Raw genomic sequence first — 144,179 nt, forward strand, 5'->3', positions numbered from 1 at the left:
TTTTGATATTGAGCTGCATGAGCTGCTTGTAAATTTTGGAGATTAATCCTTTGTCAGTTGCTTCATTTGCAGATATTTTCTCCCATTCGTACAGCTTAATTTAGATATTATAACTACCATTGAAAAAAATTTTAAAGTATACTATTATTCATTGAAATATTTTTATCAATGTAATTTTTAAAGCATAGTATTCTCAAAGTTAAATTTCTTGCTTGATTTCATTATTTTTAAAACCATGGCAAAAGGAAAATAAACTAAAATTGCCATCAGATGTATTACATCTTTGACAGATCATTATGTAATCTAGCATTTAACTTATATACGGTAGGCTTGATGAAAAGTGACAAATGAGGAAAGAGGAAAGGTCTCAGTGCATTTGTAGATAACATTTCTAGGTTTAGGTCTGTTAAAGGTACGATGTCTAGTTCTAGGCAGGTCATGCTGATTGCATATCTTATTAAATGGGAAGACTAATAAAGATAATGTGGAAGGTCTTCCACAGCTACCTTTTCAAATAAAAAATATCACAATTAAAAAAAAATAGTATTTGTTCATAAGGAAGTTTTAATTACAGTTCTTAAAAGAATAGATAATACTTTGTCCAAAAACAAAAGTCACATCCAACATGACTTTAAAACAAAAGTGACTGTAACCATTTCTGTGCATGGGGAAAAAAAAGAATAAGGGTTTGATTTGCAGAATGCTTTCTTCTAGTTCCATAGCTTCAGGTTGCAAAATGTATGATATTTTTGAAATTTTAATTGATATTTATGTATGATATACATATATTTCTTGGTTACAAGTTAGATCTTTTCATACAGTTTGAATTCTAAAGAGAAAACCATCGTTTAAAACCTGATGTTTCTGCTTTTTTCTGTTTCTTGTGTACCTTTTATGGCACTATACTAGGTACTTTTAAGGAGCTTACCATTTAATGTTACTAAGAATTCCTGACATTTGTGAAGAGCTTTACATTTTACAGAGTGTAGAATAATGAGGGCGGGAAAGGTTTCTTAAATACTCCTTGGTGTCTAGTGAGGGCGTCTGTTCTGCGGGCTGATCAGCCGGACCGTGGACCGAACGTCCTCGCAGCCTTTTCTGCTGGGCGCCTCCCCTTCTCTCGCCACTAAGAATTTCAACATATTTTATGCCAAAAATATGCTTTTGGGATCCCTGTCTGTACCGGCTGGAGAAGGGGGTGTTGGGTCTATATCGAGGCCTCGTGTGCGTGAGCCCCCTGGTGCCCGTGACCCCGTGACCAGTGTCCGCGGGGCAGTCGATCCGTCCACAGCGACAGCCAGGACGCACTTCACAGCGAGGCCTAGGCAGGCGGGCGGCGGGGGCCGCGGCCAGGTGTGTCTCTGTTCAAGTCGCAAAGGCTGGGTACACGGAGCCTCGCTCCTCGGGGGCGCTTTCCGCCTGACCCCTGATGCGAACAAACAGGAAACTCCGTCTCCAAGCTACTTCGGAAACTGGGCTTTTCCTTCCGCAACAGGGGTCGCGTCCGGACAGGAAGCTGACCAGCCGCTCGCCCCTCGCCCTCGTGGCCCCGCCCCCGCCGCGGCCCCGCCCCCACGCGCGGCCCTGCCCCTGCCACGGCCCCGCCCCCCGGCCGGGCATGCTCAGTGGGCCGGGTCGGGTTGGCAGGTTTGCGTGGCCATCCGCAGTTGCCGGCGCCGGCTCAGCCCGCCGACGCCACGTCCCGTCGTTGCGGCTCGTTCCTGTGAAGTTACGTGCGGAAGCGGCTCGCAGGGAGCCGGCGGGCGGGCCGCGGAGGGCTCGGTGCTGCCGAGCGTTGAGCGGGCGGGCCCGTGCCGGTGGCAGGGCTGCGGCCGGGCGCGCCCCGCGGGGAGCCCCGGGCGGGGCTGGCGCGGCGCGGACTTTTGTCCGAGTTGAGTCCCCTCCCCGTGGGCCGGGCCTCTCCGGCGCCCCCGCCCCGCTCGCTCCTGGGAGATGTTTATCTGGGCAGCTGTGTGAGGAGCCGGTGGCTGGCGGCGAGGAGTCTCGGGTCCGAGGAGCGTCGTGCGGCACCGGAGAGACAAGATGTCCGCCAGGGCCGCGGCCGCCAAGGTGAGCGCTTCGGGGGCCCGTCCCGCCGGGGGCCCGTCTCCCTCCTCCCGCGGGCTGGCGGCTGGGCCGGGGCCCGAGGAGCGGGCGGGCGGCCGGGGGTGGGGACGGCCGGGGCCCAGGCAGGTGCATCGCGGCGGCGTCGCTGGCAGTCCCCGGCTCATGCCCGCGCGGGGAGGGAGCAGGGCGGGCAGGAACGCGCAACAGGTCCCGCCGGGAAGCCGGGCGCGGGGAGCGGAGGTCGGGCCGGAGCCACCCCGGTGGGCGGCGGCTGCTGTCTTTGCGGGAGTGGTTGGTCCCTGGCGAAACCGTGTGGTTTCGATCTGATGTCACTGTCGCTGGTATGCGCGCGCCCGCGACAAGACATTGGGATGGCAAACACTCAGCCTATGTGGAGTAGGTTGGATTTTTGTTGTTTTAACTCTGTTTTATTTACTTACGGTAACATTGAAAAAACTAATCTCAACAGTTTTTAATAGTTTAGTTTGAATTAAACTTTCAGAAGTACCACAAAATACCCTTAAAAATGGACAATTAGATGAACTCTAAACAATAAAAATTGGCAGAGACGTGTGGGTTCCTCAAAAAAGTAACACTTTTTCCTATCAATTTTTCCATGTGCTTTGAAGTATTATGCCATTTTCTCAGTGCTTTCAAACCACTTTGTATATGACATTAAAAAGCTGAAGTTCTTAAAAATCAGTTAATATTCTTCTCTCCTTTTGTACATTTTAACCTTTTTCACCATAAAATAGTACCTGCTCTTTTAAACGATTGCGGGAATACAGAAATGTGAAGAGTAAAAATCTTCTCCCTTAAAAATCAATTCATTACTTCAAACAGTATCAAAGTGCTTACGCAGGTACTGGTTTGATTGTTTTTGTTTGTTTTTCTGTTTGAAATGTTTATTCATAGTATCTCGGAGCAGCTATAATAAGGCCCTGGAGTTTCTGATCTCAAGACCTTGTTTTTTGGCTGGCAGAAGTTAGCGGTTACATTTAGTAGTGAATAAATTCTTCTAAGGAATTTAGTGTTCTCTCTTTAAGAAAACTTTCACGTGTACCTTTTTGACCTTACACTGATTAAGAACAATCTAAAGATTTAGAATAAAAGGCAGAATTTTGCATGATTTTAAAATAAGCTTACATTATTTACTTTTCTTGGGAGGAAAGGCTTTGTTTCCGTATTAACAGAGAGTGTCACTGTGTTCCTGCAGTGTGATCTCTGGCACTTAATATCCAAGACCACACACTATAAGAAGGTTATTTCATGTATGGAGTGAAGTAAGTTTTCAATAGATTGCCATAGTAAAATGATGATTTAGAAGGAGTCATACATTTTCTCCTGAATTATGGTGTTGAGATTTTATGGCATCTTGAAAAATATCACTAGTTAAACATTACATTTTAGGGACGTTTGCATTCTTAAATATTTATGAGTAGAATGTCAGTTGAAAGCTTATTTTTCTGAAATGCTGTGTTATGAGGCCACCATTAAATCTTATGTAGAGCAAGGCAGGCCGTAAAAGATAGGTGAAATGAAATAGTATTCAACCAACCAAGTCACGTTTAATTTTGTAAGGTGATTAAAATGCTTAAGAAGAACCAGGCTGTGTACTCAATACTTTACATATATTTTTGTTTCCTCCACTTCCCAGTTAAAAAAAAGTGAAGACATTAATTTTGCAGCTTGCTTTTCTTGCTTTTAGCGTAACAGTTTGTAGAACTCTTCTCGAAACCAGTACCTTTGATTCTGTATTCTTTGTAATGGTTGAATATTCCATCCCATGAATATGCTGCAGGTCATTTGCCTTACTGATAGACATTTAATTTGTTTCCAGGATTTTATTGTAATAAGTAGCCTTATATTTTTATATCTGCACTTATATAGTATTACTGTATGTCAAATTCTTAAAAGTGGAATTTCTGGGTCAAAGGGTATGTGCATTTAAAATTCTGATATACGCCACTAAATCTTTCTCCAAAACGGTTGTACCTAGGAATAAATATAACAATTGTTGGTAACTTACCTAATTTTAAAGGACATAAAACCTCAATAAATGAGATGAGAAAATATACTCTCTGAATGGGAGAGAGTGACTCTTGTAGAATATACCAAATTTCCTAGAGTTGGTGTATAAACGTTAACACAATTCCAAATAGAATTCCAGTGCGATATTGTCAAAAACTTGACATATTGATGAGAAAGTTTATCTGATAAAATAAATGGATGATAGCCATGAAATTTTTGGAAAAAGAATACCTTATTAGAAAACCTAATGTGTTATAAATTCAAAGTAATTTGAAGCAGTCTTTTAGCTCAGGAATAGACATTGGAATCACAGAGTCCAGAAACATCTGTGTGTTTATGAGCTTTTAGTGATTATGATCATCAGCATTTAATGTGTGTCAGCTATTGTTCTAAGTGCTTAACATGAATTAACTGATGTAGTTCCCAGTATCGATATGAAGTGAGCACTACTGTTATTCCCCAGTTTATGGATGAGGAGATTGAAACACAGAGAGAGAAAGTAACTTGCCTAAATTCACCTAGCCAGCAAGAGGGAAAATTGAGACTGTATGATAAAAATAACATGGAAGTTTACTGGAGAAAGGATGGATTATTCAATAAATAGTGCTGGGACTGTTGGCTATCCTCTTTAAAAAAAAAAAAAATTATTCTAAGACCACCCCCCTGAAAAAAAAATCCAAATGAAATGTTTGAAAAAGTGCAAAGAAGATAAATCATAAAATACTAGGAGAAAGTGTAGGATGCTTTTAAAAAATATATACTTCAATTGGAAAGGGCTTCTCAGTGCATGATATTAACTTAAGTAATAAAGGAAAAGTTCAGATATACATCTGAATTTGCGAACAGAATTACTAGTGTACCTGATATGAAATGATTCAAAAGTTGAAAACAGGAATTTGAGGGCGGTTCTCTGTCTCACCAAGGAATTGTTTAATTATGTAAGAAAATGATAAGAATAATTGGGAACATTTCCATTTGTTGAATCACAGAAAGTGGCTGAAGCAAGTGCAGTGGCTTCTGGATTTTTAAGCTATTTCACTTAAGAGGAAGCAATAAAATGTAACATTGTACTGTATGCTTATTAGATTTTGCTGCTTAAAAGTTTCCATTTTGTCTCAGGAACAATGTTTTTCGCCTGGTTGATTATTTTTAAAATTATAATGTAGTTTAGTATGGAAATTATTTACACCACTTCTTAGGAATTGATTTATAGTTATCAAATAAGGCACAATGAACTTTCCTTAACAGCTGAACATTTGAAAGTTAAAAACTGTAGAATAAAGCAAAATGAACAAAACTAATTACAAAATTAGTCCTTATAGATAGGAATTGTGTCCTCAGTGGCTGTTATGACGTAGTTTTAATTTTGGTACTTAGTGATTGGTATTTGCTTCATACTGCTTTAAAGGTAAATTAAAAACTCACTGTGCGGGGGCTTCCCTGGTGGCGCAGTGGTTGAGAATCTGCCTGCCAATGCAGGGCACACGGGTTCGAGCCCTGGTCTGGGAAGATCCCACATGCCGCGGAGCAGCTGGGCCCGTGAGCCACAGCTACTGAGCCTGCGCGTCTGGAGCCTGTGCCCCGCAACGGGAGGGGCCGCGATAGTGAAAGGCCCGCGCACCGCAATGAAGAGTGGCCGCCGCTTGCCACAACTAGAGAAAGCCCTCGCACGAACCGAAGACCCAACACAGCCAAAAAAATAAATAAATAAATAAATAAATAAATAAAGTAGCTATAAGATCTGCTGTCTTAAAAAAAAAAAAAAAAAAAAAAAAAACTCACTGTGCTTTATGAAAATTCACTAATTGTGTGTGCCAACGTTTATTGGGCTTCACTGTAGTAATATTTTTCTTTACCTGCCAAATTTGTACAATACTTGTTTTTCACTAGAAATTTTTTTATAGTATTTAAGGCGAAGACTTAATATTTTATGTTAGTGTGTTTGACATGGTAGATGCTTGTGGTTAAAACTGTCATTTATGTGCTTGGTTGATAATCCTGACTGCATTTATAACTCTTAAGTTCATTTTAGGACAGCTCCATTAGACAGGTACTTTTCAAATCTACAGTGCTTTCCCACTAGTGAGTGATAGTGGAGGTCAGCCATCCACACCAACAAATAATGAGGTTAAAACCAATCTGTGGCTTTGAGAGCTGTAATGTAGTATATATAGTACTGTTTCCTGTTTGGTTTGAAGGAGAAAGATTACAGTAGTTTCACTGCTTTTTTTTTTTTTTTTTTTTTTTTTCAAGCCTGGTAACAATGTACTGGCTCTGACTTTTACTTGCTCTTTAATCTTTTTTTCTATTTAGAGACCAAATGTAAACTCAGTACAGTTCTAAGAATAAAACTGAGTATAAACAAGACAGCTCACCAAGCTGCTAAGGAAAGTGTCATTAAAAATAATAATTTTGGTGAAAATATTGGAAGTGTAATCCTGTTTATTGACGTAGTTCTGACATGATAAAAATTCAGTGTAATGAAAGACCACGAGTCCGTCTGTAAATCCACGTGTGGTGCCACTGGTCCCTGGCCGCCCAGCCACAGCTCACTGCAGGCTCCGTGCCAATCATGCACTCAGGGTCGAGCACTGACGGAGCGTGGTAGGGCTGGAGAACAGCCATGGGACAAGCAGAGTTATTTTTTACTCGTAGAGTTTTTGATCAAATGTTAAATAAGATTAAAAGATAGTTTATGTCTAGTATGATATTTCTGAAATATTTGACTAGAACTTGCTTTGCATCTCTGAATTTTGAAAGACAATCTTGGAAAACCTTCTTAGCTTAACTTTTAATCTTGTAGAAAGAGACACGTTAGAACAGTTAACCAAGTTTTGAATTTAATCTAAAATTGGTCTGTTTTAGTATAGTATTTCTAATATAAGCCAGCAATAAAAATAGGCCTTTTGCTACTGCTGACCTAGAGTGCTTCCTAATTTATTTATTGCAGAGAAGAGTGGCTTCAGGTTGCTTCTTTATGGGTTAGCCAGGTGCTTGATTTCCATGCCTTCCTAAACAGATACATTCTTAATAATGAGAAGTGTGTGCGATGAGTTCATGGGTAGGGAATTTCATGTTATATCCTAAAAATGTGTGAAAATAATGGACTCTGAGTGATCGACTATCCCACAGAGTAGTTTTAATATGAGAAAACCAATGTTGCCAAAATTCATACCACAAAATACCATTTGAGATTTAATAACAAGCCCTGTTACATATGTAGTGTTAATACTGAATCTCAGAAAGCCCTTAACTTTGGGATAGATCAAAAGGTAAGTTTTAATTTGTGCTGTAGGTGCATTTCAGTGTATATTAGAACACTCTTAGTGTATATTAGAACACTCTTAACTCTTTCATGCTGATAGAACGCTGGGAAGTGAGTTGATTGGTGAGTGACCTCAATCAGTCTAGTTTATCATGCCCAGAAGAGAGGTGAAAACTGGAACGAATATTACTTTGCAGGGATGCTAATTAGGAACATAAGATTAGTATATGCCTGGCTTGATTAAAAAAATTATTTTTGATTTGCTGAAATATTTTTTGTTTTTTAAAAATAGTGTACATTCCCAAAGAGTGAAAGTTCATTTTTTTCTTGGTTATTTTAGGAATTTTCACTCTTTCAAATTGTTGCTAGTAATCTTTTGGGTTTGTACACAGTTTTTGATAACTGAATTAAACTTAATTTATGATTGTTCTCTTAATTCAATACATAATGCTAAAATTCAGGAGGTTATCAGTAATGAGATTCTTTTTGTTAGTTCAGCAAGTATTTATTGAGCACATTTTGTTTTGGATCCCTGTCCTCTAAAGGCTTATGGTTTTTAGCTGCCCTGTATTGTAATAATCAGCTGTGAAATGCGTAATTCATTTTTAAGATCCGAAGAATTTGAGTTTTTACTCTTAAAATAAATATGGGCACACTCCAGGTCATCTTATAAGAGCATAGCACTCTGCTGTGGTTTTTTGGTTGGGGAGGGTGGTAGAATCCCATCTAGAGCCTGGGCTTACTGTAACACATGAGTTTCCGTGTTTTCCCTTGTTAATTAAAAAAAAGATGTTTCAGTTGAATTTGGATACATTCACGCATTTGGTGAAAGTCTAAATGGGAGAAAAAGGTTAAGAATTATAAAGTAATTAGAATTTACTTATATACTTATAACTCCTTGAATATACTGACATGGAAAATGGACAGTCAGCTGGCTGTTACTATTATATTTAGGGTCTAGCCAGTTGTTAAATGTGTAACAATTTGGATTTTTGAAACTGTATTCTGTATTTAACAGATACTCACTGCTGGCCTAGTATGAACCAGGCACTGTTCTAGGTGCTAGAAATAGAGCAGTGAACATATCACTGTGCTGTACTTGTGGACCATTTTAATGGTGTGGGCAGAAAGCAACAAATAAAATACTGTAAATAAAATGATGATGAGCACTAGAATTCCTAACAGGCCATTTCTGGATCATAACCTGCTTTCCCCAAAGATTATAAGTATCTTGTCTTCTATATTATTTATTTTCTAGTTTTTCTGTATAATTTTACCACTTACGCATTCCGTAAACACTGTGGTTTTGCCTGTGAACTTTACACAAACAGAATCTTCTGGTGTGGACTCTTGTATATGGCTTCTCTTGCTCAGTGTTGTGTCTGTGAGACGATGGACATTGTGGGTGACTAGTTCATTAGCTATCATTATATTCGTGGGTGAAATTCGTAGTCTTCCATTTTAGGAGGGCTTACTGTCAGATTGGCTTCTGGAAAAAGTATTTTGAATTAGACTTTTGTGGGTTTTGGGGGGAAAATGTATACTTGTCTGAGGGGCAAGAATTAGGTAGTGTATGGGCTAGTTGTTGGTACACTAACAACTATGTGAAAAATAGGGAGCTGCTTTTGGTGTTCATATGATGTTTACCTTGAAAAGTCAGTTTTAATTTTGAGGGCTTTTTATGACTGAGGTCTTAAAATCCATTATCTTAAAGTGTATTTTCATAGGTATCCATTTACCTGACACTGATCAGACCAGTGAAAGCCCTGATGGGGAGAAATTCGTGGTTCGGCAAAAACAAGTAAACACAAGTGTACTTTTCAAAGTATAATTGTAGGAAATCTTTCCCAGTGGTGTCATGTAAAGGAACTTTGGAAGATTTATTTACTGTTTTTCTTTTTTCTTTTCTTTTTTTTTAAATAAATTTATTTATTTATTTTTGGCTGTGTTGGGTCTTTGTTGCTGCGCGGGCTTTCTCTATCTAGTTGCAGCGAGCGGGGGCTACTCTTCGTTGTGGTGCGGGCTTCTCATTGCGGTGGCTTCTCTTGTTGCAGAGCACGGGCTCTAGGTGCACGGGCTTCAGTAGTTGTGGCTTGTGGGCTCTAGAGTGCAGGCTCAGTAGTTGTGGTGCACGGGCCTAGCTGCTCCGCGGCATGTGGGATCTTCCCGGACCAGGGCTTGAACCCGTGTTCCCTGCATTGGCAGGCGGATTCTTAACCACTGCACCACCAGCAAGTCCCTATTTTTCTTTTTTAAACAGTGATACATGTTGGAGTATTTAATTAAACAAACGTATACCAACCCATATTTTGATGCTGTATTTCCTGTAAAGTCAGAAGACAGTGGCCATGGCAAGCAGATTTACATCCTAGTTGTAAATATGAGAAATGTGTGTTAATAATAAATTACAGCCTCCTAATACTGAGTGCTGATTCTGTGACAATACTGAGCTAGCTGTTTTATGTGCATTGTCTCATCTGATCTTAACAATTGTGGTAGGTGCTCTTGTGACCTCTGTTTCATAGGTGAGGAATCTGAGGTTAAATTTACTGCTCTGGCTAATGGCACACTTGCTTCTAGGCTTTATAATTCACACATGTGCATGCTTTACATTCATGTGCTGTAAGGAGTGTCAAGGAGACGAGTATGGAATGGTGTTAGGCGAGTCGTGACTCACGAGAGCAGGAAGAGAGGGTGCTGTGGGGTCAGAGAGCAGGAGCTCCTCTGAAGGAGGCCGATATTGCCCCGCCCCAGCTGATTGTTGCCGGTGGCGAAGACAGCATGCTGGATCTTCCGTTTTTTTTCCAGAACTGGTTGTAAATCCAGATTTTATGTAAATTACCTTGACTTACATGTTGGGAGCTGACTTCATTTTTTTATACCTTTTTATTGTGAAACATAATTCCTATGTAAAAGCGCAGATAGCACATGTACATTAATGAATTATCACAAAGTGAACACCCATGTAAGCACCACCCAGCTCAAGGAGTAGAATATTGGCAGCTCTTCAGCTTCCTTCATTGCCCTCTACCTGATAACCTTATCCTGCCAGTGAGCCACTGTCCTGACTGTAAGACCCATGTGTTAGGATCTTCCTGCCAGCACCATTCTTTCCCCAAGACAGCCACTATTCTGACTTTATGTTTTTAAAATTTATCTGTTGTTGCATTATGAATTCATTCATCTTCATTGCTGTTTAGTATTTTATTGTGTGAATGTACTACAGTGTATTTATGCTACCATTGATGGGCATTTGGGTTGTTTACTACTTTGGGCTATTAAGAATAATGCTTCCACTATTAAGATGAACACTTGTTCATCTTTCTTGGTGAACATGTGCATGTTTTTCTCTAAGATGTATTTGGGGATGGAATTGCTGCTGGATTGTTTAGTGTGTCTTCACTTTTAGTAGACGATGTCTTCTGCAAAGAGATTATACCAAGTTACACTTGTCGTCATCAGTGAATGAGAGTTTGTGTTGCTCTGCATTTTCACCAATACTTGGTATTAGCAGACACTTTTAGCCCTTTCTGGTTGGTCTTTAGTGAATCTCATTGGAGATTTTAATTTGCATTTTTTGACTAGATGAAGTTGAGCAACTTTTCATGTTTATGCCCTGTTTGAGTCTATTGTCTATTTTTCTTTGGGATTATCTTATTGATTTGCTTTGTATTTTTTTTTTGGATAAAAGCTAGTTGATTATATGTATTGTAGGTATATTTTCCAATGTGGTAGTTCTCTTAATGGTCTTTTGATGAATAGAAGCTCTTCATTTGAATGTGGTCTGAGTGTAGTGACACAAGAGAAAGGCCAGCAAGGGAATAGAGAGTTTCCAGAGAGGGACCTGTCTTTCGGTAGGCCAGATGCTGCACAGAGAGGTCAAGCAATATAAGAACTGGAAAGGTTATCATTGAATAACTCTTAAGTCTTTGTTACTTTACTACGTGAGTTTAGGCTCTGGAATCTGCATCTTGAGTCTACCAGTTAATACTGTGTTGTCATCTGTACAACTCAGATGATCACAGTACACTCAGGGACCCGTCTCAGGGTGGTTGTACATTCAGCACAGTGCCCAGAACAGGGTGAGCAGTTACGTTGCCTGTATCTTTTAATAAAAACATTTTAAGTGAAGCCCACCTTAATATCAGGGAAGAAGTGTATAGGAATTATGGTATTTCTGTGTATGTGCACTCTTAAAACATTTATTTATTTTATGTATTTATGTATGTATGTATTTATTTGATACTGGACAAAGGTTAGTTGAGTCCCAGACCAGCAAGGTGTGTTGTGGTGTCAGAGAAAGTCCTTGAGCTCCCGAGATACTTTCGAAAATTTTATTACAGTAGTATTAAGTAAGAGATGCACTCTTTTGTCTGACGAATTAGGGAATAGAGACTAAAGACTACTCCTACTCCAGTGTACCTGGTTCAGTTGGGCTACCTATCTGATAGGGTAAATGACCTGACCGATTAGCAGATTCTGTTCAGTTCTTAACTCCTGAGCACCTCATATCTTTCCACTTGTTCATGGGTACTTTCTACCATTTACATCCCCCCTCCCTCCAACACACAGATATATACACACATGCACACATTCTGTTCTTCTCTTTGTACTCCTGTAGTAGCCTCTTAAGTAGTATCATACCCCTTCTTGTCCCGTACAGTCTGTCTTTTTAAAACAATCTTCTCAAAATCCAAGTTTGATTAGTACCCCCTCTTTCCCTGTGTCCCAGTATGCATGCTTATCCTAAAACTCCTAGGTTTCTTAATTGACTTCAGAAGTAAAAGACCAAAATCCATAATATGATCAGTAAGCTGCTACAGGATTATTTGGCCCCTACCTACTCCTCTAGCCTCACCTTGCATCTTTTCCCCCCTCTTGGTCTCTGTTCTCAACCTGTGCTGTCCTCATTTTAGTTCCTAGCGGGTGCTGAACTTCCTGCCAGGTTTGTCTTTGAGTTCCTCTCACGGCACTCATTCTTTGTAGTATTTATTTAAGCCTGTGATAATATATTCAGTTGTGACATTCTTTGATCATCCAGTTCTGCCATTAGACTGTAAGCTCCATGAGAACAGAGGTCATCTTGGTGTGTCCTGTCATCACAGAGCTTAACAAAGTGTCTAGCTTATAATAAACTCAAATATTGTTTGAATGAACGTGGAAAGTGCTTTCCTACCCTAGGGCTCTTGCACATGCTGTTTTCTCTACCTGGAAAGCTTCCCCACTTCTGTCCCTCATTCACCCAGCATCTGTGCCAATTTTTTTTTTGACAAGTGCTTATCAACTTATTAAAAGTTGATTTCAGCAATTTGCGGTGGTGACTTCAGCCCTGACTCCTGGCTCGGTGCTGATGGAGGTAATCTGCTTAACCATCTCAGGACTGTGCAAGTCAGTGAGTCGCTGTGGAGCCTCTTCTGAAAACCATCCCAAGTCTTAGAACCTTCACCACCAGGAATTTTCCTTGTAGCTATTCTCAGAGTCTTGGTATGCATCTGAACTGGTCCTTTCACTTTGAGATGCTTTTCCTTTGTGCCTCTGGTCAAGTCAGTGTTGAGGCTGGTGAAGATGATTGTAATTCCCTGAACTGCCAAGTCTGGTCCCACAGGTCCTTCCCGCATTTTGCTGCGGCCACAACCGGGCTTCTTGCCTGCCTTGTTCCTCAGCCAGAGCAGGCAGAGCTCTGAGGACTTGTCTTCCTCAGAGAGCCATGTCCCAATACTTAGCCTCGAGAACCTTGTCCTGAGCCCAGAAAACAGTTCAGAACTCTGCTTTAAGCTCCCTGTGCTTTAACTGTATTTCACTGTACAACAACTTGTACTTATTTGTCTGCTGCTTATTTGATTAAAATCTGACGTCCCTCCTGGACCAGAGGCACCGTTTTCACGGTGGTGTTCACTTAGTGGTAATAGACCAGGTTACATTCAGCCAAGAAACTCCCAGAAGGTCCTAGTGCATCTCCAGGACCCGCTGCACTTATCTTTCCTGGAAGGGGAGGCAGCTGCTGAGGAGCCAGCCCACGGAAACTTTGCATAATGGCCTGGCATCTTGGTCATAGGATTCTTGGTTTGGGTCTTTTCTAGATTCAACAATTAACTTGTAGTCCCCTCAATTGCCTTCCTTTTTTTTAAGTGGAAAAAGTTCGAGCCCATACAGAAGTATACGAGGCGTGTAATGAATCACCACGCTAGCTTCACAGGTCCAGTCGTCAGTTTATGGCCAGTCTTGTTCCATCTATACTTCTACCCATTGTATCCTCTCTCCCCCGTTACTCTGAAGCAAACACCAGACATGTCTTTTCATCTAATATTTGAGTATATATCTCTAAAAGATAAGAACTCTTTAAAAAAAAATAACTATATTACTATTATCACACTTTAAAAACAAATTGTAAATTTAAAAATCCACCATTTAGTCAATGTACAGCTTCTGATTATCTTAAGTATCAACTTCTTTTTTCAATATATTTAAGAAAAAACAGGATCCAAATAAAGTCCTCCCATTGTGATTGTTTGGTGTGTCTCCTACGTCTCTTAGACTGTAGGATTCCCCCATCTGGCTCTGGCCCTGGCCTCCCCACCCACGATGCAGTTTTATTGGTGAGGAACAGAATTGTTTGTCCTATGCAATTTCTTGGTCTGGATTTTCCCTGTCATAGTTACAATGTTTCTTGCCCGCTATATTTCCTGAAAATTGGTGATTAGAGCCAGCGCAGTTCTGTCTAATAGAAATATCATATGAGCCACATACATGATTTAAATTTTGTTAACCACATCAAAAAGTTTAACAGGTGACATTAATTTTAATATTTTATTTGTGCATATATCCAGTGTATTATCATTTTAACTGTGACAGTTCATCCGGTTTCTCAGTCTTCTCCTTTTATGACTTGGACACTTTCAGTGAATGGCGGTCAGTTATTTTTTAGAATGTTTCCATTTGGGTTTGTCTGATGTTGTCTCATGATTGGATTGAAGGTTATGCATCAGATTAGGAAAGGGTATGTGATATTTATGTTTTATTACTGGTGTGATAACCTTGAACATTTGGTGAGGTACTTACTGTTTTTCCCTTTGTAAATGATAAATATCTTGGGCAAGATACTTTGAGATTGTTTCTCTTCAAACTTTTGCCCACTGGTTATACTCTTTGATCTTGCCTGCAGCAGTTAGTATGGTGTTTTTTCCCTAAAATAGTGATCTTGTATTTCTCTCATTTCTTCCACATTCCTTTGTAAGGAAGAGCTGCCCCTTCTTCCTCATGTATCTAGTTATCTGTACGTGTATGTTTTAACTAAAAACCATGGGTTTAAATGGATGTCATGATTCCTATCCAGCACTCTTCATTCTAGCCTTCACCCTTTCTTGTAACATCTTTCTCTGACAGTGAGAAATCAGCTCATTGTCTACAGTATATTCACTTATTTGTTTATTCCTCATGTACCTGTCCAGTAGTTAGCAGATTGTTAACCCATCCTACCCTTCTGAGAAACAGATTGACTTAACTCGAGTACAGTGTTTGTGTACAGTTCTTTGTGTCTTTAACATTACAGTATCCAGTCAGAATAGTGTTTTCCACAGTTACTTAGCTGAGTGTTTTTCTACCCATTCTCTTTGGTTGTGGTATTCATTTGTAGTAGATAGGTTTATCTGTTACTGTTTGTATTTCATTTTGGTTCCCACCACCTCATCCTTGTTTATTTTAATTATTTATTTGTTATTTTGGAGTATGTGAAACGTTACTGTAGTTCAGTGCCACAAAGAAATATCATTCTTTCCTCAGTCCTACCACCCTCTCTCTCCCTTCCACCCCATACCTACTTACTCTGTAAGTAATCAATTTCTTTAGTTTCTGGTTTATCATTTCTATATTTCTTTTGCACAAATGAACAGATACATGTATATATCATATTCCCTTCTTTCCTTCATGAAGGGTGGAATACTATTGATATTTGTGCACTTTGCTTTATTCTTTTAAAGGTCTGTCTTTGAAATTGCTCCATGTCGGTTCATAGAGATCTTCCGTTTTTCATAGCTGCATAGTACTCCACTCTGTGATGTGCTGTAATTTATTCATCCATTCTCCCAAGTTTGGTCATACAGGTTGTTCCCAGTATTGTAGTTAAAAACATTGCTACCATGAATACCTGGTACATATGTATAGTCACATTGTTGGAGGTTTATCTTCAGGACAGATTTCCTAGGAGTGGGATCTCTGGGTCAGAAGGTTAGGTACACATTCAGTTTTGTTAGGTATTGCCAGATTTACCTCCAGAAAGGCAGGATGAATTTGCATTTCCCCTGGAAATATTTGTGAGTGAATATAGCCTCACAGTCTTGCCCTTCGACTGCTTTGGCAGGTGAGAAATGGCGTCTTGGTGTTATTTTAATTTGCATTTCTCTAATTATGACTGAGTTTGAACTTTTTTTCAAATCTTAATATCCTTTTTGTGATGTATTTTTTCCCCATTTTTCTACTGAATTTTTTTCTGCAGTTTTGATTTCTTTATGTTTTAGGGATATTGGCTCTCATGGTTATCTTGCAGTTTTCTTAAGACTTTGTTTATGGTGTTTTGTGTTTGTGTTTCTTTTTTTGGTCAGGCAGACTTTTAAAATTTTTTACGTACTTTGTTTTATTTCCGTTAGACTTTGAGTTATGCTTAGAAAACCTTTCCCTGCACTAACATTAAAGAGGAATTCACCCAGGTTTTCTCTAGTACTCGTATGGTTGTGTTTTTTACATTTAGATTCCTAAATTCATTCGAAGTTTATTCTTGTGCATGGTGAGATATAGATCTAATATATGTTTTTTCCAAATGACAGCCCAGATGTTCTAGCCGCATTTATTAAAAAGTGCATCTTTACCTTAGTAATTTGAGATGTTACCTTTCTCCTACACTGATTTTTCCAGTGATTTGAAGGTCTGTTTATGAATTTTTCCATTTTATTCCACTGGTCTATTTGCTCGTGCCCCAGTATCACACTTTTAATTGTAGATGCCTTATAGTATGTCTTAATTAAGAGGCCATACTTGATAGGGCTAGTTCCTCCCTAGTAGTTTTTCTTTTGCAGTGTTTTTTTCAATTTTACCTGTTATTAAACTTAAAGGGAAACATGTTCTTATGTCTGGCTTCTTTTTTCAACACTGATCAGTGTTCATCCATATTGATTTGTGTAGTTAGAGTTTATTCATTACATGGCTCTGTAATTTTCCATTGAGTGAATGTTGCATTGTTTTCCCTTTTATCATTGGTGGACATCTAGATTGTTTCTGGTTTTTGGCTATTAAGAATAGTGCTTTTGTGAACATTCTTGTAAATATATTTACACATTTCTGTTGATTTGATCATAGAGTATGCTTATTTTACCCAGCTTACCAAAGCAGTGATACCATTTTACACTCCTACTAGTGGTGAATTTTTTTTTCTTTTTATAAATTTATTTATTTATTTATTTTTGGCTGTGTCGGATCTTCGTTGCTGCGTGTGGGCTTTCTCTAGTTGCGGCGAGCGGGGGCTACTCTTTGTTGTGGTGCACGGGCTTCTCATTGAGGTGGCTTCTCTTTGTTGCGGAGCACAGGCTCTAGGCGTGCAGGCTTCAGTAGTTGTGGCACGTGGGCTCAGTATTTGTGGCTCATGGGCTCTAGAGTGCAGGCTCAGTAGTTGTGGCGCACGGGCTTAGTTGCTCCGTGGCATGTAGGATCTTCCCGGACCAGGGCTCGAACCCATGTCCCCTACATTGGCAGGTGGATTCTTAACCACTGCGCCACCAGGGAAGTCCACTAGTGGTGCGTTTTGATTGGAGTGTTCATTATTATTTTCTTTTAGCTTATTGTATGGTTGTGTAGTAGCCTTTAATTGTGTTTTTAATTTGTATTACCCTGTTGATTAAGGAAGTTGAGCGCTTTCCCACGTCTTTACTGTCCTCTTGTTTGAAGTGCTTCCTCAAGCCCTCAGCCTCATCTTTTCTGTTAGGCGCTTTGTCTTTATTGATTTTCTGGCTATGAATACTAGATTCATTAGATAGATATTAGCAGGTTACTTTAAAAGCCCAGATTTACATGAAAATAAATGATACTGCTTCTTTGTTTGTATGGGAAAAGGCCTAAGTTTTAATAACCAAACAGCTTACAATCAGACTGGTATATTTACTTCTTACGGAACCTTGATCTATCGCAACTGCCTCCTTCATAGTGAAGTTTTCAGCCTCAAGGTGCCTGGTCTGGGAACCAGGAGGGAGCTGCCTGATGGAGTGTGCCCAAGTGAGGCTTAGCAGTTGAAACACAGCTTGTCACTTTACGTTAGACATTTTGTGGTTTGTTTAAAATAGTTCTAGGGTTGAGGTGAAGTAAGGAGGCTGATTTTAAAGAAATGTGGCCTGTCGAGTGTACAAATTTGCTGTTTTCCATTGAGTGCTTTGTTAGAGAAGTATCATGGTTTTTCATATATTTTATTATTTAGAAATTGAAAAGACTTCCTAAAACTTTTTAGTTTTTTTTTTTGAAAATCAGATAGTGATTTAGTGAGGAGGAGGAATAACCAAAGAAACTCCAAAACCAGACATGTTAACTACCCATTCAGGATCCTTTAATAGGTTAATTATATTCTTCATTTTAGCAGCTAAAGAAAGAATGGTCTTGATTTTGGTAAGAATCTGATGAATTTGCTCATATATGATAGTTCAGAATATGACTTAGATGTTCTACTGCCCAAAGCAAATGTGGTCAAGATGGCATTCTTTTGTACCTAGCAATTTTCAGCTCCTTATTAATCTTGTCATTACCATTCCTTTTTGTTTTTTTTTTGCTCTGTGAATATTTATTTTTAGTTTAACTGTAGTGATTTACAAGATCGTGTTCCAAGTGTACAGCTTCAGATTCTTTTCCATTATAGGTTATTATAAGCTATTCAATATAGTTCCCTGTACTATACAATAAATTCTTGTTGTTTATCTATTTTGTATATAGTGGTTTATATCTGTTAATCCCTGGATATATACCCAGGAGTGGGATTGCAGGGTCATATGGTAGCTCTATTTTTAGTTTTATAAAGAACCTCCATACTGTTTTCCATAGTGGCTGCACCAATTTTCATTCCCACCAACAACGTACAGGAGTTCCTTTTCTCCACTCCCTCTCCAGCATTTATTATTTGTAGACTTTTCTGATGATAGCCATTCCAACAGGTTCATGAGGTGATACCTCATTGTAGTTTCGATTTGCATTTCTCTAATAATTAGTGATGTTGAGCATCCTTTCGTGTGCCTCTTGGCCATCTGTATGTCCTCCTTGGAGAGAGATCTATTTAGGTCTTCTGCCCATTTTTTGATTGGGTTGTTTTTCTGATACTGAGGTTTATGAGCTGTCTGTGTATTTTAGAAATTAAGCCCTTATCGGTTACATGATTTGCAAATACTTTCTCTTAGTCTGTAAGTTGTCTTTTTGTTTTGTTTATGGAAAAACTTTTATATTTTGAGTTAATGTTAGAGAAAGGTTGCAAAAATATTAGAGTTCTATCTTTCATTCCACTCCCCTTAACGTTTTACATAACTGTAACTGTAGAACAGTTATCAAGGATAAGAAATGAACAGTGATCCAATAACTAAATTACCCACCACATTTGAATTTTGCTAGTTCTTCCTTTTTCTTTTCCAGGATTCCAATTTGCGTTTAGTTACTTCTTTTTGGTGTCTGACTCTGTAACAGATCCTCAGTTTTCCCTCTGTCTCTTATGACTATTTGAAGAGGATTGGTTATTTTTTAGAATGCCCTTCAACTTGGTTTGTCTGATGTTTTTTCATCATTGGAATGAGGTCGTGCATTTTTGGCAAGAATACTATAAAAACCATGTTGTTCATCATGTCAAGGGGTTCATGATATTGATCTGTCTTATTATTGGTAATGTTTACCTTGGTTAAGATGGTATTTCTCCACTGTAAAGTTACTGTGTTTCTGTAATTTATAAATATTTTGGAGGAGGTAGTTTGGGGCTGTGCTTAATTTAACTGGTAGTCCTCAAACATTCACCCACTAGTTTTATCATCTGTGGGTGGATCTTTATCTGCAACAGTTTCTGGAGTTTGGCTGATGGTAATTCTGTTTTCCCTTTTCCTTTCACATTTAATTGAAATTCCACTCTAATGAAGAGCTGTCCCTTTCCCATTTATTTATTTGATTACATCAGTATGGACTCATGGGTTATTATTCTGTGGGTTAAAGTCTAATGTTATCATTATTTTGTTACTCACATTATTCCAGCTTTGGCCTTTAGAAGCTCTTTCAAGCTGGTTCCTGTGTTCTCTTGACAAACCCCCATAATTTTTTGAGCGGTGCCTTCATTTCTAGTGCCACATGATATTCCAGGTTCCTGCTGCATTTTCCCTGACCCAGCCCTGCAACCAACCCCTTCTCTGAGAAATTCTGGTTTGTTTTATCAAAGACTAGTATTTAGAAATTAAGATCTCCATGCTAGCTGTGCTCATTGCAGTTTTTCTTGCTTCTAGGCTCTCAGCAGACAGAGCTAGGAATTCTGTAGGCATATGCGTATCTACAAAACTCTTATTTCTGTATCTATCTGCATGTATATTGAAAACCATGGGTTTATACTGATACCTCAGATTCCAATCTCACATCATAGAGTTCAGTTTAGCCTCCCGCCTTTTCTTATTTATAGTTTTTTTCTCCAGCAATAGAAACCCAGCTCTCATTATCTATTATTTCTTCACTTCTAGTATACACGCAAAACAGTTTAAATTTTTTACCCATTTCTCCCCTCACCCCTGGAGAAAGACTTTTGGATATGTGGAGGATAATATATCATGGAACAATACTGCTACACAAAAAGATACACTCAGAAATATCACTTCCTCCTCTATGCTACCCCATTTCCTTTCCCCTTTTTACCTGGAAAAAATTTGAAAGGTCTTTTATCCAATTTCAGCCATTAGAAAATGTCAACCTAAAAAGTTTTATTTTTGATAACTGGAAAGCACTGAGTTTTTGAGGGTATCTGTAACTGTCCCTGATGAGAATTTCTCAAGGTTTAATGGTAACTTATTTAAGCTGATATTCTTTTGTAACGGGGAAGAGCTAAAGCTAAATAGGACTCCACCTTGGATCTGTTTCTTGGACTTTAACCTTTGCTTTTTGTTGCCTTTGTTATTATAATTGTTATTATAATCACACATAATGGCCTGCCTCAGGGAACCCTGCCCACCTGTCCATGGCTGCAAGAAAAAAGAAACTAACACATCCCCTCACTGGGGCTGGTCATTCCAGGAGATGTTTCGCAAGACTGATGGCCCTTTTACTTTACATCCTCACTGCGTCTCCCTCTCTGATTCTATAAAAGAAACTGGCATCCAGACCCTGATAAGATGGTTTTTCAGAGACACTAGTCTGCCATCTTCTCGGTCTGCTGGCTTTCCAAATAAAATCGTATTCCTTTGCCTCAACACCTTGTCTCCGATTCATTGGCCTGTCATGTGGCGAGCAGAGCAAGCTTGGACTTGGTAACACTTTCGCTTTGATCTTAGGACATTGGCAAATATAGCAATTTATCTGTGAACTTACTTAAGCAAATCTCTAGCTGTGATCAACCAAAAAAATTCTAGGCCCACCTATGTCTTTCTTCCGGCTCCTAATATTTTCTAATCCTATCCATCTCATCGTCTGTCTCCTAAATAGTCAGCCAAGGAGTGAACACACAATAAAGTATTTGAAAATTTAACTGGTGTTGAGAATAGTGGGATGTCAGATGCTCGATTTACTTACTTTCTGTTGAGGCTGTCATCCCACAATTGCTGCAGTGTTACTTTGATCATTATTTTTAGTTCTTATGCTTAGTGAGTTCTTATCCTGTTTGTGAGATTTGTTGAATTCCCTGAGTGTCTCCAAGACCACTCTTCATTTGACTTCAGATTTATCTTTTTTATTCTCTCTTGGACAGGACATCTCCATTTTGAGAGTTTACTTGACAGCCCTTCAGATCAATCCAAATGTATATTTTCCCCACCTTCTGGCACATACACTAGTCTCTTTCTTTGCACTTTATTTGCATAGCAGTGATCACATCTGAAATTAAATGCTTAACTGAAAGGTCAAAGAGGGGCAGGGGTCATTTGTTTTATTCACTAAAACTTAGGTTGTACTTCTTAAGTTCCTGGCTCAACCTTATCTCAGTAGGTAATCTTGCTTTCTATTTTGGATGGAAAGCAAAAAAACAAAAACAAAAAACAAAACACTTTGGAGGGCAGGAGAATTCAGAAACAATTCAGCATAACAGCTTTGCATACAGAAGAAAAACTCAGAGCCACCAGTGTTACCTCTCTCTTTGCTACTTAATTTTCCTAGTGGGGGACCACAAGTCATCAGGAAAGAGTGCTCAGTGTGCTTTATTTAAGAGATAGCACTGAATAAACTATTTAAAGTATATATTTGATATGTAAGGGTCCAACAATTTAAAAAACATGAAAATTTTATTCTTTTATGTTATCTTCCATTTTTATATTTTGTTTTGGTGTATTCTCTGGACAATAAATGACACTTTTGTATTAGTTCCTCACTGGCTGTTCCTTTTCAGATTCCTTAGGTTCTTCCTTTTTTCCCCTCAGAATATTTGTGGTGCACAGGGTCATCTTAGTCCTTTGGTAATTGGATCTTTTCACTTGGATTCAATACTACTTTGTTGATTACTCCTAGATCCTTATCTGTGCCAGATCACCTATATCCACCTGCCTACTGCCTATATCTCTGCTCCAGTATTTCCACAGGCACCTTAAATTAAAGGTGACTAAAACTGAATTTGTAATCTCTTTTTCTGCTGGCTTTTTCACGCAGCTGCTCAATTCAGAAACCTGTAACAGCCATCTTTAGCTCCTCCCCCCTCTTTACTTGCACTTTCTAACTGGTCTCCCTGCCTCAACTCCCTCTTCCACATCACAGCCATCAGAATGAGTCCTGACTATGGAATATGACAGCCTGAAGTTCTGTAGTGTCTTCCCATTGAGTTTACAGTCCTTAGCGTTGCATTTGTTACAAGGCCTGTTGGGATGTACTTCTGCAGCTTCTCTTTTTACCCTTTCCCTATTCCACAAATGGTACTGTTCAGCCACATCAAAGCCAGATTTATGTGCAGCATCAACAACCTTGCTGATACCCTGTTTCTTCTCTGGAAACATCTTTCCCCACTTTCTTTCCTGGTCATCCTTCAAGCTTGAACTCAGATGTTTCTTTCTCGGGGACTTAGTCTCCCATCTTCTCAGCAAGCAGCGTCCTCTCCATCCCCCGTGGCACCTCGTATACACATTTATCTAGTGTTGTAAGCCTCTCCTTGAGTCCTTAAGGAGGAAGAAGGACCTATTTTTGACCTCTACGGCACTTAGCATAAATGTCTGGATTGAATAAATGAATGGATTGTTTTTAAAATTACAGCCATAAGGATGGTAAATTTTAACTGGCTATATACCAAGTTAATATTAAGGAGTTAAGATTTTCCTTCATTTGGAGAACACTGGCTTTATTTATTCCGTCTTGGATTTGGTCTTCTCCCAGTTATAGGTTCATCCCTTCTTGTCCGTTCTTGTGTTCTCCTGTCTTTTCCCCACTTGATCTGTAATCAGCCCTAAAGGACAGTGAAACTGCCTAGAATTAGGATCCTAAGTTTTGGCAGGAAGCCCTTCAGAGTTGGTGATCTGAGTAGTGTCTTTGCCAGCTGGAGCTTAGAACAAAGAAACCAAACAAACTCTTGGCACTCTCTGAAATGCAGCTTTTTGCTTCTTCAGAAATTGTGATTCTGGTCAGTTGACACTGACTTAGAAGTGTATGTAGAACTCAGAGTCCAGTGGCCACGATTGCAGTTTTTCTGGATGCCTACAGTGCTTCACTAATTATTGAATTTGCAGCCTGTTTGGAACTGAAATTACAGTCTAATAGAATTTTGGAGGTGGACAGGACTTTTTACTTGAGATAATGTCATACCATTCCCTAAATGAGGAACACTAAGGTTACTTACCTAGTTAATTGCAGATTTGGGCTGTGATCTTGATGTTTCTGGCTTAGTTCATTTTCTGTTTAACAGCATCTTTCATAGTTATAGGGAATGATAGTGCTGTAATCATTCTTAGAGGAGTGACACTTTTTAACTTGCGGTCTCCCCACAAGCCTAAATGTTTTGGGAATGAGACTATTCATTTACCAGAAAATCCTTCTGCCAGTTATGCATTCTGCTTTTTTTTTCCAGTAAGAAAAATGACAAGTAAGCAATTTTACAATAAGGATGATGTTTCAAAAACTATTTGAATAAGTAGTAGATGAACGTAATAGAGCATTACAAAAGGGCTCACAATGAAAATGTAAGATTCCCTACCTCCCTGCCCCAATTTCTCTTTCTCCACCCCAGAGGCCACTTGTTTTTTTAGCTATTCTTTCAAAGGAAATCCCCTTCCTCCTTTTTCTAAAGTATCAAAATTTTAGCGTTAAAATCTAAAGTATCAAGATTTCTAAAGTATCATATTTAGTAGTACTAAAAGTTTTTTATATCCGTTTTAGCCTTCAGTTTCTGAGTGATTTAATAAGAATCTCCTCTCACCACCTCCCAACATTTTATGTTCACTTTCAAACATAGCAAAGTTGAAAGAATTACAGTGGGTACTTGAATCCCGTCAACTGAGATTCTACCATTATATTTTACTGTATTTGTATTCTCAGTTCCTTCAGAACTCCTCATAAAGTCTGCCTAGTTATATAAACAACCATGGATAGAATTTTGCTGCTTTTGCCACTGAAGGAAACCAAAGGCCTGAGGGTGGAGAGAGATGGAAGGGTCCATGGTTTAAACTAGGAACAATTTTTTCTCTGTGTGTGTGTTTTAAGCGACTAGGATCAGCAAGGCATAACAACTTACTTATATTATGGATTCAGTTGCTTTAGTGCGCAGGTCAAGAGCCTAACTGACCACCCTTTTTGATGTTTCGTTCTCTCGGCTTCTTTCTTGCACATTGGTCTCCCTTCTGATAAATCAAGCTAATAAGGCTGTGTTTGGCTTTAACAGAGAAGGGAGCTATTGTATTACCCATTTTGGGGAAGCCATTGAGTTGGTTGAGTTGTGTACTTTTCTGAAGAAACATTAATTTTGATTGGAATGCTGAGAACAATTGTTTTAGTATTTTTATTTTTCCCCTTATATAGACAAAATCGTCTAAGTTTCTCTTATTGTACTCCTAGAAGCTTGTACGTTAAGACCTTATTCTATAAATCCCTTACTAACAAGATACTTTTTATAATTAACAATAAAACATAAAATAATCTTAAATATTACTTGATTTTTCCTAAAAGAAAAGTTAAAAATAGATATTTGAAGTTTCAAGTGGGATTTGATGAATGTGGCTTAAAATATTTTGGCAGTTTTTTCTGACTGGGAATGGAGAAAGGAAAGCAAAAAAAAAAAACCTAATGAAAAAAATATTACTCATAATCCCTTCACTTTGAGGATGATCAGTGTTAACATTTTGTATATCCTTTTAGCTTTTCTTTTCATATTCATGTTTAAACAAAGGATAACAATATATACAAGCCGTTTCATAATCTGCTTTTCCTCCCTTCACATTAAATGAATTTCCTCATTTGATTCATATTCTTTTACTAAATGGTAAATTGTGTGGCCATTAAAACCATATGGAGGATGATAAATTTTCATTCCAAAGAATATGTTATGGAGGTCCTCTCTGGTTATCAGATCACTTTCAGTTTGCACTGATAGGAAAGGAATTAAAAGGGTAGTGAAGCAGTGCTGCTGGTTTAAGAAGTAGATCAAAGCAAGACAAGCTTAAAGCCATGCAAGCAGTTCTCATTTTTAATAAGTCAGCTAAGATTGGACAAACTGGCAATTGCAGATATTTTTATCTTGTATATTTTAGTAGGACTCTTGATATTTAGCAGAATTACTCATATCATCACTGTGTCACATTGATGGAGGTATTTTTTAAAATACATAAATGCTGGTCAATTTTTTAAAAAACAAAACAGCTTTGTTTCCAGCAGAGGTCTCATTAAGAGGAGGTTTTGCTGCACTTGACTGAAAGATTGAAACAAAACGCTGGTTGACAGTTCTTATCTATGGGAGTGAACAGAGGGATCCTTTCTCTCCCTCTCTTATTCATCTGGCAGGAAAGTTAATCTAGTTGCTTTGTATTTAGCGAAGCAGGCTTTCTTTATAGGGATTCCTCTTCTAAAGTGGCATTAATGTTCGATTAAAGTTGCTGTGGGAAAGGAGAAATGGGCCCAGGGCCCCTTGGTGGACATGTTCTCATGATGGTAGTGACAGCAGTGCACTAGAAAACAAACTTTACTTGTGGAATAGACATTGATAAGGCTGGGTGACAAGTGGTGTCCTGGAAGCATCGTGCTCAGCATTCTCCCTTCTACCGCACCTTGTGATACCTCTGAAAAAGCCTTTAAACAAATTGTAGATATATATGTTCAGGAACCCCAATTAAAGAAAATGGTAACATTAAAAGAGATTGAATTACTTTAAGCCTCCAAGAGCAGTTAACCCAATTTATAAGAAATTTACTTTGAAATCTTTAGTGTCTATCTCTTAGATAGTGATTTATTTCTCTCTTTAGTAAAAAGTTCTTGACAGGAGAAGAACCTGAACTACACTGACATTTGAGCACCTCTGTTGGAGCTTGCATCACTTTTATTTTAAGGCAGTTCTTTGGGGCAGGGAGTTTGGAATTGTTTATTTGTTTTTCTTTTTTGTTTCTTTTGTGTGTGGCATGGGCATGTGTGCATGATATGTATATTAGAAAAGACTTTTTTTTTTTCTTCAGGGTTATAAACAAAGCTTGAAGATAATTCTGTAGTAAAACTGAAACTAGGTGGAGCAGTAATGTTTTAACTGATACTGAAGCAGCCATTGACCAAACCTATCAAATGGTCTTATCTGTTTTCCTGTGATACGTGTATTTATAATTACTGAGTTCAGAGGTATTTGACGTTCCCTTCCTTTGCACAACGTTAAGGAATACTTTTAAATGTTTTATGTGTTGTTCGTTAGATATTTAAAAATACTATTCCAACTTCTGTTCATTTCTATCTGATGTTAAGTATAAAGTTGCAGAATTAGCTTGAACACTGATTTCAGCTGGCATGAAATGAATATAGAGTGGCATCTGTCCAAATTAAGTTAAAAACAAAGGAAGTTCCTTGTGTAATTTCCTGTCTCTTACAACAAAAACAAAAGCAAGCAAAAAACATTCTGTAATTATTAAGCCCTTTTCAGAGTTTCTAATATTGAAAGTATGAATTTTGGTATTTTACTGTGCTAAATTGTTTGCTAGATGTTCTCATTCACTTTATTAGACATTTCCTTAAAAGATAATTATTTGTTTTTCTTTTCCTTTATCAGAACACAGCAATGGAGGAAACAGCTATATGGGAACAACACACGGTGACACTTCACAGGGTGAGTTCTGTTGGAGTAAATAATCTGTGTGTAGGTCAGGATACTGGCAGCTTTTGAAAACAATAGAGGAAAGCCAGATGTCAGGAAGCCAGAAGAAAGGGGAAGAACTTTTCGATATTCCTTTGTTTAAAAGTAGAGTTGCAATAAATTCTTTATTAAGGTCAAAAGTGAACATGATTACTTTTTCATATATCCTTTTGGTTGTTATTTGTATATTGCTGTTTTTTAATCATGACTTAAGAAATTAAGTGGTTATATTTAAAAATTTGATCAGATAAAAGACACCATATTTTCGTGTAAATTGTAAACTGATTCAGCTCTTCTGAGTATATATGTATGTATTGTAGGCTTGGGGTTTAAAATTGATCAGGGTCATGTGAGTAATAAAATCTTAAAAGATACTCCTTGATTTGAAACATGCAGAGCCAAGCTCTTGCTTAAGCAATTGCAGATGGGCAGAGAGCAGATCGTAGTGAGCTGGGTAAGAGTAAGAGCTTTGTGGGACTTCCCTGGCGATCCAGTGGTTAAGACTCCACGCTTCCAATGCAGGGGGAGTGGGTTTGACCCCTAGTTGGGAAACTAAGATCCCGCATGCCACACGGCACTAGAAATAGATGGAAAATTCTGGAATAAGAATTAAATAAATAATAGTTTAAAAAAAAAAAAAGAGTAAGAGCTTTGTCTGAAATGAGACTGCCCTGAATTTGAATCCTACTGCTGCCTGCTTCCCTTTAGAAATGAGCAAGTGACCAAACCCGCTAATAAAGCATTGGTTTTCCGTGTTGAAAATGGGGCTTATGCCACCTCATGCTTGACATAAAGTAGTGCCTCCCATAAATCTCTCCTTTCCTCCCTTTGAAGAGAGCTGACTCTCCTGATTACCCTTCTCCTTAGAGAATGTACAGAAAGAGATTAGAGAATATTTAAGTATTTTACACTTACTACTTCTACCAGCTATATCCATTACTAGGAAAATGGAAAGGGGGAAAATCATGTTCCTGAACCACCCTGCCCCTGATTATCTCGTGAATCTTTGAATCTACACATGATAGACAGTGGGTAAATTATTAAAAAACAGTGATTTCAGATAAGACTTTTTTGTGTCTCCCTAAATGGTGAAAGAAATCATTAAATAATACTAACCTTAACTTTTAATTTATAAAGCTAAGGTATGGCCTGAATTTGTTTGAAATGTGCTGATAGCATATTTAAATCAGATTAAACATATACCATCATACCTTATAAATGTTTAATTGGCTGGTTTTTATAGAATAATATGGTATTTTATCACATTACATTTATTTTCTTAATGCCTTTATTATTTTTATTGATATAATTTACACACAGTAAGATTCATCCTTAGTGTACAGTTCTGAGTTTGACAAACGCATTTAGTCATGTAAGTCATATAACTACCACTACAGACAATATAGAACAATTCCATCACCCTGAAATTTTCCCTTGTGCCATTTGTAGTCAACCCCGTCCGCTTACCCTGAGCACTTAGTAACCACTGATGTGTTTTCTGTTCCTGTATGTCTGCTTTTTCTCTCATGTAGGTGAACTCATACAATACATAGCCTTTTGAGACTGGTTTCTTACACTTAGCCTAATGCACTTGAGATTTCTCCGTGATGTACTTATATCAGTAGTTCTTATTGCTGAGTAGTATTCCATTGTATGAATGTAGAATAATTTGCTTATTGATTCTCCAGTCTTGATACCCTGGGGTGGTTTCCAGTTTTTGGTGATTGTGAATAAATCTCTAGTGTACAGGTTTTTGAATGAACGTAGCTTTTCATTTCTCTTGGGTAAATTCCTAGGAATGGAATTGTGGTTTTTAGTTTGTAGTTCTCTAAAGACTAATGATTTTGAATATCTGTTTATGTGCTTATTTGTCATCCATTATCTTCTTTGGTAAAATGTGTTCAAATCTTTTGCCCATTTTTAATTAGGCTTTTTGTTTTCTTATATTGACCTTAAACAAATAGACTGCAAGTTATTTCTCCAGCAAAAATGGGTTTACTTGGGATCAACAGAGAATTGCAATTCAGGGTCTGCAGCCACTGCAAGACACAGTGCAAGACCCCAGCAAAAATAGAACTCTTTTATAGAGGGGAAAAGGAAGTTGGGAGGGCTGTAGTAAACAGAGTCCATTGGAGGAATTGAGAGTCCAGAGTGTAGTGGTTTTTCATTGGCTGAATTGTGACAGTCTGTCATTGGTTGAGTTCTTGGCAGGCAAGAAGAGGAAGTCTTTCTTCTTGCTGGGCTCTGCTAACAGCACAGTGCATGAGTGCTCCCCCTTCTGGCCTCCCAACTCTATTTTAATTGAGGTTTCTGTTTATTAATTTTTATACTTACTGTTTTTTTAAACTATGGTAAAATACACATAACAAAAATTTGCCATCTGTCCAGTTCCTTTGTCCATTTTTAAATTGGGTTTTATTTGTTGAATTGTAGGAGTTTTTATATATTCTGGTCATTAACCCCTTATCAGATATATGACTCATAAATGTTTTTTTTCCCATTCCATGGATTACGTTTGTACTCTGTTAATTGTCCCTTGGTGCACAGCAGTTGTTACTGAGTTTTGAAAGTTTTGAATATCTCCTGGATACAAGTTCTTTAATAGGTATTGTTTTGCAAATATTTTTCCCAGTCTGTGGCTTGCCTTTTTCCTTCTCTTAACAGTGTCTTTTGCAGAGTATAAGTTTTAAATTTTGATAAAGTCCAATTTGTTAGTTTTTGCTTTTATTGATTTTGCTTTTGGTTTTGTGTCTGAGAAGTCTGCCAAACCTAAGGTCCCAAATATCTTTCCTGTTGTTTTCTTCTGGAAGGTTTTGTTTTGTTTTTTGTTTTTGTTTTAATTAAATTTTGTATGAAGATTTTTTTTTAGGGGATTTTTTTTTAATACGGATGTCCAATTTTTTGAACAACCATTTATGAAAAGGTTGTCCTTTCTTCATTTAATTGCTTTCTCCCTTTGTCAAAAATCAGTGACCATACATGTGTCGGTCTTTCCCTAGTCTCTTTTATTGATCGGTGTGTCTATCCTTTGCCAGTTACTTCTGCCTTGATTATTGTAGCTTTATATTAAGTTGGAAATCAGGTAGTGTGAATCCTCCAAACTTACTATTATTATTTTTAATTATTTTGACTAGTTCCTTTGTCTCTGCATATAAACTTTAGAATAAGTTTGTCAAATTAAAAAAATCTGCCAGGATTTTTCATTGGGATTGCATTGAATCTACAGATTAATTTGGGGAGAATTAACGGTATTGAGTATTCCAAACTATGAATGTGATGTATCTCTTCATTACGGTTTTGTAGTTTTTGGCATACAGATTCTACACACGTTTTGTTAGATTTCTAGTCAAGCATATTTTTTATGTTTCCTCATGCTATTGTAAATGGTATTTTTTAAAATTTCAGTTTTTGATTGTCTATTAATATGTAGAAATACAATTGATTTTTGTTTTTTTAAAAATAGTGAACTTGTAACTTTTCTAGAGTTCTAGGAACTTCTTCGGTAGATTCTTTGGCATTTTTCTATGCAGTCATCTCATCTGTGAAGAGAGGCAGTTTTATGTCTTCATTTTTCATCTACAGCTGCTCATTTCTTTTTTTTGCCTTATTGTACTTGCTAGGACTTCCAGGATGTTGTTGAATAGGGACAGTAATAAGCAGGCGTCCTTGCCTTATTCCAAATTTTAAATGAAAGCATTCTTTCACTATTATGTATGATGTTAGCAGTAAGGTTTTTGTAGATGCCCTTTATGAGGTTAAGGAAGTTCCCATGTATTTCTGTTTTGCTATTTACTAGGTTGAGGAAGTTCCCTTTTATACTTAACTTTGCTAAGAGGCTTTTTTTTTTTTTTTTTTTTTTAAATCATGAATAGATGTTGGATTTTGCCAGTGCTTTTTTGGTAAGTATTGATTGAGGTTATCATACGAGTTTTCTTTTTAGTCTGTTGGCATGGTCAGTTTCTTGCTTTTCTGGATGTTGAAGAGCTTTTCATTCCCAAGATAAATTCTACCTAGTTGTGATGTATTATTCATTTTATATATTGCCAGATTGATTTGCTAATGTTTTATGAAGATATTTGTTTCTGTGTTCATGAGGAATATTGGTTAGTACTTTTTCCTTGTGTTTTTATTGGTTTTGGAGTAAGGAAAGCTACCAGCCTCAAAACAAGCAGTTGGGAAGTATTCTTCCCTATTGTGTTCTGTGGTAGAGTTTGTGTACAACTGAAGATATTTCTCCCTTAAGTGTTTGGTAGAATTCACCAGTGTAGCCATCTGGTTCTGGAGTTTTCTTTGTGAGAAAGGTTTTTTTTTTTTTTTTTTTTTTTAATTTATTTATTGTATTTATTTATTTTTGGCTGCATTGGGTCTTCGCTGCTGTGCGCGGGCTCTCTCTAGTTGCGGCGAGCGGGGGCCACTCTTTGTTGTGGTGCGCAGGCTTCTCATTGCGGTGGCCTCTCCCGTTGCAGAGCACGGGCTCTAGGCGCGCGGGCCTCAGTAGTCGTGGCATGCAGGCTCAGTAGTTGTGGCTCACGGGCTCTAGAGCGCAGGCTCAGCAGCCGTGGCGCACAGGCTTAGTTGCTCCGCGGCATGTGGGATCTTCCCAGACCAGGGCTCGAACCCTTGTCCCCTGCATTGGCAGGCAGATTCTTAACCACTGCGCCACCAGGGAAGCCCGAGAAAGGTTTTAACTATAAATTTATTTTCTTTAATTTTATATAGGACTATTCAGGTTATGTATTTCTTCTTTGTTAGCTTTTGGAGATTTTTTGGGTAACTTTGGTAGTTTGTATCTTTCAAAGTATTAGTTCCTTTTATCTAAACTGTCAAATTTATAGACATAAAATTGTTCATGACATTCTCTTATTTTAATATTTTAGGATCTGTAATGGTGGCCCATTTTCATTTATGATATTGGTAATTTGTGTCTTCTCTTATTTCTTGGTCAGCCTGGCTAGAGGTTTAACAATTTTATTAACCTTTTCAAAATACCAGCTTTTCTTTTCATTGATATTTTTTATTTTCTGCTTTGTATTTCACTGATTTCTGCTCTTACTTTAATGTTTCTTCTGCTTACATTGGGTTTAAGTTGCTTTTCTTTTTATGATTTCTTAAGGTAGAAGCTAGATCATTTGAGACCATAGGTGTAATTTGACCGTATCACGTTACATTTGTTTTTTCCTAATACCTTTTTAGTTTTTAAGTAAGGAAAATAAAATAAGACACTTAAATTAGCTAAAGTACGTTTCTCCTTTCTCCTGTTTTGCCTGGTTTTGTCAGTTGTGGGGAAATGTTAGGTTATTTACTACAGATCTGTATCTCATTAACTTAGGCAAAGTAGGAAAAGATTCTGAATGTTGAGAAAACAGAATCTGATTTTTTGAATTTGTTGAAAGTGTCACACCAACTCATCATGGTAGTTGTAATACTCAGGCAAGTCTGGAACTCCTGTCTAGGAAGAAGGTCAGTGTAAACTCCATTCTGTAGCTGGGCTCTTCTTGTGCTTCAGTTTTCTTTTGCCTTGAAGGAGGGGGGTACTAGCCCAGAAAAATGTCGTCAAAAGATACATGGAGATAAGATGAGTATATAGTTCATAATTCTTTGGTTTTCAAACATGTTAACTATTGTGCTGGGAACACAGAGCTGTGTTGCCTCTGGGCCTCATCAGAGAGGGACTATGACAGAATGGAAGTCCTCAACAACCATCCCTCCAGGAATCGTTTTTGAAGATTTTTAGAAATAGACCTGTCATTGTAAGCCCAGAAACTTATGCCAAAGCACAATTCAGTTAACTTCATTTTCTGAGGCTGCAGAACTATACTTTCAGATATCTTTCCTTTGGTATTCTGAGTTGTTACAGAATAAAATTTAGACTATCTAGAGCACTGTCAGCAAGCTTTTGCTGTAAAGAACCAGATAATAAATAAATACTTTAGGCCTTGCAGGCCATAAATCTCTGTCACAACTTCTCAACTCTGTAGCTGTATTGCAAAAGCAGCTGTAGAGAGTAGGTTAACAAATGGGTGTGGCTATGTTCCAGTAAAACTTTATTTACAACAATGGGCAGCTAGCTGGATTTAGCCTGCAGGCCATAGTTTGCTGACCACTGATCTAGAGTCGTAGCTCTCAAGGTTTATTGTAAAGAGGAATCAACTGGATCATGCCCAACTACCAGAGATTCTGATTCATTTGGTCTGGGATGAGACCCGTAATATGTATGTTTAAAAATGCATGTTTGAAATGGAGGGCCATGTCCTCTGGCATCACATTTTTAAGTAACGCTGACAAAGGAATGAGAGAAAGTTATTCTTCTTGAGGTGAGCCAAGTGAGCTTTTGGAATAGTAGTAAGTGACCGAGATAATTTGAGACTATATGCTTTTGGCAGTAACCTGGAGTTACAGATATTGTGTCTTGCCAGATAAGGGCTTGGTGTACTTAGTTATGCCCACTAAAACTTATTTTCACAGGAGGCCAATCTATTCAACAAAGTCACTCTTAGGAGATCAAGTAGCAGCATTGTCTAGTAGCAATATAATACAAACCACAATGTAGTTAAAATTTTCCTAGTCTTCACACTGAAAAATGTAAAATATGGGTGAATTTTGTAATAGATCTCATTTAACTCAGTATATCCAAAATGTTGTCATTTTCAACATGTAATTAATATTTAAAAATTGGTATACTGTACTTTGCTTTTTTTTTCCATACTGAGTCTTAGAAAACCAATGCACATGTTGTAATTTCAGCACCTTTCAGGTAAGACTAGCCACATTTTAAGTGCTCAGTAGTTGTGTGTATAATGGTTATAGTATTGGCAAGTGCAGGTCTGTAGCTTGAAACGGTAGTTGCATCCAGAGGGTCTTGTGTTCCACCCCTCCCACCCATGACATACCCACAACATTCTTTAGTTTCAGATGTTCTTCCTTAGAAAATGCACATATTTTTATAATTCTTTGAGAAATGAATAAATACTCAGGAATGAGTTGGTCATCTCTACTTTATTTTCTGAAAAAAAGAAAGATGAAAGATTAAGTGAATATTTCTATATTAAAGAATTAAAGGGTTGAGAGAAGTTAAGAGAGGCTTGGCCAAGATGGCAGAGTAGGAAGACCCTGAGCTCACCTCTTTTCACGGGCACGCCAAAATTAACAACTGTTTACAGAGCAATTATTGATGAGCAAGACTGGAGGCATAAAGGTCTACAGCTAAAGATAATAAGAAGGAACCACAGTGAGATGGGTAGGACGGGTGGAGTCATGGTCAAGACCCATACCCCCAGGTAGGCGACCCACAAATGGGAGGATAATTACAGTTACGGAGGTTCTTCCCAAGGAGTGAGGGGTCTGAGCCCCACATCAGGCTCCCCAGCCCAGGGGTCCTGCACCAGGAAGACGTGTCCCCAGAATTTGGCTTTGAAGGCCAGCAGGGCTCACTTTCTGAAGACCCAGAGGACTATGAGAAATAGACACTCCACTCTTAAAGGGTGCACATAAAATTTCACACTCTCTGGGACCCAAGGCAGAAGCAGTAATTTGAAAGGAACCTGTATCAGACCCATCTTCTGATCTTGGAGAGCCTCCTGGAGAGGCAGGAGACAACTGGAGTGCACCCGAGGAACATAGACATTGGCAGCAGACATTTGGGGAGCTCATTCTACCACGTGGACACTGGTGCTGGCAAGAGTCATCGTGGAACCCTCCCTCTAGCTCATCAGCACCAGGACCCATAGGGCCCTGCAGCCAGACACCCTAGGACCTGGCTGCACCCACTTGTGAGTTGGCACTAGCCCTGGGGCCAGCGTCACACACCCATGGGCATGCACCAGTCCCAGCACCCCCTGGGCCTCAGCCCCATTCACCAGTGGTTCCACACCAGCTCTGGGACTCCTGGGCCCTGCAGCCAGAGACCCCAGGACCTGCCTCTGCCCACCAGTTGGCCGATACTAGCCCTAGAACCTGGCTTCACTCACTGGTGGGTGGGCATCAGCCCCGGGATCCCCTGGGGCCCCCATCCCCACCCACCAACTGTGTGACACCAGCCCCAGGACTCCTTGGGCCCCTCAGAATGGCTATCATCAAAAAGTCTACAAATAACAAGTGTTGGTGAGGATGTGGAGAAATGGGAACCCTAGTACACTGGTGAGAATGTAAATTAGGGCAGGCACTATGGAAAACAGTATGGAGGTTCCTCAAAAAACTAAAAATAGAACTGCCATATGATCAAGCAGTTCTACTTCTGGGTATATATTCGAAGAAAACAAAAACACTAATTCGTAAAGATACATGCACCCCAGTGTTCATAGCAGCATTATTTACAATAACCAAGATATGAAAGCAACCTAAGTGTTCATCAACAGATGAATGGATAAAGAAGATGTGGTACATATATATGTAATGGAATATTACTCAGCCATATAGAAGAATAAAATAAGGTCATTTTCAGCAACATGGGTGGACCTAGAGGGTATTATGCTTATTAGACAGAAAAAGACAATGTATGTTATCATGGATATGCAGAATCTAAAAAAATAAACTAGTGAATATAACAAAAAAGAAACAGACTCACAGATATAGAGAACAAACTAGTAGTTACCAGTGGGGAGAGGGAAGGGGGGAGGTTCAGGATAGGGGAAGGGGATTAAGAGATACAAACTACTATTTATAAAATAAATAAGCTACAGGGATATATTATATAGGACAGGGGAATATAGCCAATATTTTATAGTAACTATAAAAGGAGTATAATCTATAAAAACTTGTATCACTATGTTGTATACCTGAAACTAATATTATATTATAAATCAACTATACTTCAGTAAAAAAGTTTTTTTAAACAATATGTTGTACACCTAAAACTAAAAAAAAAAAAAAAAATCAAATGGTGAAAGTATGTTGAAAGCAAGGAATCTAGTTAAGAGATCATCTAAGGGCAAGCAGCTAAGTGTTTCAAATAGGGAGGGGATTGAATAGGAAGTAAACTTGGAACAAGGGTGCCAAGACAATGCAGTGAGGGAAAGAGTAGTCTTAACCGATGGTACTGGGACAACTGATCAACATCATGGAAAGTAATGAATTTTGACTCCTACTTCACACCAAGAACAAAAATTAACCTAAGATGGATCATAGACCTAAATGTAAGTGCTAAAACTGTAAAACTCTTAGAAGAAAACACAGGAATAAATCTTTATGACCTTGGGTTAGGCAGTGGTTTCTTAGATATAATCTTGAAAATAAAAGCAACAGAAGAGAAAACAGGTAAAATTGGACCACATCAAAATTTAAAACTTTTGTGTTTCAAAGGAAACCAAGAAACTGTCAACAAGAAAGTGAAAGGATAACCCACAGAATGAGAAAGTATTTGCAAGTTACATATCTGATAAGGGACTTGTATCCAGAATATAGAAATTCAGTAGTAAAAAGACAAGTAATTCAGTTTTTAAAATGGACTGAAGATTTGAAAAACATTTCTCCAAAGAAGATACAGAACTATTTATGAAAAGATGCTCAACAGTACTGACCATCAGGGAAATATATGTCAAAAATGACAATGAGATAACCCTGTCACACCCTCTAGAATGGCTGTAATCACAAAAGCAGGCAATAGTAAGTGTTGATGAGGATGTGGATGTTGGCTGGTGGAGCCAACTGTGGTAAACTAAGTAAGGTATTCCTCAAAAGGTAAACATATGTAGAATTACCACATGGCCCAGCAATTCCACTCCTAGGCATATACCCAAGAGAAGTGGAGACAAATACCGACATAATAACTAATTAAACATGGTTGTTCATAGCAGCACGACTCATGATAGCCTGAAAGTGTAAAGAACCCACATGCCCATTAACTGATGAATGATGAATAAGCAAAATGTGGTATATCCATATAATGGAATATTGTTCAACAGTGAAAAGAAATGAAGTACCGATACATGCTGTGACATGGATGAACCTTGAAAACGTTACCCTAACTCGAAGAAGCCAGTCACGAAGGACCATTATTGTATAATTCCATTTATATGAAATGGTCAGAACAGGTGAATAGACAGAAAGATTAGTGGTTTTTAGGATGGGGGAATTCAGGGATGATGGCTAAAGGGTAGGGAATTTCATTTTAGGGTGATGAAAATTTTATGCAATTGATTGTGATGATGGTTGCACAACTCCGAACATACAAAAAACATAGAATTGTACATTTTGAAGAGTGAATTTACGGTAGGTGATTTACATGTCAGTAAAGCTATTCTAAGAAAAGGGGCCAGGGAGGGGGAATCCTAGGTATCTCTTGAGTAGCTCCAGGCTAGTGTATGGTGGGTAGAAGGTAAGCATTTACACTGAGGTAAGCATGTAAGCTAAGCTAGGCTTGTTTTATCTGGTTGAAGGCCATTGTGTACATTTATAGAGTGTATTATGAATGTTTCAAATCCTTTATTTTATTAATTCTCTGTGAAATAGGTGTTAATAACCACATGGAATAAACTGAGTCTCAGAAAGGTCTAGTGAAATGTCCCAAAGAGGTACATCTTGAACACAGGTCTCTGGACTCATCATATAATGCTCTTTTCACTTACATGTAAAATTTAATTTTAAATATTAGAAATACTTATGGAATATAATATCTGAAATTCAGAACTCATAATTCTACCACATAAACTACATATATATGTAATAAAATTAATAAAAAGTAGTAACCTTGGTAAGGAAGGAGCCAAAATTTTGGCTTTTTATTTGTTTTTTTTCTTTTTTTTTTTTAAGTTTAGAACGTTGGTGGTGAGGTCAGTTTTGTGGAGAAAATGACAGTTTGGGCAATTGGAGGTGTCCTTTAAGAAGCTGGAAATAGGAAAGTGGAATAAGAATTAGAAATGAAAGCTATAATTTTGGAAACAGAGCCACAAGAGCGAGTAACCAATGGGCTGATAAAGGGCTCAGAGGTAAAAAAGAACCAGTCTAACAGTCGTAGACATTTAAACAACATTTTGAGAACTACCAAGGAACAGTGGAAAAACTGTAGGGGTCTTGTGACTTCTGAACTAGTTTGGGCTTACCACTTACTGATTTTGAACAGGCCTTTCAGATCTCTTGGGACCTCATAGAATTAAAGTGTTACCAGAGTTGATAAAATCCTAATCTCTCTAAGTCCACAGAGAAGTCCTACATAAGGTCTAGTTGGCAGGTAGTGGAGTGACACATAGGATTCCAGGCCTTCTGAATTCATTTGTAGAAAGGAAGTTGAACAAATGATTGCCGAGGAACCATTTGAAAAATTGGATCCATCCATTTAAAAAAATTTTGATCCCCGTGTTCACTGTGAAAACACATGACTAGAACAATTTTCATAGAATGTTGAGGGTAGATTGGAAGAAGAAGGGGAGAGGAGTCAAACTACAAAAACTATAGGAGTAAAACTGTATAAGGTGAGAAAAGTTAGAATTAAGTTAGTTGGTTGTAGAAATTTGGCATGAAAAACAGGAGAAAAAAAAGAAGGCAGCGGGGAGAATCTTTAAGTAGAGAATTGGGCATATTTGAAGGAAACAGAAGAATCTTTGGAGGAGAGGTTATTCATATTATGCAGTTATATTTCTGCAAGTGAATCAACAGTCAACCTTCAGGAATTTTTTCCCCTTTTTAAAAAATCTTTTAAGGAATCAAGAAATACTATAACAGATAAGTGGGCAAACCTTTTCTGTAAAAGGTCAGATAGTAAATATTTTCAGCTTCGTTGGCCATATGTTCCCTGTTGCAAGTACTCAGTGCAAAAGCAGTTACAATGAAATGTAAAGGAATGCGCATGGCTAGTGTCCAGTGAAACTGGGCAAATAACTGAACAGATTCCAGGCCTCTTGTTTATCATAAACTCAGTTTCACTACCAGGCAAAGGTAGATATACATATTATTGTTGCTTATGGCTGCCTGTGATGTCGAAAGGACAAAATATGAAAATAAAATTCTTCGATGCATTTAATTCCATCCAAAAGCTATAATCGTGTGTGTGTGCACATATCAATGAGATCATATTATACTGCTTTAAACCACTTCTCCCATCACCATAATAAAAACCATTATCTTGGACATTTTCTCGTGTAAACATATAAAAATCAACTATATTTTGACACACCTAAAATTTTTTTATGGTAAAGATATATGAGAAAAATGGATTATTTTCCATTTCGTTTGAAAATCCCTCTGAAAAGCACCATGTTAGTCTTTTGTAAATCCAGTACAGAGCATATGATTGCCTCAGAATAATAATAATTCTACTACTGTCAATTTTGATTACTGGAAACAGTGTTAAAAATTTTTTACAAATGCTCACCCTATTCCTCTCTCCATTTAAAGAAATGGTTTTACTCTATGTAGACCATATAGCTATTATATAATTTAACCTTTCTCCCTTTAATCCGCATTTAATCCTGTAAGTAGGTGTATATTTAATGCTTATCACCAGTCCTTTCCATGTGCCTCTTGTCATTTTGATTGTCAGAAAGTTATTTTCTATTAGGAAAGGATCATGAAAAACAATATTGCCTGTGTTTTTCTTATATGTTTATTAGCTTTTCTGTGCCCTTTTATACTTGAAGATTAGCTTTACTGGATATAAAATCCATGGCTCATTGTTTCCGTTGAGTATCTTAACTATGTTATTTTTGGCATAATGTGTTGCTACCCAAGTGTGATGATAATCTAATTTATATTTCTTTTTAAATTATAGCTCTTTTTGCCTAGATGCCAAAGAATCTTCTTAAAATCTAGTCATTTTATTTGAATATATTTTGGCATTTCCTCTGAATAGATATTCTCAGGTATCTACAGTGATTTGTGTCCTTTGAGTATACAGTTTCAATTACATATATAAATATATGGAAGGATATATAAAATACATGTATCAGGAAAGTTCTTTATTTAATTTTAGTTTTATGGGTTTTTTTTCTCCTATTTCAGCTTAGTCTTTAGGTATTCCTATTATTCGTATGTTGTATCTCTTTTGCCTGTCTTCATTATTTGTAATTTTCTCTCAAATCCTTTTTAAAAAATCTCCTGAATCATTTCTTTTTCTGTTTTATAAAAGATTTCTCCTTTTTACTTTTCTGTTTCTTTCAGGATATTATGTTTATTTGTGTTCCTATCTAAAATGGCTTTTTAAAATTTCTAATTAACTCTTGAATTCTGTCAGCCTCATTTCTGAATTCTTAAAATTCTTTTTTTTTATTTTCTGAGTTTTTGAATTTTATTTTATTTTTTATACAGAAGGTTCTTATTAGTTATGTGTTTTATACATATTAGTGTATACATGTCAATCCCAATCTCCCAATTCTTCCCACCACCACTCCCACCACTTTCCCCCCTTGGTGTCCATATGTTTGTTCTCTACATCTGTCTCTCTATTTCTGCCCTGCAAACCAGTTTATCTGTACCATTTTTTTAGGTTCCACATATATGCGTTAATATACGATATTTGTTTTTCTCTTTCTGACTTACTTCACTCTGTATGACAGTCTCTAGATCCATCCATGTCTCTACAAATGACCCAATTTCATTCCTTTTTATGGCTGAGTAATATTCCATTGTATATATGTACCACATCTTCTTTATCCATTTGTCTGTTAATGGGCATTTAGGTTGTTTCCATGACCTGGCTATTGTAAATAGTGCTGCAGTGAACATTGGGGTGCATGTGTCTTTTTGAATTATGGTTTTCTCTGGGTATATGCCCAGTAGTGGGATGGCTGGGTCATATGGTAATTAAATTTTTGGTTTTTTAAGGAACGTCCATACTGTTCTCCGTAGTGGCTGTATCAATTTACATTCCCACCAACAGTGCAAGAGGGTTCCCTTTTCTCCACACCCTCTCCAGCATTTGTTGTTTGTAGATTTTCTGATGATGCCCATTCTAACTGGTGTGGGGTGATACCTCATTGTAGTTTGGATTTGCATTTCTTAATAATAGTGATGTTGAGCAGCTTTTCATGTGCTTCTTGGCCATCTGTATGTCTTCTTTGGAGAAATGTCTATTTAGGTCTTCTCCCCATTTCTTGATTGGGTTGTTTGTTTTTTTAATATTGAGCTGCATGAGCTGTTTATATATTTTGGAGATTAATCCTTTGTCCATTGATTTGTTTGCAAATATTTTCTCCCATTCTGAAGGTTGTCTTTTCATCTTGTTTGTAGTTTCCCTTGCTTTGCTAAAGCTTTGAAGTTTCATTAGGTCCCATTTGTTTATTTTTGGTTTTATTTCCGTTACTCTAGGAGGTGGATCAAAAAAGATCTTGCTGTGATTTATGTCAAAGAGTGTTCTTCCTATGTTTTCCTCTAAGAGTTTTACAGTGTCCAGTCTTACATTTAGTTTATTTTTGTATATGGTGTTAAGGAGTGTTCTAATTTCATTCTTTTACATGTAGCTGTCCAGTTTTCCCAGCACCACTTATTGAAGAGACTGTCTTTTCTCCATTGTATATCCTTGCCTCCTTTGTCATAGATTAGTTGACCATAGGTGCATGGGTTTATCTCTGGGCTTTCTATCCTGTTCCACTGATCTATATTTCTGTTTTTTTGCCAGTACCATGTTGTCTTGATTACTGTAGCTTTGCAGTATAGTCTGAAGTCAGGGAGTCTGATACCTCCAGCTCCATTTTTTTCCCTCAAGACTTCTTTGGCTATTCGGGGTCTTTGTGTCTCCATGCAGATTTTAAGATTTTTTGTTCTAGTTCTGTAAAGAATGCCACTGGTAATTTGATAGGGATTGCATTGAATTTGTAGATTGCTTTGGGTAGTATAGTCATTTTCACAATATTGATTCTTCCAATCCAAGAACAAGGTATATCTCTCCATTTGTTTGTGTCATCTTTAATTTCTTTCATCAGTGTGTTAACAGTTTTCTGAGTACAGGTCTTTTACCTCCTTAGGTAGGTTTATTCCTAGGTATTTTATTCTTTTTGTTGCAATGGTGAATGGGATTGTTTCCTTAATTTCTCTTTCTGATCTTTTGTTGTTAGTGTATAGGAATGCAAGAGATTTCTGTGCATTAATTTTGTATCCTGCAACTTTACCAAATTCATTGATTAGCTCTAGTAGTTTTCTGGTGGCATCTTTAGGATTCTCTATGTATAGTATCATGTCATCTGCAAACAGTGACAGTTTTACTTCTTCTTTTCCAATTTGTATTGCTTTTATTTCTTTTTCTTCTCTGATTACCATGGCTAGGACTTCCAAAACTATATTGAATAATAGTGGTGAGAGTGGACATCCTTGTCTTGTTCCTGATCTTAGAGGAAATGATTTCAGTTTTTCATCATTGAGCATGATGTTTGCTGTGAGTTTGTCGTATATGGCCTTTATCATGTTGAGGTAGGTTCCCTCTATACCCACTTTCTGGAGAATTTTTATCATAAATGGGTGTTGAATTTTGTCAAAAGCTTTTTCTGCATCTATTGAGATGATCATATGGTTTTTATTCTTCAATTTGTTAATATGGTGTATCACATTGATTGATTTGCATATATTGAAGAATCCTTGCATCCCTGGGAAAAATCCACCTTGATCATGGTGTATGATCCTGTTTGCTAGTATTTTGTTGAGGATTTTTGCATTTATATTCATCAGTGATATTTGTCTATAATTTTCTTTTTTTTGTGGTATCTTTGTCTGGTTTTGGTATCAGGGTGATGGTGGCCTCATAGAATGAGTTTGGGAGTGTTCCTTCCTCTGCAATTTTTTGGAAGAGTTTGAGAAGAATGGATGTTAGCTCTTCTCTGAATGTTTGATAGAATTCATCTGTGAAGCCATCTGGTCCTGGACTTTTGTTTGTTGGAAGATTTTTAATCACAGTTTCAATTTCATTACTTGTGATTGGTCTGTTCATATTTTCTATTTCTTTCTGGTTCAGTCTTGGAAGGTTATACCTTTCTAAGAATTTGTCCATTTCTTCCAGGTTGTCCATTTTATTGGCATAGAGTTGCTTGTAGTAGTCTCTTAGGGTGCTTTGTATTTCTGTGGTGTCTGTTGTAACTTCTCCTTTTGCATTTCTAATTTTATTGATTTGAGTCCTCTCCCTCTTTTTCTTGATGAGTCTGGCTAAAGGTTTATCAATTTTGTTTATCTTCTCAAAGAACCAGCATTTAGTTTTATTGATCTTTGCTATTGTTTTCTTTGTTTCTATTTCATTTATTTCTGCTCTGATCTTTATGATTTCTTTCCTTCTGCTAACTTTGGGTTTTGTTTGCTCTTCTTTCTCTAGTTCCTTTAGGTGTAAGGTTGGATTGTTTATTTGAGATTTTTCTTGTTTCTTGAGGTAGGCTTGTATAGCTATAAACTTCCCTCTTAGAACTGCTTTTGCTGCATCCCATAAGTTTTGGATTGTCGTGTTTTCATTGTGATTTGTCTCTAGGTATTTTTTGATTTTCTCTTTGATTTCTTCAGTGATCTCTTAGTTATTTAATAACGTATTGTTTAGCTTCCATGTGTTTGTGTTTTTTATGGTTTTTTCCCTGTAATTCATTTCTAATCTCATAGCGTTGTGGTCAGAAAAGATGCTTGATATGATTTCAGTTCTCTTAAATTTACTGAGACTTGATTTGTGACCCAAGATGTGATCTATCCTGGAGAATGTTCCATGCGCACTTGAGAAGAAAGTGTAATCTGCTGTTTTTGGATGGAATGTCCTACAAATATCAGTTAAATCTATTTGGTCTACTGTGTCATTTAAAGCTTCTGTTTCCTTATTTATTTTCCTTTTGGATGATCTGTCCATTGGTGTAAGTGAGGTGTTAAAGTCCCCCACTATTCTTGTGTTACTGTCGATTTCCTCTTTTATAGCTGTTAGCAGTTGCCTTATGTATTGAGGTGCTCCTATGTTGGGTGCATATATATTTACAATGATTATATCTTCTTCTTGGATTGATCCCCTGATCACTATGTAGTGTCCTTCCTTGTCTCTTGTAACATTCTTTATTTTAAAGTCTATTTTATCTGATATGAGTGTGCTACTCCAACTTTCTTTTGATTTCCATTTGCATGGAATATCTTTTTCCATCCCCCTCACTTTCAGTTTGTATGTGTCCCTAGGTCTCAAGTGGGTGTCTTGTAGATAGCATATATATGGGTCTTGTTTTTGTATCCATTCAAGGAGCCTGTGTCTTTTGGTTGGAGCATTTAATCCATTCACATTTAAGGTAATTATCAGTATGTATGTTCCTATTACCATTTTCTTAATTGTTACCTGTTTGTTTTTGTAGGTCCTTTTTTTCTCTTGTTTTTCCCACTTAGAGAATTTCCTTTAGCATTTGTCGTAGGCCTGGTTTGCTGGTGCTGAATTCTCTTAGCATTTGCTTGTCTGTAAAGATTTTGATTTCTCTTTCGAATCTGAATGAGATCCTTGCCAGGTAGAGTAATCTTGGTTGTAGGTTCTTCCCTTTCATCACTTTAAATATATCGTGGCACTCCCTTCTGGTGTGTAGAGTTTCTGCTGAGAAATCAGCTGTTAACCTTATGGGAGTTCCCATGTATGTTATTTGTCATTTTTCCCTTGTTGCTTTCATTGATTTTTCTTTGTCTTTAATTTTTGTCAGTTTGATTACTATGTCTCAGTGTGTGTCTCCTTGGGTTTATCTTGTATGGGACTCTTCTGTGCTTCCTGGACTTGGGTGGCTATTTCTTTTCCCATGTTAGGGCAGTTTTTGACTATAATCACTTCAAATGTTTTCTTGGGTACTTTCTCTCTCTTCTCCTTCTGGGACCCCTGTAATGTGAATGTTGTTGCGTTTAATGTCCCAGAGGTCTCTTAGGCTGTCTTCATTTCTTTTCATTCTTTTTTCTTTTTTCTGTTCCGCAGCAGTGAGTTCTACCATTCTGTCTTCCAGGTCACTTATCCGTTCTTCTGCCTCAGTTATTCTGCTATTGATTACTTCTAGTGTATTTTTCATTTCAGTTATTGTATTGTTCATCTCTGTTTGTTTATTCTTTAATTCTTTTAGGTCTTTGTTAAACATTTCTTGCATCTTCTCGATCTTTGCCTCCAGTCTTTTTCTGAGGTTCTGGATCATCTTCACTATCATTATTCTGAATTCTTTTTCTGGAAGGTTGCCCATCTCCACTTCATTTAGTTGTTTTTATGGTGTTTTATCTTGTTCCTTCATCTGGTACAAAGTCCTCTGCCTTTTCATTTTGTCTATCTTTCTGTGATTGTCTAAAATTCTTATTTATATTCTTTCATGTCTTGTATATTTTTGTAATGCCTTTTCACTTGTTTTATAATGGTAACAGTTTTGAGCCTTTATTTTTCTTTTTTTGAGTACTCTTTTCAGCATGCTTTCATTTTCTTTAGGGGTATTCTGCTACTCATTGTGTTCTATAGTAATTTTCTAAGGGATTTGATCATAATCCCTTTTTTGCTCAATTTTATGGGAAATTAGCTTTCTTGAGCTTCTAGAAATTGGCTTAGTTTTCTTGTGTGTGTGCATGCACTAAAGAAACATAACTGCTGCTGTCTGACATTTCCTAGGCCCATGCCTTTTGTACCCTTTCATCTTTTGCTGTTCCTGTCCCTCTCGAGTCTGAATCCACTGGCAGGTCCGTGTTGAGAATTCCTAGGGGTTACACTGCTCTAGCCCATTCACGCCCTACTGCAGGCTCCTTGTTCTCACTGACAACTGGAGAGGCAAAATCCCTCCCAGTTTCAGCTGTTGTTCTCAAATTGCCGTGCCGTTCTTTCCAGTAAATACCTGTTAGTTATTTGTGGGGTTCTTCAGGTCTTAGGTGTGTCAGATGCCTGTGGCTTTCTTCCCAAGTAGGTTTTGGGAACACACAAGTCCCATAGGTGTTGCTCATCCCCACCTGCTTCCTCAGGGGGGTACATTGGTTACCTGTGGGGTTTTTTTTTTTTGCTGTATATATGGTTTTTGGTTTGCTGTATAGTTGCCCTGCTTGTTTTTATTTGGAAATGCAAGAAATTCCAAATCCATGCTACTACTCTGGCTGCTAATGAGGTTTTAGTGCTCAAATTAGTGTGAGTTTTAAAAGACAACTCTATAAAGGGAAATTGAGTTAAAATTAAATTGAATAATTAGTCAGATACTTGTTTTAGTGCCCTAACATTGATGAGCCACTTTGTGTTAGGCCCTTGCAGGGTTGTACTCAGCTGGGATGTGTAGAAGAATATGTAAACCCCTCCCAAATGAACCTCTGATACCCAGGCTACTTACAGTGCTGTGTGTTAAGTAGCAGAAGTGTGTCTATGTGGTCGGAGAGCCTACAGGATGGGGCACTTGTGCCTGTGAAAAGCTAGGTTGGTTTTATGAAGGAGATGACGTTGAAACTGGATGTTGAAGGGTGAGGTGCTAAAGGAATCCTAGGCAGAGAAGAAATGTGAAAGCTTGGAACTTGATGATGCATGGCATGCTTAAGCGGGGGTCAGTAGTTAAGTGTGTTTAGGGTAAAGACTGGGGTGCTGGGAAGCAAGCTGGCATTGCATTTCAGGATATTGCATGTTAAGGAACTTGGACCTGTGGGCAATAGAATGACAGAATTGGGTTTGTTTTAGAATAATAATCCTTTGAACATGATGGAGGGTAAATTGTAGTGCAGTGGACGTAAGAAATCTATTGAAAAGGCCAAAAATAGGACCGTGGTGGAGATCTAAGGCTAAAAAGGTTTCAGAGAGAAACCTTCCCTAAGAGGGAAGGGAAAGTGGGGGATAGTCGAACCTTTTATAGTTTTTGATGATCACCCTGGTCTGATATTCACAAAGCTTTTAAGGCTAAGGTTCTCAGCCCTGACTGCCCATTAGAATCACTTAGGAGATTTTTTTTTTTAAATGCCTGCTATCTGCCCTCCTCCAGTTTTATTTAATTGTTGTGGGGTTGAGAGTTTGGCAATCATCAAGCAGTTTTGAGACTGATCCCAAATGATTTTCATCTGCAGCCAGGGTTGGGAATCACAGACTTCCTGGGTAGTCATTAAATGAACTGCAGCCAGCGCTGATCCAGCAGGATGACATGCCCCACAGAGTGCTGGCGCTGCATGGAAGCAGTATGCTTTGCCTGGGTTTGATGCCTGGCTCATGCAGCCAGGACTGTACTTACTTGTTCACAAGCAAATCTTAGGAAGTATCTACTCACCTCCGCCTTCCGTATTGAAAAGTCCTGATGTTTTTGGCATTTCTTTAATATTTTTGTGTTAATGTTTTTAATTTTTAAATAAAAGAATTATCAAGCAAGATATAAATGCACAGTATAAAAGTATCCAGAATAAAAGATTAGTGCTAGCCTTCTCCAAGGACGGAAAAAAAGTCAAAGAATAACACACCCCTCCCCAGACTGCCCTGGAGGTAACCCTTGGGTGTTTTAGGTTTTTTCCAGTATTTGCAGTTACAATCTGCAGTGAATAACTATGTACATATGTATTTTCTTATTTTTGGAGCTGTATATGTAATCTTCAGGGTACATTCCTAGAAACTGGTTCACTCTGTTGAAAGATAAAGTGCTTTTGAGGACTTCCCTGGTGGCCCAGTGGTTAAGAATCCGCCTTCCAATGCAGGGGACGCGGGTTTGATCCCTGGTCGGGGAACTAAGATCCCACATGCTGTGCCGCAACTACTTGAGCCCCTGTGCCACAACTAGAGAGCCCATGTGCTGCAACAATGGAGCCCATGTGCTCTGGAGCCCGCGTGCCACAACTAAGACCTGACGCAGCCAAAAATATAAATAAATGCATACATACATAAATGCTTTTGTAATTTTGTTAGGATTGCCAAATTCCTCTCCTAAAGAATTGTAGCAGTTTGCATGCCCGTTAGCAGTGGTGCCTATTTTTCTACAGCCTCCTCAACAAAATGTGTTGTTATACTTTAATTTTTACCATTCTCTGTGTGGTTTTAATTTGCGTTTCTTATGAGTTTTAACATTTCATATCTTTTGTAAATTGCTTCATTGGGGTTTTTTTTTTGTTTGTTTTGGGGTTTTTGTTTTTTGTTTTGCTCTTTTTTCAGTGGTTTTTAATATCAGTGTTTTCAAAGTATGGGCTGAGGACCCCAAAAGATCTCTGAAGTCTTTTTATGCTTAGGACAAACTATTTTCATAACAGCACAAAAATGTTATTTGTCTTTTTCACTGTGTTGATAGTTGTAGTGAAGGTACAGAAGCAGTGGTATGAGGTAAAACTGGCCTCAGAGCCCCAAACCATCCTAATAGTTCCTGGGCTTACTCACAGTTTATAAGAACAATCCCAGTTTTGCTGCAGAATAACTTAAAGCAGTAAAAATTACTCATTTTACCACATGTCAGCTTTTGAATAGACATTTTAAAAATAATCTGTGTATTGAAATGGGAAATATGCATAAGGCATTTCTGCTTTATACTGAAGTACTTGCATGATTGTTTGAATTGGAAGCTCAACCAACTGTGTATTTGTGTGTGTAACACCACTTTTACTTGAAGGAATGGTTATCCAGACTGGAATATTTGACAAACATTTTTCTCAAGTGAGTACCTGTTGCTTCAAGGAAAACAACTCTGATAATTGTTGTTGCCAATGAAGAAAATTGAATTTTAAAACAAAAATTAAAATTTGGAAAACACTTATCTGCCACCATGAGATGAGCTCAATACTTTTCACTACTTAAAGACTTTGATTGCATTGGTGGTGATATTAAAGTATGATTTTTAAAAAATATTGTATAGTGGTGAAATGTGTCATCATTTGAAAGATTTACCTAAATAATTTCCAGATGACCAAGACATGCTATTATAAAATCACAATGGATAAAATAATCCATTCAAAGTGCAAAATAGGCCAGTGGATGGGTATTCATGTAACTACAAAAAGTCCACTGATATGGTTTCAAGTTGCACATTGTAGCCACCCATTAAGAAACTATCACTTACCGATATAAAATCAAACATGAATATCCATAATTATCTAAAAGGTTTACTAAAATAACTCCTCTCCTTTTCAACTGTGTGTGTGGGTAAGGTTCTTCATGTACTTTAACATAAAATGAAATATTAAAACAGATTGAAGGCATTTTCATGAATTTTTTTTCCCCTTGGTCGTGAATGTTAGATTTTGTCAAAGGCCTTTCCAGGGTCTATGGATATAATCTCTGAATTTTTTTCTCTAGGTTTATTAATAGGGTCTCCTATACAGTGGCTTTCCTAATACAACAGTCTTGGAAATAAATCACCTTGTCATGGAATATTTGTATGGTGTTGGCCTTTATAAATGATGTTAGGCTTTAGTATTCGGAGGGGGGCTCTGTCTTTTTCTTTTTAATCAATTAATTAATTTGTTTTTTAAATTTTTGGCTGTGATGGGTCTTCGTTGCTGCGTGTGGGCTTTCTCTAGTTGCAGTAAGCAGGGGCTACTCTTGTTGGGGTGCTTGGGCTTCTCATTGTGGTGGCTTCTCTTGTTGCGGAGCATGGGCTCTAGGTGCGTGGGCTCAGTAGTTGTGGTGTGTGGGCTCTAGAGCGCAGGCTCAGTGGTTGTGGTGCACAGGCTTAGTTGCTCCGTGGCATGTGGGATCTTCCCGGACCAGGGCTCGAACCCGTGTCCCCTACATTGGCAGGTGGGTTCTTAACCACTGCGCCGCCAGGGAAGCCCTGTCTTTATCGTGGATAGTCATTATCAGATTTAGATATCAATATTATAATTGCTTCTTGAAAAGAATTAGAAGCTTTCCTTCATTTTAGGGTGCTCTGGAACAATTTATGGAGCATCGAGGCTATCTGGATATTGATGTTTTGGTAGAATTCCCTGTGAAATCATCTGTGCCTGGTGTTTTTTGTGGGATAATTCCCTCATAACTATCTCTGTTTCCTCTTCAGCAATTGGGTTGCTGAAGTCTTTATTTCTAATAGAGTCAATTTCAATAATCTGTATTTCCCTACAAAATTATCTGTTTTATCTAAGTTTTCAAATTTATTTGAACTTGTTCTGCAGTCTCTTATGTTTTCTAATTGTGTGCTAATAGTTATTTTCTTTCTAATCATTTCTTTATTTTTGAAATTTTAGGTGTACTTCTGCCTGTTTTGAAATTTGCATATTCTCTGGTTTGAGCTTTATTAAGGGTATGGTTTTGTGTAGTGATCTGTTTTGTATTATTTTGGAGACACAGATTCAGGCAGTTGCCATTATCTTCTGCCACCCAGATGTTTTCCTGTTTGTTTTTTCACATTAACCTTTTTTGGGGGTATTAGCTTTATTGCAATGTAATTCACATACCATACAATTCACCCTTTAAATGTACAATTTAGTGATTTTTAGTATATTCACAGATCTGTAAGACCATCACCAGAGTCACTTTTTAAGCATTCCATCACCCTAAAAAGAATAATGTTACTCATAAATCATCCCTCCCCAATGTCTCCATCCCTTTCCACACCCCAGCCCTCGACAATCACCAGTCTGTTTTCTGTTTCATACAGATTGGTCTTTTCTGAACATTTCATCTAAGAGGAATTGTATGATGTGTGCGGTCTTTTATGGTTGGCTTCTTTTAGATAGCATCGTTTTCTATGTTCCCCATTTTGTAGCATGTATCAGTACTTCACTCCTTTCTATTGCAGATAATTCATTTAATGGATATACCATATTTTATTTATCCATTCATCAGTTGATAGACATTTGGGTTGTTTGCAGTTTTTGGCTATTATAAATGCTGCTGCTGTGTGTGGCTATAAATCTCTGTGTGCACACATGTTTTCATTTCTCTTGGGTATATACCTAGGTGTGGAATTGCTGGTGTTTATTCTTTTTTAAGGAGAGTTTTTCTCTTTTCTTCTTATTTGGCTATTTCAGTAGACTTTGGGGTGGAAGGGGAGGTCATGATGTATCCCCTGTCCATGGTGGGCGTGGTCTTCTTTGTGGATGGGACAGTCGTGGAAGGAAGTTGTTACCTTTGTCCTCAGGTGGTTTGGATTGTAGAGCATAGTGTAGTACAATGTTATATGAAAACATAACCTCTGGTTTTCTGATTCTGGAGCCCTAGGAAAATATTGGCTGTTTCTTTTAGACGACTCTGAATACTTCATTTCCTTTCTAGGGAATGGTGTGGATTTCTTTGAGATTAGGTAATTTTAATTTTTATTTATTTATTCTTATTTAATTATTTTTTTATAGTGAAAACTTCTATATTTAGAATTAGCCAGCTGGACTCAGATGATCCCAATTTTGTTGGCAACATCCAAAGCATCATAGTCAGGAGCCAGTCGAACATATGCCTTCTTCTCTCCGTCAGGCCTGATCAGGGTGTTGACCTTAGCCACGTCAGTGTCACAGAGCTTCTTCACAGCCTATTTAATTTGGTGCTTGTTGGCCTTGACATCCACAGTGAACACCAGTGTGTTGTTGTCTTCTGTCTTCTTCATGGCTGACTCAGTGGTGAGGGGGAACTTGATGGTGGCACAGTGGTCAAGCTTTTTTCTCCTAGAGGTGCTCTTCCGAGGATATGTGCGCTGCCTCCTGAGCCGCAGTGTTTTGGGCCGTCGGAAGGTGGGTGACGTCCGGATCTTCTTTTTTTTGTGGCTGTGTATGCCTTTCAACACAGCTTTCTTGGCCTTCAAAGCCTTTGCTTTGGCTTATGCTTTGGGAGGGGCAGGGGCTTCCTTCTTCACCTTTGGCGCCATCTTCGTGAAAAAAGCGAGATTAGGTAATTTTTAAATAACTTGGTAGTATGTTGATTTTTTTCTGTGCTGGGCTGTCCTTAGTCACTGTGGTAAAGATTTTCAGCTCATTTAGGAGTATATAATTATGATTTTGTTTAATTAAAAATATAAGTAATTTTAAAATGCTTGATATGATTAATGTATACTTTCTATTGTATGCAGTGTGCGTAAGATATTATAGTGTATTACTTCAGTAGAGATTTTTAGGGTAAGTGAAGGAAGTTGATTTTCACAGCTGTTGATATTTTATTATATAAAATGCCACCCGGTTTATATGCTTATTAAATCTGTCATTCTACAAATCAGTTGCCAGTGTTTGTGATGATCACAGGGGGACACTGCCAATTCCCTCAGGAACCCTTCTGATAAGCAAAAATGAATTCAGGATTTCATTGTTCAGAATTTTTAAATGTGTTTTAGTTCTTAAAGAACATTCATGTAATTGACAGTTTTCAATATTCTGTTATACCCAGCATTAAATTTATTAAAGCCTGCATTCCCATATCAGGATAGGTCATTCTGATGTGTTTCCATACAAGTGAGTGAGCATTTTGTAATAGGATTGTAATTTTTATATTTGAAGTTTTTTAGATTGTAGAGTATGACATCATAACATTTTACTGTAATTATTACTTTAGGCTCCTGGATTTGGATTTGGAATTGCAATATCTGGTGGAAGAGATAATCCTCATTTCCAGAGTGGGGAAACCTCGATAGTGATTTCAGACGTGCTTAAAGGAGGACCCGCAGAAGGGCAGCTGCAGTAAGCATGTTTCCTACCCTTAGCCACTGGCATGCCATGCTAGTGATTTTTCTAAATTAATATACGTTTATGCTTGTCTCTGTCATATATGGAAAGCTAGTATCACTTAACTTAAATAGAAGGTCACTGTAAAAAATAAAGGTAGTGAAAAGAAAACTTGTTACTCAGTTTGGGGTAGAATTTAGCCTTCAGGAGCCTCTCACCCTGAGTCTTAACCGTTTTTGTTCAACAAGAAGATTTGCAAGATAAAAAAGAGGCAAAAGTTACACTAGCAAAAAAATGAGAGTATGAGTAGAAGGACTGAAAGAAAATTGGAAGGAGAAAGACTTTTTCTTTAAAGAAGGAATACCTTTTTCCAGCCTTATGACTATTAGTATCATTGAATGCCTGTAACTGTACCACCAGAAGTCATTTTGTGTATTGTGGTACCTGTTCAATCCTTTTGGGAAACATTGTGTTAATGGTTAAAAAATTAATGACCTGTGGTTAGTTACAAGTGCTAAACATTTTTTGTGGGGGATCTGAAATTAAATAGCTGGACATTATTTTATCATTGATCTGAAGACAGATTAATTAGCCCATAATTAGAATATCTTTTTTGAAGATCCTATCTTGAAAATATCTTTATAAACTTACTTGTATGGTTTCATCTAACATGTTATTATTTTGGTCACTTTTTTTCCTTAGGGAAAATGACCGAGTCGCGATGGTTAATGGCGTTTCAATGGATAATGTTGAACATGCTTTTGCTGTTCAGCAACTAAGGAAAAGTGGAAAAAATGCAAAAATTGTAAGTGTTTTTTACCTTTAATTTTATAAAGGTACCAACTTTACTGTTGGTACGTTTTTGGTGTTTGAATTCATTCTTCCCATTTAAGAAAATAAAATCTGGAACAGTAGTTCTAAAGTTAGTTGTTTACAAGTAAGAATGTTTCTTCTAATACCAGTGGTATGTTTTATCACTGGTGTGTATTTTCTCAAAGCTCAGATACCAGGATTTTTTTTTGATTGAAAAAGAAAGGAAGGAGCTCCTGGTTGAATGGTTACCTCTTTATGGCTTAATGCTTCCTTTTCAAAAAAATGCTTAAGTTAGACTGAATCTTGGCATATAGTCAGTTTAAAGTATTTTCTGTTATAGGTTTTGTTCAGTGGACAAATTTTATGTTGTCACTTGAACACATACATTGTCTCTACTTTGTTACTGTGATATAGTTTGAGGAAAGAGAGTGGTAAGGGTTTGTTTTTTTGGTTGTTTTGTGTGTTTTGTTTTTTTTTCGGTTTTTTGTTTTGTAGAGTTGTTCAGGATTCATATGTTTTTTAGTATATTGCTAGACTTCTGTTCATATTTGAGAAGTTTTTTTTTCCTCTTTTTTTTCTTTTTTTAGTAAGAGAAAAGTTCAGCTAGCTCTCAATAACTGGCCTCAAATCACAGTTAAAACTAGGCACATGTAGCAGAGAATGGATTTAATGTTAAAGTCCTACGTAAAATTATATCTACATAGGGACTTCCCTGGCAGTCCAGTGATTAGTACTCTGTGCTTCCACTGCAGGGGGCACAGGTTCGATCCCTGGTCAGGGAACTAGGATCCCGCATGCTGCGAGGCCAAAAAAAAAAATTATATCTATCAATGCATAGAGGAGCACATTAATCACTTTGCTGCCCCTGTTTCTGCCTTATCTAGACTCTGAAAGGCCTAATTAAGGTACTGCTTGAGACCTTAGCCTCAGGTGTGTAGAGTAGGAAGAAGAGGCTGGCGGCTACATGGTTTGTCCTGCCTTGTCCACTGAGAACCTTTCTACTTTGCAGCAGACAGTCAGAGCCACAGTGGACCCAACAGAAAAGAGAGGGCTGGAGTGAGGAGGCCTGCATGGTGTTTTGACCTCTGGGAGCTATGGTGAGAGCCAGAAGGGGTATTTCCTGAGACTGTACACCCACAGTTGGAGGCCCTCTCACCTTGTGTAGGCTCCTGTGCCGTATGGCTCATCCCCGAACCAGTGTCCTTGCTGGTTAAGTGAGTTTTCTCATGTGGCAGTAGAACCAGTGTTTAGTTACTGCATTCCAGATGACAGGCATCTTCTACTGTGCATGTGTTTTCACAGCTTTTTATTGTAACCGTATTTTTACATCTGGAACTCTAGTGTTGTTTTAAATTGCAGTTCGTGTACAGACTGGCTAGTTGATGGTACAATTTTTAAACAGTTTTTATAACATGAGATTGTAGCATTTACAGAAGCAAATTGCTAATTTTTATATTTGTTGGTTTTTATAAATTGAATAAGTGTTCTTCAGATGAGTCACTGCATATTCCAAGGTGAGCACCTTAGGTAAATTGGATTTTTCTCCCTGTGTCTGAGGTTGTGAGCTTCACCCATAGCTCCAGCTTCATTCTTTGGAATATTGAACTGTTGTGTTTTTCCATGCAAAATGTTTAGTACACATGCCCCACATCAATAATACAGCCAAGAAAGTTGTACTCCTACACTTCAGACTTTTCTCACCTTAGAAATGATTTTGTAAGAAACAGTCCAAAACCTGTTATGTATTTGAAATAGCACATGTAAGAAGGATGAGTTTTCCTCTCACTGTGCTTCGCTACATCATTTGGAAAGGTGGAACTCAGGAAGGTTGGGCAAGTAGTTTGCTCTTCAGGGAGAAGCTGTAGGAGGGTTGGGTGGAAGCATGTTCAGTCAGCAGAGGGTAGCTGTTCATTCCTGCATCTGAAGAGAGTGGGTTACATCATCAACATATGCTAAGTTTTCATCATTGAGAATAAAACCATAGTGTCTTAGAATGTGGCCTTTCATTGTAGGATGTCTTTCTTAACTCATCTCCTGCCATAACCAGAACCGCAGGTCACTCTATATGTCCCTCCCCCCCCCAACCCCAGTTCTGAGTAGCCAGCTCCTTCCCTCCCCCGCCCTGGGCTCTTATATTTTGATGGTTCTTAGTTTATATCTTTCCATAAACTAAGACCCCCTTGGGCATTAGGCTCAATAAATTTCTTTTCAGTTGAATTAAAATGTTAGAACTCCTTTGATAATATAACTACCATAAATATGCTTAATTTTGTTTAACAGTAGGTGAAGAGAAGATAGTAAAAGATTGTTTATAACATAGTGAACATGTGTAATTTTTACTAAAATTCTGAACATACTAAAAAAGCATTATGAAGCGAATGGGCGAAAACACCTTCCTAGAGATAAACTCTGAACACTTCAGTATTTACCCACATCGCTGCATAGCATTTCAGTGTGTGTGCACACTTCCTCGACCCATTCACTGATGGGCATTTCAGTGTCCAGTTTCCACAAGTATTTTTTTAAAAATTAAGATTATTTTTAAATAATCTTATTAAAATTATTTTTAATAAGATTATTTAAAAATAATCTTTATTATTTTAAAAATAATAAAGATCATCGTATTTCTGTCTACTTGTTCAGTTACTTTTTAAGAATAACTTCTTAGGAGTAGCTTTTTAGAGTCAGATGGCATGAATGACTTTTGATACATGGATTGCCAATTTGCCCATTAGAAAACCAGTAAGGTACTGAGAGAGTCCAATTTCATCAACACTTACATCTCTGCCAAACTGATGGACTAAACATAGTATTTCAAATGAGGTATTTTAAATTACAAGTGGGTTTGATCTTCACCTGGTGTGTATACTTCCCGTTATGTTTCTTTGCCTGTTCCTGTCCTTATGGTGATGACTGTCACACTAGTGTTGTGTGTATTAAGATGATTAGCCTTTTGTGGTAGACACTGCATATATTGTTTTTCCATTTTCTTTGTGAGTGTGTGTAAGTTGTTTACGGTGTTTTTTTGGTTTGTTTTTGTATCATTTTATTTCATCATCATGGGAATGTTTTCATTTTTATCCTGTCATATCTGTCAGACTTTCATTTGATTGGCTCTGCCTTTGGTGTCATGCTTCCAAAAGTCTTGACCTTACCAGAGTTATAAAAACATATATCTTACATTTTATTCTAGTACTTATTACATAATTTCATTGTTTTTTTTTATATTTGAATGTTTAGTTCAGCTGACCTGTTTTGAAGTAGGCATTTTTTCCCAGAATTTTTGTTTCACAGTTTTCAGTATTAAAATCAAGTATGATTACCAAGCCTGAGTGGGTTTATAGTACTTAACTCATAATATAAATGGGGAATCATAGCAGGACTGGATATTTTTCAATGAGTTAAACACTTACTACGTGTGAACACTTCATTACAGGTACAGGTAAATGACCTGGCCAGGACCTTCTCCTCAGGGAACTTGAATTTCAGTAGGCTCGATGGGTACACACAGTCACAGCCATCATGCACATCATCTGAGATGGAGGGTGCTTCAGGTGCAGATTTCAGACAGGTGGCGCTCGCTCTCTTAGGGGAGTGACGGGGAAAGCTTTGAGGACTCAACTGGTTGTTTTGTTTATACCTTACTAGAGAGCGATTGAAGATCGAAGTGCCAACACAAAGAATTGCTTCTAATACAATATGTTGGAGATGGAAATAGAGGTGAGAGTAAGACTCAGGGAGGCAGTGAGGAATGCTTTACAGTAAATGTTGCCCGAGAAGGGCCTCAGCCATGGGGCACCAGGAGTAGCAAGGCAGGCAGCCTTTTCTCCATTCGTAACAGGGCCTTGGCTGCCTGTCCTTTCCACATGCTGGCCTCTTGCTCCTTGTTGACCTTCAGCTTCGATGTTGTTTCTTCAGAGAGGCCTTCTCTGATCGCTCTTGGTGGTAAGAAGCTGTGGTATTAAGTGTGGAGCAGCCCTTTGAAGAAAGTGAGTCACAAAAGGAAGAGAAAAGATGATAGCTTGGAAATGAGTAGCGAGGCGGGAATCGAAGATGAATTTGCAGATTAGTAGGCAGAGGACAGACTGGAGGTAAACAGGGAGAGATTATAGTTGTTGGTACCTGGCGTGGGGGGGGTGGTAATTGATGAGGAAAGGTCTTGGAGGTGGGGAGGAATGAGAATAAGCCACTCTGAAAGGGTGTCGTTCATGCAGGAAGAGGATCGAATTGTCTGAGACCAGGAAGGAAGACCAAATAAATGAGACACTGAAAGCATGTGGGAGTGGCGATGTGAAGTGGCACTGATCTCTATAAATCAGGCCTAGTGACTGGCATCTCGGAGAACAGTTTCGGGATACCTGTGTTAGCAAATTCCATGGAATTTGGGGCAAAAAGAGGTAGATGAAAGGATTGCTGAATAAATGAAAGAATTCTTTCAAGTAAAATGAATTTATAGAGGAGAAGCTAATCAGCCAGTGTGGGGATGCAGCCATCTGAAGGGGAAGATAATACAGGATGGGGTTTGTCCCGGCACAGGACCAACGGGTCAAGAGAAAGTAACTTCCCCCCAGCTTTACTGAGATACAGTTGACATACGGCACTGTGTAAGTTTAAGGTGTGCAGCATGATGATTTGACTTCATGAAATGATGACATCCATCATCTCATATAGATACAAAATTAAAGAAATAGAAAAAAAATTTTTTTCCTTCTGATGAGAACTCTTAGGATTTACTCTCTTAGCGACTTTAATTACATTTATCATGTTGTACATTATATCCCTAGTACTTATTTATCTTGTGAAGGGAAGTCTGCACTCTAAAAAAAAAAATTAATTAATTATTTTATTTTTGGCTGCACTGGGTCTTTGTTGCTGTGCACGGGCTTTCTCTAGTTGCGGGGGCTACTCTTCATTGTGGTGCACGGGCTTCTTATTGCGGTGGCATCACTTGTTGCGGAGCACGGGCTCTAGGCACGCCGGCTTCAGTAGTTGTGGCTCGCAAGCTCTAGAGCGCAGGCTCAGTAGTTGTGGCACACGGGCTTAGTTGCTCCGCAGCATGTGGGATCTTCCCGGACCAGGGTTTGAACCCATGTCCCCTGCCTTGGCAGGCGGATTCTCAACCACTGCGCCACCAGGGAAGCCCCAATTTGCACTTTTTGATTGTCCTCATCCAATCCCGCCCCCCACCGTCACCTCTGTAGCCACAAATCTGACCTCTTTTTCTATAAATTTGTTTGTTTTTGAAGTATAATTGACCTACAACACTGTTAGTTCCTGTTACACAACATGGTGATTCTATATTTCTCTATATTTCAAAATGGTCACCAGGATAAGTCTAGTTACGATATGTCACCATACAAAGATACGAGGTAGTTACTGTGTTTCCCACACCATACATTTCATACCCATGACTCATTTATTTTGCAACCGGAAGTTTGTTTGATCTGTCTCACCTGTTCCTTTCCCTCTGGCAGCCACCTATTCTCTGTATCTGTAACTCCATTTCTGTTTTGTTACGTTCGTTCATTTGTTGTTTAGATTCCACATATAAGTGAAATCATACAGTAGTTGTCTTTCTCTGTCTGACTTATTTCACTTAGCGTAATACCCTGCAGGTCCATCTGTGTTGTTGCAGATGGCAAGATGTTATTCTTTTTCATGGCTGAGTAGTATTTGTGTGTGTGTGTGTGTGTGTGTCAAATCTTCTTTATCTGTTCATCTATTGATGGGCACTTGCTTTGCTTCCATATCTTGGATATCATAAATAATGCTGCAATGAACAGAGGCATGCAAATGTCTTTTCCTTTTTCTTTCTTCCCTCCCCTCTCCTCCTTTTTTTTTTTTGGCCTCGTGGCATGCAGGATCTTAGTTCCCCGACCAGGGATTGCACCCACGCCCCCTGTAGTGGAAGTGCGGAGTCCTAACCACTGGACCACCAGGGGATTCCCATAAATGTCTTTTCTAATTAGTGTTTTTATTTTCTCCGGGTGAATAGGAGTGGAATGTGCTGGATCATACGGTAGTTCTATTTTTAATTTTTTGAGGAGTCTCCATACTGTTTTCCGTAGTGGCTGCACTAATTTACCTTCCCACCAACAGAGCATGAGTGTTCCCTTTTCTCCACATCCTTGTCAGTGCTTGTTATTTGTTTTCTTTTTCATAATTGCCATTCTGACAGGTGGGAGGTGATATCTCATTGTGGTTTTGATTTGCATTTCACTGATGATTAGTGATATTGAGCATCTTTTCATGTGCCCGTTGGCCATCTGTATGTCTTCTTTGGAAAAATGTCTATTCAGATCTTGTACCCAGTTTGTTTTTTTGTTTTTTGTTTTTTTTAAAGAATTTCACTTTATTTTTTGGCTGTGTTGGGTTTTCGTTTCTGTGCGAGGGCTTTCTCTAGTTGCGGCAAGCGGGGGCCACTCTTCATCGCGGTGCGCGGGCCTCTCACTATCGCAGCCTCTCGTTGCGGAGCACAGGCTCCAGAGGCGCAAGCTCAGTAGTTGTGGCACACGGGCCCAGTTGCTCCGTGGCATGTGGGATCCTCCCAGACCAGGGCTTGAACCTGTGTCCCCTGCACCGGCAGGCAGACTCCCAACCACTGCGCCACCAGGGAAGCCCCTTGTACCCAGTTTTTAATTGAGTTGTTTGTTTATTTATTTTTTGACGTTGAGTTGTGTAAGTTCTTTGTATATTTTGGATATTAATCCCTTGTGGGTCATGTTGTTTGCAAATATCTTCTCCCATTGCGTCGGCAGCCTTTTTGTTTTGTTGATAGTTAACTTCACTGTGTAAAAGCTTTTTTAGTTGGATGTAGTCCTGTTTATTTGTGCTTTTGTTTCCCTTGCCTGAGGAGGCATATCCAAAAAATATTTTTAAGACTGATGTCAAATAGTGTACTGCCTATGTTTTCTTCTAGGAGTTTTATGGTTTCAGAGCTTATATTTAAATCTTGTATCCATTTTGAATTTATTTTTGTGCATGATATGAGAGAGTAGTCCAGTATGATTCTTCTATATATAATTGTCCTGTTTTCCCAGCACCATTTATTGAAGAGGCTGTTTTTTCCCCATTGTGCATTCTTGCCTCCTTTGTCATAGATTAATTGCCCATGTAAGCGTGGATTCATCTTCTGGGCCTTCTATTCTGTTCCATTGATTTATGTGTCTGGTTTTGTGCTAGTACCATGCTGTTTTGATGACTGTAACCATATAGTATAGTTTGAAATCTGGGTGCATGATGCCTCCAGCTATGTTCTTCATTCTCAAGATTGTTTTTGTTTGTTCATTTTTTGCTATTTGGGGTCTTTTGTGTTTCCATATAAATTTTAGAATTACTTGTTCTAGTTCTGTGAAAAATGCCATTGGTATTTTGATAGGGATTGCATTGGATATTTAGACTGCTTTGGATAGTATGGTTGTTTTAGTGATATTAATTCTTCCAGTCCATGAACTTGGTATATCTTTACATCTTTTCCCGTTGTCTTCAGTGTCTTGCATTGGTGTCTTTATATTTCCGAGTATAGGTCTTTTACCTCCTTAGTTAGATTTATTCCCAGGGATTTTATTTTTCGATATGATTTGTAAGTGGGATTGTTTTCTTAATTTCTCTTTCTGATAGTTCATTGTTAGTGTATAGAAATACAACAGATTTCTGTGTATTAATTTTGTATCCTGCAACTTTGCCGAATTTATTGATGAGCTCTAGCAGTTTATTCATGACGCCTTTAGGATTTTTTATAGGGTATCATGTCATCCTCAAACAGTAACAGTTGTACTTCTTCCTTTCCAATTTGGATTCCTTTTCTTTTTCTTGTCTGATTGCTGAGGCTAGGACTTCCAACACTAAGTTGAATAAAAGAGCGACAGTGGGCATCCTTGTCTTGTTCCTGATCTTAGAGAAAATGCTCTCAGCTTTATACCATTGAGCCCACCATGTTAGCTGTGGGCTTATATGTGGCCTTTTTTATGTTGAGGTATGTTCCCTCTATATGCACTTTGTTGAGAGTTTCTTTTATCATACGTAGATGTTGAATTTTATTAAAAGCTTTTTCAACATTTATTGAGACGATCATAAAATTTTTCTTCCTCAGTTTGTTAATGTGGAATATATCACGTCGATTTGTGGATATTGAACCATCCTTGCATCCATTGGATAAATCCCACTTGATCATGGTGTATGATCCTTTTAACGTATTGTTGAATTCAGTTTGCTAATATTTTGTTGAGTAATTTTACATCTATGTTTATCATTGATATTGGCCTGTAATTTTCTTTTCTGTGTGATATCTTTGTCTGGTTTTGCTATCAGGGTGATGCTGGCCTCATAGAATGAGTTTAGAAGCACTCCTTCCTCTGCAATGTTTTGGAAGAGTTTCAGAAGGATACATGTTAACGCTTCTGTAAATGTTTGGTAGAATTCACTTGTGAAGCCATATGGTCTTGGACTTCTGTTTGTTGGGAGTTTTTAAATTATTGATTCAGTTTCATTACTGGTAATTGGTCTGTTCATATTTTCTATTTCTTCCTGGTTCAGTCTTGGGAGGTTGTACATTTCTAGGAATTTGTCCATTTCTTCTAGGTTGTCCATTTTATTTGCGTATAATTGTTCACAGTAATCTCTTGTGATCTTTCGTATTTCGGTGCTGTCAGTTGTAATTTCTGCTTTTTCATTTCTGATATTATTGATTTGGGCCCTCTCTCTCTAGTGCCAGCCCACTGGTGGGTAGAACTGGGTGGCTGGTTGTACGGCCAGGGGTCCTAGTGTAGGCTTGCTGGTGAGCAGGCTGGTTTCAGACATCACTGGCTGCAGGGTTCGGGGTGTTCCAAAGCTTGTGTAAGCCTACTGGTGAGTGGGGCTGGATCCCAGAGTGGCTGGCTGATGGGTCCAAGGTGTTTCGGAGCTGGTATCGGCCTACTGGTGGAGAGGGTCAGGGTCCTATGTGTCCCAGGGCTAGTGCCCAGGGTAGGCAGGCTGGTCCTGGAGTCTCTGGCTGCAGGGCCCTGGGGGTCCAGGGGCTGGTGCCAGCCTGCTGGGGTGGACTGGGTCCTGACCTAGCAGGTACAGGGCTGTGGTATCCCGGGGCTAGAGAAAATCATTTAAATATCGAAGCATGACAACTCATCAAACTTGGGAGGAAGGCAGTTGAAACCAGGAGGGAATTGATGGACTAGGAGAATAGGAGGGCATGGAGGAGTCAGAGATAAGATGGACATGGAGAAGTTTCAGTAGATCAGGGTGTCAGAAGTAGAAGACAAGGAGTGTTACTCAAGAAGATCTTGCAGATCTCTGATGAGATCAGATGTATACTGGTGTGAGAAGACAGAGTGCAGTCCGGGGATTAAGAGGCCACTCAGTCAGAAGGCAGTGCAAATAGATCTTGATCTTACAGAAAGTAAAGGAAATAAGTGGACAGGGAAAATTGAACCAGTGTCAGAGTCAATTGAGGAAAGAAAGCCAGAAGAAGGAATTTATACATAGACCATAAATTACAAATTTTGGAGAGAGAGAAACTGAAAGCAGTTTGTATTGGTAGAGTATCATGGAGTTATTAGCTCCAGCACAACACTAAGTTCACTGTTAGTGTGGAAGTACAATAAATTTCTCTCTTAGAGTTCCAGTAGGATAGTTGTGGGCCTTGATACTCATGGATTCTGAAATTTTTAAGGAATCAAGTTGGGCCTGCAAGTTTGCTCTGGTTTGGTAACAACTACAGTATATTTGATTGTATTAGAGTACAGTGCTCCCTCCTTTATTCAAACCACCAGTAATTATTAGTTTTCCTGTAAGCTTGTAATTATTACACATAGAAGATCTTCTGAATTAATTAAGAACTTTATTAGGCCCTCTATTCCAAATTTGCTTCTTAACCAGATCTGTTTACCAGGAGAGCAGAAAAGATAACCAATATAGAAAAGTATTCCTTAGTAATTTTTTATATTTGTGTATTATGTCTCTTATTCATAATTAGTATGAGACCAGAAAAATGTGGTTTTCCTCTCTTAAGAACTGAAAGTACATATGTGAAAATCAATCAGCTCATATTGTAATCTTTCTTATTTGTAGACCATTCGAAGGAAAAAGAAAGTTCAGATACCAGTAAGTCGTCCTGATCCTGAAACAGTATCTGAGAATGAAGAAGATAGTTATGATGAGGAAGTACACGACCGGAGAAGTGGCCGTGGGGGCCTGGTTAACAGGAGGAGTGAGAAGAGCTGGGCCAGGGATAGAAGTGCAAGTCGAGAGAGGAGTCTGTCTCCGCGATCTGATAGGCGATCTGTGGCCTCCAGTCAACCTGCCAGACCCACCAAAGTCACACTGGTGAAATCCCGGAAAAACGAAGGTATTTTCTACCAACTCGTTTATCATTTTCACATGAAAATTTTAAGACTAATTTTAATGAGAAGTAAATTTGCCATCACTTTATATCTTTGCTTTGTTGTCTTCTGTTATCTTCGTTTTTGTGTCCTGTTGCTTTAAATCAAATCCTGTGATGTCAGGCTTCAGGGGTCATCTGTTTTCCTCTTCTTGAATCATTTTGTTGTAGCAGATAGTACTTCACATAAATCGTCCAGTAGTTGGATTTTGGATTACTTCTTGTGATTAGAATAGGCTAATACAAGAAATGTCACACCATCACCAAGTTGCAATTCAGTGTTTTACTTAGCTGTCAGGATCAGTAGTACCTACATCTGGGTAGAAATCATTGGATTTGGAGGGAGGGCAGGCTGCCTTTTCTAAATGGAGAGTAGGAGGGAGAGGAGCCCCCACAGGATATTGCTCTAAAAGCAAAGGACTTGTTTGTCAAAAAATTTTGAAACTGAAGCCTAGCTGCCTCCCCTCAGGTAATCACATTTGATACAAATGAGTCTGATTGCGGCTTCTTGCTGCCATGGGCGTGTCTCTCCCATGCAGGAAAGCATTGATGACTGATCATTTTGATAAAAAGGTGTAAGAGTATTTGAAGCCTGGCTCTGATCGGCTTTACTGAAACCTGACATGTCTCTCCTGGTTTTTGCTCCCCACTGCCCTCATCCATAACCAACTTCTCAGTCAGACTGTCTGTGTTCAGAGCTGTTTCTCCTTGTTCACCACCCACTCTTCAGCCCTCTCTCTCTGGTATCTGCTCCCAGAACTGGTCATACTAAATCTGGTAGAAATTTCTAGTCTTTATCTTACTTGCCTTCTCAGTACCATTTCACATAGTTAACCACTCCCTATTTTTTTTTGAATTTTATTTTATTTATTTTTTATATAGCAGGTTATTATTAGTTAGCTATTTTATACATATTAGTGTATATATGTCAATCTCAGTCTCCCCATTCATCCCATCCGCCCCCCCCACTTTCCCCCCTTGGTGTCCATATGTTTGTTCTCTACATCTGTGTCTGTTTCTGCCCTGCAAACTGGTTCATCTGTACCATTTTTCTAGGTTCCACATGTATGTGTTAATATACGGTATTTGTTTTTCTCTTTCTGACTTAACTTCACTCTGTATGACAGTCTCTAGATCCATCCACGTCTCTACAAATGACCCAGTTTCGTTTCTTTTTATGGCTGAGTAATATTCCATTGTATATATGTACCACATCTTTACCCATTTGTCTGTCGATGGGCATTTAGGTTGCTTCCATGACCTGGCTATTGTAAATAGTGCTGCAGTGAACATTGGGGTGCATGTGTCTTTTTGAATTATGGTTTTCTCTGGGTATATGCCCAGTAGTGGGATTGCTGGGTCATACTGTAATTCTATTTTAGTTTTTTAAGGAACATCCATACTGTTCTCTATAGTGACTGTATCAATTTACATTCCCACCAACAGTGCAAGAGGGTTCCCTTTTCTCCACACCCTCTCCAGCATTTGTTGCTTGTAGATTTTCTGATGATGCCCATTCTAACTGGTATGAGGTGATACCTCATTGTAGTTTTGATTTGCATTTCTCTAATAATTAACCACTTCCTATTTTTTGAAATAATGGTTGCTCTTGGCTCCTGTAATGCTGTGGGTTTCAAGGGTTCCTCCCTCTTTCTTTTCTGTATCCTTGGCAAGCTTATTGTCTTCATCCTACCTTTCAGTGTTCTGTGGATTTCTGTTCTGGAATCTCTTTTCTACTTCATATAACATCTTTAGGAAATCTCACGTCTCTCAGTGTCATGGGCTGCTCACGATGGCACAGCTCCTTCCCTAGGTCCAGTGTGTGCACCCTGGTGCCCCAGCTGAGTCGTAGGCATGTTCACTTAGGTGTTCGTCTGCATCCCTCAGATGCAGCACATCTCCCTCCTGGAATGTTTCTTATGAAGTATCCCATTGAATATATTCCTGTCTACCCGGTCTCTCAAGCCAGCCGGGCGCATCATGGTGTAATTTCCCATGACATCTTTTTTCCCCTGCTTTCCTATGCCCGGTTAACACCTTCTAACTTCCTAAACACCACACTTTACTGTCCTACTCCTCCTTTCTCCACCACCACCACCCTCATCCAAGCTACCAGCATCTTTTTTTTTTTTTCCGTCTTTATTGTGGTGTAATTGACATTATATATAAATATGTAAAGTTGTATGTATTTAAGGTGTACAGTGTGATGGTTTTGAGGTATGTATACACTAGGAGATGATCACCACAGTCAAGTTAATCAACACATACTTTTTCCTTTTTTGTGTGGGGGGGGCGTGGGGGAGTGAGGAACACCACACCATTTTCTATTAAGTGACTCACTCAGCCTCATGATCTAGTCGCTGGATCTCCCTGGTCCATTCTGTGGACTGCTCCACATGGTTACAGGGTCCTCTGGGATGCTTCTCTGTCTGACTCTTGCCCTACACTTATGACTTCATCAAACCTGCCTTGTCTTTCCTTCCTACCTTCTGGTGCACTTGTTCTTAACCATTCTGTCTCTACCAGTGCGCACGCGCGCGCACACACACACACACACACACACACACTCATTTCTCAGGTTTAGTGTTAGTATTTCTAGGTAGAGTTTCAGCTTTCGCATTTGCTTCTCAGGGAGGCCTTCTCTGACCCCCACTAGGCACAGAATCATGTATTGCTCCATCCGAACTCTTCATCACACTGGTAATTGTGGTAACGTCTTTTTCCCTACTGACTAGGGAAGCTGCCAGAGTGCAGGGACTGTCTCAATTGCTGGTTTTTATCTCTAGTGCCTACCACCTAGTTAATATTTACTAAGGAAATACTTAGAATAAATGAATACATTAATATGCAAGGAATATTTTAGAGTCATCTCTGTATTTTGGTCATTTATAATTTTTAAATCTTAAATAAGGACAGTCTTTTAATCAATACTTTCTTTCTGTGAGTATAGTCACCATTTCTAAAGCACACATAGTTGACTGCCTAGATCCCCTAGAAGGTCATTTTCTTTTTTTACCCTGATTCTATTCCTGCTTGTGAACACTCTTTGTGTATTTGCCTTAAGTTGAACTGTAACTGATGTAACTTTTAAAAGCTTGAGTAGCAGGTCTGCTAACTTATCCCATCTTAAAAAGTTTTGTTTCCCTTCTTGTTTTTTGTTTTGTTTTTCTTTCCCAGTAAGACTCAGTCCTTCTCTTTCTCCTAACACAACCGGGGCAGTCCTGTTCCTATTGACATTATACTGTTAGTTGTAGTCATTGAACAGCTTTGCAGGCCCCCTGGACAGTTTTCTGGACTCTCCTGGTAACTTCTTTAACTCTGACCACTCCCTCACCCACAGGTGCAATTAATGTTGCCATGCTCCTGGGCACTTTGTCGGTTGTTGGAAGGACTGGCATCTTTAACTCCTCTCCACATCTGCTTGGCTCATTTTAAGCCCTTGTTTGAGTGGTGCACACTGATGCTCTGTGTATGTCTCTCAGAGAGGTGTTCAGGATCCAAAATACTTTTGCTGTAGGAACTGAGGAAAACAAAACCAGTATATGCATGGTAATACAAGTCATCAGCAAAATCGTAAAGCATTCCAGAGTTTTCCTTTTCAGAATTGTATTCATTAAACCTTTTGAGAAGCTAGTGTATCAGCATGACACCGTCAGAGAGAAATGGTCATCTCTTCGGATTTTTCTCTCTTTCAGTACAGTGAGAGCATGATATGTCAATCTTTTGTTTGAACCACGCACTTTCCCTTTGCTTTCACACTGACAATGAAAACTTTCTGATGATAAGAAGAAATGTCTTCTTTGCAGGGAGGCCAAGAATAATTTCTTATTATTGATTGTACTTAAAAACTCTATGCGGTGATTGTTAGTTTCATACTTTTAAACTCTATTTAAAAGTCTTGGGATTTTACACTAAAGACATTTAAATATATTATTTCAGAATATGGTCTTCGATTGGCCAGCCACATATTTGTAAAGGAAATTTCACAAGATAGTTTGGCAGCAAGAGATGGCAATATTCAAGAAGGCGATGTTGTATTGAAGGTATAGTCATATTCTTACATTTTGATGAACTGCAATAGAAAACAAGTTCTAGTGTGACCACATAGCTCCTGTTCATGCTTGAAGCGATTTTGCCAAAAAGAATTAAAAATCAATATTTGGGGGACTAGATAGTTTGCCACTGGCTATTACTGCATGTCAACACTGACGCTTTTCTTTGGGCATAGAGTCATCCTAGAGAATTAATAGCACCAAATGTATATTTTTCACTAATAGGAGTTACTTTGTAGATAGATTTGTCTGTTGTTCCCCATTAAGTGGTTTTGATAACTCCTCCAGATATTATTGATGTGTTTTGCTAGTTTGCCCATGAGTAATAGAAAGTGATGGGGAGGAGGTAGAGAATGCTAGTTTGGGCTTTTCTGGCAGAGCAGCAGTGTAGTACAGATTTTATTATTTCAGTAAGGAGGAGTACTTTGATAGTTTAGGAAAAGCGTAAAGGGAATATTTTGGTTCTCAGGGCAAGCCCAGGAGTAGTTTAGATATTCCTGTTCATGTCAGACTAAGTTAACGTTTGTATTTTTGTCATTTACCTTCAACCTATAGTTTCTTTTCTGTTGCAGATAAATGGTACCGTGACGGAAAATATGTCATTGACAGATGCAAAGACATTGATAGAGAGGTCTAAAGGCAAGTTAAAGATGGTAGTTCAGAGAGATGAACGGGCTACCCTGCTGAATGTGCCTGATCTTTCTGACAGTATCCACTCGGCTAATGCCTCCGAGAGAGATGGTGAGTGGGGCTCTGTTTGCAGAGACCCTTTAAGTGACCTCTTTCTTAAAGTGGGAAGATTTGACATGTTAGAATGAAATGATAATTTTCTATAAGCCAGACACCTTCAAAACATAAGAATTCAAAAAAATTTTTTTCTGTTGACAGCTCACCAGTATCAAATAGTAGCTGATTAAGTTAATGCTTAAATCAACCATTTTATATGAAATTATATTTAGTAACTTATTTCCATTATTATTGGAGTACCTTATATTTTACTGTAGTCATTTCATGGGAAAATAAACAGCACTCTTTTGTTTAACAGACATTTCAGAAATTCAGTCACTGGCATCAGATCATTCTGGTCGATCACACGACCGGCCTCCCCGTCACAGCCGATCACGATCTCCTGACCAGCGGTCAGAGCCTTCTGACCATTCTAGACAGTCTCCACAGCAGCCCAGCAATGGCAGGTAATCATGCTCTGTTGTTTAAAATAAAACAGGTGTGTGTGCTTGGTACATGTTTCTGGTTTTGCTTAGAAATAAAATTAGAAGATAGGTTGTCTTTGGATTACTTAAATTAGGTTCGTGTTTCTTTATCAATTTAGGTATTTCTTATCTAGAATAACAGAGGTCAAACTGTTTCATTAAAGGCCAAAGAATAAGTATTAGGCATGTGAGCCAAGTCTTGTCATTACTCAGCTCTGTCTTTGTGGCACTAAACTAACTGTAGACAGTATGTAAAGGAATGGCATGGCTGTTTTCCAATAAAACTTTATTTTAAAAAAGTTGGCTGTCAGCTGCAATTTGCTGACCCACTGCATTAGAAGATGCTAGCCAGCTTTAGGACAAGTTAGCTATATATAGTAGAAGTCCTTTAGTGGAGAGATTAACCTGGACTTTGTTTTCTGCTTTAAAGTACACTGACTTTGTTTTCTGTTTTAAAGTACACTGTCTGGTATTTATGCCAAAGGATCTGCTATGCTAGTAGTATATGACTTACCTGAGTTTATAGTCTCTGGGGTCACATATACATTTGAGAATATGAAGAAAATTATGACTCTTCTTTCTAGAAAAATGCACATGTGCACATACATGTAGCACTTTACATAAGAATTCTGGACATTCCCGGGGTTCTGTAGGCCACCAGTGGACCTAGGGTTTAATAGCCATCCATATGGAGATCTTCTGTAGGCACTTGAAATTTCAAGTCCAGAGCTGACCAGTTTAAGATTCAAGGTGGTGATTTGGGACTTAATGCATGAGGGTGTTAGCTGAAGCCATAGAAGTCACTAAAATTGCCAAGAGAAACAATATAGATAGAATGCCCAGAAGTAGAGCACAGGGAGTGTTCCCTGAGGAAGCTGAGGAGGCAAGGGAGAAGTCCCTCCCTGGGAGAGAGCTGTCCTCAAGATTGTCAGAAATCATACTGATAACAGTTGTTATGCACCCCTGAGTTTAGATATTTGTGAGGCTGATTCTCTCTGAATTTCAGATTTTAGACATATAAATTGTGTTAACCCTGATCTTTGTAATTAATGTTATAATTATTTTTTTAAGGAATATTATAGTATGTCACATGCAAAATGGACTTACAATCGATTATTAGTTTTAACTGCTGCAGGTTAACATATTAATTCTAAAAATCTCCCTGACACAGCACAGACCTTATCTGGAAAAGGACAGCTGCCGCAACATGTACACAGTGATAGAGCTAACAATCCCTGATGAGTCACGGGGAGTGGCTGTAATTGTAACACAGTTCTCTCACCTAGAAGCTAGGCTGGCATCAAGCAATTTGGGCATGATTTTCCTTTAAAAAGAAAGAAATGCTCATCAAAATTTTGGCCATTTGTATTTATTGTAATCAAATTCTAAACCTTAGAAAGTTCTTTTTGATACTTACTTTTTTCCATTTAGATTTCCTAAACACTTGACATCTGTAACTTTAACTAAAAGTTGAAGAGGATTTAAAAAAATTTTTAACTATCTTCATATTATATTGGGATGTTTTACTTCTCTTGGGAACCTCAAGTATTCTTTATGGGTAACACCAGTTACATGAGATCTTATAAAAATACAGAATCCTGGGCCTGCTTCTCAGTTCATCTGAGGTAGAGGCAGGGAATACTTTTTTAAAGTTCCTGATAGCATTCTCTTCTCTACATTACCAGATTTGGGAACTTCTGGTTAGAACATGTAGCATATACTAAGGAAAAGATAGTACTTTGAGTACAGAAGACAAAAAGTCTTCAGATTCTTTTCCAAATGTTTGTGCTGAGAATATAATCCCTGAAAATTAAGTGGCCTGCCAAAAGGCAGGATGTAAAGTAGTACCAGTTGCTTAAAGGTTTCATTTTCATTTCCCCCCTAAAGTTAATATTAATATCCAGATAACTGTGAGAGTTTTAATATAGAGGGTGCCTTGCATTTTGAGAAACAATTTAGATATAGTAAGAGAGTAAAATCCTAGTATCAAAAAACGCATGGGACATTTTCTTTTTGTTATTTAATTTTGTACAGATATCTTTGTTTTACAAATGTTCTTTAAATGCTCTTGTTTAAAAAGTGAAACAAAAAAGACTCATGAGAAAAGTTTCAGTTTAGTGTGTAAAACACTTATCCCACCTTGTTCTCTTCCTAGATTTCTGAGTATTTTCGTATGTTTGTAAGATTGCAGTTATCTGCTGAGAATAGTAACTTTCATTTTGTCAGAGGCAATAGAATATAGTGATTTCTTTGGGCTTTGAAGCAAGTTTTCCTGGGTTTGAGTCCCAGCCTGCCATTGGTTACTTGCACAACCTTGAAACCTCTCTGCACTTCAGTTTTCTCATTTGCTGTAAAAAAGGCATCATACATTACAAAGTTGTGAAAGTTAAATTAGTTATTAGAACACCTGGTGCAGATATTAGCTGCTCTCATTAGTATGGTGATTAGTAGTAATAGTAATAGTATCATCAGTTAGAGTTTCCAGATGTGCTTTCACATCTGCTCATATTAAACCATTTCTAAGAAGATTTGCTCATTCTGTAGGCAAGTCAGTTTAAGGTGAGTGGTTGTGGTAAAGTCCAGGGTTATGTAGTTGACAAGAGATTAGAGCCAGGACTAAAGCTCTCGTCCTTTTGACTTAAGTGTTTGACCTTATGGGTGTAGAGAAAGAAAAAAGTGGAAGGTTACTTAAGGGAGCAGAAATCTATAAAGCGTTCCATTGTTGTCATGACCTACTTATGTTCCTCTGTGTGATGTTCTTTTCTTGGAGAACAAATGTTATATGGTCTGAGTTCTGAGAAAAACACATGAGCGTGTTTCTTCATTATAATTAGATGAGCAGTGTACCCTTACTGTTGTCTTGAACAGGGGCTGGCAAACTACAGCCTGTGGGCCAAATCCAGACTGCTGCCTGGTTTTGCAAATAAAGTTTTACTGGAACCCATCCTGCAATGTCATAATTAAGAAGTTGTGGCAGAGACTGCATGGCCCACAGAGCCATTTACAGAAAAAGTGTGCCAGTCCTTCCCTGGTCTAGGATGTTAAAATAGTTTTGTTTTTAAATTAAAAAATAATATATGTATAGAGAATTATTACAGTGATTTTGTTATAGCTTGATGCTGTTGCTAAGTTTGTTTTGTATATTTTATTCGGTGTTTTTTCACTGCCCACTCTGGGCCGAGACTCCCCCTCTAGGAGGGAGCTGGGCATACTGAGAGTCCTCCGCAGGTGGCACTGCCTCGTGGCGATTGTCAGGGGCTGTCAATGAGAAGACTCTTTCACTGATTTCACTGCAGTCCCTGCATGACTAGAGAGTATTGGATTGGCAGAGTGTGTTCTAAGCCTCTGCTTGGTTATATTGTACTCTCCCTAGTATTTACAGTTAATTTAACAGATCCATTTTATGCGTTTTCTCCCTAGAGGAACAACATATGTTTACGTTTTTGGTTCTGTTCTATAAACTATTTTAATAAAAGTGACTCTCATGCTACTGATTAATCATAAGCAGTCGCATTGTTGAAAAAATTCTGTTACAGTAAAAGCTCAGACTAGTTAGGATAAGGTTCAACTGTAGAAAATTTGCATTGTAAAGGTTTGTATTTTGTATTTCTTTTTAACTAACTTTTTTTTTTTGTAATTTATTTTTATTTACTTATTTTTGGCTGTGTTGGGTCTTCGCTTCTGTGCAAGGGCTGTCTCTCTAGTTGTGGCAAGCGGGGGCCACTCTTCATCGCGGTGCGCGGGCCTCTCACTATCGCGGCCTCTCTTGTTGCGGAGCACAGGCTCCAGACGCGCAGGCTCAGTAGTTGTGGCTCACGGGCCTAGTTGCTCTGCGGCATGTGGGATCTTCCCAGACCAGGGCTCGAACCCGCGTCCCCTGCATTAGCAGGCAGATTCTCAACCACTGCGCCACCAGGGAAGCCCCTGTATTTTGTATTTCTTATACTCAGTCATTCCATAAACTGACAAGGTGCATCTGAGACCTAAGCTGTTGTCTAAGGTTTTTAGAGAATTGTATATTTTAGCAAATAGGAAAAAGTCTGATTTATATTTAGCATATCTATTTCATAAAAACGATTGCTTCTGAAGTACTTGAAAGCAGTGTTTAGAAGAGATTAAAACTCTGTAGAAATTTCAAATACTTGTTTCATCGTTTGTTTTTCTTGAGAGAAATGTCTCCACTGAATTCTGAAGTTAGTGGTGTCAGTATTGATACTGCTTATGGTGTAACAAATACATGATTATTAAATTGGTTCTTATGAATGAGAATTTCTAGCCTAAATCTGAGCATTGAGCCAAGTTAAATAATCAAGTTAAATAATGGGATCAAAAATCCCTTAACTATACAGTCTACCTATATCATCAGGGTTGAAGGCAGGTTCATGCCTTTGTTCTCTCACAGTGCCAGGTGAGTCCTCACACACATGCATGTAGGGCATATGGTGTTTCTGCTTAAATACCTTAGAGAAGCCTTGGCTTTTAAATTAAAGATCTAGTTTTTTTATTTACACACCTTATATGTCACCTTCCATAGTTGTTTTCTTTGAGTTTAGAGAGCTGTGAATATTGTTTTGCCCTAGTATATATGATTTCTGTTAGATATTGTGTAGTTCTGTCTGGAACATACATAGAACTTTGCCAATAGGCTAAAAATTATTGTTGAGACATCCATATACATAAGCTGAACATTTCTTTTTACTGTTTCAAAATGTAGAGAAGTGACCTTCTTCTGACTGGTGAATTTCAGAGTTTTTTTCCCTGATCCTTGGTTTTAGTCCTTTGTCTTAGGTAAAAAAGATTTCATTACCTCCAATTTGAAAGATGCTTGATTCAAAACAAGATTTATATGTGATATTGTTGGTAATTAATTTGGTGCAGGTACTATTACATTTTCTTTTTCAGACATGCTGTGGAGTCCTTCATCCTTCCCCCCCCCCCCCTTCACCTCTGAAAGATAGTCAGGTAGAGAGATTCAGTTTATTAAATCTCAGTGAATTTAATCAACAATTGATGCCTTCTTTCTTATGGCTCCTGTGCCGTGCGCAGTTGATGGTGAGTGATCAGCAGTTAGCACAGTGAGTGTTCTTCAGTGAAGGTTGAAAGATTTTTTCTTCACCAGTAATTTTGACATTACCCTGCTCATTTTTCCTCTATGAAGTATGTTTTGATAATGCACATGTTGTCAGTGTATTATTATAAATATAAATTATGCCCTCAACAATCTAGGCAAGATCCCTGCTACCATAGAGCTTATATCCAAGTGAATAAAACAGATAAATACGTTTGAAATATGAAACAGTAATTTCCATTAGTGGTAAAGAAAATCAGGGTGATGTGACAGTGCAGGAAGAGGGGGCAGTATTAGAGACATGCTTGGGCAGAAAGAAGGCTTCTCTACGGTCAACTTATCTTGAGATGAGTGACTGAGAAGGAGCCAGCCAGAGGAAGATCATTCCAGAATAAGACAGAGATGGAGATACATTCAGCTTGTTGGAAGAACAGCAAGGTGACCGGTGTGGCTGGACCACAAGGGCAACGTAGCCGGGGATTTGGAGTTCTAAAAAGGTTTTTTGTTTCTTCCTGTTTTGGAAAATTGGTTAGGGAGAATGTGAAACTTCAAAAAAATTGATTATCACTTGAATTGTTACTAAATCTTTTTAAAATAAGATTCTTTGTCTAACCTTTGAAAGTGAGTGGAATATTAAAGACCCATTCTGAACTTCTGTTATTCAGATAAGAGCCAACTGTTATTTTCAATCCTTGGGAATTTTCAGTTACGAGATTAAAACTCCAAACTGAGGTTTTGTTTTCATGTGCTTTGTCAGGGGACGGGCTGAGGGAGGACCATAGCTGATACATTTCTCTAGTTAGTAGAGACCAAGGTGTAGTAGTGTTGTGCTCAGTGATTGCTGATGGATTTTAACCCTGAAGAGGAGATCATGGACCTAATGACAGCAAGGCAAGCTTAAATATTATACTTTATAGTCACTATTTTTAAAGTAAAAGTGTACATTTTATTTACTCCATCAGCTGAGGACTATTTTCTTGTACAAGTACAGTATAAAACATAAAATATTATAAAAACAGACTTCCACTCACGTGTAAAAGTAGTAAGTATATGAAAAATCTTATTTCTAGTTTAAATAATGTAGGACAATTCTTTATTGCCTTTGAGAGAATGTTAATAAAAAATGAAGAGTATGGTAACACTGGTCTCTTGTTATAAAATCAGCCAAACATACTGCACAATCAAGGGTTGTTTTACTCTAAATATTAATCTAAGTACGTAATAATCATACCAGCAGTGAAGCCCTGACGATGCTGTTGTCCCTTAAGTGAAAGAAGGGTCCTTCTTAGGGCTTCCCTGGTGGCGCAGTGGTTGAGAATCTGCCTGCCAATGCAGGGAACACGGGTTCGAGCCCTGGTCTGGGAAGATCCCACATGCCGCGGAGCAACTAGGCCCGTGAGCCACAACTACTGAGCCTGTGCGTCTGGAGCCTGTGCTCCCAACGAGAGGCCGCGATAGTGAGAGGCCCGCGCACCACGAGGAAGAGTGGCCCCCGCTCGCCGCAACTAGAGAAAGCCCTCGCACAGAAACGAAGACCCAACACAGCCAAAAATAAATAAATTAATTAATTAATTAAAAAAAAAAAAGAAGGGTCCTTCTTAGTCTTTCCCCAGTTGTTCCTTACTAAAAATTTTTCATTTTTTCAATTATACTTGTTGAACAACAGATCTGTTTTCTAATTCAGATGGACTAGGTTAGTCGTCATTATCGTCATAAACGAACATGCAAGATGAGAATCTCTGTACAAACTGATAGGCTTCATGTAAATATGTAGCTAGGTTATTGCCAGAAAGCCATTTGTCAAAGTGAGCAATACAGACACTCATATTTTTTCAAAAGCGTACACCACACATATATATATTTCTGAAAATAGTTTACAATGTATAAAGAACAAATTTAAATTGTGAGAACTTCGCTTGCAAATATAGCCAAGTAGATACAAGGTAATTATTCCCCCTGCTTTCTCAGCATACTCCCTGGGCAGCTCTTCACTTCTCTGCCCAAGTACCAGCCCAGAATCTCCACATCTCTCTGCCTTTTTCATCCCTATAATCGTCTGTGTGCCACGCTGTAATTTTTGAATTGCTGTCGAGGAGGAACTGCAGTATGTAAATATCTGTTTCCATGTGAAATTTAGAAGATTAGCAATGGCTGCAATATTCTGAGAAGTCAGACTTGAGTGTGCCTTAGTTTTTCTTTCTCATATGTATTAGGAGCCCTCCATGCCGAACTGTCCCTGCCAGTGGAGAAGACTGGAGTCTGGTTAAGTTACTTTCTAAGTTTCTATCTTTATTGATAATTGGGGCTGAGATAGTCCAGTGGCCTTTAAAGGGTACCTAGTTTCTGTGTTCATCCTAAGCTGTGTAGATCTTGCCTACCTTTATGCAATAAATGAGTTTCTGAAAAGAAATTATCAATTGGCTTATGTAGGATGAGTTGTTTATTATTAAGAGGAAATTAGCTTTATAAAGGATGTCTTATTACAGTGAACATTCAGCCTCAGTTTATTTCCTGTATTAAGATTATTTTTAAATAAGATGTAACCAGTCAGTTGGGGAGGTGTTTGAGAGCTAGAAATCAGAAATAAAACTCCTTGAAGAATTGGCAGTCTGGCATATTTCATCAGGGTCCAAAAGACAGAAAGCCCAGTTTCTTGTGAACAGAGAGAATTTAATATAAAGAGATTAAATATAACGAGATTGGAGTGACAAGGGATTAGCCAGTAATAAATAAAGAGAACTCTGAAAAATATAAGAATCAGATGTAAGGAGCAGGCCCTTCCCCTGGTGCTGAGATGGAGTTGCCAAAGGAGGAAGCTTCCCCACCTGTCCCCACACACCTGAGGCTCACTGCATGGCAGAGAATTCATGGTGTCACTGGATGAACTTGCAGGAAATCTGCCCTCCAAGGGGCTTGGGAAAGCCAATCTTGAGGAGGTGTCTTGGCAGAGACCGCGCACTGTAAAACCAACCTAGGAAGTGTCTGGGGAAAGCTGCAGGCCACTGAGTGCTTCTGACCCCTGTGTCCTGCAGGGGCTGCTGAGGGGATGGAGGAGAGCCCCTTCCTCCTGCAGTGTCTCTCCAGGTCCCTCTTCTCACCTCGCTGCCTGCCCTCTGCCTGCACTAAATGGTCCCAAACAGCTGTGACTTTACACCTGAAGTTTTGCACTTAATATGTTACTCTTTGCTGATCTGGTTGAATGTGTGTTAATCTGCTACTGTACTTACAGAGTTGACTGGATACGACTTAAGGCTCTGTTTACAGTGAGCCCATTTATGTGACTGTAAAAACTCTCTTTCAGAGACTTTGTCTTAACAACTGCTCCGCAGAGCTTTTAACCAGCCCAAAGTCTCTAGATTAATGGATCATTACCGTTAGATTAATATGTACAAGTGAAAAATCTGGAAAACAAAACCCATCTGCTTACCCTCCAGGGGAAAAACAAAAACACCCTTCAGAGGGTCTCAAGGTCCCCTAGAATGCCTGGAGTTTCTTTCTAGGCTTCTAGGAGCCAGAGTGTGGTAGATAAACATGAGTCCAACTCAGGACAAAGATGGTTTTTGTATAAAGTTGGCTTGACTCATAATAGCAAAAGTTGTTTTTTAATAAAGCTTAAATATTACATGGGAGCCATTAGGGTAGAACTATGTAAGGAAGGTTTGGGGAAAATGTATTTTCCTTTTTTATGGCTTCACTTTCAATAACTGCCACTGATTGTAGGCTGATTCTGTGTGTCTAAATTCTATTCTTTGTCTTATAATAGACTTAATGGTCATACATGCTCATAGTAGAACATTTTAAATGTTTGGAAAAGTTGATTATTTTGTTCTATACTGTTACTCTAGATCTTCATTGCCCAACACCATTGCCACTAGCCACATGCAGCTGTGGAGCTTTTGAAATGTGGCCAGTTTAAATAGAGATGTAAGTGTGAACTACACACTGGAGTTTGATGACTGAGTACACAAAAAAGAATGTGTAAAATACCTCATTAATCATTTATATTGATAAATAATATTTTGGGTATACTGAGTTAAATAAAATGTATTAATTGATGTCACCTCATTTATTTAATATGGATTCTAGAAAATTTTAAATTACATAAATGACTTGCTTCACAATTCCATTAACAGCACGGCTCCAAATCTACACGTATTGAATAATGCTTCCATCTTTTGGTAGATAATGGAAATACACTAAAAATGAACAATGATTTTTCCAGATATTAATCGTATGAAAAATTTAATAGAATGATGTGCGTTCCACCCATCTGCAATGTTAAGTCATAATAATTATATTAAAGAAAGGTGGTAGTCAGTAGAGTATGAAAATCAGCCAACTCGACTAGCGGGAGTTCCGTGTGATGTACGGAGTAAGAGCCCTATTGCACGACAATCTTGGTTATCACTGGGGAGGACGTTCAGATTAAAATATTATCATTGATCCTTAGTTATCATTAATGTCACTTGGTGGTCACATTCTAAGTTTAGAATTTTTAAGTTACAAGAAACAAGAAAATCAATTGGAAACGTTTTTTGATCTTTTTTAAGCAAATAGTCTTTAAAGTCTGTTGCAGAGCGACAAAATCTGTAGAACTACTAACATTATGTAGTTCTTTAATCTCATTCTCTTCAAAATGTTCATACTTATATCATTTGCATTTTTCAGTGCAAAGAATGCAAGGAGAATTTATTATTTTGTATTTCCCTTTATACTCTGAGGTGCCTAGAGCAGTTTGGGGATAGAGTTTAACTGTATTTATTTATACTTAGACTAATTGTATGTAAGATTTTATTACATAAGCAGTGGCTAAAAATTTTAACCTTTTATGATTTAGAAAGTTCATTCTGGTTTGAGCTAGAAGATATCTTGGCTTTATTTTCTGAAAGACTGTTTTACTTACATGCAGCTCATTTAATACATATAATTTAAAACTGGAATACACCCCCACAGAGTAGTTAAATGAACATGAAAATAGAAACTCTGAAAAGTGCTTATGTTTTATTTTTTCAAGAGGATAACAGGGAAAGAAATTTTTTCCTGATAAGAGACTGCTAATAATATGCATTAATAGAATCAAATTCTTTGTTTAAAATTAGACTTAATTCCATTTTTAAATAATGAACATTATTTTAAAATATTTAAAAACATTTCAGTCTTTACTTCATAAGTACTGTGTAAATATTTTCTTATGAAAACTGAAATAGTGGAGATAAATCTCAGATTTCCCTGGGCTGCTGTTTTGTCTGCTCCCCCTTCCGAGAACCTCTGTCGCCTCTGTCCGTCTGGGTCTTTCTGCATGTGGCGTCGACATGTGTTTGTGTAGCTGTGGAGTTTTCTTTAATACCTCAGTGATGTCACGCCACGTATATTCTGCAGTTTGTTCCTCACATTTTATTTTGGGGCTATTTTCATGTCTCCAGATATAACTCTATTTCATTGTAACTTTAATATTTTTATTTTTAATCTTCAATTATGAAAGCATTGTATGCTCGTTAGAACAGGTGAAGTAGGCCAAATCTGCCAACTCCACCTCATCCCAGAGCTCCTTCTTGAATTAAGCTTTCCTCCGTACTCGTGCGAACATTTTAGCATCATAGAGTTTCTGTGTGCTTTAAAAATAATTTGAAAAGATCAGGCTCTACACATATTCCCCAGTTAGTAGTTTATTTCACTTAACACAGGTGAGCATCCTTCCAGCTTATTCTTTTGATGAGAAATTTTCCATATTATGGAAAGTCTGTTTCTAGGTCTTTTTCATTTTTGTCCATGAGTTCACATACTGGCTCTTTTTATTTCTAAAATAATTAAAAAATGTGTTTGCATATGTTCTAAATATCAAATTCTTATTATATGTATTGTTAGATCAATATATAGTCTTAAAATTGAACTCCTTTTACATTTGTTTGGTCAAATTGCTAATATTCAGTTGTTTGAACTTAAAAAATTCATTTGGTTCAACCTAAGACATATTTTTTCAAATTATTTTCACACCTTTTTAAACTTTTTATGTATTCACTTCATTTTGTGCATTGAATCTTACTTTAAGAGTCCTCTATTTTTTGATAAGATTTTTTAAATATATTTTATGTTTTGGACTTTATCTGAAATTGATTTATACTTATGTCATTGATATGCATAGAGATCTAATTTTTCTAAATTTGTGTACAGTTCTAAACACTTTATTAAACAGTGTGTTGTCTTCCAACAGAAACAGTGTGTTCTCTTCCAGCAGTTTTGGGCTGCCACTTCCGTAATAAACTTTGGTACTGTGGATATATTTCTCCATTTTCTGTTTTGTTACATGGATCTATTTATCTGTTTCTGTGGCAGTAGCACTATAGCTTTAATTACTAAGTTTTTACAGTATTTTGTTATCTTTTAGAGCAAGTCCCTTGTCATCCTATTTTGACATTGTCTTGGCTGTTCTTGTACTCTTTACAAATTGCTTTCACAATATGCTCATAAGTTTTTATTTTACTGATGTATAGTCTCCGGAGCAGAGAGGAAGAGAGAATTTCTAAACCCGGGGCTGTCTCAACTCCTGTAAAGCATGCAGATGATCACACACCTAAAACAGTGGAAGAAGTTATAGTTGAAAGAAACGAGAAACAAACACCCAATCTTCCAGGTAAGCCTAGCCTAGAGTGCAGAAAACATTTGCATTCAGACTAAATTGTTTCACAATTTACAGAATTATATTTACAGAAAATATAAAGATGCAATTATTATTACTACTACTATTGCTGCTACCTACTACCCATGTGTGAATTTTTCTGTACTTCCAGCATTTTCTTTGTGAATGGGAGGTTGCCATATATCAGTAAGCGTTCATGAATGTTTTTTAAATTTTCCAGATAGAAGTTATTTGTGGTTCACAGCTGTTCACAGTGAGTGAGGTGGTTTTCCAGTACTGCTCATTAAGGGAAACATTAGATTGGCTTTAGACGCTGTTTAAAGTTCTCTTGTCTATTGAAAGTGTTTTCAGAAACACTTTATGAGTATACCTTGCTGACCTGTATATAAGACCACACATAAGAATCTGCAGGGTTCTGAGATCCAGTTGCTTGAAAGGCCTGGAGGTCCTGCTTCTACTGTCTCTCAGGTCCTTCTCTCAAAACCTGTTTCTGCTCTGATTATTTAGTGGCAGGAATGTGGAAATTTAAAAATAAATTGTATCACAGTGAAGAAAGAAGGCTACTTTGACAGTCTTAACAGAAAAATGTAGGGATTCTCTCTTCTTATATTCTTCTTCCTCTGTTATTCTTCCCTAAAAAGTATATTTTTCAGACTGTAACAGCTGGAGCTATAGAAAGCATAGGTGACCATGTAACGTGCATACATGCTATAAAGATCCCAGAATTTATAACTGTAAAATGTACCCTAATATATGCATATGTAGTATATATGTTCCCGATCAGGTTCTCTGAACTTACATTTTTGCTGCATTTTGCAGACTTTTTATTGTTTGGTTATTTCAGTGGTTGCTTGCTTTGTTATTCCATTTTGTAAAGTGATTCCTGCATAATTTAAATTTTCTTTTCTTTTAGAACCAAAGCCTGTGTATGCTCAGGTTGGACAGCCAGACGTGGATTTACCTGTCAGTCCATCTGATGGGATCCTGCCTAATGCAACTCATGAAGATGGGATTCTTCGGTAATGTGGTTTTAAGCTTGTGTTGTCTTCTTGGCCCATTACTAAGGATTATTTAAATTGAGAATTCAGTTGCGAACCATTTTACATATGCTTTTAAAGACAGTGTATGCTACTAAATGCTATGATTAGTGTTTGTTTTGGTTTTTTAAATTATTTATATGATAGAATCAGTTAGAGATTAGAGAACAACAAAGAAACATTTAAGATGTTTACTTCTTTCTCACCACTGTTATCTACCTAGTTTTTAGATTAGGAATTACAAAACTAGAAAATTGTTTTCTATTTAAACATCAGAATTTTCACAGGCATTCTAAATCCCTAGCATTTTTTAAAAAAATCAGTGTTCCTCCACCTCAGCGCTGTTGACATTCGGGGCCAGATAACTGTTTATTGTGGTGGACTGTCCTTTACATTGTGGATGCTTAGTAGCATCGCGGGCCACTGGCTGCTAGTAGCACACACATACACACCCCAGTTGTGACAACGAGAAATATCTCTAGGCGCTGACAGATGTTCCCTGCAGGCAAAATCACCTCTGGTTGAGAAACCTGTTCTAGATTAGTTAGCAACTCAAAAGTAAGTTTTTGATATTCACAACTTTTATTACTTTATATTTTATACATTGAGATTGAGATGTAGATTTTATATCCAGATTTCAAACTATCATGATCATCAGATTAGTTTTTGTTGCCTCTCTGGTAAAAGAGACATAACATGAATAATGGAAAATTACCAAATTTTCCTTAAGTAGATTAGATGTAGACCTCTGCTCTCATCTGTTTTCTCTGCTAAAGAAAATTGGGTTATTACCATAAGACCTAGCTTGGTAGAGAGAAATGGCTCCTGAAATAGGTGAAAGTATCACAAGTTTAAAATTATACATTTTGGAGACTTCCCTGGTGGCTCAGCGGTTAAGAATCCACCTGCCAATGCAGGGGACACGGGTTTGAGCCCTGGTCCAGGAAGATCCCACATGCCGTGGAGGAACTAAGCCCGTGTGCCACAACTACTGAGCCCGCGTGCCTAGAGCCCATGCTCTGCAACAAGAGAAGCCACCGCAATGAGAGGCCTGCCCACCACAACTAGAGAAAAGCCCGCGGGCAGTAGTGTAGACCCAATGCAGCCAAAAAAAAAAAAAAAGAATGGCCTGAGAGCTTTCCTAACTCTTTAAGTTTTACAAAAACTTTAATAACTAGATTCCAGAGACCTATTTCCCTGAGGGAGCACTGCAGGACAGGTACCAAAGAGAACTGAGAATGTGGGCAGGATTTGTAGCTTAGCCAGGAAAGGTTTAGTTATTCATTCAGATTCGGTGACTGGATCTGAGGCAGAAGGATTTTTGCTATTGCATGTGGTTGACATAACACAGGGCAGAGTATAAAATATTAGGCATGTAGGGCACATGACCCTAAGATGGGGCCTAGAGCTGTCCTTGAACAGTGGTTTTTTTTTTTTTTTTTAAAGTTTTTTAATTTATTGATTGATTGCTTGATTGCTATGTTGGGTCTTCGTTTCTGTGCTAGGACTTTCTCTAGTTGTGGCAAGCGGGGGCCACTCTTCATCGCGGTGCGCGGGCCTCTCACTATCGTGGCCTCTCTTGTTGTGGAGCACAGGGTCCAGACGCGCAGGCTCAGTAGTTGTGGCTCACGGGTCTAGTTGCTCCGCGGCATGTGGGATCTTCCCAGACCAGGGCGCGAACCCGTGTCCCCTGCATTAGCAGGCAGATTCTCAACCACTGCGCCACCAGGGAAGCCCTGAACAGTGGTTTTATCAATAAAAAGCCAGGTTTTACTAAAGGATGCAGACTACAATCAGCTCTTTTACTTTTTGAGGTGCACTAGATGGGTCAGTGTTAGGAGAGGACTTGAGGGACCTGGGGCCTTAAGGACTTTAAGGAAATGTTTAAAAGAGCTGTCTGTACAGTAGATTTGGGAGAGGAGTCTGTCAGAAGGCTCTTGATGCAGGTGGAAAAGTAGGATCCATCACAGCCGAGGGACTCACACCCTCCATGATAAAGCCAGTAAATAGATTCGGGGCACTGAGGGTACCACCGGCTCTGGCAGTAAGTGACCTCATCTGACCTGCAGACTCTCAGGTTTCCATCTAGCTAATGTTAGTTCTACATGAAGAAACAAGGTCAAATGTGACTACCTTGTAAGTTCTGAAAGCTAAGGTGGTCTATAGTTGGTTTTAAAGAACTAGGCATCTCTCTTCCCTCAACTCATTCATTCGTTTGTGTTTTTTCGTTACTACTAGTTTCTAATTATTTGCTCATTGTTACTTAGTAAATTAAGAGGAAACGGACTTTTTCCCACACTTCGTGTCAGAATAGGTAGAAGAACTGTGTGTCTTCTTGGCTTGGAATGTGGGATGGTTATAGAAACCTAGAAGGGAAATTTGTAATTATGTATATAATTTGTAATTAATTACCCAAAAGGGTAATGCTTAGTTATGATGTGTTTCTGTCTAGCCATTCTTCTAAGGCATTCTTTGGTGTTTGTTTTAGGAGTGTCACAGAGCTTTGACACCACACTGATAGTAGAGGACTGTGCCTGCATTAATTCCTTTCCATTCTCTCTAGCAAGAAGGGGGCAGAGCTTAAATATGGGGCTAATCCAAAAAGGCTGAATGATGATAAGCTTTTTGTTTAAAATTCAAAGGGGCTGCAGAGTAAGTGATCTGTGTGAACTACTGAAGGAGTCCCCCAACTGCAAAGTTTCAAAACCACTGTCTGTTGGGTATAGAGATTACAATGCTTAGAGCCTGATTTTGACTCTCTGGCATTAGGGAAATTTGTCAGTTTATGCTCAGTTTCTACCTTTGTACAATAGTGCTTCTTAATTATTCAGTAGAGATGATATGGTATGAATTGGGGTGGGAAAAATGGAAGATTTTTTAGCCATTGTTAATGTACCACATATATCCAAGACTCAGAGTTGGGAAAGCATTGTTATGAAGTAATTTTATAATTATTATGGAAAACAGTACTTACATACTGAATTTGGATATTTCAAAACTTATTTTGTTAATCAAAAATTAAAAGAAAGTGCTATTAAATCTGGTTTGGTATTCTAATGATAAATTTTATTCAGTAAATTAGAGGTGTAGGGTAAATTTTAAAGATGATGGTCCTTTGTTTTATTCTAAATATGGTTTTTATTGTAGTAGTTTGACATAACTCTTCAAGCTTCTCTTAACTGTTTAAAATGAAATATTTGTCTTAACAGGCCCAGCATGAAATTAGTAAAATTCAGGAAAGGAGATAGTGTGGGTTTGCGGCTGGCTGGTGGAAATGATGTTGGAATATTTGTAGCTGGCGTTCTTGAAGATAGCCCTGCTGCCAAAGAAGGCTTGGAAGAGGGTGATCAGATTCTCAGGGTATGTCAGTGGTCAACTTATGTGGTTTCACAGTACTTAGATCTTTAGAAAAAAGGCACCAGACACAGCAGACTCACTATCGCAGTTAGCTTGTAATCTGTTGTAGTGTCTAGAACCAATTCAGCACGCAGATTGAGAATCCATCAGGTCTTCCCATTCCTGCCTTTGCTCTTATTCACTGCTGTGTTGTTACTACACAGTGTGGTGCTGTGGTCTCGTGTTAATCACTCATGTTCATAGAACCTAAAAAAAGTAAGTCTTAGAGCCCCATAATATCCACCAGTTATTTTAAGTTTAACTAAACATTCAGGCTGGCTAGACTCTGCCGTGGGCCACAACTTGCCACTAGGGCAGCGTCAGGTGTTGCTCTCCAGTGGGAGTAGTCTTTGCAGCAGCCCACAGAGCCCTGTAGGACCTTCTTCACCACAGGTGATGGCTCAGGTGTGCAGACATGGGGTTTCCATCAGGCACGTGTGTAAGCTGCCCTGGCTCTGAAGCTTCATACCCCACAAGAGGGAAGAGTCCAGGAAAGCCTAGTTTAGATGCAGGGTACCAATCGGGTCTTTTTCTTTTGTTTTTTGTTTGTGTATGTTTTTGTTTATTTTCCATAAGCAATGCCGCCTAGTAACGTAGTACCATCTTTATTTCTCTCTTCTCTTCTTAAAATATCCAAACTTCCTGCCAGATGCACTATATGCCATTTTAATCGGAAGATCAGATCTCTCAAGTGGGAGTTCCTACATCTGCTCTACTCCTCTTGCTACCTCAGATTGTCGTTGCCACCTCTGTTCTGGTCTCTTCCTGCATTCAGGCTACCTCCTGCCCATGTCCTGCATTTGTTCTCCTCCTGCCCCAGAATATGGCTGCCTTGTTCATGTTTTTCTCTTTCCCTATCCTCTGGTTCTTCATCAGCTTTCCATTGTCTGTCTTTTCTCCTTTGGCTGTTGAACTTGTTGAAGGTTTGGTTGAGTCCCTTCCCTGCTTGCTTTTCAGTCCTTGTGTCACAAAGTTGTGTAGTCTGCCTTCCACCTTAACCACGACTGAATGTGAATTTTCATGAGGCATTGCCAACCTAATGTCATCTTCAGCCTTCATTTTCCTGTATTTCTTAACTTAGTGTTTTGACCTTCTTAAAAAGTCCTTTTTGAAGTGCTTTCTTCCTTGGATTCCATAACACTGCTTTTCTGGTACTCCTCTAATCATTTCAGTTCTTTTCCTACCTTCTTTAATCATTCTTCCTAAAACTTGGGATGTGTCAGCAGCCCCCTGCTTCTGTCTTGCTTTCGTATCTCTATCTTGGGTTTGGTCACTTCTGGCAGCAGCCCGCGGTCAGAAACTGTCCTCTGAGCACTCTGCGAACCCCCGCAGACTGTGCTGGCTGCCTATGGCCACTCCCGTCCTCCTCCCCCCCCTTCAGACTTTCATGTCAGAAAGTCAGGGCATTGTCTCCTGACTCACTGGTTCCCACCTGACTTTGTGTTGTGATTCCTCCAGATGATGTCTACATTTTCTCAAATACAACATGGATAATTAAACAGACCTTTTATTCTCTTACCTACCCCATATCCTGTTTGAAGTAATCATACATCATTCAAAAAATATTTAATAGTTTTTTTGTTGTTTCGTATCATAAAGGTAGTACATGTAGAAAAAAAATTTTTTTTAATGTGGAAAATTTCCAGAAGATGAGTAGAAGAAAATCTACCTGTAATCCTGCACATAGTCACTGGGGACATTTTGATAAGTTACATTTTGGTCCTTAGGAGCGTGTAATATTAAACATTGATTTGGCAGACACTGAGCTTACATCATACAGATGCTCTTACAGAGATGGCACAATGCACGCACTATTTCTTTTTAATCCTGTTTCCTTTTGATTTCTTTTTCAGAGCCTAGTAAAAAGTAGGGCTCTATTATACATTCATAGAACTTATAATTTAAAATTTTAAATCCCGAGATTTTACAATAATAATAAACAGTTGGAATTAGAAGTTGTCTTTTTTGGTCTGAATTGGTTGGACATCTCTAATGTCGGGATGCATTGTGACTACTCTTTAAATGACTTTACACCTTCACTCACTTTATTTACTTGGTTTCTGCTTGTTTTAAATTAGGGTATATTCTTTTCTCCAAAGTAAAATGAAAATTTTCACTTTTGAAGATGTGATATTTTCGAATTAGATAAACTCTGGAAATATTTGTTTCCTGCATAGATAAATGTTTTTATAATCTTAAAATATGACCAGTAGTAATTTGTGAAATTTATTTTAACAGGTAAACAATGTAGACTTCACAAATATCATAAGAGAAGAAGCTGTCCTTTTTCTACTTGACCTCCCAAAAGGAGAAGAAGTGACCATATTGGCTCAGAAGAAGAAGGATGGTGAGATACTGTCAGAATATTGAGAAAATACACCTGGAGAAGTTTGAGGACTTAAATAGGAATTTTAATTTTAATGTTTTTAATAAATCAAAGTTAAGTGATAAATGAATTTGTTAATCTCACAGATTTTGTTTATTTTGTCATTTAGGGGCACACAGTCTTACACTGTGCTCGTTAGCACAGCACAGTAATGGGACCAGCCAACCTTTCTGGCATTCTGTTGAAGTAGAGTGCCATCTGCACGGAAAAATCCTGTAGTATTCCACACAAAAGTGCATATGAGCAGCTTCTGAATTTTGTATTGATGTTTTCTAAGCAATATATGCTGATGTTGCATTAATGCAAGGGAATGCCTGATTTTCTCTGTGATTAAGCAGATACATTTTCATTTAGAACAGGGTTTCTCAAGCTTGTCACTGTTGATGTTTTGAACCAAATAATTCTTTGTTGTAAAGGCTGTCCCGTGTGTTTTAGGCTGTTTAAAAGCATCCTTCCCTCTGCTCACTAAGTGTCTGTAGCACACACACCCTCCTTTCAACACACAGTTGCAACTATCAAAAATGTCTCCATGTATGCCAGCTATTCCCTGGGGGGAACAGAATTGCCCTCATTTGAGAACCACTCATTTAGAAAATGGGACATAGATGAGGTTTGCAGGGGCTGCAGCAATATTAAGTTAGATGATTTAAATAGAAAGCATGTGTGGCTTTGGACAAGGTGCTTGATCTGTATCTGCAGTAGTTTCCTCATCTGTGAAATGGAAGTGCTAAGAGTTCCCGTGTCGTGAGATGATGATGGTGTCCAGGAGACAGAATACTTAGTAATTAGTAAGGAGCCACCGTTTGTTGGATACTGTTGTTTTTGTTATTGTTGATATTATCAATAGAATCTTCACATAATGTATGCTCTTCAGATTAATATCTTTTCCCACTAGTTACTGATAATTTTTTGTTTTGATTCCTTTTAGTTTATCGTCGCATCGTAGAATCAGATGTAGGAGATTCTTTCTATATTAGAACCCATTTTGAATATGAAAAGGAATCTCCCTATGGACTTAGTTTTAACAAAGGAGAGGTGTTCCGTGTTGTGGATACTTTGTACAATGGAAAACTGGGCTCTTGGCTTGCTATTCGAATTGGCAAAAATCATAAGGAGGTAGAACGAGGCATCATCCCTAATAAGAACAGGTATGAATGTTTGGATACTTCTTACAGAACAAATTAAGGAAATGATGACAAGATTTCAGTCCCACTGGGAAATTTTGGGAACGTAAAGAATTAGTTTTCACTGTATTTACCATATCTAAAATTGAGTTAGTTGTATAAACTCCTTTATTTTAGTTTAACCATTAAGAGTTAAACTGCATGTGAAGTTCTATCCAGTGTTTTGACATTTTGTTTCACTATAAGTCTTTCTCCATTTTGTTTTTAAAATACCCTTATTTTCATTTTTGTCTTTTCTTGTCCAGAGCTGAGCAGTTAGCCAGTGTACAATACACACTTCCAAAGACGGCAGGAGGAGACCGTGCCGACTTCTGGAGATTCCGAGGTCTGCGTAGCTCCAAGAGAAATCTGCGCAAGAGCAGAGAAGATTTGTCAGCTCAGCCGGTTCAGACAAAGTTCCCAGCATATGAGAGAGTTGTTCTTCGAGAAGGTAGTCTGTTTTCTACAGATGAACCTAATACCTTTTAATGTCAGTTTGCCTAAGAAAGAAGAAGTATAAACTGTGCAATTTTTCATTTGAATCTCCCCAGCTGGATTTCTGAGGCCTGTAACCATCTTTGGACCAATAGCTGATGTTGCCAGAGAAAAGCTGGCCAGAGAAGAACCAGATATTTATCAGATTGCAAGTAAGTAGTCTCCATACGGACTTCAGATGAGATTGAGCGTGTTTCTTTACTAATTACTTCTCTAAAGGGTGGGTCTGATCCATGCACTTAATAGAAATAACACTTTTTGTAAGTGAACATTTGCAATTGACACCGTGTATTTAATTTGGAGGGAAACCTGAGTGACTGTGTCTGTGCTCTGCCAGTTCCCTTTCATAAGAAAAAGAATCACCATTTATGAAAATCTCTTAACACACAGTCTTGTTTAAACCTGACAGTATCCCATGGGGCAGGTGTCAGAATGTCCAGCTGAAGCTGGGCAAGCTGAGCTGTAGGGTGGTTGTGACTGAGACCACCGCCCCGCCTCTTTAGTTGGGGTGTCATGATGACACCCAGCTAATGAGTCACACACTTGGCTCTGAACCCAGCTCTTTCTGGCTCCAGCCCAGTGCTTTCAGTCATTAAGCAAACAGAAATACTCAGATATGTCAAAAGAGTAATAAAAGCATGACTCATGCTATTGCTTATTGCAGACATATATAGTAGGTTAGTATTAAATATAAATATTGAGGAAGTAGTGCTTTAAATGCCTTACAGATTTTGCTTGCAGATTATTTCATTGTTTCATTATTTTAGCTATTATGGTAGTTTAAATACACAGACTTAGTTATGATCACTTAGGCTTGCTTTAAGTTATTTGTATAGTCTGTTTCAAATTTATATTTTACTAATACAAAGGGTGCAGAAATCTGTCCATATTTTGTTTGCTTTGTCTGTCCATATTATGCTTTGCTTTTGTTCCGCAAAGGATTTAAATACTCAAGAATATAGCTTTTTCCATATATGTGCTGAATTTCTTAGACAGAATTACCAAAGATAGGAAGGAATGACCCAAGACATGAGCACTCCTGGCTGCTGCTGTGTAACTGTGGCTGCTTCCAGCGGGTTGTGCAGCTGTTGTTCCTGCTGGCACTATAAACTCCCAAGTGCTGATTTAATATTATATATATTGCTTTTCATTTGGTTGCTGGTGAAGTTGAATGAGGATATTTTCTGAAACTCAGAAGATTTGCAGACAAATGATAGTAAAATTAGAACAATTTAGAAAATGTTCATTTCTGATTCATCACTCAGTTTGTTAGTCTTTTCAGAAGAGATCTTTTTTTGGTCATTGCTTATAGATAACATTTTGCCTGAAGAAGTTGATACGTATAGATACCACCCGTAACCAGACTTAGGGCTTTTAAATTTACAAAAAGCAAGTGTGAAGACTTAGAAAGCTCTGTCTTAACGACTAATTGGTTGATTAATTGGGTTTACTCTACAACCAGACTCTTACGAAAGGGATTCAGATCACTTAGTTATGTATCCTCTTTGAATCTAATGAGAGTTTTTTGAGTTTAGAGACTAGTAGCATTTTCTCCACCCAGAACCTCCCAGTTGATCTCCCTCTGTCGTTCTCCTGTGTTCACCAGATTGGAGGTTGGCCCTGCTGTCTCGCGATGGACTTGTTCTCCCAGATCATCCCCTTGTCCCTCAGCCTGACCTCTGAACTTCCATGTCTCTGTCTTTGTCTGATCTGAACAACTAGAGCTCTAACTACTGAGCTTTCCTGTGACCAGAGTCTCAGACATCGCTCTGCCTTTTTGGTGAAAGCCTTCATGTCAGCAGACCTCTGAGACGCGTGGTTAGAAATCAGCCCAAGCTGCCTTGGTGTGTTCTGCGCCAGGAGGGAGGCACAGGTTGCCAGTGTGAAAGCACAGGCTGTGTCACAGTCACAAGTTACAGCCTTCTCTGCTCCCAACTCCCCTTCTGCTGATGTGAAAAGAGGTCCCTAACCCAGGACTCCGCAGCCAGTCTGCTGTAGTTGTTGCTGCTGAGTGTGGGCCTGCCCGGGTATTGAGCAGCCGTCTGCGGCCGGGCGGGCCCTGCTGAGGGGAGGCCTCCTCAGGGTATCTGTGTGCCATACAGACAGAACCATTGCTACTCACGTGCCACAGTGTGAAGGAGGGTTGCAGACAGTGCCGTGCCAGCCCACACTGGAGCAAAAGAGAAAGGGAGATCCCTTTATACATGTTTTTATATACATGTTACATATATCTTTTAATGGCTCTTTTTTCCAGAACATGAAAATAGTTGGAAAATTTTTGAAAACATGCGTATTAAAACTGACATTTTAAATTTAAATATTTTATTTAGACCAGACACATAGTTTATAATTTTACCTTCCTGGTTTTAATGGAAGCAAATTTATCAATATTATTTTGTAAATCTACTTTTCTTTTTTTAAAGCTTATTTTCAATTGAGAGAATTGCCATATTTGGCTGTTTCTCTTGACCAAGTGACAGTCCTAAATAATTTTTGCTCAAGTTCTGCTTACTGATTCTTTCCTTTTAAATTATTAATTAATTAATTAATTAGGCTGCATCAGGTTTTAGTTGCATCACGCGGGTTCTTCATTGTGGCATGCCGGCTTCTCTCTAGTTGTGGCATGCGGGCTCTAGAGCACGCAGGCTTAGTTGCCCCGTGGCATGTGGGATCTTAGTTCCCCAACCAGGGATTGAACCCACGTCCCATGCATTGCAGGGCGGATTCTTAACCACTGGACCATCAGGGAAGTCCCTCCACTTACTGATTCTATTTAAAATGTTCATTTTGAAGTATTTATTTTGCTTTTGTGAACATATTGCATCCAAATATTATTGGACTTCTGAGGTTTGGTGGCACCCCCTTGAATTTTGCACCGGGGTGAGTGGCCCACTAGCCTCTTTAAAAAAAAAATTTTATTTATTTATTTACTTACTTACTTACTTACTTACTTACTTACTTACTTACTTACCTACCTACCTACCTACCTACCTACCTACCTACCTACTTATTCATTTAGCTGTGCTGGGTCTTAGTTGTGGCATGCGGGATCTTCATTGCAACATGTAGGATCTTTAGTTGAGGCATGTGGGCTCTTAGTTGCAGCATGCATGTGGGATCTAGTTCCCTGACCAGGGATTGAACCTGGCCCCCTGCATCAAGAGCGCGGAGTCTTAGCCACTGGACCACCAGGGAAGTTCTCCCACTTGCCTTCTGATCCCAGCATTGTTGGAAGCATTGATGTAACCCGGGGTTCTCAGCCAGGGTGGGTCTGCCCCGGAGAGGACATTTGGCCACAGTTCTCTTTGTCACCGTGGGAGCAAAAGGGAGGTGGGGGGCTGCTACTGACATCCAGTGGGTGGAGGCCAGAAATGCTGCTCAATAGGCCATGGTGCACGGGAAGCCCCCACAACTACACGTCATGGAGCCCAGCATGTCATTATGCCCAGCAGTTGAGAAACTGACCTAACCAGTGGAAATTTCGTGTTTTGTTTTTGTCCTGACTGCACGACTAGAAAGTGAACCTCGAGATGCTGGAACTGACCAACGGAGCTCTGGCATTATTCGCCTTCATACAATAAAGCAAATAATAGATCAAGTAAGTTATTAGAAATTGACCCGTTTCATTGTAAGCTGTGAATTTTGTGTTTCTCAGTGAGATGGGTTTGGTTAAACTGAAAGTAGAAGGTAGTTTTTCTAAAGTTATTACTGGTATACCGTAAGTAAATTCCCGAGACATTATAATAATCACTTTCAATGGAACAGTAGTACATGCCTGAGAAGATGAGCTTTCATTACCACAAAAAAGTATACAGTGTTCACATATGTTGACAGACTTGATATCGCATCAGGACAATTCAGGTTGCACTTTGATATTTATATGTTAGGAATGTGTTGCTACTCACAAGGTCATGTCAGGAACATTAAATTGTTACACTTACTTTCACTCTCTGCTTGCAAGTATTTGGGCTGTCTTAAAAGTGAGCTAGTTAAAACATTTTTTTTAAATTGGGCTAGAAATTATATTGCATTAACTTCTGAGTACACCTTTTTCTAATATGTGCTCCTGAGACATTTTGGAGCACAGTTAAACGTCCATTCCCATTGGAATGTAGTCTCAGCTGTGACTTTCTGAAGGTGATGCTTCTTAGTTAACATGTTTTGCGTCCTTGTTTATTTTTTTCTTGTGTCTTCAGGATAAACATGCTTTATTGGATGTAACACCAAATGCAGTTGATCGTCTGAACTACGCCCAGTGGTATCCAATTGTAGTATTCCTTAACCCTGATTCTAAGCAAGGTGTGAAAACAATGAGGATGAGGTTATGTCCAGAATCTCGGAAAAGCGCCAGGAAATTATATGAGAGGTCTCATAAACTTCGTAAAAATAATCACCATCTTTTTACAAGTGAGTATATTAAAGGACTTCTTTCAGCTTACAGTGTCTGTGCAACAGTATGTGGGCAAAAATGTTGTGTTGTTCAAATATTAAAACTAATATAACCTTTGCCTGTTATGTTTGCTGTTGTGTTAACGGCTGCTGTTGATTAAAAGAAATGGTTCAGTGCCGAAATAGACATTTCCAGGGGTGTGTCCTCAATACCATCTGTCAGATAACTCAATAGTGGTGACTGAACTCTAAGCAATGGTTGAGTGAATTCTGACTTTTGCAGTGTTCTAAATCATAGAACAATGTTATCTATTTGCAGCTACAATTAATTTAAATTCAATGAATGATGGTTGGTATGGTGCATTGAAAGAAGCAATTCAGCAACAACAGAACCAGTTGGTGTGGGTTTCTGAGGGAAAGGTAAGAAATTTCCTGTTTTTAACCCATTTGATAAATTACATAACTAATCAGAGAAGCCTGTGAGTCACCATTGTTTTCTAATTGGATCAACTTATTAAAGTAATTTGGGGCATTAGCTTTTAGGTTTTTATAATTTGTAGGGGTTATGAAAGTTGTTTTGATAGTAGAAGATTCTGAAGTTTCTCTCCCCACTGAATTACCATTCAGTGGTATTCTCTCAGAGAATTCTCAGAGGGTAACTTAAAAGAGCAGGGTTGCGTTCTGACTCTGCCCCTGTCTGACTGAGGAATGACTTTGAACCTGGCTTCCGTTTCCTCCTCTGGAAACAAGGGGAATGGGTGGGCTAGATGAGTGGTCCCTAAAGTGCTGTGCTCAGCATGTGAGATCCAGGACTGGCCCTGAAGAAAAGGCACTCTGAAGGCAAGGAATGGGTGGGGACCACCCCCTGGAGCAGCACAGTACCCACCAGCGTGGTGACAGCTCTGAGAGGTCTGAAGTAAAGGACTTACTTTGCTACTTTAAGCATTTCCCTAAGTCCTTACCTAAGGAATTTTTTTTCACTCAGCACCTGTTAACATTCTTAAAACATACTGAAAATGTTAGACAAAGCAATACATCCTTTTGGCTTTGATTTTATAAAGATTAAAATAACTGCTTTCTGTTGTTAAGTCTGTCTGGTCTTTTAGCAGTTCTTGATGGGAAAGTCCTGTTTATTTTGTTGGGAGAGATAATAATTTTCTCAAAGTACAGAGTTAAAAGAATCCTTTGTTTTAAATGTCTTTTACCTTCAGATCAATACAATATTAATATATTTTAGTTGCTAGGGAAGATTGAGAATATGTGTTCTCTTATTTTGTTTTTTGTATTTCCTTGTCGGCTTGGTTTTTGTTGTGTTTTGCCCTTGCATGGCCCCTACTTTCCTCTGCCTGGCTATGGCCCCAGGTGCTGTGGCAGTGCATGCTGCATGCTTAGGACCCCCGTGCCCCTTACCCAGAAAACACAACCTCTGCCAAGAAGAGATGTTGAAATGCTGACATCTAGAGGTAGTGCCTGCTGCTCCCACCTGTGGTCCTGTGTCAGAACCATGCCTTTTCTCCTCAGTACCACTCTGGGCGGTGGACTGTACACACGAGATCCTGAGACCACTTAGTAACTGACATATCAGCCGGGACGCTTTATAGACAGAGGCAGGTAGAATAAACTCACTGCACCACTTTACACGACACACTGTTACTAATTCTTAACTCTTGTGGCATTTGATTAGAAGGATTACCATCCTCTCCATACTAATCTTCTATGACAACACAGTTCTGCTAGCAGCCTTGGTCAGGTAGAATGTTAATAGCTTTCACTGGTGATTTTTGAAATAATATTAGTTTATAAATGCGCAAGGTATACATGTCTACCTATCAGAGGTTTTTTAAATCCACAAATCTTAATTTTCTGTGATCTCTTTGTGATACTATTGTGTGCTTCCTTTCTTTGCTTGGATTTTAAAATGAAGGTCTAGCTCTCCCAGCTTTTTGTGTGAGGAAAATAGGTCATCTCAATTTTATTAACTTTATTAATAGGTCTGATAGGTCATTTACTATTAGAATAGATTGATGCATTTTGTAAATCAGAAAAAGTGTTACAATTTAAATCGTTTGATTTATGCCCCCCTTCCATTCAAGTATATTTTCTCCAAATAGATTCTTAAACTAAAACCACTTCATTTCACATCGACTCTCCTGAGCTAACTACTTTGATCTGATTGCTAGGAAGAGTTCCTTTTTGCAATTTCTGTTACAGGCTTGTATGTTCCCTATTAAACCAAGAAAAATCATCCTGAGGCTTTCTTAACATGTAAGCTTATGTCATTTCTGGTTCAGAGCACTCCTGGTTCTTGCTCACTTCTGCATTTCATACCACTGCAAAAGCTAAGCACATTAGTGAGTTGAGTTGTTCTTCCCCAGGGACTTAAATACTTCCCTGGCTGGCTTCTGGGTTATAGTCGTCCAGACCCCGCAAGTCAGAGATCAAAGTAGATAGCAAGAAGGTTTCAAGCCATTGAGATTTCAGTGGGAGAGACTCTGCCGGAACATAGAGCAGAGCCCTGGTATGCTTACTCTCCAAACCGGGCAGGTGATCTGCTGAAAGCCAGAGTCACGGAAGGCTGGTCTTTCCCATTAAGGGAGGGCTCAGGGTCAGGCTGTTGCAGAGCCAGGATTGGGACTGTGGGGGAAGCACCATTCAGGCGGCTCGAGCCTTGTTTATCCTTTAGTCCATGCCGTCTGAATTCTGGGTTCTGGATCCTCCAGCTCTCGTGCCTCTCTGGGCGCAGGGTCCAGGCAGGGTCTTCTGGGACTGTTGTGTGTAATACGGGCACTAGCTTCAAATTAGTATCTATGACAGCCTGTTGACTGCAGCACTGTACTTCCCTTTCCCTCAAATACTTCTGTTCTTTCTGGTCTGCTCAGAAGATAATCAGTGCAGACTGAAGGCTAACAGCTCTTAATTGCCTGTAAAAGAGAGTCATAACTGCATTTCCCTCTCTGCATCCATCTGTGAAGAATAATTTTTAAAAGTTCTTAGTTTAATTAGGCAACCAGCACTTAGATGATGCTTTTCCATTGTGTTTTATAAAGCTCTAGGGCCAAATACCAACTTTTTTAAGTTGTTTTTTAATATATAGATTTTATATATACATAAGCTCTTGTTCAGCTTGAATTGTGGCGTTTATTTTCCTGGTTATTCTCACGTGCGCTGTTCTGTCAGTCACTGTGTCTTTGTTTCTGTGAGCTTGGTCTGTCAGCATTCTCCCTCTTCACCCTGCTCTGGGCTGACAAGCTAGTGACTGACTAGGTTTCAAAATCAGAGTGGGGCCAGGGCTCCTTCGCTGTCTTCTGGGGCTTTGTCACGGCCGGCCAGCCGATGTTCCACTCATCCAAGCCCTTCAGATCTCAAAGGATGCTCTGTGTGTCTGCATGTGTGCTTGTACTATCTTCTTGACCTTTCCTCACCAGAAGTTTCAAGAAATAGATGTGATTTCTCCAAAGAAGAGTATCCTTTTCAGTCTCCCTTGTAAAATAAAGGCCATCTCTTAAAGAACTACTGAATAAATTTTTAATTTACTTCTATTTGACCCAGGCGGATGGTGCTACAAGTGATGACCTTGATTTGCATGATGATCGTCTGTCCTACCTGTCAGCCCCAGGTAGTGAATACTCAATGTATAGCACGGACAGTAGACATACTTCTGACTATGAAGACACAGATACAGAAGGCGGGGCCTACACTGATCAAGAACTAGATGAGACTCTTAATGATGAGGTGGGGACTCCCCCGGAGTCTGCCATTACACGGTCCTCTGAGCCTGTCAGAGAGGACTCCTCTGGAATGCATCATGACCACCAGACATATTCTCCTTACTCACCACAAGCGCAGCCACAGCCAGTTCATAGAATAGACTCCCCTGGACTTAAAACAGCCTCTCAACAGGTAAGCAGCAAGCATTCGACGTTTTGCAGTTAGAGGTGCATTGTTAAAGTCTAGGATGTGGTGATTGAATTAAAGAATATATTGTCCTTTCTCCAGATTAAGAATTAATCTTTAATTTCAATTTGAGAATACCAAGGACTTAATTCTAAACTTTGTGTGTTTATCTTAGACAGCAGTATACTGAAATTTAAAAAATTCAGGACATGAGGTCATAGTTTTGTTATTCAGCACACTTAAAATGTATGTCTATCAACCACTATAAATGGAAGTGGGAAGTTAGCAGTAAAGAGAAACACTATATTTAAAATATTTTAAACACTTCACAGAAAGCAGAAGCCTCATCTCCAGGCCCTTACCTTTCGCCTGAAACAAACCCAGCATCATCAACCTCTGCTGTTAATCCTAATGTAAACTTAACTAATGTCAGACTGGAGGAGCCCACCCCAGCTCCTTCCGCCTCTGACTCACCACAAGCTGATTCTTTAAGAGCACCACGCACTGAGGCAGCTCACATAATGCTAAGAGGTCAAGAGCCATCATTGTCGTCGCATGTAGATCCAGCAAAGGTACCTGTGCTGCAGTGTTGCGCTAATCTGTTGCTCTCCATCAGTCTAGCACATGATCATGTTTGCTTTGCCCTTTAAGTGTTCCTTTTGCTTTTTACTGTGGGCTTATGCACCATAGTGTTTTCAAATCAGTACAGATCATTTCGGTTCTTTAATTTGCATGGCTTCCAGTGATATACTGATTATTTTAAAATAGGCCTTTTAATTGGGATTGGTACTTAATATTTTTATTATTTTTTAATGTTTGGCTTTCAGAATCTTCCAGAATTTCTTTCTTTCTTTTTTATTTTTATTTTTTTAAACATCTTTACTGGAGTATAATTGCTTTACAATGTTGTATTAGTTTCTGGTGTATAACGAAGTGAATCAGCTATATGTATATATATATATCCCCATATCCCCTCCCTCTTGCATCTCCCTCCCACCCTCCCTATCGCACCCCTCTAGGTGGTCAGAATTTCTTAATCTATAGTTCAGACCCATTTTAAACTTCTTTATGTTCTGTAAATTATGGTGTCCATAAATTTTCTTTTTGATTTTATTTTCAGTGTCCAAATCAGGTGGAATCAACAGTTCAGTGCATTAACTTTCTACTAAACTTAATAATTAAAAAGTTAAAATATCTTTAACTCACTTTTCATTTAGTATTGATACATGCTGAAAAGTAAAAGCCGCCTACTTGCATTGTAAATTTTGAGCTTTCACTTAAACTGGCTTTCTCCACTAATCTGTTTCTGTCCTGGTAATAAATGGTAGAACATGCCATTTTTACATATTAAATCATAGTTTGTCTCTTAAAATAGACTAGAATTTGAAACAAGCCTGTGTCCTTACGCATGAATTTTTTATACAGGTATATAGGCAGGATCCCTATCCTGAGGAAGTGATGAGACAGAACCATGTTTTGAAGCAGCCAGCTGTTGCTCACCCAGGGCAGAGGCTAGACAAGGAGCCCAGTCTGAGCTATGAGCCGCAGCCCCCATACGCAGAGAGACAAGCCAGCAGGGACCTGGAGCAGCCTGCCTACAGATACGACTCCTCAAACTACGCGGACCAGTTTCCTCGAAACTATGACCATCGTCTGCGCTATGACGACCGCATCCCTGCGTATGAGGAGCAGTGGTCCTATTATGATGACAAACAGCCGTACCAGCCCCGGCCTTCTTTTGATAATCAGCACTCGCGAGACCTGGACTCCAGACAGCATCCCGAGGAGTCCTCAGAACGAGGGTATTTCCCACGTTTTGAGGAGCCAACCCCTCTGTCCTATGAAAGCCGACCGCGCTACGACCCGCCACTCAGGACCTCCACCCTGCGGCACGAAGAGCAGCCCGCTCCTGGGTTTGATGTGCACGGAAGGTACAGGCCAGATGCGCAGCCCTACTCCTCCACGGGCCCCAAGGCATCCGAGCCTAAGCAGTATTTTGACCAGTACCCACGGAGTTACGAGCAGGTCCCGCCCCAAAGCTTCACCTCCAAAGCAGGCCCGGGCCACTACGAGCCTCTCCACGGTGCTGCCCTTGTCCCGCCTCAGCACAAACCGGAAGTGCCGCCCGCAAGTACCAAACCACTGCCTCCACCCCCAGCTCTGGCCGAGGAAGAGGAAGACCCAGCGATGAAGCCGCAGTCAGTGCTCACCAGAGTGAAAATGTTTGAAAACAAAAGGTCTGCATCAGTGGAGAACAAGAAGGACGAAAACCATAACTCTGGTTTCAAGGTAAATACGTGACTGTGTCTCCTGCCTCGCGTGCAGAGCACATTCAGTGACTGTTGTGCGTAACGCTTCATAATGTTCCCTCCCCCTTAAACGAAGCCTGTTTTCTCATGATCTCTCCCTGAGGCTCGTGTGTCTTATTTTTCTGCAGCCTCCAGAGGTCACGTCTAAACCTGCAGGTGCTCCCGTCCTGGGTCCTAAAGCCCCTGCTCAGAATCAGCTCATTGAACACGACAGAACACTGCACAGGTGGGTGCTTTGTGAGCTTGTGGCCTACAACTGACTGGGAGTGTGGCCCTCTTACTAGAGAGGAGGCGGGGAAGGCAGAGGTCTCCCTTGTCCTTAGGTGAACTCCTCCAGCTTTTGCAGTTAAAACAGTGGTCCTAGAAGGAAAAGTAAAGAGCTTTATTTATTACACCTTCTGTAACACATTTTTGTTATTCTTTCAGTTAACAAATCTTTTGAAAACGTATTTCTCTAGCAAATGGCTAAAGTACAGTTTTTAAAGCCCTAACTTTTAGACTGTGTTTTTTAGTTTAATAGGGCTTTTGGATGTGCAAACTGTTAGTTTTTAGGGGTGAGGAAACAGACTCAGATAGCTATGAGATAACTAAACTTAATCCTTTAGAAAGCACCAGGAGGGATGAGGCTGAGGCTGACAGGAGTTGCTGGGAGAGGAACCCACCAGCTGTGCTCTTAGCTGTGGCCCGATTTGGCTGCTGTTAAGTTGACGGGCTGCATTTGAATACAGTTCTTTGGCCTAATATGTTTCATTCGCTTATATTTGTGCTTGTAATAAAGAGGAACTACTGTCTAACATGTACATTTTCCTCTGATTTCAATGTGTAGTGCTCTTCATGAAAATGTAAACTACTGTGATGTCTCCTTTAGCTGGGATCACTAGCAAATAAGCTCTTCTACACAGAGTAAACATGTAATAACTGAAAGCTTAGCCCCCGCCTTCTTGGTGTGAAACGTATTTTAAGTTTATTCATTTTTGATGCAGAGTTTCTGAAATTTGCTAACTAGGGCCTCTGTAACAGTGCCTTAATTTGCTGATAATTTACTTTCTTCCCCATGTGCTTCCTGTGTCCTCTGGAACTTTGGACATGTCAAGCTCTTTCCTTATATGAGGATCATTTATTGATCCTGCTGTAAAGTTCTTCAGCTCTCGGTTTTTATTGTTGCTGACGACGGTGAGTGTACTTGAGGAAGCCCTCCACTGTCTGGCTTACTTTTCTCTTTTCTGATGAGCTGCTTCTAACCAGGTCACTATCAAGCTCAGTAGGTAGGTTGTGTTGAGGACTCACGGGCCAGGAGAGTGTTGCCATTGAGTATATTATGTATGAGGATACGGGACTGGGAATGTCCACCTTGACTGCTGCACTGCTCAGCCAGATCCTGAGTAATCACAGCAGTCAGTGGAAGGTCAAGGTGAAACTTATGTATTCCATTTTATTTGTCAAATTAACTTCTCAAAAGTTGTTCCGTTTATCATTCATTATCAGGATCCCCGAACCGCAAAAACCTCAAATGAAGCCGCCTGAAGACATTGTTCGGTCAAATCATTATGATCCTGAGGAAGATGAAGAATACTATCGAAAACAGCTCTCCTACTTTGATCGAAGAAGTTTTGAGAGCAAGCCTTCTGCACATGTCCCTGCCAGCCACCTCTCAGAGCCCGCCAAGCCTCAGCCACAGTTTTCTAGTTACTCTTCCAAGTGAGTTATTTTGTTGGAAGACTTACCTTTTAAAAATAAGATGAAACATAAAGTGGAGTTAATCACACAAAGTTCAGTGTGTGTGTTTGTGTGTGTGTTTTGTTTTGTTTTGTTTTTTGGCCTTGCCTGCATGGCACGTGAGATCTTAGTTCCCTGACCAGGGATCAAACCCTTGCCCCTGCAGTGGAAGTTCAGAGTCCTAACCACTGGACTGCCAGGGAAGTCCTAAGTTCAGTATATTTTGAAGGAAAATAGTTAACTATGTAATACATGACTTCTGTAGGCTCTTAGCATTTCAGCAGTGTGTGCTGTCTAGCTCTGGGACGTGTGTTTTTTGTTCTTAAACTCTAGTGTCAGATATGTAAATTTTTTGCATTAGAGAATATGTGAAAATCAAAGGATTTTGAAATCAAAGCGTTTCGAGGTAAGAGAGGGTAAACGGTTAAGACCCTGATTTTTAAGAGTCTCTCCCTTCTGTGCAGCACACTTAATGCTGGTTCTCGTCCTTCTTTTCTGTGTTTGTTTTTTAAATATAAAAGTAGGGTTATGTTGGGGAGTGACATTGAGGGACGATACTAAAGAGTTTTAAAAAATTTTTTTCCAAGGTAAGAAAAAACTTGTCTTTTATTATTATTTGAGCTTGAGGGGACTTTAGAGATTTCTGGTCCAGCTGTAAACATGAGGAACCCAAGCTCCAGCGAGGGGCCGTGACAGGGGCAGAGCTAGGACTGAGCCCCAAGTTCCTGCTGTCTTTTTCCTGTCTGTGCTGCTCCCTTCTGTTTGCTTGTCTACTGGGTTTTTTGTTGTTTTTCTTTCTTGTGGGTTTTGTCGGGGTACAAACTCCAAACCCACATGTGCCTGCTTGAGTTCGTATCCCGTTCCGGTTCTGCCGCTGGTTGAACCCTGACTGATGGTGCATTTGGTTCTGAGAGTGGAGTATAAACCCACACAGGCACAGGTGGGTTCATGCTTGAGCAGAACAGGCCCACAAGAATGGAAACAGATGTGGATTTATTACAAGGGATTCGTTTACACAGTTGTGGGGCCGGGCTGAGCAAGTCCTAAGTCTGCAGGGCAGGAAGGGAAATGCCTAGTGGTCTCGGAGCTTAGGGAAGCTGTTAAGTCCTCTTGAGAAGGGCCCATCTAGATAATCCCCCTGGGGATACCTACATTAGTGTTTGAGTGAATAACTAGGACTGTAGTTCTGTGTAGCCAAGATGAGACATTAAAAAGCAACCACAAATCACTTTCGTGCCTAAGTTTAAAAGCATAAAGATTTTTACTGAATTAGATGCTTCGGACTGTCTGAACATATCATTTGTCACTTGCTGATCAGTGAAAATTCTTTTAGAATATACTTTAAAACCTCTAATATTAAAAGCCTACTTTTTAAAAAATAAATGAATTTATTTATTTATGGCTGCTTTGGGTCATCGTTGCTGCGCGCGAGCTCTCTCTAGTTGTGGCGAGTGGGGGCTACTCTTCGTTGTGGTGCGCCGGCTTCTCATTGCGGTGGCTTCTCTTGTTGCAGAGCACGGGCTCTAGGTGCGCGGGCTCAGTAGTTGTGGATTGCAGGGTCTAGAGCACAGACTCAGTAGTTGGGGTGCACGGGCTTAGTTGCTCCGTGGCATGTGGGATCTTCCCGGACCAGGGCTCGGACCCGTCTCCCCTGCATTTGCAGGCGGATTCTTAACCACTGCACCACCAGGGAAGTCCCTAAAAACCTACTTTTAATTACCACTTGCCTTCTAAGACGTCATTTAAAGTGAAGATTTAAAACCTTTTCCACTGTTATCCATTTAAATCTTTGTCTATGGAAGAAAGCAGTTTATGAGAAACACAGCTGCAAACTGTGAGTGCTGCAGTGCGGGCTCTGTTTGAAGCAGACATTCTTGCACGAGTGTTGTGAGCCTCCCCTGACACAAGCCTAGAGAGGTGCCCAGTGCATCTGGAGAGAGTCCAGACCAGGACGAGCCGGGCGTGGAGCCTGAGGAGCTCACCTTCCGTGAGGTGGAAGGGCATCACCACTTTTACTGAAGCAGTTTAAACATATTCATTCCTCTCAGAAGGGAGTCCAGTTTAAAGAGAGATTTTATTTATCCTTTTACATACTTGGTAAATAGAATACAGCCTTAACAGGATACATTTAGGTCTAAAAAGTAAGTTAAAAGTTTTGCTAGGGAATCAGATGACAAGGCATTTTTGGTTTTGTGTGAATCTTGTTCTCTAGAGAGAAGACTCAATAATATATCTATGACGTATAGCTTTCAGACATGGTCTAGAACACTGCCGAGCACTTGGCGGTGGAGTGGCTCAGTCATTCCATGCGGAGTGACCAAGGCTCAGCACAGGCCCCGGCGCGCTCCTCCTCATGTCCACAGCCCTGGGAGGAACCAGTGTTTGCTGGGCAGAGGTCTCATGAGAAAGAGGTCACGTCTGTCTCTGTAGATTCACTGCGGACTCGGTTTGATTTTACTGTTTACTGTCGGTAGTGTTATGGGGTGAGAAAGTCTAACTTGAGATGGATACTAGGATGCCTTGGGTGAGAAAGTCTAACTTGAGATGGATACTAGGATGCCTTTCCTTCCTTTGTATATGAAATTAATGCTGCATTTTCCCATATAATAAGGTTTTTAAAAAAAATTTATTTATTTTTGGCTGCGTTGGGTCTTCTTTGCTGCACGCGGGCTTTCTCTAGTTGCAGCGAGTGGGGGCTACTCTTTGTTGTGGTGCGCGGGCTTCTCATTGCAGTCTTGTTGCAGAGCATGGGCTCCAGGTGCGTGGGCTTCAGTGGTTGTGGCTCGCGGGCTCTAGAGCACAGGCTCAGTCATTGTGGCGCACAGGCTTAGCTGCTCCGCGGCATGTGGGATCTTCCCGGACCACGGCTCGAACCCATGTCCCCTGCATTGGCAGGCGGATTCTTAACCACTGCACCACCAGGGAAGCCCTCCCATATAGGTTTTTAATGGTTAGAGAGTTGGAAAGGAGACTCGAGTGTCCTAGAAGATGACTCAGCAGGAAGTTGTTTCTGTGCCTTCCCTTTCGAATGCTGTTTTACTCTTTTGCCCAATTAATACAACTTTAATAATTGGAAAATAGTTTAAAATATGGGACCCTCTTTGTCTTACATTTCAAAACTATTTACTGTTTGTCACCAGTAGATTGCCTACAGGCCTTATTCCCTAAAGTAAGATATAGAAATAACAAAGTTACTGTCTTCCAGATAATACGTGCTTTTGTTCCACTTAAAAGCACACCTTAAAAATGGTGGGAATTAGAGCAGGGAGAAGTCTTTGATAGCACAGGATAAGTGCCCCAGAAGCAGGCAGCTGTTACCCAGCCTTACAATCTGTTGAGCCACATTGATGCTGGGAGAGGTGAGGAGACAGCAGCCCTGACGTCACCTCCAAAGCAAGTTAGGAGTTGCCAGGATTCCAAGCCAGGGCCAGAAGAGCAGGCTCCGTCTGGGTCTGTGCACGTGCTGCAGCTCAGAGAGTGAGTTGTCTCCTTCAGGGCATCTAATGGGATTTCTGTCACTGGAATATCTACCTCTGAAGACGCAGCCTACCGTGAGACTTCCAGGTCTCAAGATAAATGTTGGTGGTTTTCAGCTTACAAGAATTAAGCATAAGATTGGCGTTAGGTGGCTTTGTGTGCATGTGGCATTATTAGACGAGAGAGGTAGAGGCCAAGGGAGTCAGCGTGGCAGCTCTGCCCACCTCGGGGCTCAGCGGCAGGCTCGGAAGGAGCCCGTGTTGATCATGTATCCATACCGTGCTAGCTGTGGTGCTGCCTCACTTCTGTGTTTTCACTCTGGACTTCTGTGCCTAGCCCCCTTTCTTTCAACAGAGCACTCACCCCCACTTCTTTAGAACCCGCTGCTTTATTTCATTTCTTTGTTCAGCACCAGGAGTGGACAGCGGGCCAAGGAGTGAAGCTTAGCCATACCGCTGCCCACCAGAGCCCCATGTGTGGAGGGTGGGTGGGCGGGGCCTAGCTGCGTTCCACGTCTCCACCGGCTGCTGGTGTCCCGAGCTAAATGAGAGCCAGTGATAGTTTCTTTTATAGACCGAAGTATGCTGAAATGGTGGATGTGTGTGTTCTTTGGTTGATGCTTTAAAATGACATTTGAGTTCTGTTTGCTGCAAACTTAGATTGATCGTTTTCTTTCATTTTTCTATTGCGCTTGCTTTGCCATCACCTAGATTTCTTGGCTCTTATACTAGCTCTGACTACTTGGAAAGGAGTGCCATGTGGTAAGACGGGGCATTGGTGTGAGGCTGTGACGTGAGGGTCCCTCGCAGTGGCACTGGCGTTACGTGCACTTGCAGGTGTTAACGTCGTCTTCAGTGCTTAGTCCAAACACCCAAAATGAGATAACGGCGCAGCTTTAAAGCCGATCATGACTAGACTCTGTGACAGTAATCTTCTGTGAAAGTACATTCCAAGTGTCCGTGTGACTGCATGTGCACGTAAAGCCGGTGCAGCTTTGGCTCTGCAGAGCTCAGAGGGCAGTGTTGCAATTATGGGTCCTGCTTTAAAGATTTCTTTTGTGTGAATTTTATGTGTTCTATGTTAACAGCTGGCAATCTGAAAAAATAAGCATACATTCACAATTTGATTTAAATGAGCCTTAAAAATCAAGCAGTATTTGCTACTCTAGCAATTGTGAAACAAAAAATGGATCTGGTAAATCCAGGGCAAATTTTGAAGTAAAAAAAATGTCCAGTGTTACTGGAACACAGCAGTACCCTTTCATTTACAAGCTGTTTTTGGCTGCTTTGGGGCAGAGTTTGAATAGCTGTGACAGAGGCCGTATGGCCAAGAAGCTGATAGCATTTCCTATCAGCCCTTGACTACGGGCTTGCCAGCCCCTGGCCTGTGATGTCACCTTCTGTGGTGCCTAGTCTGCGCCAGAAGCTGGCGCTTCATACCTTCTTAGGCAACTACACCAGAAGGGACTCTGGTGAGGATTTGGGCCGATAAATATTTTTCAGAATATTTGGAAGACTTCATTAAACCTACCAACCATTACTATTTTTTGTAGACCACAGTGTTGAATATTACAAGTATACCCCGAATTTCATCTGCCTTTTGGTTGCCATCTTTTGGATGTTTTACTAATATTCTTAAAATACCTGTGCTGTCTTTACATCTCTTGTGCTGATGACTGGCTGAACTTGTTTGTGTGTTTTGGTAGAGTACCCATACTCATAAGGGTAAATTGTGAAATTCTCAATTAAAAAAAAAACCTCAGGGATACTTAGAAGAATGGGAACTTGCTTTGTAAATGTGGACCCACCTGCAGGTGCTGGCATTTCCTCATTTTTCCACAGGGGGAAGTCTGCTGAGGCTGAAGCTGTGGACAGGCCGTTTGGGGAGAAGCGCTATGACCCACTGCAGGCCACACCGCCCCCTCCGCCGCTGCCTGCCCAGTACAGCCAGGCCGCCCAGCCCGGCCCCAGCACCGCCCTCAGCCTCCACTCACACACCAAGGGGACACTCGGCGAAGGTAGGCGGCTCAGGAGTTGGCAGGACCACTGTAATAGACTCACACTTACAAGATGAAAAGTACGTGCTCGAAACCTCTGGGCTGAGAACAGCGAAAAATAAGGGTTTTGTTATAAGTATCTCTTCTTTTTTATGATAATGACAGTTGTGTCGGACAAGCCTTTTAGCTAAATAGATTTTAATCTGCCTCCTTAACATAGCTTAATTTCTCGAAGTAGTTTTTGTTTACCAGTACACCCAAAACTAAATATTTGAATGGTGGTTTGTAAAAATTATGGTGATGTCCGTCTTCGCACGTGGATATAGGGCGGCCGTAGAGTTTCACATAATACATGTCCCTGAGCACCTCGTCTTTGCATTTGTGTCCTGTGGCGAAGGCTCATCGAAATAGATCTCATCAGCTCCAGAGCGCTCACCTCAGGGTGGCATCCCTGCGTGTGCACCCCGTCTTCTCCTTCACATCTCTGAGCAGTAACTGTCTCTCTTCCTGGGCCACTGGCCTGGCTCCTCTCCCCCCTGTCCTGCTTCCTTCATCTTCCTCTCCCCTTCCCCATAATCCTTCCCTTTGCCTTCCAGCAAGTGCCACTGCCTCATGCCACCTTCCCAGCTCCACAGCCATTAGATGTCCTGGAAGGGACTGTTGCCTCTACCCTCCCAACATCTCTCTTCTCATTTGGTGCTTTCAAAGGATACACCACAGTTCACCAATCTCCTGGTGATGTTTTGCTACTGGAAACAGTGCTCCTCTGTATTTATGTAGGAGTCCAATCCCAGGGGTATAATTTGATATTACTTTATGTTAAGATTTTCTTTACACACTATCATGTCTGCAGATAAAGTTTAAATTTTTACTCTCCAAACCTTATGCCTTTTTTGCACTGGCTGAGACGTCTAGTAAAATGTTGAGTTGAAGTGATGGTGGCAGACATCTTTTGCTAGTTCCCCATTGTGAGGAGAGAGGATTGAATGTTTCACCGTTACAACGTTAGCTGTAGGGGCTTTTGTGGGTTTTTGTAGGTGCCTTTTATTATGTTTAGAATGTTCCCTTCTAGTCCTAGTTTACTGAAAGCATTTTGTCAACTGTTTTTTTCTTTTATGTACATTGTCCCTCAGTATCCGCAGGGGACTGGTTCCAGGACCCCCCCTTCACCCCCATCCCACCATGCACACTGAAATCTGCGGATACACAAGTCCCCTGTGTAACTGGTGTAGTACAGTCGACCCTCTGTGTCCGTGGGCTCTGCATCTGCAGATACAGCGGGCCAAACGCACTAAGAGGATCCTAAGATTTGTCTCCTTCATTCTGTTTCTGTAATAAGTTATCTTACTACGTTCACAAGGAGTTTTGGTTTATAATTTCCTTATAATGTCCTTGTCTGGTTTTGGTATCAAAGTTGTGCTAGTTTCATGAAAGACAGAGAGATGGGACGTGTTCCCTCTTTCTCTCATTTCTGGAAGAGTTTGTATAGCACTGATATGATTTTTTCCTTAATTATTTCATAGAATTCAGTTGGTGCTATTTTGCACTGCCACCAGCGGTACAGAGGGTCCCTGACTTATGACGGTTTGACTTTACGTGGTGCAGAAGCGATACACATTTCACTAGAAACTACTTCGAATTTCGATCTTTTCTCAGGTTAGCAATAAGCAATACAATCTCTCATGAAGCTGGGCAGCGGCTGTGAGAAGAGCCCCCAGTCAGACGCTGCATCACGGGGGTGAATAACTGACACACTTTGAACTGTCCTGGACCCAGACAGCCAGTCTGTTTTTTACTTACAGGACAGTATTCAATAGATCACATGAGATATTTAACACTTTATTATAATATTTTGTGTTAGATGATCTTGCCCAACTGTAGGTTAGTGAGAGTATTCTGAGCACGTTCAGGGAGACTGGGCTGAGCTATGATGTTCTGGTAGGTCCCGTGTATTAAGCACATTTTTGACTTTGAACCTCCCCTGGGAAGTCGAGGAAGATCTGTACATGGAAATTTCTGTTACTCCACATCTTTGCCAATGCTTGGCATTACCAAACTTGTAAGTTTTGCCAATTTAATGGATGTGAAATGATGTTTTTTGTTTTTGTTTTGCATGTTCCTAATTAATAGTGATGTTGAGTATCTTACTGTATGATTACTGGTTAGTCTAGTCCTCGTGTTTTTGCTTGTTCAGGTCTTTGCCTATTTTCCTCTTGGTTGATTCTTTCTTATGGATGTATAGGTATTCTTCATAGGTTTTGGATCCTAATTTTTTTTTAAATCAGTTATACATGTTGTAAATAGCTTCTGCCAATCTGTGACTTTTCTTTTTTAACTTTAATTATGGTGAGTTATGTAGTACTGGTTTTTTTTTTTTAACATGGCCAGTTTTGTCATTCTGTTTCTAATTTATTGTGGACACTGGAGCGGGGTCACTCCGATGCCAGTCTCTGGAGGCCAGGACTCCCAGCCACATGACCCTGACTCCAGGCAGCAGGTACATGAACACTGTCCCAGGTGTCCCTGCTACCTCCTGGCCCCTCAGCATCACACATGGCCACCAGGGGTCAAGAGTGGCCTCAGACTGCTGACCCAGACCCAGTCATGGACTCTGACACCAGGACAGGTTAAGGTGAGAGGGACATGAGATGACTGTTAGAATTTGTGTCAGGAAGGGCGTTCTAGTTTTTGTTTTCTGTATGGATGAAAAATTGTTTCAAGATTTATTCCTAAAAACTTAGTTTAACATGGTCACCACGGTCTCCCACAGAATATCACTTGTTGATACTTTCATGAATGAATTACTCATCTGGATAGATTTTATTCTTGACCCATTATAACATCCTTTCCATCTCACAAACCATTACAATCAGTTAGAGATGGGTTTGTAATTTTTTTGGTTCAAGCCACCGAATGTACTTTATTGTTTTTCTTATTGAAGTATAGTTGACTTATAATATTAGTTTTGATGTACAACATAGTAATTCAATATTTTTACAGATTATACTCTGTTTTCAGGAAGTTTTTGTAATACTTCTTATATGTGTTTTTCAGGTAATTCCATGTCATTGGATTTTCAGAGCTCTTTAGTGTCCAAACCAGACCCACCCCCATCTCAGAATAAGCCAGCAGCTTACAGACCAGCCAACCGAGAAGACGCTGCCCAGTCTGCTTTCTATCCCCAGAAGAGTTTCCCAGATAAAGCCCCAGCTAACGGGGCCGAACAGACTCAGAAAACGATCACTCCAGCATACAATCGATTCACACCAAAACCATATACAAGTTCTGCGCGGCCATTTGAACGCAAGTTTGAAAGTCCTAAATTCAGTCACAATCTCCTGACGAGTGAAACTGCACATAAACCTGACTTGTCTTCCAAAGCCCCCACTTCTCCGAAAACTCTGGTGAAAGCACACGGTTCCACGCAGCCTCCGGAGTTTGACAGCGGAGTTGAGACGTTTTCTGTCCACACAGATAATAAGCCTAAATATCAAGTAAACAGTATCAGCACAGGGCCTAAAGCTGTGCCTGTGAGGTAAGATTTTTGCCTTTTTCTTGGCCTGGTGATGTCTCTCACGTGAGCTGGGTGTAGTTTAGGGAACCTGACTGATGATTTCAACTCAAACTTTAAGCTGAATGGTGTTGTCCAAAATGTTGGAATGACTAAAGGTTCTGCAAGAGGCACTAAAGCTGGTGCTCATTATCTTCACTGTGTAAGAACCCAGGCTGAGAGGCACTGCGTTTCACTCAGGGTCACACAGCCGTGTTCAGGGAGCCTAGACCCAGCCCCTGGTCTGACTTCTGACCTCAGAGCCAGACTCCTAACCAGCCCTGGCTTCCCATGACCTCTGACCTCCAGCTGGGGAGGCACGTTTGGAGAATATCTCAAAAATAATAGAGTATCTGTATTCCTCATCCACTGTTTATTCAACAGTGAGTTTGAAGAGAAGTAAAGATGTAATAACCTCAAAATGGTTGTTTAAAAAAGAGCTTTCTCAATAGTTTTGGTCAGATGGCTGAGCAAATGAGACGAAGCCAGCCTGCCTGGAGCCGCGCTCCCTACTCCCCTTCCCTCATCTGCACAGTGACCGACCAGACCCGTGCTGGCCACGCAGAAGGCACTCGCGGGCCACCTGCAGGCTGCCTCCCGAGCGGAAGGACAGCCAGGGGGGTGTGGAGGAGCAGGCTCCCCCCCCAGGGCGCCCGTGGCGCCACTGCCCCCGGGAGGAGCCCATCCCCACCACTCTGGCCGCGGAGGAGTGAAGCAGCAGCTCCCTGCACTTAGTTTCATTTCGTTGGCCCATCTTCCTGCTCACCTTTAGTCCTGGCTCAAAACTTTACTTCAACAAGTCCTGAGAACCTCCACTTTTGAAGGAGAATCGGTACCACATCCCCTCTGCCTCGGGTGTCTTTGTGTAACCACGTGAATGGACCGTCTCCTCTCCATGAGCGATTGCCCACACCAGAGTCTTTATTACCTCACGGAATTGGGCGTCTGTGCTTAGGGAGTGGGGAGGGAAGGCCGTAGTATGCACACCAGAAATCCTCAGGAGAGAGCGAGCCTAGTTAGTGTATTTTATCAGGTCTAAGATGCCATCAGTTGTGAGATGCACCACTGTCTTACGTGTCACTAAGAAGGAAAAAACATGCTACCAATTAAACCATGATGTGCCATCACTTACAAAGCACCAGTTTCATGGATGTAAAATACTGGGTGAGCGATGTGTCAGGCTTTGCATGGTCTGATTGCAAAAATCAGTAATGAAGGTAACTTGACTAGTTACCTTTAAAAATGACATTGACTTCTCAAGGAAGAATATGCTTAGTTAGCCCTGTGAGTCAAGTCTGTCACTGAAAACTTATTAAAGTAAGTAACTGCTTGATTATATGGAGAGATAAAAATAGAATGAAACCACCGACTAGACTAGCAGTGAAAGCTCCTGTATGTCACTAGGAATGTACTCATTAGCCATTTCTGAACTCTCAGTCCCTCAGCTGTAGAAGAGGATGAAGACGAGGACGGTCACACTGTGGTGGCCACCGCCCGCGGCGTATTTAACAGCAACGGCGGGGTGCTGAGCTCCATAGAGACCGGCGTTAGTATAATTATCCCACAAGGAGCCATTCCTGAGGGAGTCGAGCAGGAAATCTATTTCAAGGTCTGCCGAGACAACAGCATCCTCCCGCCTTTGGATAAGGAGAAAGGTGAGTGTGTGATTGCCTGCTTAGTTTCAATAACTCGAGTTGCCCTGTGTGCTCTTCAAAGCTTATCGTGCTCAGTAGACAGGATACCCTAGACCTCTTTTCTTCCCACACCCTGGCTGCCCTCAAGTTCCTTCTAGGGAGGGCCTCCCGAATGAGCACTGTGGAGAGGGGAGCCTGTGCTACCTTCACTGTGACGGTGACAGTAGGGGATGGGTCAGTGGGCACTCCTGTACCTGCCAGCCAGTCTTAGCCGACCTTACCAGATTTGTCTTTGAGTCGTTCCTGCCTTGCAGCTCTAGAGATGGGTTAGGTAACACCCACTCCAAAGGCCTTGCTCTGTGCCGCCACCTGCTGGTGGAATGTAAGGCTCGCGGGTTCCTCACCCCGCAGACCTTGCACAAGTGAACACGCCGTGGAGGAGGAAGCATCCCCACCGGCTGGTGTGGTGTGTGTTTCTGAGCTGCTTCAGGAATCTAGGAATGCTCTTATTTTTCACAGTCTTCCAGATCTGTCAGGATGATATGATAATGAACCACGTTGCAGCTTCTTTTAGAATATTTCAGCAGTGCTTTGCTTCCTTAAATTCATTATTTTAGCTCATTTTCATACATTTTGCCAGAATACTAACATGTTGGCCCTCCTGCATGAATCTCTTAAACCAAGTCTGTAGCAAATACAACATAAAAAACACAAGATATAAGTAACATTTGTAAAATGTTTGAGTATGTCTTATACCATAAGAATGCTGTGATTGAATGAAGTAGCCACCAGCAACGTTGTGGCTATTTAGCACTTGAATTGTGGCTATTTTAATTGAAACTGGCTAGAAGTGTAAAATATACATCAGTTTCAAAGATTCAGTATATTGCTCACATGTTGAAGTAATGTTTTGGATATATTGGGTTATATAAAATACTAAAATTGACTTTAACTGTTCCTTTTTAATGTGGCTACTGGAAAATATTAAGTTACATATGTGGCTCCTGTTACGTTTTTCTTGGTCAGTGCTACTGTAGAGAACTAACCCTCTTTGGCTTTAAAGCATATGGTTAGAAGGAGGGTGAGGAGAACTGTGGGTCTAGGAGGAAGCCAGCCGTCTAACCTCTCTCCCCCCACCCCCCCAGGTGAGACCCTGCTGAGCCCCTTAGTGATGTGCGGGCCCCATGGCCTCAAGTTCCTGAAGCCCGTGGAGCTGCGCTTACCACACTGTGCGTCCATGACTCCTGACGGTTGGTCTTTTGCTCTAAAATCATCCGACTCCTCGTCGGGTATGCTGTCTTCACTCTGTCCTTTGGGGGCTTTGGGTACTGTCGTTGATTGACCCCCGGGCTGACGGAGCTACCCGTGCTGTCTGTGCGCAGATCCTCCCTCTGTTCCTGTGGCCTTGTAGGCATCACCAGTGTTCTGGAGTTTATTTGTGGTGCATATATTGTAAATGAAAACTGAAAGGTAGAGAAGCTTCTGCCTTGTAAACATTGATGATTTGGCCAAAGGTTGACTGTTTCTTGGTGTTCAACAGAATTATTTGTTCTGTCAAAATTTTTAAGATGAGGTGGGAGATTTGATATTGTCCTGCATATATATATGCATTTTCATTTTCATACTAAGATGATTTGATTCCTTTATGTAATAATTTCTATTTTTGGTTACTATTTCTCAGTCTACAAAGTGTATATATATATACTTTGTAGATATGTGTGTGTGTGTGTGTGTATATACACACACACTAGAGAAACTTGAAAGATAAAAGACCTTACACTGTGATCGTACTTGGCCATGGTTTTTCCATGTAAAACTCAAAATAACTTATATAATACACTTTTAAAATGGCTTTTTGCTGTCGAGATCATAATTTCAAAGCTTCCATTGCATTTTCACATTTCTCACTTCCTTGGGTGACTAAGTCAGTTAGACTAAAGTCAGAAGTTTCTATATTTATGGCATAGAACACTTTAATTGAACCTGATGTAGAAAAAAAGAATTTAAAGTTCTTCTGAATTTTTGATAAATCAGATGAGCATTATACAGTTTTAGTTTGGTACAGTATGAAATAGCGTTTTACGGTGTAAAGAACATATTTTAGTATTAACCCAACATAAAATATTACATATATTCATTCACAAGTACCCCATTTTCTGGGAAAAGTTCTTCAGGGACTCCACTGAGAAACATTTTATTAGCCTAGTTTGAACTAATGAATTAACATTAATAAAACTGCATTTAAAACATATATTCCAAAAGTCAGGTTTTAGTGTGGGCTGTGATCGTCCTCTAACCCAAAATAGGTTGAGGGTCCTTAAAGTCACTGTCTGTCGTTACTTGTTTTATAAGTGATTTTTTTCCAGATATGAAAAAAATCAGTATGCTTCGTATAATTTGTTTTGTGCCACAGAACGTAAGTTATTTTGTTTGTTAGATTGAAACAACTTACTTTTTTTCCTGTGTTAAATTTGAGTATGTACACCTAGAAGAGAAACGTAATTCTGGAATGCTTTTGCTACTATAAAGTTCTGTTTTAAAAAGTCAAGAGTAGATTTTGATAGCTACTGACTTAATTCCAAGAAGTATTTATTAGTATATTGGAAAGAATTTTGAACCTAAAGTTTTTCCCAAGAGTTGTCATAACTCTATCTCACTGCCTAAACAATTTATCTGCAGTATTGCATAAGCGCACATGTATCTGTGAAGTTAAACCCCTCTGTTTTAAACTGCTGAGCCCACCATGACTCAGACGTCACTTAGGTAACGGACAGCTTACAGTCTGCAGCAGGGTTTCTCAGCCTTGGCCCTGTGGGGTGTTCAGCAGCCTTCCTGGCCTCCACCCGCTAGATGCCAGTTGTGACAAGCAAAATTGCCTCCAGACATTGTCCCCTGGGGGGCAGAACTGCTCCTGGTGGAGAACTGTTGCTTTACAGGCAGCAGCTTTGACTGTCGCTTACCATGGACACAAGAGATGTTCGGCTGTCCCAGCCTTCTTTATGTTGAGTCCACTGCCAGGGCTCCTTAGCTGTAGCTGCAAATCTCAAATCACCTGGTTAAAAGCTGGTTAAAAACTCCAAAGCCCAGGCCCTGCTTCAGTCTTACTCAGTTCAGTGACTTTTGGAAGCATCATGAATGGTTTTGTTGTACAGCAGGATCAGGGCTAAGAAACTCTGGCCCAGTCTTAATGAATTTTATTTTATTTATTTATTTTTTTGTAAAGGGGAGGAGGCTCCTTAACCGAATTCTGCAGAATGTTCAGGGTTTCATTTGGTCTGTCAAGTGTGAGAAATGTGTTCTCATACTCAGCTCAAATGGGGTGATCATATAATTATTGTCCAAACTTTTGAAAGTGAAAGAAGGGTACTCTTAATAAGTGTTTGGACTCAGGGGCAAACTGGAACTGTCCCAGGCACATGATCACCCTAACTTTTATTCATTTTTTAAAAGGCTCAAACTTGAAAACATAAAAAGTAAAAGAGAAATCTGCAACAGCTTTTGGATCATTAGATTCCAGTGGGTCTCCAATGAAGTATATAGCACTAAGAGTTTTGGTACAAGTGCAGTATGCTAAAGAAACAGAGGAAAATTGTATCTAAATATATATGTTTATGTTTGTCCCATGATTGCACAGCATTACAGATAGCAGTTTAACCAACCAGAAATGACATGAACTTTTTTTTCTCTCGTAGGCGATCCTAAAACCTGGCAAAACAAGTGTCTTCCTGGAGATCCAAATTATCTTGTTGGAGCAAACTGTGTTTCTGTCCTGATTGACCACTTTTAATTCTTAAAATATAGGAACTTGATTAAATAATGTGAAACTGGGTTAAACTTACTTACTAAATCTAAATGGAACCACTCCATCAAGTATTATACTTTTCCTAGAATTGATACTGCAGTGTGTTAGTATCACAAGCTTTGTTTGAACTGGAGAGGCTGAGTGAACATCCCCTGAACCGCGCTCGGGAAACATGCTGCCTGCTGCATGTTGGGGGTTGGTGTTGGCTACAGGCTCCAAGATGTGATGCTTTGTAATGAGTTTTGTACTTTTATATGGTCACTGCTTAACTTCACATATTGATTTCCGTTAAAATACCAGCCAGTAAGTGGGGTGCATTTGAGTTCTGTTCTTTCCAAAGTACACTGTTTCAGACTTTATTATGGCCCTGGCCTGGCATACACATTTTTATTATGCATGAGGTAATCACACGTTTTTTAAAAGCACCTCAAATATATAACGAGTGTAGTGGATTTAACAGAAATGTACAGCAAGGGGAATTTATAGCTTTTTTTTTTTTTTGGCGGGGCAGGGCAAGTGAAGACAATTACTTACTGTATATGAAAACTCATTTTTCTTAGGGAAGGACACCAAAGCATGTGAGACTGGTTCTGTGGCCTCTTTGGATCTATAAGTTAACCATATCACCATAGACATACTAACCAGCAGGAATGCCTTACCCTCGTGTTTTTAATTCTTAGATCGTTCTGTGTATTACTAAGTTTTTATGGCTTTTGTGCACATTTAGATACTGTATCATGAAAAGATTGAGTAAATTGTGGATTTGGTGGTTTCAGAAATGTGTAATCACCCAGAAGAAAATAATGGTGTGATTTGGGGTGGTTTTTTTGTTTTGTTTTGTTTGGCAAGGGGCAGTGGTTGTTTTCTCTCTCTCTTTTTTTTTTTGGCTATGGCATTTAAAAACTTCTGATGTTTTAAGGATGCTTGTACATAAGACGTGCATACCACTTTGTTCTTGGTTTGTAAATTAACTTTTATAAACTTTACCTTTTTTATACATAAACAAAACCAAGTTTCTTAAGGCTACCTTTGTATTCTCTCCTGTACCTCTTGAGCCTTGAACTTTGACCTCTGCAGCAATAAAGCAGCATTTCTATGACACACACAAGGTCAGTTTTTTAAGGAAAAGAATGCACAGAGTTGTTACATTTTTAAATGCTGCATTCAAAAGATACAGTTACTCAGAATTCTCTAGTTTGAATAAATTCTTGCAAAGTATCCCTACTGTAATTTGTGATATGATGCTGTGCCCTAAAGTGTATTTTTTTACTAATAGACAGTTTATTATGGCACAACAACACAACTTCTGTTTAGATAATACACCACTACATTCTGTTAATCAATCAGTAGGTGTGACTGAATTTCTTTTGCAGTTATTAAAAAAAAAATCTCAAATTTCTAAATCTGCAGAATAAAACTTTTTAAAATAAAGTGCTGGTTTGGTCTGTTTGCCCACTACTTTTAGTATTGTTTAACTTCGTAATCCTAGTTTAAAATCCTGCACACTGATCCTCATCACCCAGTTGCCTGCTGCCGCATTGGGGGTGGGGGATTTGGAGTGAGCCCCTGTTGCCAGTGCATCCTGGCAGAAGACACAGCAGGAGGAGGGGGGCAGGCGGAGTCTTCCCACTGTGCCTGTAAGTGTATGTGGATGTATGTGTTTATTCATGTTCCATAGGGCCAACTTGTATATGGTTTTGTCTCCTCATAGTTTTTAGAAAAACATAACATGGGCCGATTGTGGGGATTTAATCTGCAGTTTGTGCAGATGCCACCAGAAAATTACCAGAACTAATCAATGAATTTAGTAAAGTCGCAGGATACAAGATTAACAAACAGACATCTCTTGTGTTCCTATACACTAACAATGAAAGATCAGAAAGAGAAATTAAGGAAACTATCCCATTTACCCCTGCAACACAAAGAATAAAATATCTAGGAATAAACATACCTAAGGAGGCAAAAGACCTGTACGCAGAAAAGTATAAGATACTGATGAAATAAATCAAAGATGACACAAACAGCTGGAGGAGATATACCATGTTCTTGGACTGGAAGAATCAATGTTGTGAAAATGACTATACTACCCAAAGCAATCTACAGATTCAGTGTACTCCCTATCAAATTACCAATGGCATTTTTCACAGAATTAGAACAAAAAAGTTTACAACTTGTATGGAAACACAAAACACCTTGAGAAGCCAAAGCAATCTTGGTGGGGTGGGGGTGGGGGGACGGAGCTGGAGGTATCAGGGTCACTGACTTCAGACTATACTACAAAGCTACAGTAATCAAGACAGTATGGTACTCGTACAAAAACAAATATAGATCAGTGGAACAGGATAGGAAGCCCAGAGATAAACCCATACACCTATGGTCACTGAATCTATAACAAAGGAGGCAAGGATATACAGTGAAGCAAAGACAGCCTCTTCAGTAAGTGGTGCTGGAAAAACTGGACAGCTACATGTAAAAGAATGAAATTAGAACACTCCCTAAACACAAAAATAAACTCCAAATGGATTAAAGACCTAAATGTAAAGCCAGACACCATAAAACTCTTAGAGGAAAACATAGTCAAAACACTCTGACATAAATCGCACCAAGATCTTTTTTGACCCACCTCCTAAAGTAAGGAGAAAAACAAACATAAACAAGTGGGACCTAATTAAACTGAAAAGTTTTTAGCACAGCAAAGGAAACCATAAACAAGATGAAAAGACAGTCTTCAGAATGGGAGAAAATATTTGCAAATGAATCAACGGACAAAGGATTAATCTCCAAAATATAAAAACAGCTTACGCAGCTCAATATAAAAAAAAAAACCCAATCAAAAAATGGAAGACTGAAACAGACATCTCTCCAAAGAAGACATACAGATGGCCAAGAGTCACGTGAAGAGATGCTCAACATCCCTAATTATTAGAAAAATGCAAATCAGTACTCTAATGAGGTATCACCTCACGCTGTTCAGAATGGCCATCATCAAAAAGTCTACAAACAATAAATGGTGTAGAGGGTGTGGAGAAAAGGAAACCCTCCTACACTGTTGGTGTGAATGTAAACTGGTACAGCCACTATGAAGAAGAGTACGGAAGTTGCTTAAAAAACTAAAAATAGAGCTACTATATGATCTAGTAATCACACTTGGGCATACATAAGGAGAAAACCATTAATTCCAAAAGATGCATGCACCCTAATGTCCATTGAGCACTATTTAAAATAGCAAACCTAAGTATCCATCGACAGATGAATGGATAAAGAAGTGGTGCACATACACAATGGAATACTATTCAGCCATAACAAAGAATGAAATAATGCCATTTGCAGCAACATGAATGGACCTAGAGATAAGTATACTAGTTGAAGTGAGTTAGAAAATGACAAATATCATATGATACCACATATTTGGAATCTAAAAAATGATACAAATGAACTTATTTACAAAAAACAAACGGAGTCACAGACCTCAAAAACAAACTTAGGCATTTGTGTTAGCCATATGTGGAAATCCGCTTACTCTTTTATTAATCTCTAGTTTTTTATCTTCAATAAATATACCTGAATTAAAAACAAAAAACAAACTTATGGTTTCCAAAGGGGAAAGGGTAGGGGAGGGATGAATTAGGAGGTTAGATTAACATATACTCACTACTGTATATAAAATAATCAAGGATCTACTGTATAGTGCAGGGAACTCTACTCAATATTGTGTAGTAACCTATATGGGAAAAGAATCTGAAAATGAATAGATATTTGTATATTTATAACTGAATCACATAACTGGGCACCTACCAGGCACTGGTGGGGGACAACGAACACCTAAGGGGACGGGATGAACCCCTGAGCGACCAGGTAGGACATGGGAGGGGGGCGGAGAGGGGAGGAGAAGTGGAGGCAGGATGGGATCGGTGCCCCAGAGGGGCGGCTGGGGGGAAGGAGGGGTTCCCATGCCCAGAGGGTCCCACCCATGGTGAGGGGAGCAACGGGGACGGGGAGGTACACTAGGGAGATTGGAGGATTGGAAGGGAATGCGGCCGGCATTTCCCCTGCCCACTTGGGCCCTGGGACCCTGCTGAGGTCCCGGGCCTGATCCTCTGCGCTCAGAGGGCCCCTCCAGCTGCGCTGAGCCTAAGCCCTGTCCACGTACCCCCACCCAGGGCCTTACTTCTACACTCTACACTCCAACGACCCCTCCCACCATGCTGCCATTTTCGGTGGCACAAGTCCTTAGCGTAGGTCCCCGCCCCCACCTAAGCCCCACCCCCACAGCTAAGGCCTTTTCCAGTTTTTGTTTTTGTTTTTGTTTTTGCTCTTGTGCTTCTGTTTTAACTTGTTACTGTTTCACTTATATTTTTATTTTTTCTAATATATTTTTTATTTTCCTAATTTTATTTTTTATTCTTTGTTATTGTACTCTTTTTTTTTCTTCTTTTTTCTTTTGCTGCTCCATACAAATCTTGGTTCCCAGCCTGTGGGTTGGGCTTGAGCTCCTGTGGTGGGAGCGCCAAGTCCAAACCACAGGACTAACAGAGAACCTCAGACCCCAGGGAATATTAATCAAAGTGAGGTCTCCCGAAGGTCCTCATCTCAGCAACAAGACACTGCTCTTGTCCAGCTGCATGCAAACTCCAGTGCTGGACACCTCAGGTTAAACGAGTAAAACAGGAACACAGCCCCACGCATCAAAAAAAATGAAACGACAAAAAAATATGTTACAGACGAAGGAGCAAGGTAAAAACCTACAAGACCAAATAAATGAAGAGGAAATAGGCAACCTACCTGAAAAAGAATTCAGAGTAATGATAGTAAAGATGATCCAAAATCTCGGAAATAGAATGGAGGCACGGATTCAGAAAGTACATGAAATGTTTAACAAAGACCTAGAAGAACCAAAGAACAAACACAGTGATGAACAACACAATAAATGAAATGAAAAATACACTAGAAGGAATCGATAGCAGAATAACTGAGGCAGAACGAACAAACAAGTGAGCTGGAAGACAGAATGGTGGAAATAACTGTCAAGGAGCAGAATAAAGAAAAAAGAATGAAAAGAGCTGAGGACAGTCTCAGAGACCTCTGGGACAACATTAAATGCACCAACATTCGAATTATAGGGGTCCCAGAAGAAGAAGAGAAAGACAAGGGTCTGAAAAATATTTGAAGAGATTATGGTCAAAAACTTCCCTAACATGGGAAAGGAAATAGTCACCCAAGTCCAGGAAGCACAGAGAGTCCCATACAGGATAAACCCTAGGAGAAACACACCAAGACACATATTAATCAAACTAACAAAAATTAAATTCAAAGAAAAAATATTAAAAGCAGCAAGGGAAAAGCAACAAATAACATACAAGGGAATCCCCATAAGGTTAACAGCTGATCTTTCAGCAGAAACTCTGCAAGCCAGAAGGGAGTGGCAAGACATATTTAACGTGATGAAAGGGAAAAACCTACAACCAAGATGACTCTACCCAGCAAGGATCTCATTCAGATTTGATGGAGAAATTAAAACCTTTACAGACAAGCACAAGCTAAGAGAACTGACCACCACCAAACCAGCTTTACAACAAATGCTAAAGGAACTTCTCTAGGCAGGAAACACAAGAGAAGGAAAAGACCTACAATAACAAACCCAAAACAATTAAGAAAATGGGAATAGGAACATACATATCGATAATTACCTTAAAAGTAAATGGATTAAATGCTCCCACCAAAAAGACACAGACTGGCTGAATGGATACAAAAACAAGACCTGTATATATGCTGTCTACAAGAGACCCACTTCAGACGTAGTGACACATACAGACTGAAAATGAGGGGATGGAAAAAGCTATTCCATGCAAATGGAAATCAAAACAAAGCTGGAGTAGCAATTCTCATTTCAGACAAAATAGACTTTAAAATAAAGACTATTACAAGAGACAAAGAAGGACACTACACAATGATCAAGGGATCCATCCAAGAAGAAGACATAACAATTGTAAATATTTATGCACCCAACACAGGAGCAACTCAATGCATAAGGCAAATGCTAACAGCCAAAGAAGGGGAAATCGACAGTAACACAATAATAGTAGGGGACCTTAACACCCCACTTTCACCAATGGACAGATCATCCAAAATGAAAATCAATACGGAAACACAAGCTTTAAATGATACATTAAACAACATGGACTTAATCAATATTTATAGGACATTCCATCCAAAAACCACAGAATACACTTTCTTCTCAACTGCTCATGGAACATTCTCCAGGATAGATCACATCTTGGATCACAAATCAAGCCTTGGTAAATTTAAGAAAAGTGAAATCATATCAAGTATCTTTTCTGACCACAATGCTATCAGACTAGATATCAATTACAGGAAAAAATCTGTAAAAAATACAAACACATGGAGGCTAAACAGTACACTATTTAATAACCAAGAGATCACTGGAGAAATCAAAGAGGAAATCAAAAAATACCTAGAAACAAATGACAATGAAAACACGACGACCCAAAACCTATGGGATGCAGCAAAAGCAGTTCTAAGAGGGAAGTTTATAGCAATACATTCCTACCTCAAGAAACAAGAAACATCTCAAATGAGCAAACTAACCTTACACCTAAAGCAATTAGAGAAAGAAGAACAAAAAAACCCCAAAGCAAAAGGAAAGAAATTATAAAGATCAGATCAGAAATAAATGAAAAAGAAATGAAGGAAACAATAGCAAAGATCAATAAAACTGAAAGCTCGTTCTCTGCAAAGATAAACAAAATTGATAAACCAGTAGCCAGACTCATCAAGAAAAAAGGGGAGAAGACTCAAATCAATAGAATTAGAAATGAAAAAGGAGAAGTAACAACTGACACTGCAGAAATACAAAGGAGCATGAGAGATTACTACAAGTAACTATATCCCAATAAAATGGACAACCTGGAAGAAATGGACAAATTCATAGAAAAGCACAACCTTCTAAGACTGAACCAGGAAGAAATAGAGAATATAAACAGACCAATCACAAGCACTGAAGTTGAGACTGTGATTAAAAATCCCCCAACAAACAAAAGCCCAGGACCAGATGGCTTCACAGGCGAATTCTATCAAACATTTAGAGAAGAGTTAACACCTATCCTTCTCAAACTCTTCCAAAATATTGCAGAGGGAGGAACACTCCCAAACTCATTCTACGAGGCCACCCTCACCCTGATACCAAAACAAGACAAAGATGTCACAAAGAAAGAAAACTACAGGCCAATATCACTGATGAACAAAGATGCAAAAATCCTCAACGAAATACTAGCAAACAGAATCCAACAGCACATTAAAAGGATCATGCACCATGATCAAGTGGGGTTTATCCCAGGAATGCAAGGATTCTTTAATATATGCAAATCAATCAATGTGATAAACCATATTAACAAATTGAAGGAGAAAAACCATATGAGCATCTCAACAGATGCAGAAAAAGCTTTCGACTAAATTCAACACCCATTTATGATAAAAACCCTCCAGAAAGTAGGCATAGAGGGAACTTACCTCAACATAATAAAGGCCATATATGACAAACCCACAGCCAACATCGTTCTCAATGGTGAAAAACTGAAACCATCTCCTCTAAGATGAGGAACAAGACAAGGTTGTCCGCTCTCACCACTATTATTCAACATAGTTTTGGAAGTTTTGGCCACAGCAATCAGAAAAGAAAAAGAAATAAAAGGAATCCAAATTGGAAAAGAAGAAGTAAAGCTGTCACTGTTTGCAGATGACATGATACTATACATAGAGAATCCTAAAGATGCTACCAGAAAACTACTAGAGCTAATCAATGAATTTTATAAAGTAGCAGAATACAAAATTAATGCACAGAAATCTCTTGCATTCCTATACACTAATGATGAAAAATCTGAAAGAGAACTTAAGGAAACACCCCCATTTACCACTGCAACAAAAAGAATAAAATACCTAGGAATAAACCTACCTAAGGAGGCAAAAGACCTGTATGCAGAAAACGATAAGACACTGATGAAAGAAATTAAAGACGATACAAACAGATGGACAGATATACCATGTTCTTGAATTGCAAGAATCAACATTGTGAAAATGACTATACTATCCAAAGGAATCTACAGATTCAATGCAATCCCTATCAAACTACCAATGGCATTTTTCACAGAACTAGAACAAAAAATTTCACAATTTGTATGGAAACACAAAAGACCCCGAATAGCAAAAGCAATCTTGAGAAAGAAAAACGGAGCTGGAGGAATCAGGCTCCCAGACTTCAGACTATACTACAAAGCTACAGTAACCAAGACAGTATGGTATTGGCACCAAAACAGAAATATAGATCAATGGAACAGGATAGAAAGCCCAGAGATAAACCCACGCAAATATGGTCACCTTATTTTTGATAAAGGAGGCAAGAATATACAATGGAGAAAAGACAGCCTCTTTAATAAGTGGTGCTGGGCAAACTGGACAGCTACATGTAAAAGAATGAAATTAGAACACTCCCTAACACCATACAGAAAAATAAACTCCAAATGGATTAAAGGCCCAAATGTAAGGCCAGACACTATAAAACTCTTAGAGGAAAACATAGGCAGAACACTCTATGACATAAATCACAGCAAGATCCTTTTTGACCCAGCTCCTAGAGAAATGGAAATAAAAACAAAAATAAACAAATGGGACCTAATGAAACTTAAAAGCTTTTGCACAGCAAAGGAAACCATAAAGAAGGCAAAAAGACAACCCTCAGAATGGGAGAAAATATTTGCAAATAAAGCAACGGACAAAGGATTAATCTCCAAAATTTACAAGCAGCTCATGCAGCTCAATATCAAAAAATGAAACCACCCAATCCAAAGACAGGCAGAAGATCTAAATAGACATTTCTCCAAAGAAGATATACAGATTGCCAACAAACACATGAAAGGATGCTCAACATCATTAATCATCAGAGAAATGCAAAGCAAAACTACAATGACCTCACACCAGTCAGAATGGCCATCATCCAAAAATCTACAAACAATAAACGCTGGAGAGGGTGTGGAGAAAAGGGAACCCTCTTGCACTGTTCGTGGGAATGTAAATTGATACAGCCACTATGGAGAACTGTATGGAGGTTCCTTAAAAAACTAAAACTAGAACTACCATATGACCCAGCAATCCCACTACTGGGCATATACCCTGAGAAAACCATAATTCAATAAGATACATGTACCACAATGTTCACTGCAGCTCTATTTACAATAGCCAGGACATGGAAGCAACCTAAGTGTCCATCGACAGATGAATGGATAAAGAAGATGTGGCACCTATATACAATGGAATATTACTCAGCCATAAAAGGAAACAAAACTGAGTTATTTGTAGTGAGGTGGATGGACCTAGAAACTGTCATACAGAGTGAAGTAAGTCAGAAAGAGAAAAATAAATACCGTATGCTAACACATATATATGGAATCAAAAAAAAAAAAGTGTTTCTGAAGAACCTAGGGGCAGGAGAGGAATAAAGACGTAGACGTAGAGAATGGACTTGAGGACATGGGGAGGGGGAAGGATAAGCTGGGATGAAGTGAGGGAGTGGCATGGACTTACATATACTACCAAATGCAAAATAGACAGCTAGTGGGAAGCAGCCCCATAGCACAGGGAGATCAGCTTGGTGCTTTGTGACCACCTAGAGGGGTGGGATAGGGAGAGTGGGAGGGAGATGCAAGAGGGAGGAGATATGGGGATATATGTATATGTATAGCTGATTCACTTTGTTATTAAGCAGAAACTAACACACCATTGCAAAGCAATTATAGTCCAATAAAGATGTTACAAAATAAAATAAAATAAAATATAAAAAGCACAGGAAGGTCAAAAAAAAAAAAAAAGAGGCAAGGGAAAAAAAAAAAAGAAAGGAAAAGAGAGGATCCAGTTAAAAGAAAATCAGAAAAGGAAAAGTTCCAAATAATGCCACAAAAATAGGAAGGAGTATAAGAGAGTACTATGAACCTTTATACATCTATAAAATGGACAACCAAGGAGAAATGCACAAATTCCTAAAAACATACAACCTCTTAAGGCTGAATCAGGAAGAAACAGAAAATATGAACAGACCAATAACTAATAATGAAATTGGATGAGTAATAATTTTTTTAAAAAGCCCCAAAGCAAAAATCTAGAAGCAAACAGCTTCATAGGTGAATTCTACCAAACATTTAGAATAGTTTAAACCTATCCTTCTCAAACTAATCCTTAAAGTTGCAGAGAAGAAGTGCTTCTGAAATCATTCCATGAGGCTACCATTACCTTGATACCAAAACTAGACAAAGATATCACAAAAATAAATTACAGGCCAATATCACTAATGAACAGAGATGTAAATACACTCCAACCAAATTTAAGAATACAATGAAAGGATCATATACCATAATCAAGTGTGATTTATCTCAGGGAAAATCAACTTATATGATACACCATATTAATGACTTGAGTAAAAATAATGTGCTCATCTCAACAGATGCAGGAAAAGCTTTTGAAAAAACTCAACGTCGATTTATGATAAAAGTTCTCAATAAAGTGGGTACAGAGGCAACATACATCATCTTAATAATGGCCATATATGATAAGCCCACAGGTAACATCATACTCAACAGTGAAAAGCTGAAAGCATTTTCCTCCAAGATCAGGAAAAGAGAAGGATGCCTACACTTGCCAATTTTATCAACATAGTATTGGTAATCCTCGCCACAGCAAGTAGACAAGAAATAAAAATAAAAGAAACCCAAATTGGAACAAAAGACCTAAAAATGTCACTGTGTGGAAGATGGCATGATACTATACAAAAAAAGAAAAAAAATCTTTAAGATTCCACCAAAATACTTCTAGAACTCATAAATGAATTTGTTTAAGTTGCAGGATACCAAATTACTAAACAGAAGTCTGTTGCAATTCTACATACTAAAAACAAACTTTCAGAAATTGAAAGAAAACAATCTCATTTATATTAGCATCAAAAATAATAAAATACCTGGGAATAAGACTAACTAAGGAGGTAAAAGACTTGTACTCAGAAAAAAAAAACAGACTAGGGAATCAAATCAAGATGGTGGAGTAGAAGAAAGTAGCACTCACGTCCTCCCACAAATACATCCAAAATACTTCGACAAATGGAACAATTCTCACAAAACACCTACTGAACACTAGCGGAAGACCTCAAATACCTGAAAGGACAAGAAACATCTCCATGAAATAGGGTAGGATGAAAGAAAAAAAAAAAAAAAGAGGTACTGGGACAGGACCTGTGCCCCTGGTAGGGAGGGAGCTGAAAGAGAGGAAATGTTTTCACACCCTGGGAAGCCCTCTCAGCTGAGGGGAGATCACCTGGGACAGAAAGGGAGCAGAAGAGGCTCAGAGGAGAATGCAACAACTGGTTTGTGGCAGGCACAACAGAGACAGACCTACACAGACGGTCCCTGCCACTGCCCTGCACACCCCAGTCTGAGACACGCATCCACTGGTAGGGGCGGGGGCTGGGTGCTGGATCTCGGGGTCTAGAGGACAGACCCAGGGAGAGGACTGAGGTTGGCTGTGGAAACAGCGTGAAGGGGCTGGAGTGTGGTACAGCCCCAAAGGGGGCTGTTCCCAGAAGAAGCCCGGACCTTCCATGGAAGTGAAGTGCCATTGTTAAGAGGTGCATGAAGGGAGGGGTGGGGCTGCCATTACAGCCTCTTTCTCCACGCACGGGCCCCCACCTCTCAGGCTCTGGGAGAGCATGCCCCAGCCACTACCTGGGGCTCAGGCCTCCACGGGATCTCGCGCCCAGCTGCCATGCCATTTCAGCAGGCTCTGGGAGTAGATGCCAGTGGGTTGCCACTCACAGAGGCAGGGCTGAAACCACAGCTGAGCCCCAGGGGCCACATGACTTAGGAAGCAAGGCTGAAATCTCTCCCTGCAGCTGCACCAGCTGCAGATTTAAACCTCCGCTGTTGGATTTGTAAATTCAGCGCCTGCAGGACATCCGAGTGGACAATGGGTGCTCCTGTGGCTGGGACGGGTCTGGCCTAAGCAGCTGTGGGCTTTGTGGGTGCCTGTACATGGGTGCTGGGCTGGGCCAGGGTCTGAGCTGCCCCCATAGATCCCACGGTGGGTCTGGATGTGTGACTAATGTGGTCCTGGTACTTGATTTCAGTGGCTCTGTGCTGGTGGCCTTGTGAAAACAATGCCTGAGGGACACCAGGGCCAATTGCTAGCGTTTCCAAGGTTGAGACAGGACCGAGGGCAGTGCCAACAGTGTACTTTGTGAACCCACACAACAGATGACAGGTGACACAACAGAGCATGCTCACCAGTGAACAGCTCTGGCAGAGGAATAGTCAGTGGCTCATCTCCCAGTGGGAGCACTCCAATCCCATCTACCTCACACTGCAGCCCAGAAACGTAGCTCAGAAACAGATCTGGTGGCTTTTACTCCAACAACTAGGGAGCAGACCCTGCCCCTGACAGGGCAGTGACAACCACAGAGCAAAGAGGGGGCCCCACTCAATACCCAGTGCAGGCTCTGGTCACCACAACAGCAGTCACATTTCCTATCAATGGCCACCATGCACTAAGGAAAGACATGGCAGGCATCCACACTAAAAACAGCCCTCGTACCAAAAAATATTAAATCCACACAAGCTATGCAGGGATGTTCCCACATAAAAACACCCCTCCAAGACCACAGTAGATAACTGTTTCTCCTAAACTCATAGAGCAAGAGAAATATAAGTAAAATGAAGAAGCAGAGGAACCACTCTCAATGAAAAGATCAAGAGAATTCTCCTGAAAGAACACAGAATGAAAACAACCTCTTCAATCTAATAGACACTAAGTTCAAAAAGGAGATAATGAAAATACTGAAGGAATTAAGAAAGGCTATGGACAGAAATGCATATCACTGTAAAAAGGAACTAGAAGCTATAAGGAGCTGCCAAGAAACATTAGAAAATTCATTTGCTGAGACAAAAGCTGAGCTAAAGGCAACAAATAACAGAATGAATAATGCAGAAGAACGAATAAGTGATCTGCAAGATAGAATAATGGAAATCACCCAATCAGGACGTCAGACAGAAAGCCTAATGAAAAAAATTGAAAGCAATAAAAGAGACCTATGGGATAATATAAAGTGTGCCAATCTATGCATAATAGGGATCTCAGAAGGAGAAGACAGAGAAAAAGGGATTGAAAATGTATTTGAAAAAATTATGGCTGAAAGCTTCCCTAACCTAAAGAAGGGAACAGATATCTAGGTACAGGAAGCACAGAGGGTCCCAAACAAGATGAACCCAAACAGACCTACACCAAGACATATTATAATAAAAATGGCAAAATTAAAGAGAGGATTCTCAAGGCAGCAAGACAAAGAGTTAATTGCAAGGGAACCCCCATAAGGCTATCAGCTGATTTCTCTACAGAAACGTTGCAGGCAGGGAAGGAGTGGAAAAATATATTCAAAATCAAAGTTCTGAAAGGGAAAAATCTGCAACCTAGGATACTCTACCCAGCAAGATTATCATTTCGAATAGAAGGAGAGATAAAGAACTTCTCAGACAAGCAAAAACTAAAAGAATACAGCAATACTAAACCTATCCTAAAGGAAATATTGAAAGGCCTTCTCTAAAGAGAAAAGCAGTAAGAATCTATATGAAAGAGAAAATTACAATTGGAAAATAAATCACTTAAATAAGCCAGTACACACATTGAAAAAAAAAAAAAACAAAAGAAAAATTTTCTGTGAAAGTGCTGATAACCACAAGGAACAGTGAAAGGATAAACATGATGTAAAAGAGGACATCCAAATCCCAAAATGTGTGGAAGGAGAGGGAGGAAATGTAGATGTTTTCCCTAGAATATGTTTGAACCTATACGACTCCAGTCTAAGGCAAGTAAATATAAGAAGGGGTTAACACACGTGAAAAACACGGTAACCAGAAATCAAAAATATACAGTACAGTCACAAAAACCAAAAAGAAGAAAACATAAATATAATACAAAAGAAAACCATCAAAAAACAAAAGGACAAATAAAATATAAGATCAACAGGAAAACAGGGTTTAAAATGGCAATAAATACATATCTGTCAATAATTACCTTATGTTGTCAATGGACTAAATGCTCCAATCAAAAGACACAGAGTGGCAGGTTGGATTAAGATACAAAAGCCTAAAACATGCCGACGACAAGAGACCCACTTTAGGGCAAAGGGCACACACAGATTGAAAGTGAGGACATGGAAGAAGATATTTCATGCAGACGGAAATGACAAAGTCAGGATCACAATATTTATATCAGACAAAATAGACTTTAAAACAAAGACTATAAAGAAGGATAAAGAAGGACACTATAAAATTATAAAAGGATCAATACAAGAAGAGAATATTACACTTGTCAACGTATATGCACCCAATATAGGAGCACCCAAATACATAAAACAAATACTAACAGACACAGAGGGAGAAATCCTTCAATGTTGTGTGGAACAATGCTAAACCTATGCTAGGCTGGCTTAATCAACCTCTTCAATGGTGGGCCCAGAGAAGGCACCACCAGACGGAGGAGCTCCACCACCAGGGAAGCCCCCGGGCATTCCTCCTGGCATTCCTCCTGCACTCTTGTACAGCTTGGTAATGACGGGGTTGCAGACTTTTTCCAGCTCCTTCTGCTGATGTTCAAATTCTTCCTTCTCTGCAGTCTGGTTCTTATCAAGCCAGTTGATTATTTCATTACACTTATCAAGAATCTTCTGTTTGTCCTCATCATTAATCTTGCCTTGAAGTTTCTCATCCTCAACAGTAGCTTTCATGTTGAAAGCACAGGATTCAAGAGAATTCTTCAAAGACACCTTATCCCACTGCTTCTCATCTTCAGCTTTATACTCCTCTGCTTCCTGAACCATGCATTCACTGTCTTCCTTGCTCAAACGGCCCTTGTCATTAGTGATGGTAATCCTGTTCTCTTTCCCTGTACTCTTATCTGCAGCAGAGACATTGAGGATGCCATTGGCATCAATATCAAAAGTGACTTCAATATGAGGAACACCACGGGTGGGGGCCGGCAGGAGGTATGCCTGTGAGTTCAAACTTGCCAAGCAGGTTGTTATCCTTGGTCATGGCATGCTCACCTTCATAAACCTGAATGAGTACACTGGGCTGGTTGTCCGAGTAGGTTGTGAAGGTCTGCGTCTGCTTGGTGGGAATGGTGGTGTTGCGCTTGATGAGGACAGTCATGACTCCACCAGCAGTTTCAATTCCAAGGGAAAGAGGAGTGACATCCAACAGCAGCAAGTCTTGAACATTTTCAGATTTGTCTCCAGATAGAATGGCTGCCTGGACAGCTGCACCATAAGCAACAGCCTCGTCAGGGTTGATGCTCTTATTCAGTTCTTTCCCGTTGAAGGAGTCCTGTAGAAGTTTCTGAATCTTGGGGATGCGGGTTGAACCACCCACCAGGAGAATATCATGGATCTGAGACTTGTCTAGCTTGGCATCCCAAAGGGCTTTCTCCACAGGGTCCAGTGTGCCACGGAACAGGTCAGCATTCAGTTCTTCAAATCAGGCACGGGTAATTGAGGTATAGAAGTCGATTCCTTCATAGAGGAAATCAATCTCAATACTGGCCTGGATGCTGGAAGAGAGAGTGCGCTTAGCACGCTCACAAGCAGTATGAAGGCGACGGATAGCCCTCTTGTTCTCACTGATGTCCTTCTTGTGCTTGTGCTTGAATTCTGCAATAAAATGGTTGACCATCCGGTTGTCAAAGTCTTCTCCACCTAAGCGGAGAAGTGGGTATCTCCAGCTGTAGATTTGACTTCAAAGATTCCACCCTCAATAGTGAGGATTGACACATCAAAAGTGCCACCACCTAAATCAAGGATCAGCACATTTCTTTCTGCTCCAACCTTTTTGTCTAAGCCATAGGCAATAGCAGCTGCAGTTGGCTCATTGATGATTCGAAGTACATTGAGCCCAGCAATAGTTCCAGCATCTTTGGTAGCCTGATGCTGAGAATCATTAAAGTAAGTGGGTACTGTGACAACAGCACGGGTAACAGTCTTCCCAAGGTAGGCTTCTGCTATTTCCTTCACCTTTGTCAAAATCATGGATGACACCTCCTCTGGATAAAAACTTTTTGTCTCTCCCTTGTATTCTACTTGAACCTTAGGCCTGCCTGCATCATTCACCATCATGAAAGGCCAATGCTTCATATCAGACTGGAAAACAGCATCATCAAATCTTCGTCCAATGAGGCGTTTGGCATCAAAAACCATGTTGGTGGGATTCATTGCAACTTGGTTCTTTGCAGCATCACCAGTCAATCGTTCGGTATCAGTAAAGGTGACATAGCTTGGGGTAGTTTGGTTCCCCTGATCACTGGCAATTATTTCCACCTTTCCGTGCTGGAAGACACCCACACAAGAATAGGTGGTGTCAAGACCAATGCCAACTGCAGGTCCCTTAGACATGGTTGCTGGAGCGCAGGCCCAGATCCACTGGAGGAGAAAACAGCAACCTATAGAGTTGCTGCCGCGTTCAACGAGATAGTAGTAGGAGACTTTAAATACCCGACTCTCATTAACAGACAGATCTTCCAGCCAGAAAATTAATAGGCCAACAGAGATCCTAAATGATGTAATAGAACAGTTAGACTTAATTGATATTTTCAGGACATGACATCCAAAAAAGGCAGAATGCCCATTCTTCTCTGGTGTACATGGAACTTTCTCAAGGATTGACCACATACTAGGGCACAAAACAAGCCTCAAGAAATTTAAGACTATAGAAGTTATCTCAAGCATCTTTTCTGATCACAACAGTATGAAACTAGAGATCAACCAGAGAAAAAGAAATGAGAAAAAAAATTACATGGAAACTAAACAACATGCTACTAAAACACCAATGGGTCAACAATGAAATCAAAGAAGAAATTTAAAAATACCTTGAGACAAATGACAATGAAAACACAACTATACAAAATCTATGGGATGTAACAAAAGCCGTTCTTAGACAAAAGTTCATAGCAATACAGGCCTTCTTTAAGAAACAAGAAAAATCTCAAACAACCTAACCCACCACCTAAAACAATTAGAAAGAAGAACAAACAAAACCTAAAGTCAACAGAAGGAAGGAGATAATAAAGATCAGTGAGGAAATAAAATGTAGATTTAAAAAACAATACAAAAAAAAAACAAACCCAAAAACACACACAAAGAGCTGGTTCTTTGAAATGGTAAACAAATTGAAATACCTCTGAGCAGGCTCACCAAGAAAGAAAGAGAGAAGATCCAAATAAACAAAATAAGAAATGAAAGAGGACAAATCACAACTGATACCACAGAAATACAAAAAAAAATCCATAAAAATACTATGAACAATTATATGTCAACAAGTTCGAAAACCTAGAAGAAATGGACAACTTTCTAGAAACATACAGTCCACCAAAACTGAATCAAAAAGAAATAGATAGCTTGAACAGACCAATCCACTAGAAGTGAAATCAAATCTGTTATAAAAAAAACCTCCCTATATAAAAAAATTCAGGGCCAGATGGTTTCACAAGTGAATTCTACCAAACATACAAGGAATAACTTGTAGTGATTCTTCTTCAACTCTTCCAGAAGACTGAAGAGGAAGGAACACTCTCAAAGGCATTCTATGAAGCCACCATCACCCTGATACCAAAACCAAAGACGCTACCGAGAAAGAAAATTACAGGCCAATATCTTTGATGAATATAGAGGCAAAAATTCTCAACAAAACATTAGCAAACCGAATCTAACAATACATAAAAAAGATCATACACCATGACCAAGCTGGATTCATACCAGAGTCACAAGGATGTTTCAACATATGCAAATCAATCAATGTGACACATGACATCAACAAAAGAAAAGACAAAAAAACACATGATCATCTCAATAGATGCAGAAAAATAATTCAATAAAATTCAACATCCAGTCACGACAAAAATCCTTACAAGAGTGGGTATACAGGGAACATATTGCAACATAATAAAAGCTATTTATGACAAACCCACTACCAGTATAATAATACTGAAAAACTGAAAGCCTTCCCACTAAAATCTGAAACAAGACAAGGAAGTCCACTCTCACCAGTTCCCTTCAACTTAGTATTGGAAGTCCTAGCTGCAGCAATCAGATAAGAAAATGAAATAAAAGCTATTCAAATTGGTAGGAAAGAGGTAAAATTGTCACTATACACAGATGACATGATACTACTTATAGAAAACCCTAAAGACTCTACACAAGAAACAACTAGAACTGATAAACGAATTCAGCAAAGTAGCAGGATACAAGATCAACATACAGAAATTAGTCGCGTTTCTTTACACTAACAATGAAGTATCACAAAGGGAATACAAACAAACAATTCCCTTTAAAATCGCATCAAAAAAAATAAACTACTTAGGAATAAACCTCACTAAGAAGGTGAAAGACTTATATGCTGAGAACTACAAAAAATTAACAAAGGAAACTAAGGATGATTCAAATAAATGGAAAGATATCCCATACTCTTGGAACGGAAGAATTAATATTGCTAAAATGGCCATACTACCCAAAGCAATCTACAGATTTAATGTGATTCCTATCAAATTACCCACGGCATTTTTCATAGATCTAGAACAAATAATCCTAAAATTTATATGGATCCGTAAAAGACCCAGAATTGCCAAAGTAATGCTGAGGAAAAAGAACAAAGCAGGAGGCATAACCCTCCCAGACTTCAGACAGTACTACAAACCTACAGACATATGGATCAATGGAACAGAATACAGTCCAGAAATAAACCTGCATACCTATGGACAATTAATCTTCACCAAAGGAGTCAAGAATATACAATGGGGAAAAAGTCTCTTCAGCAAGAAGTGTTGGAAAAGTTGGACAGCTGCATGTAAATCAATGAAGCTAAAACACCCTCACACCATGCACAAAAATAAATTCAAAATAGCTTAAAGATTTAACTATAAGACACCATAAACCTCCTAAAAGAGAACATAAACAAAACATTCTCTGACATATATCATAACAATGTTTTCTTAGGTCAGTCTCCCAATGTAAAAGAAATAAAAGTAAAAATAAACAAATGGGACCTAATCAAACTTGCAAGCTTTTGCACAGCAAGGGAAATCATAAACAAAATGAAAAGACAACCTACAGACTGGGAGAAATATTTGCAAATGATGCAACCAACAAGGGCTTAATTTCCAAAATATACAAACAGCTCAAATAACTCAATAATAAAAAACAAACAACCCAATGAAAAATGGGCAGAAGACCTAAAGACATTTCTCCAAAGAAGATGTACAGATGGCCAATAAGCACATGAAAATATGCTCATCATTGTTAATTAGAGAAATGCAAATCGAAAGTACAGTGAGGTACCACCACACACCAGTCAGAATGGTCATCGTTAAAAAGTCTACAAGTAATAAATGTTGGAAAGGGTGTGGAGAAAAGGGAGCCCTCCTACACTGCTGGTGGGAATGCAAATTGGTACAGCCACTATGGAGAACAGTATGGAGGTTCCTCAAAAAACTAAAAATAGAGGTGCCATATGATCCAGCAATCCCACTCCTGGGCATATACCCAGACAAATCTGTAATTCGAAAAGATACATGCACTCCTATGTTCACAGCAGCCTCATTTACAATAGCCAAGACATGGAAGCAACCTAAATGTCCATCGACAGAGGAATGGATAAAGATGTGTATATATACAGTGGAATATTACTCAGCCATGAAAAAGTATAAAATAACGCCATTTGCAGCAACATGGATGGACCTAGAGATTATCATACTAAATGAATTATCATACTAAATGCAGTAAGTCAAATACCATAGGATATCACGTATATGTGGAATCTAAAATACGACACAAATGAAAATATCTACAAAACAGAAACAGACTCACAGACATAGAGAAAAGACCTGTGGTTGCCAAGGGGGTGTCGGGGTCGGGGAGGGAAGGATTGGGAGTTTGGAGTTAGCAGATGCAAACTAGTAGACATAGGATGGATGAACAACAAGTTCCTACCGTATAGCATGGGGAACTATATTAAATATCCTGTGATAAACCATAATGGAAAAGAATATGTAAAAGAATATATATATATAACTGAGTCACATTGCTGTACAGCAGAAATTAACACAACTTGTAAATCAACTATATTTCAATAAAATAAAAAAAGAAAACTATAACAGACTTATAAAAATTGAAGACACAAACAGATGTAAGGATATACTGTGTTCATGGATTGGAAGAATTAATATTAAAATTTCCACACTACCCAAAGCAATCTATAGATTCAACACAATCCTTATAAAAATATCTATGACATGCTTCACAGAACTAGATCAAATAATTCTCAAATTTATATGAACACACAAAAGACCCCAAATAGCCAAAATAATTTTGAAAAGAAAAACAAAGCTGGAGGCATAATGTTTCCTGATATCAAATTACACTACCAAGCTACAGTCATCAAAACACTACGGTACTGGCACAAAAATGGACAAATAGATCAATGTAACAGAATCAAGATTCCAGAAATGAACCAACAAATTATCTACGTCAAAGGAGGCAAGAATATATGATGGGAAAAAGACAGCTTCTTCAATAAATGGTGCTGGGAAAACTAGAAAGCTACCTACAAAAGAATCAAACTGGACTAGTCTCCCTTAACATGCACAAAAATAAATTCAAAATGAATTAAAGACTTAGATGTAAGAACTGAAACCATAAATTTTCTAGACGAAACCACAGGCGGTACACTCTTTGCCATCAGTCTTAGTAATATTTGTTTGGATATATCTCCTATGGCAAGAGAAGCAACAACAAAAATAAACAAATGGGACTACATTAAACCAAAAAGCTTTTGTGTAGAGAAGGATGTTATCAACAAAACGAAAATGCCATCTACTGAAAGGGAGAATACATTTGCAAACTGTATATCTGATAAAGGGTTAATACCTCAAATATATCAGGAACTCATAAAACTCAAGAGTAAAAGAACAAAGCATCCAGTTAAAAAATGAGCAGAGGATCTGAAGAGATAATTTTCCAAAGAAGACATACAGGGGATCAACAGGCACATGAAAAGATGCTCAACATCACTAATCACTAGGGAAATGCAAATCAAAACAACAACCAGACATCATGTCACAGTTTTCAGAATGTGGTATTATCAAAAAGACAACAAATAACAAATGTAGACAACAATGTGGAGATAAGGTAACCATTGTGCACTGTTTGTGAAAGGTAAATTGGTGCATCCACTATGGAAAAAAGTATGGCTATTTCTCAAAAAAATTAAAAACAGGTCTACCATATGTTCCAGCAATTCCACTTCTGTGTATTTATCTGAAGAAAAAGAAAACACTAATTAGAAAATATATACGCACCCCTATATTCACTGCAGCATTATTTATTATAGCCAGGATATAGAAGCAACCCAAGTATCCATCAATTAATGAATAAAGAAGAAGTGATGTCTGTGTGTCTATGTATACATACACACACACACACACACACAATGGAATATTACTCAGCCAAAGAAAAGAATGACATCTTGCCATTTGCGAGGACATGAATAGACAGAGAAGATACTATGCTAAGTCAGACTGAGAAAGACAAATACTGTATGATTTCAATTATTTGAGTAATCTAAAAAACAAAACAAATGAACATGTAACAAAACAGAAACAGTTATGAAAATACAGAGAAAAACAGGTGGTTGCCAGAGGAAAGGGGAGTGCGAGGAGGAAAAAATAGGTGAGGGAGATTAAGAGGTACTAACTTCCAGATGCAAAATAAACCTGTCTCGGGTATGAGATGGTATACAGTTTGGGAAGTGTAGTCATTAACTAAGTAATATGTTTGTATGGTGACATATCATAAACACACTTTACTGTGTTGATAATTTTTAAATGTACAGAAATATCAAATTACTATGTTGGACAACTGGAACTACCAGTATTGTAGGTCAATTATAGTTCAAGAACAAACAGATAAAATCACAGAAAAAAAGATTTTAGGTTACCAGAGGCAGGGTGTGGGTGGAGGGGGAACTGGATGAAGGCAGTCAAAAGGTACAAACTTCCAGTTATAAGATAATAAGTACTAGGGATTTAATGTACAACATGATAAACATAATTAACACTGCTTTATGTTATATGAAAGTTGTTAAGAGAGTATATCCTAAGAGTTATCACATTTTTTTTGCTATTTCTTTAATTTTTTATCTATATGAGATGATGAATTTACACTAAACTGATTGTGATAATCATTTCAGGTGATAATCATTTCATGATGTATGTAAGTCAAATCATTATGCTGTACACCTGAAACACAGTGCTGTATGTCAATTATATCTCAACAAAACTTAAAGAAAAAGATGAATAATACCTTAATAAACCTAACTTAGGAAAAAAACGTTATAGCAAGATTAAGTGAATCCTACACCAGGACTCCAATGTTTTGGTTGTTAGGAAATATAACTACTCAGCTTATAAATTTATGATAGGCATGTGATCAACTTGATAGATGCAAAGAAAGTAGCATGGTAGAATTCTACAGGTAATAACTTAAAAAATAAAGAAGATATTAATACATATGTACTCAAAGAAATATCACATACCCCCAACACTAGTTCACCTACAGAGAAATAATAGATTAATTTCCTCTAATTGTCAGAAAGATCACTAGGAGATATGAATACCTAACTTACTTAACACTTTGATGTATTAGTAAAAAAATTACCTTTGGAAAAGAAGGATTAAAATCATCTCGATTTGTAGAGCACATGGATATATATTTAGTAAGCCCAAAGAATCAATGGATTATTGTTTCAGAAAATAAGACAATAAAATAACGTAAAGACTGTAACATAAGCATATAGTACACAGTTCATATAGACACATTCCAAGCAGTTACAAGGCATATTAAAAGGGAGGCTGCAATTTTAAAAGTATAAAATAAAATAAAAATAAATCTAACAACACATGAAAAGCCTATATGAATAAAATTATCATGAACTCCTTATAAAGATAATATAGATTTGAAGAAAAGGAAAATCAAACTATTTCCTTCAATATAATAATAAATCTTATATATAGAGAAAAAATATACCAATACACATATATGTGTGTATTTGTATATATATGTATGTATCTTTGTGTATATATATGTCTGTGTACACAAAAATGTTTTCCTGGGGATAATTTATTGTTTACATAAAATAATGAGAATAGATATAATGTATGTAAAATAATGAGTTTTTACTGAAATTAAAGGTTAGTTATTATTAACTTAAATATATTTTACATACAAGATATTTTATTTAAGTTTCATGGGAACTACAAAGAAAAATCTATTGTAATTGCACAATTGATAAAGAATTAATTCATAGCACACCAAAAAAATACAAAGGAACAACAACAATAACAAAGAGAAAGCAATGAAAGGGTAATTGTAAGCTCTTATCAACAATTAAGTTAGGGCTTCCCTGGTGGCGCAGTGGTTGAGAGTCTGCCCGCCAATGCAGAGGATACGGGTTCGAGCCCTGGTCTGGGAAGATCCCACATGCCACGGAGCAGCTGGGCCCGTGAGCCACAATTACTGAGCCTGCGCGTCTGGAGCCTGTGCTCCGCAACAAGAAAGGCCACAATAATGAGAGGCCCGCGCACTGCGATGAAGAATGGCCCCCACTTGCCGCAACTAGAGAAAGCCCTCGCACAGAAACGAAGACCCAACACAGCCATAAAAATAAATAAATAAATAAACCCAAAGTTAAAAAAAAAAAATGAGTTTAAAAAGTTTAAAAAAAAAATTAAGTTAAACATTAAGGGACTAAATTCTCTATAAATAATGACAGAAAGTGGTTGAATTAATTTAAAAATAGAACCTACAATATGCTGTCTACAAGAGACTCTCTTTAACTTTAAGGACATATAAAGGATGTGAGAGGATGTAAAAAGATAATTCATACAAATGGCAACCAAAAGAGAGCAGGAGTAACTATACGTATAAGATATAATACATATTTTCAATCAAAATCAGTCACAAGAGACAAAGAATGTTACTATACAGTGATCAAGGGGTCAAATTATCAAGAGACTATTACAAGTATAAATATATAAGCACCCAATACTGGAGCATGTAAATGTTTAAAGCAAACATTAACAAATATTACATGTAGAAAAAGCAATAAAATAATAGTAGGGTACTGCAATACCCCACTTATAAACGTGGATACAGCATCCAGACAGAAAATTAATGAGAAAACATTGACCTGCTTAACACTTTAGAAAAGTAAACCTAACAGATATATACAGAACATTCCATCCAACGACACCATAAAACACATTCTTCTCAAGGGCAAATAAAGCATTCTCCAGGATATATCACTCCTGGGACACAAAGCTAACCTTAACATATTTAACATTAAAATCATACCTCACAGCTTTCCAATCACAATGATATGGAAGTATAACTCAATAGGAGAAAAGCCTGAAAAATTCACAAATACATGGAAATTAAACAACACACTCCGAATAACCAATGGGTCAAAGTAGAAATCAAAAGAAATTAGTATCTTGAGAAAAATAAAAATACAAAATACCACAATTTACAGAGTACATCAAAAGTAGTTCTTATGTGCCTACATTTAAAAAAATGAAAGTTTTCGGGCTTCCCTGCTGGCGTAGTGGTTAAGAATCCACCTGCTGGGGCTTCCCTGGTGGCGCAGTGGTTGAGAATCTGCCTGCCAATGCAGGGGACACGGGTTCGAGCCCTGGTCTGGGAAGATCCCACATGCCGCGGAGCAACTGGGCCCGTGAGCCGCAACTAACTACTGAGCCTGCGCGTCTGGAGCCTGTGCTCCGCAACAAGAGAGGCCGCAACAGTGAGAGGCTCGCGCACCGCGATGAAGAGTGGCCCCCACTTGCCGCAACTAGAGAAAGCCCTCGCACAGAAACAAAGACCCAACACAGCCATAAATAAATAAATAAATAAATAAATAATTTAAAAAAAAAAAGAATCCACCTGCCAACGCAGGGGACATGGGTTCAAGCCCTGGACCGAGAAGATCAACCATGCCACGGAGCAAATAAGCCCATGCACCACAACTACTGAGCCTGTGCTCTAGAGCCTGTGAGTCACAACTACTGAAGCCCACGCACCACAATTACTGAAGCCCGTGGGCCTAGAGCCCATGCTCCGCAACAAGAGAAGCCACCACAATGAGAAGCCCACGCACCGCAACGAAGAGTAGTCCCCCCTCACCGCAACTAGAGAAAGCCTGCGCACAGCAACAAAACCCAACACGGCCATAAATAAATAAATAAAAATAAATCTTTAAAAAAAAATTAAAGTTTTCAAAAGAAAAACAACCTATCTTTATACATCAAGGAAGTAGAAAAAAAGAATTACACACAAAATTAGGAGAAGAAAGGAAAGAGCAAAGATTAGAGAATAAATAATGGAGTAAGACTAGAAAAAAAAAGAAAAACATCAAGCTAAGAGTTGGTGTTTTAAAAAAATAAAGCCTTGGGCTTCCCTGGTGGCACAGTGGTTAAGAATCCACCTGCCAGTGTAGGGGACACAGGTTCAAGCCCTGGTCCAGGAAGATCCCACATGCCGTGGAGCAACTAAGCCCATGCACCATAACTACTGAGCCTGTGCTCTAAAGCCTGTGCTCCACAACAAGAGAAGCCACTGCAATGAGAAGCCCATGCACCACAACGAAGAGTAGCCCCCGCTCACCGCAACTAGGGGAAGCCTGCGTGCAGCAACAAAGACCCAACTCAGCCCCCCAAAAAATAAGTAAATAAAAAAATAAAGCCAATTTACAAACTTTTAGCTAGATTAACAAAAGGAAAAAAAGAGAAGTCCAAAAAATCTGACAAATGAAAGAGGAGACATCAAAGAAATACAAAGGAACGTAAGAGTATACAATTAACAATTACACACCAACAAATAAGATAAGTTATAATAAATAATTAAATTCCCAGAAGCATGAAGCCTACCCAGACTCAATCTTGAACAGAAAGTCTGAACAGATCAATAATAAATGAGGAGCTTGAAACAATAAACACAAACTTCCTGACAAAGAAATGCCCCAAACCAGATGGTTTCACTGGTGAATTCTACCAAACATTAAAAAATAATTATCACCAATCATTCTCAAACTCTTCCCAAGAAATTGAGGAGGAGGGAACACTCCCAAGCTCTTTTTATGAGGACAGCATTACTCTGACATCAAAGCCAGATAAGGAACACCACAAGAAAATAAATCTATAGGCTGATATGCCTGATGAATATAAATGCAAAAATTCTCAGCAAAAAGTCAAACCAAATTCAAGAGCAAGTTAAAAGGTTCATACACCATAATCAAGTGGAATTTATCCCTGCCATCATAGAAGGATGACACTATATCTATATCTATCTATCAATAAGGATGATACACAATGTTAATAGAAGAATAAATACATGAGCCTTTCAATAGATGCAAAAAAAGCAAGTGACAAAATTCAATACACTTATGACAAAAGCATTCAACAAATTGGGAACGGTAGGAGCATAACTCAAAATAAGACCATATAATATACACCCAACAACTAACATTGTACCCAGTGGTGAAAAACTGAAAGGTTTTCTTTTAAAATCAGGAACAAGATAAGGGTATCCATGCTCACTACTCTTATTAAAGAGATTACTGAAGTCAGAGCCAGAGTAATCTGACATGAAAATAAGAAATAAAAAGGCAACCAAAATGGAGAGGAAGAAGTAAAGCTTTCTCTATTTTCAGAAAATATGATCTTATATATGACTCCCCAAAATATTGAAAATATATAAAATATATACTAATATCCAAAATACATAAAAACTGATACAGCTCAATAATGAAAAAAATAAGCAATCCTGCTAAAAAATGGGCTGGGCAGAAGATCTAAATACACATTTTTCCCCCAAAATAGATGGCTATACAGATGGCCAACAGGCACATGAAAAGATGCTCAACATCACTAATAATTAGGGATATGCAAATCATACCCACAATGAGCTATCACCTCACACATGTCAGAATGGCTATTATGAAAAGGACAGGAAATAACAAATGTTGACGAGAATGTGGATAAAAGAGAATCCTAGCACACTGTTGGTGGGAATGTACATTGGTGTAGCCACTATGGAAAACAGTATGGAAATCCCTCAAAAAATTAAAAATAGAACTACCATACAATCCTGCAATTCCACTTTTGGGTATTTATCTGAAAAAAAAAAGAAGACTAATTGGAAAATATATATATGTGCTATGTTCATTACAGCATTATTTACAATAGCCAAGATATGGAAACAACATGAGCACCACTGATAGATGAATTGATAAAGAAGATATGATATATCACAAGAAGATATGTGTATGTGTGTGTGTGTGTGTGAACATGTAAGTATACATATATACAAACATACAATGGAATACTACTCAGCCATAGAAAAGAATGAAATATTGCCGTTTGTAAAAACATGGATGGATCTTGGTGTTATTACTTTAAGTGAAGTAAGTCAGAGAGAGAAAGACAAATACTGTATGATTTCACTAATATATGGAACCCAAACACAAAACAAATCTCATAGATACATAGGACAGATTGATGGTTGCAGAGGGGATGGGTGGTAGGCGGTTGATCAAATGGGTGAAGGGGGTCAAGAGCTACAAATTTCCAGTTATAAAATAATGTACATATAATGTACAGCATGGTGACTGTAGTCAAAATTACTGTATTGCCAATTTGGAAGTAGCTAAGAAAGTAAATGAAAAAAGTTGTCAATGAAAAAGGTTAATTTTGTAACTTTATATGGTGACAGGTGGTAACTAGACTAATTATGGTGATCACTTTGCAATGTATACAAATGTTGAATCATTGTGTTGTATTCCTTAAATTAATATAATTTTATGTCAATTATATTTTGATTAAAAAAAACCACTCTAATAGGCCAAAACAGTGCTGCCACACAAATAGATATAAACTGCCTTATGTTAGGTACTTACAGAGAAAATTTAAAAGTTCAAAGATTAAATTTCTGCAAAAAAAAAAAAAAAAAATCAAAACTACAAGACATCAGAGAGCTGGGAGAAGATGGTGGAGTAGGAAGACCCAGAGCGCACATCCTTTCAAAGGCACACCAAAAGCACAACTATTTGCCGAACGGCCATCGGCAAAAAAGACCTGGAACCTACCAGAGAAGACCTTCTACAACTAAAGATATAAAGAAGGATTGACAAGATGTGTGGTAGGGATGGAGCTGCAATATAGTCAAGCCCCATACCCTCAGGTTGGCAACCCCCAAATGGGAGAATAATTACAACTACAGAGGTTCTCTCAAAAGAGAGAGAGGATTATTCAGCCAAGTCCCACTGAGCTCCTTCCTCCATGAGCTAAAGTACCAGGGGGGGAGGGGACAGGGGAGGGGACTGGCACAGGTAATGGGGAACATT

General features: G+C 39.1%; 2 protein-coding genes and 1 pseudogene across 8 annotated transcripts; 1 reads left to right on the top strand and 2 right to left on the bottom strand.

Annotated features, from left to right (window-relative positions):
• The first annotated feature begins 1,626 nt into the window (after positions 1-1,626).
• TJP1 (tight junction protein 1) lies at positions 1,627-117,069 on the top strand. Of its 7 annotated transcripts, none has more exons than XM_057542964.1 (28): positions 1,627-2,070; positions 26,766-26,822; positions 52,129-52,253; positions 52,941-53,043; positions 63,117-63,393; positions 67,366-67,469; positions 68,051-68,219; positions 68,524-68,671; positions 80,249-80,388; positions 81,308-81,413; positions 84,641-84,791; positions 87,066-87,174; positions 88,142-88,361; positions 88,643-88,827; positions 88,928-89,023; positions 92,387-92,469; positions 93,068-93,278; positions 93,580-93,680; positions 96,810-97,160; positions 97,487-97,726; positions 98,580-99,443; positions 99,592-99,689; positions 100,949-101,161; positions 106,498-106,673; positions 109,707-110,187; positions 111,640-111,857; positions 112,982-113,125; positions 115,529-117,069. In XM_057542964.1, exons 1-28 carry the CDS (start codon positions 2,044-2,046, stop codon positions 115,621-115,623), a joined length of 5,292 nt encoding a protein of 1,763 aa, XP_057398947.1. In that variant the 5' UTR covers positions 1,627-2,043; the 3' UTR covers positions 115,624-117,069. The 7 variants fall into 7 exon arrangements, with proteins under 7 accessions (XP_057398947.1, XP_057398948.1, XP_057398949.1 ...); XM_057542965.1 differs by having other exon boundaries at positions 112,982-113,086; XM_057542966.1 differs by having other exon boundaries at positions 112,982-113,065.
• LOC103014030 (60S ribosomal protein L23a-like) lies at positions 50,981-51,451 on the bottom strand (annotated as a pseudogene).
• Positions 117,070-130,131: 13,062 nt separating the features above from the next.
• LOC103015340 (heat shock cognate 71 kDa protein-like) lies at positions 130,132-132,141 on the bottom strand. The gene is given in 3 exon segments (XM_057544524.1): positions 130,132-130,711; positions 130,713-131,438; positions 131,441-132,141. Coding segments are annotated over 3 exon segments (1,953 nt in total). The 5' UTR covers positions 132,128-132,141; the 3' UTR covers positions 130,132-130,171.
• Positions 132,142-144,179: the final 12,038 nt, after the last annotated feature.

This window comes from Balaenoptera acutorostrata, chromosome 3 (assembly GCF_949987535.1).
Source record: "Balaenoptera acutorostrata chromosome 3, mBalAcu1.1, whole genome shotgun sequence".
Lineage (NCBI taxonomy): Eukaryota > Metazoa > Chordata > Mammalia > Artiodactyla > Balaenopteridae > Balaenoptera > Balaenoptera acutorostrata.

Excerpts from the sequence above, each read along its gene's own strand:
- TJP1 (XM_057542964.1), top strand. The coding sequence starts at position 2,044 with ATGTCCGCCAGGGCCGCGGCCGCCAAG. Across the intron at positions 67,470-68,050 it reads AAGGCGATGTTGTATTGAAG|ATAAATGGTACCGTGACGGA; the intron begins GTATAGTCATAT and ends TTTCTGTTGCAG. Across the intron at positions 99,444-99,591 it reads ACCATAACTCTGGTTTCAAG|CCTCCAGAGGTCACGTCTAA; the intron begins GTAAATACGTGA and ends ATTTTTCTGCAG.